At 45.7% G+C, this 122,265-nt stretch overlaps 8 protein-coding genes across 10 annotated transcripts; 7 read left to right on the plus strand and 1 right to left on the minus strand.

The window, feature by feature from the left end:
* The first annotated feature begins 1,683 nt into the window (after positions 1 to 1,683).
* Positions 1,684 to 9,334, plus strand: abcf2b (ATP-binding cassette, sub-family F (GCN20), member 2b). The gene is made up of 15 exons (XM_084451635.1): positions 1,684 to 1,743; positions 2,544 to 2,688; positions 2,881 to 3,093; positions 3,624 to 3,806; positions 4,030 to 4,201; positions 4,601 to 4,696; positions 5,392 to 5,494; positions 5,814 to 5,909; positions 6,072 to 6,191; positions 6,342 to 6,431; positions 6,604 to 6,714; positions 7,668 to 7,730; positions 8,020 to 8,148; positions 8,291 to 8,494; positions 8,690 to 9,334. The coding sequence occupies exons 2-15, from the start codon at positions 2,556 to 2,558 to the stop codon at positions 8,804 to 8,806; spliced, it is 1,830 nt and encodes a 609-aa protein (XP_084307761.1). The 5' UTR covers positions 1,684 to 1,743; positions 2,544 to 2,555; the 3' UTR covers positions 8,807 to 9,334.
* Positions 9,335 to 9,551: 217 nt separating this feature from the next.
* On the minus strand, positions 9,552 to 21,396 carry LOC311329662 (uncharacterized protein). 2 transcript variants are annotated; one of them, XM_084461554.1, is made up of 18 exons: positions 21,246 to 21,396; positions 19,979 to 20,085; positions 19,695 to 19,849; positions 17,826 to 17,974; positions 17,114 to 17,272; positions 16,255 to 16,708; positions 15,657 to 15,758; positions 14,635 to 14,725; positions 14,214 to 14,437; positions 13,701 to 13,943; positions 13,316 to 13,414; positions 12,628 to 12,821; positions 12,170 to 12,344; positions 11,874 to 12,030; positions 11,231 to 11,384; positions 10,919 to 11,030; positions 10,619 to 10,793; positions 9,552 to 10,277 (listed from the first exon to the last, which is right to left on the minus strand). In XM_084461554.1, exons 1-18 carry the CDS (start codon positions 21,258 to 21,260, stop codon positions 10,022 to 10,024), a joined length of 3,021 nt encoding a protein of 1,006 aa, XP_084317680.1. In that variant the 5' UTR covers positions 21,261 to 21,396; the 3' UTR covers positions 9,552 to 10,021. The 2 variants fall into 2 exon arrangements, with proteins under 2 accessions (XP_084317680.1, XP_084317681.1); XM_084461555.1 differs by having other exon boundaries at positions 10,145 to 10,793.
* Positions 21,397 to 39,670: 18,274 nt separating this feature from the next.
* slc4a2b (solute carrier family 4 member 2b) lies at positions 39,671 to 70,650 on the plus strand. The gene is made up of 22 exons (XM_084461264.1): positions 39,671 to 39,784; positions 45,014 to 45,179; positions 47,241 to 47,473; positions 48,331 to 48,449; positions 51,356 to 51,603; positions 54,670 to 54,806; positions 56,840 to 57,020; positions 57,376 to 57,511; positions 58,456 to 58,672; positions 59,357 to 59,462; positions 59,707 to 59,891; positions 60,238 to 60,454; positions 60,919 to 61,125; positions 61,395 to 61,543; positions 61,811 to 62,005; positions 62,583 to 62,822; positions 63,968 to 64,057; positions 64,384 to 64,550; positions 64,776 to 65,029; positions 65,799 to 65,968; positions 66,442 to 66,615; positions 68,124 to 70,650. The coding sequence occupies exons 1-22, from the start codon at positions 39,761 to 39,763 to the stop codon at positions 68,202 to 68,204; spliced, it is 3,696 nt and encodes a 1,231-aa protein (XP_084317390.1). The 5' UTR covers positions 39,671 to 39,760; the 3' UTR covers positions 68,205 to 70,650.
* Positions 70,651 to 73,070: 2,420 nt separating this feature from the next.
* Positions 73,071 to 74,677, plus strand: LOC311320089 (uncharacterized protein). 2 transcript variants are annotated; one of them, XM_084451748.1, is made up of 5 exons: positions 73,071 to 73,133; positions 73,506 to 73,713; positions 73,915 to 74,019; positions 74,149 to 74,250; positions 74,446 to 74,677. In XM_084451748.1, exons 2-5 carry the CDS (start codon positions 73,510 to 73,512, stop codon positions 74,533 to 74,535), a joined length of 501 nt encoding a protein of 166 aa, XP_084307874.1. In that variant the 5' UTR covers positions 73,071 to 73,133; positions 73,506 to 73,509; the 3' UTR covers positions 74,536 to 74,677. The 2 variants fall into 2 exon arrangements, with proteins under 2 accessions (XP_084307874.1, XP_084307873.1); XM_084451747.1 differs by lacking the exon at positions 73,071 to 73,133 and having other exon boundaries at positions 73,435 to 73,713.
* Positions 74,678 to 74,946: 269 nt separating this feature from the next.
* On the plus strand, positions 74,947 to 77,335 carry LOC311320104 (uncharacterized protein). Its single transcript, XM_084451771.1, has 4 exons — positions 74,947 to 75,215; positions 75,477 to 75,587; positions 76,037 to 76,138; positions 76,823 to 77,335. Exons 1-4 carry the CDS (start codon positions 75,024 to 75,026, stop codon positions 76,916 to 76,918), a joined length of 501 nt encoding a protein of 166 aa, XP_084307897.1. The 5' UTR covers positions 74,947 to 75,023; the 3' UTR covers positions 76,919 to 77,335.
* Positions 77,336 to 98,540: 21,205 nt separating this feature from the next.
* LOC311320177 (B-type lectin plumieribetin-like) lies at positions 98,541 to 100,909 on the plus strand. Its single transcript, XM_084451873.1, has 3 exons — positions 98,541 to 99,655; positions 100,253 to 100,346; positions 100,537 to 100,909. The coding sequence occupies exons 2-3, from the start codon at positions 100,257 to 100,259 to the stop codon at positions 100,795 to 100,797; spliced, it is 351 nt and encodes a 116-aa protein (XP_084307999.1). The 5' UTR covers positions 98,541 to 99,655; positions 100,253 to 100,256; the 3' UTR covers positions 100,798 to 100,909.
* Positions 100,910 to 105,454: 4,545 nt separating this feature from the next.
* On the plus strand, positions 105,455 to 105,948 carry LOC311320185 (B-type lectin plumieribetin-like; the record flags this gene model as incomplete). Its single annotated transcript, XM_084451887.1, has 2 exons — positions 105,455 to 105,544; positions 105,682 to 105,948. 2 exons carry the CDS (start codon positions 105,455 to 105,457, stop codon positions 105,946 to 105,948), a joined length of 357 nt encoding a protein of 118 aa, XP_084308013.1.
* Positions 105,949 to 109,978: 4,030 nt separating this feature from the next.
* Positions 109,979 to 110,644, plus strand: LOC311321717 (B-type lectin plumieribetin-like; the record flags this gene model as incomplete). The annotated part of the gene is made up of 2 exons (XM_084453721.1): positions 109,979 to 110,068; positions 110,375 to 110,644. The coding sequence occupies 2 exons, from the start codon at positions 109,979 to 109,981 to the stop codon at positions 110,642 to 110,644; spliced, it is 360 nt and encodes a 119-aa protein (XP_084309847.1).
* Positions 110,645 to 122,265: the final 11,621 nt, after the last annotated feature.

Genomic DNA, 122,265 nt, shown 5'->3' on the forward strand with positions numbered 1-122,265 from the left:
AGTACACATTTAAAAAAATATTTTCTAAATAAGTAGGTCTTCAGACCGTTCTTAAAAGAACCCAGTCTTTGGTGCCCTTAGATTGTCAGGGGGTAGCTCAGCAAATGGCCAAGCAGAAGGCAAAATGTCATAGATCAACTTTGAGCAGCCTTCCTATTGTAGTATCTTTGTTCTTCAGATCATTGACGCCACCAGATGAAATCAATATTATTACATACTAGTGGAAAGTGCCTGTCCAAAAGGCTCTTCCCATGACATAGTTGCTTCCATTATAGTATGATGCCCGCCTTGGTTCTGGGCATTACTATACATGCCTGCTGGGGCCTGTGGCTGTACTGAGTGTGACTGTGCCCATACAGCTTATTACAAAATCCTTAAAAAGCCTATTGCTACAGCATGCATTATTACATTTTTCTTAAATGCATTAAATCAAATAAATTTTCTCATACAATACTTGAAACAACTCCCCTCCCTTAATAGTCTACACTAACAACCCTTCTGGTTAGGTACAAGTATAAAAACATTCAACACAGCAATTAGGCTACTATTCAGATTAAATGTGTTGTTCCATGTGTGACAGACTTCATTTCACTCTGCGTTGTGTTGTGCCACTTGTTCGCTTGACCCATGTTAAGGGATTGTCCAGGGTGGGACGCAAACCTGCAACAAACTCTACAATAATCTATACAATAATTAGACAAAGTGTGGGGCCGTACATAGTTTGACCACCACGATAACCGGGCCTAGCCGCCAGAGGGTGCTGCAGCCCAACAAATCTCGACCGGTGTTGTTCTGAAAAATGTCCCCCTGCCACAATTAGTTCACCCAGCAGAAAAACTGCAATATCTCAGGCTAGTGTCCTATTGACTCATAGTTTGGACTGGCATACTCTGGGGACTCTCAACTATCTGCTGTTTTGAAATTAAACATTCAAACGGTCACCGCGCTGGCTATGTGGGTGCTGGACACATGGCCCAAATGGACTTATTTGTGCTCCAAAGTCTCCTGAACACACCAAAAGTAAATCAGATACCCCTAGCCGGAGATAAAAGCTTAAGCATATATTTTGGGTTGACAGTGTCAATATCAGGTGAGGGATTATTTCTCCTCTCCTCGCTCTTTGTATCTGGCAGCACATGCTGCAGTAGAATATTGTTTCCCAATCAGTTCCCTTAAAACTGGTCTGGGTCGGTAGGGGAAGGGTCAACTATATTGAAACGGCCATATCTCGACAAGACACATGTCCTGCTCCCGCGCACAGAGCCAAAACAAAACTATGAGCGAAACCAGCTTCCCATGTAGGGGCACTAGAGACACTAGAGTTTTGAATGGGGTGTGCAGGGGAGAGCCCTTGAGCCTACACAGAACCGCCCCCTGCCGGCTCCGACCCCAGGCGGCCCCACAGAGCCGACCGAACACTGTCACCCATTCACCTCCATTCATTTAGACTTGGGCTCAGGAGCCCAAATCCTTAAATGCCAGTTTTAGATAAGCCTAGATCTATCGATCGATATATTAGATACAATGTGCAGAACAATCACGACGGGTCCACGGGCACTGTTCAGTAAAGTTTTGGAATTATATTTCCATAGGTAGGCTATTTACACTTTCAACAGCGGGGCCGTGCACGGCTGCCAGTTGACCAAATATGGTTTGTCTCTTCTTGACAGCCAGTCACCCACCCGGCAGAAAGTGAACACGCGCTGGACATTTTGAACAACCAGCACCTGTCACCAGGCTAGGGTAAGAGTGGCAAAGCCCAATATTACGTTAGTTTAAAGATTAAATACATTTTCTTTACCTGATACAAAGCGGCTATTGGCTACTTTGGGGTTCCCCGTGGAAGCTACAGGCTATGCTAAACAGCTAGCTTGCACGATCTGAAAAGCTGGCTAACTGCGGCGGCCAGCACAAACCAGGCTGTTTTACACTGCACAGGAAATTCTAATGAATATACAATTGACTTATGATGGCATGATTTTAGAGATTTGTATTTGTAGACGTACCGTAGTGGCAGCGGTGCTAGCTAGCTAACGTTAGGTGCCATGTACTACTTAGACGACTATCATGGATTATGCTAATGTTAGCCACAGCTGCTAGTTAGCTAGCAAGAGCTTTTGCAACTAGCTAACCTAGCTGGCTAACTAACGTGAGTCTACCTGTGTTCTATAGCGCTTGTTGTACAATGTAATTGTACCGTAATACACTTAATATGATTGCCAATATTACCACGCAGCTAACCCGCAGTCTGTGACTGAGTGTAGGCCTCCACATAATGTCGCTCTCATATGCGTTGCGTTTTGACGTTAATTGCGGCATGAATTATGATGGCATGGCTCGATCAGTTGCATATAATGGTGTTGGTGTTGTTGAGAGACAGACGACTAGTCTACAGACGTCTCTCACATCACTTTTTTTTAATCAACAAACAATACATTGCTATTTTCACATTAGTCATCAACTCCACGTTGAATTGTTTTTCAAACCCCCCGGAGTCTTTACACTTTTGAGTTTTCTCTATTTTTCGACATTGTCTTCCTCAGCCCCCTGCATCAATGCCGTCAGATCTGGCCAAGAAGAAGGCGGCGAAAAAGAAGGAGGCAGGGAAGACCCGCCAGCGCACCAAGAAAGCCGACCAGGTCGAGAGTGAACCAATAGAGAGTCAGGAGAATGGGGCTGAAAACTATGGTGAGAGAGAATAGGATAGATCCTGTATAGACTCATGAGTCGATTAATCACCTGCGTTTGTCTTGTGAATGTGTGTGTGAGCATGTTTGTGTGTGTTTATGTGGCGGTAATAACCATGCTGTCTAATATTTTGACCGTCACACTAATACGAAGCTTGCGCTCAATAGTCAACATGACTATTCTGATTGGCAGAGCTGGCTAGCCTGACCAAGGAGCTGGATGAGTTCGAGCTGAGGAAGACGGAGGCGAGGGCAGTGACAGGGGTGCTGGCGTCTCACCCCAACAGCACAGACGTCCAAATCAGCAGTCTGTCGCTCACCTTTCACGGCCAGGAGCTGCTGAGCGACACCAGCCTGGAGCTCAACTCCGGACGGCGCTATGGCCTCATCGGACTCAACGGGACAGGTACCACATATGCCACTTTGGTACCACATATGCCACTTTGGTCTAGTGGTTAGACGTTTAGGTTCCGAGCAGCACAGGACCTAAGCCAGTCCTTCCCTATAGAGCAGAGGTAGCTCTGCATGCGACTGAAAAGCCATACTATAGCTGACGGATGTTGGCTTTGGTCTAGTCTAGTTAGATGTCTGGTTTCCCATGTGGAAGATTTGTGGTTTGATCCCCATTAACGATATTTACATATGCTTGAATATGGCAGGTGTCAGTCAGTATCGCTTCCTCCTGCAACTTGCCCACGCTGACTCGGATCGAACCTGGGTCCTCTGATTTGCACACATGACCACCTCTCATAAACTCCGCTACCCATGTACGCCACTGAAAAGCTAGCTCTTCGATGGCGCAAGTGGGCGGTATTTATACTGAGGAGTGAGTTTAACCAACTCAACTCGGTTACATTAACTTTGCAGTGCCGCATAATATACGCCCTGAATGATTCCTGCAGTTTATTGGCTGGATCTGTCTTACCCCCGGTACAGGCAAGTCCATGCTGTTGTCGGCCATCAGTCACCGGGAGATCCCCATCCCCGAGCACATAGACATCTACCACCTGACGCGGGAGATGGCGCCCAGTGACAAGACGGCACTGCAGTGTGTGATGGAGGTGGATGCGGAGAGAATCATGCTGGAGAAAGAGGCTGAGAGACTCGCTCACGAAGACTGTGAGTTACACACTGATCGTTTTGTTGTGTTATTTGCATTGTGCAGCTTAAACTGAACTAGGGTGTGGTTTGGTATCCCGACTGTCCCCTTGGGAAACCTTTTTTTCCAGCCTCTGCTAAAAACAACACCACAAGACACATTTACCATTTACCATTACACATTATTTCATAGTTTCATGCAGTTAGGCATACAGATTGATTGACTGTTTTCACCCCCCAATAGCAGAGTCTGAGAAGCTGATGGAGTTGTTCGAGCGCCTGGAGGAGCTGGATGCAGACAAGGCAGAGGTGCGGGCCTCCAGGATCCTCCATGGCCTGGGCTTCAGCGCCTCCATGCAGCAGAAGAAGCTCAAGGACTTCAGTGGAGGCTGGCGGATGAGGGTCGCTCTGGCCAGGTATGACGAGAGTTTTTGTGTGTTTAAAAAAAATAATATATATATTTATGTGTCTATTAACTGATACCTCAGTGAAGGGAGAAATCATTTACATGTAGACGATTCGCCAAGTGGCTTCTGCAGTTCCTCAGGTATGGAAGTAATGCTCCCTGTGCTATGTGAATGTGATGTTACTTGCATTGTTCACTGCAACTTTACTTATTGATACACCACATGGGAAGTCTAGTCTTCTTTATACTGAGCCACCTGCTGACAAAGTGAAAGTATAGATGACCTCTCACATTCATTGAGCACAGTCGTCAGGTTTCATCATAATGGCTGAAGTACAATACATTGAACGAGGAAGTATAATGTTATTATGCCTGTTTAAAAGCCTACCGTCTCTCTTCCTTCCCGCAGAGCTCTGTTCATCAAGCCCTTTATGTTGCTGCTGGACGAGCCCACCAATCACCTGGACCTGGACGCCTGCGTGTGGCTGGAGGAGGAGCTTAAGTCGTGAGTCTGCCTCGTCACCTGCCGTTATGCCGGGCTCAAACTACAGGATTGAAAAAATCCTAACCGATTTAGAAATCAGGTTACATCACGCACATAAGGAGAATCTTACAGATGTTCTTACGTGAATCTCAAACACACGACAAGGTTTGAAAATAACGGTGCATCACACACTACAGGATATTATCGTGTCCGAGGGAGCAACAAACCACTGTCTCGCTTGTAAAGTAGTGATGTAATAATCTTAAATATCAAACGTGTTTGATATTATTGGGGCAGCCCCAATGGGTCTGCGAGCCGATTGGGAGGTTTAAAATTGGCTCTGTAAACCACTCACATTACAAGATAATCTGGTCTGAACATCGGTACCGACCAACGTTCTAGTCCAGATTTCTCCTCCAATTGTGGGGAGGGGTGAATCGGGGATAAATCGTCCCCAAAATCCTGAGCCTGGCATTACTCTTGTCTGTTTGCAGCAGTCAAAACGCAGGCAGGCGGCTCTAATGATAGGGCTGCCTGACTAATCTACAAATCATAAGGATCGGGTATTTACTATGACAGATGGTTGGTAGATCAGGCTTACCCAGTTGCCCAGAGCCACCTGCAATAGCCGACTCACGCACACATTCATGGGTTGAGTTGGCTTGGTTGTCTGTGCAGACCACGGGATCCACTCTGAGCATGCACACTCCCTTCAGGTTCAAGCGAATCCTTGTGCTCATCTCTCACTCTCAAGACTTCCTAAACGGCGTGTGCACCAACATCATCCACCTGCACCAAAAGAAGCTCAAGTACTACACGGTGAGATGGGGACACTTTTCAGTTGGGATCATTATATTGTAATCACGTCAATTACAGACAGACCATATGATATGACGTCATACCCAGAACATCTCTCTCACCCATGTGAGAGAGGAAGATATTCGCCTCCTGTCACTGCCTGCACCAACTGGTGTAGCTTGTCACTGAATGACGTCTTGTCTTCTGATCTCACTGGCGAGTACTTTGCTCAGCTCATTTTAGATTAGTCTATAGGTGTGTGTGCGCATGCCGCCGGCATTTGAAGCGCTGGTTGGCAGGATGGTGTGCTGGATGAGCATTTATCAATTTTTAATGGCAGGGTAACTATGACCAGTATGTGAAGACCAGGGAGGAGCTGGAGGAGAACCAGATGAAGCGCTTCAACTGGGAGCAGGACCAGATATCACACATGAAGGTGAACAGCGCCACCTTGTGGCTCGGCAGGTTTACTGCACCGTATGCAGTAAATGCAATGATTATCAGTGTTTAATGCTTAGCACCGACACCTCTCTCTCTCTGTGCTTGTGTATCTCTTTCCTTTTCTTTTTGTCTCTTTCTCTTCTCTGTCTCTCTGTAGGACTACATTGCCAGGTTTGGTCATGGCTCGGCTAAGCTGGCCAGACAGGCCCAGAGTAAAGAGAAGACACTGCAGAAGATGGTGGCCTCCGGCCTGACGGAGCGAGTAGTAAACGACAAGGTGTGAGAGGCTCACCTGGCTACCGTCTCCATAACCTGTTTGGATGCACACAGTACACACAGCCTGATAAAGCCAAAGACCTTTCCTCTCCATGCACTATGAATTCACAACTGTAATAATCCCCCCTTTCTCATTCCTCCTCTCTCTTAGACCCTGTCATTTTATTTTCCTCCCTGTGGGAAGATCCCGCCTCCTGTTATCATGGTGCAGAACGTCAGCTTCCAATACAGTGAAAACACAGTGAGTACTGTACGAGTAGTCACATATCCAGGACCCAGCACTTACACCAGTTACACCTGTCTTTTGAACTTTGACTGTACAGCAGTGCAGTGTCCAAAAAAGTTCCCCCTTGATTGCCTTTCGGATACAATAAAGATTTACTGACCCAAACCTCTCTTGGGCCTCCCTCCAGCCACACATATACAAGAACCTGGAGTTTGGTATCGACCTGGACACGCGGGTGGCTCTGGTGGGGCCCAACGGTGCAGGGAAGTCCACACTGCTGAAACTGCTCATAGGGGAGGTAGGTGGGTCCGTCTCATCAACATTCACTATACCCTTTAAAGGAGTAGTAAAGGGAAAATGCATGTTTAGCCCTGTTTTAAGGTTACTTATGATCATATACAATGGTTCAGATCAAAACCTTGACAAAACTAGCACTTTTGAGAAAGTCTGATAATTGCTCTACCACCGTTTAGGTCATACAATGGATGTGGGTGGGCACCTTGAAAAATCATTCAAAAACATGTTAAACTCTCGATTTCAAAGACAAGAAGCTCACCGAGGGGGTAATTGGTGTCCGTTGGTGTTCTGACATCAAATTCGCTGCAAAATATGAATCCTGTAGGGTTTTATTGAACATTTTATGAAATCCATGGACTTGTATTGAAGCGACCGTTGTAGATGTGTAGATCAATCTGCAGAGGGGATTCAGGAAGCGGAACTACTTAAGGTAGCTATTGTTAAGTTTATGTTGCTGGGCTACCTAGTTTGCGGAAGTTTACACACGTATGTGCTGCGACTAAATAGTTCTGCTAAATATTTAAAAAAGCCTTTCCAGATTAACTAGAATCTTACTTTATGGCGAATTATATGTCAGAACGCCAACTAACACCTCGGTGAGTTTCTTGTCTTTGAAATTGAGAGTTTAACATATTTTTTGAATGATTTTTCAAGGTGCCCACCCACATCCATTGTATGACCAAAACGGTGGTAGAGCAATTATCAGACTTTCTCAAAAGTGCTAGTTTTGTCAACGTTTTGATCTGAACCATTGTATATTATCATAAGTAACCTTAAAACAGGGCTAAACATGCATTTTCCCTTTACTACTCCTTTAAAGTTAGTCAGTAGAATATGCCCTTCAGTGTAAGGCTAATTCATCTTTTTTAAATAAAAATGAATTATTAATGTGTCACTGGACATCTTGATTTTATTTCAGGTGTGTAATATCTCTCTCTCCGTACCTCTCCACAGCTCCTCCCCACCGATGGCATGATCAGGAAACATTCTCACGTGAAGATTGGCAGATATCATCAGGTAGGTACACTGGAACATGGTATTTGAAAACCTACACAATCGATCCTATATGTGTTTGCTCGAGTCTGCCTGGTTTATCAGTGATGTGGGTGGGGTTTCCATTTTTCCATTTGGGACTAGGCCATTGGTTAGCCTACATTGTGCCAGCCAGGCAAGGTATTGGAAACAATCTCAAATGGTGTTTCCGCCCCAGTCTGATCCATATTAAGCTCTCAAGTTTCAGACCCAAATGAAGAGATTGTTTTGGGCCAGTGACTGTATGTGTGTGTGTGTGTTTCCTGTGCTCCAGCACCTGACAGAACAACTCCAGCTGGACCTGTCCCCCCTGGACTACATGATGAAGTGCTTCCCTGAGATCAAGGAGAAGGAGGAGATGAGGAAGATCATCGGCCGCTACGGCCTGACGGGAAAACAGCAGGTGATAATCAAGAGAACTTTATTTGCACCGTAGCCGTTTGGATGAATGAGTGCTGTGCTACTTCATATATTAGTTTGAAGGAACCTCCTCGCTCGTCCCCTGCACTGCTGTCTTGTCTTACTCAGTTTCCTTCCCCTCCGAGGTGAGTCCTATAAGGAACTTGTCGGACGGTCAGAAGTGCCGCGTGTGCTTCGCTTGGCTGGCGGGGCAGAACCCACACATGCTCTTCCTGGACGAGCCCACCAATCACCTGGACATCGAGACCATCGATGCCCTGGCCGACGCCATCAACGAGTTCGAGGGAGGAATGATGCTGGTCAGCCACGACTTCAGACTCATCCAGCAGGTGAACGCATATCACTTCCTCCCCCCTGTTCAAAGTTCAAGTGAGCATGTTAAAGCCATAATCCGGAGTTGCTGTAACCATCAGACTGTTTGAGGCAGTGCAACAAAATAATACACCGTTGAATAGTGTACTCAGAGCCCGTTCAATTAAACTGTAAAATGAACACCTATGTAACCGTCGTCTCTCCCTCTTCAGGTGGCCGAGGAGATCTGGGTGTGCGAGAAGCAGACCATCACCAAGTGGAACAGGGACATCTTGGCCTACAAGGAGCACTTGAAATCTAAGATTGACAATCAAACGCATGACATCTAGAGCCCCTGGTCTGCACTAAACCATAAATCATGAAGTCAACTGCTGGCCAGGAACTCGCTTCCTTTTGGGTCTTAGGTCTGGTAGAACGGTGGAGAGATTCCAGATTCCAGTCTTCCAGTGGAGAGATTCCAGTGTGACGGGAGCAAAATTGTTTCCTTTTAGTCTTTTGTGCTACTGTGTTTAGCTGTTTACAATCCTCACGCAGACTCAACAACCTTTTGCATTCTTGGATTGGTCAGTTAAGGCAGCTGTCCAAAAGACAGCACATCGGATGTACCTCCCCTCCTAGGCAGCAGGGCCCCTTTACCAGGCTTTCTCCTGGTGAGATGAGAAGGCTTGGAAACCAGCTTCCTCTATACATGGTGATCATCACCCCCAGGCTGCACTCGTGATTGGCTGAAATACTTAAGGCATCGCAGTGCAATATGTAATGTATTCTACTCTGCTGTCATATTAGAACGTTATATTTTTTCCAAAAGTGGTAACTGTTTTATTCTACAAATACAACGTACCTGTATACAGCAGCTTTGAGGTCATATTATATATTAAAAAAACCATAAAATATATATTTTCCTGGCGGAAAATAGAAAATCTTTTTCTTTATTTAACTGTGTACTTGCAAAATGGGTTGATGAATTAATTTGCAAAAGGAGACTTGCAGCATGCTGCTGCTTTAGGGTTCTTTAACAAATTAAATTAAAAAAAACATTCAAAATGCAACAATTATTTATTTTGCATTCCGTATTTTAAATTTACAGCTTTTATCCAAAACCATTTACATTTTGGGAAAATAAACTGTATTTTACATCTTTGTGCAAACATAAGAGAAGCAAAACTAGATTTATTATTAAAGGAGTTGCTTTGGATTCTTGCTTATGAACCCAACATCTCAGTATGCAATATGCATCATGGCCCCACTGTCGGCCAGCATGTTGGCCAACTACTTCTACCACAAGCGTATGCTTAGACTATCTAGATGTTGAGTGGTCACTTGTGTTACTGATAACTGCCATATGACAAGGAAAAAAAGTGTTAACTGGTGTCTGTCAAGCATAGAACATTTCATCCTCTCCTGTAGCTACTAGATCTTCAGGGTTTACTACTAAGGTATTACTGACTCATACATGCTGTTATAAATAGGTGTGACATCTTTGATCAGTGTCCAACAGGTGCCTCTGTACTCGTCATGCATGTTACATTTCAGCTATTTCTCATCTAAATGGCACCATCAAGTGAGACACTTGTCTTCAACACGGTAACAGTGGGGTTGGTGATTACATACATGGGTTCAGAAGATCTAACATGTTCAGAGGCTGTTCTACAGACTTTAACACCACAGATGGCGGACGTGCGATTGAGACGAGCTGCTGTCGAAGCTGTGCAGTTGAGCTGTGTTTCAGGCCCTGGTGTTGGTGTAGCCGAGCCTGCAAGCCAAGATTCAGAGTCCAGGCAGACTCCAGCAGGGCTGGCTCTGGGGGGGGAGGGTGCAGGGTGGGCCGTTTATTTACCATCCAAAATGTCACGTTACATAAGAACCATGTAAATGTCATTTTGTAGTAAATTAGTTTAAAAAATGCTGAAACATTTCTATCGTCCCAGAACCGGCCCTGGGCTGAGGCGGCCCGGGAACGTACAGAGGAGGAGGCGTCATCACTTCACCAGTGATGACCCCCAACGTCCGCTGCACAGGATTCCATGGAAGTGGCTACCTGTAGTTCTCCCAAGCCACTATCAGACACTTTTCCTTCTTTATACATTCCTTGGCTGGAGTGGGCCGGCGGTTGGGGTGGGGTGGGGGGTTCCCAGTCTTACTGGGTGTCTCCGTCGTCATCGGAGACCTGGTCGGGGGGGATGGCCCGTGTGTAGCTGGCACGGATGCTGCTTATCTGCGGGCAGGACGAGATCAGGTTGGCGATGCCCGTCAGGGTTACACCGGTGCCGTCCAGGTTGACGTGGCTCAGCCGCATGCGCTTCAGGAACTTCAGACCTGGAGAGGAAGCAGGGGAGAGGGAGGGGGGTGGGGGGGTATGAATAGCAGATAAGGATAACAGCTAGAAAGAGGAATCACAGATGGGATCAGTGTCCGGATGTCTGGGTTAAGCGTGGCCTCACCGTGGTCGGTGATGCGTGTTCGGCTGAGGTTGAGCTTCAGCAGCTGTGAACAGTGGACCAGGCCTCTCCTCACCACGGTGTCCCCCACCTGGGTGCTGGCCAGGCCCAACACCTGCCATACACCAACAGATAGGTTTCAATACAGTGTTCACACATTCAATCCCTTCATTTTTTACCACGAACGGATGAGGGTGGATGTCCAGCCGGTGTGCTGAGTAGCCTCGTAGAGTGCGAGTCTCGTGTGTTTGCGATTTTATCTACAAATGCTAAGGACTGGCTGGTGAGTGTGAGGCGGCGGTTGTTGTTGTTCACCTGGAGGTGTGGCAGGGAGGTGACGAGGGCAGCCGTGCCCCGGCTGGTGACGGCGGTGCGGTCCAGGCAGAGCTCTAGCAGCTCCTGCAGACTCCTCAGGGGCGGGAGCCCGGCGTCCGTCACCTGGGTGTTGCTGAGGGACAGCCTCTTCAGCCTGCACAGGACACAACAGCAGGGGTCACAACTGCTCACAGTAGCTCTTACGACTGGCGTCTTACGTCTGTGCCGGCGCTGGAGAAAGGTCAGGCTGCAACCCAACATTACCATTGTGGAATAGGGGCAAAAAAAAACACTTATTCACAATCACAAGAATCGTCGGGTGGTGCTAAGCTTTTCTTCTTCTTCAACGGTGACCTTGCAAAATTGAATGTTTCATTGCTGCCACTGGAATTGAAAAGCGTACATCCTGTGAGTCAGACGAGGCCTGGCCATACTCTATGCCTGCCTGGTGAGGTTGCATGGTACCATTATGTGATACAATGTAAAGTACAGCACACTACAGCTGGAGGTATACCAAATCTTTACATCTATGCCAATGATGAGAAAACCTAAAGCATTAAGCAATTGAAATGCTCAACACGGAGGAGTAGCCAAGAATAAGTGTTCAGGGCAGGCCTATACTATAAACCAGCTTCTGCTGTACCTGGTCATGGTGGCGAGCTGGCTGACCCCCTGGTCGGTGACGTGTGTGTAGTCGGTCAGGTCCAGCTCTGACAGGAGGGACAGTCTGGAGAGGAAGGACAGCCCGCTGTCGGTCACTGAGTGGCGTCCAGGGAGGGTCAGCTGAGTCAGCCTGAGACCTGGAGACACAAAATAAACACACCCTCACATGACTAGCTATCCACTGTTTTTCAACCCAGGCATAGTGTGGGACTAGACAAAAACACACACACGCGCGCACGCACACACACACACACACACACACACACACACACACACCTGAGATGATCTGGAGGGCGTGGTTGCCGTCGTTGACGGGGATGCCGGCCAGGCTGAGGGCAGAGAGGGTGCAGTGGGCGGCCAGGCTCTCCAGGGAGTCCTCCCTCACGCCGGTGCCGTCCAGGTAGAGAGTCTGCAGGCTGGCCAGCTGGGCCAGGGCCGACACATCGCTCACCTGGAGGAGGAGGAGGAGGAGGAGGAGGAGGAGGATGGGGCAGCCGGGAGGGGTGGGATTGAGAGTAGAGAACACGGATAGTGTGCAAGAGATGTAAAATCTGATCTGAGAGTGACACTGGCTGAGAATGGGCTTGGCGTTACAGGAGAGAGAGTGAGTGAGTGAGTGAGTGAGTGAGTGAGTGAGTGAGTGAGTGAGTGAGTGAGTGAGTGAGTGAGTGAGTGAGTGAGTGAGTGAGTGAGTGAGTGTGTGTGTGTGTGTGTGTGTGTGTGGAGAGGTCTACCTTAGTCTGTTTGATGCTGAGGAGTCGTAGCTGTGGTAAGCAGGTGGGCAGTGCTGCCAGGGTGGTCTCGGTCACGGCAGTCTGGTTCAGACTGAGCTGGGCAAGTGACGAGGGCGCCCCCTGGAGGTACAGCACCATCCCTACATCGCTTACTTTGGTCTGGTCCAGGGACAGGAAACACAGGCTCTTCAGACCTGAGGGCACACAATCAGATTATGTGGCCCAGCCAGTCAAACTACAGGGAATTTAGAATGATGACCCCATTTCATTTTGAGAGAACAGAGACAATGTCATCCATCTGCACATAATCAGTTTAAGTGTGCAGCTTATTGCTTTGGATTGGTGCTCTTTTCTGATGTACAGTGGATCCCTATGCTATTAGGAACTCTATTACATAATCTTCACCTTTTCATATTGTCTCTGTTGTTCTCTCTAGAGCTTAACTAGGTCTGACCACTGTTGACATTACTGAGGCTCTATCTAAAAACCCCTGAAACCCCAGGCATCTATGGTGTCCCCATGCTGAAGACAGAGAGAGAGAGACAAGAGACAGAAAAATATAGAGAGAGAAACAAGAGACAGAAAAAGAGAGAGAGAGAGAGAGAGAGAGAGAGAGACAGACAGACAGACAGACAGACAGACAGACAAGAGACGGAGAGCAAGAGACGACGAGAGAAAGGTTCCTCACCCGTGATGTGCTGCAGGCAGGAGTCGGTCAGCTTGTTGCAGCAGGCCAGGTTCAGGTGCTGCAGTTTGACCAGGCTGGACAGGACTGACAGACCAGCGTCTGGACGGGAGGAATACAGACAGACAAGATGACCCTCCTCAGTGCCATGGTCTAACTGGATAAACTGTTCAGTTCAAACTAGATCTGAGTACAAATACCACTGAAATCCTTTAGAAATAAAAATACAATCTTGGCTGCGGTGCCTTTGTGCCAGACGATAAATATCAAGCACATGTACTGTGCGTCATTGAAAATTCAACTGAATTGAGTAATTGATTCAAAGTAGTATTTCAACCCCAGGTCTGATTCGGGGCCATCATGTCCTCAGGTTTAACGTTTGCAGTACCAGTGATGAGAGGGGAGTTGAGCAGGCTCAGGTGCTTCAAGGCAGTGAAGGCCCGCAGCTGGCGCAGCAGCTCGTTGGTGGAGTACGGGTAGCAGTTGAGGACAAACTTCTGCAGCGGGCAGCCGAAGAACAGCTCCAGGGTGCGTGGGCGCAGGAGCCTCTCGCGGGACATGTGGCTGAGCAGGAGCTCGGCCAGCTCGGGGGTCAGGCATGACAGACTGCTACTGTACTGCATGCTGGGAGCTGGGAGAGGGGGAGGATGGAGAGAGAGAGAGAGAGAGAGAGAGAGAAAGACGGGGGAGATGGAGAAGGATAGAAAGACAAGGCAGGGAGAGAATAGACAGGATACAGGGAAAGGGAGAGTAGAAAGAGAGAAAGAGAGAAAGAGAGAGAAGTGGGATCGATTTAAGAGCTAAATGATTTCTTTGAGAGTGTTGAGATTGCTTGCAATGTATGGAATTATAGTTGTCTGTGCTGAATCAGGAAATTAATTCAGTGAATGTGATGTCTGACTTGTCATGAGGTGGACGGTGGCTCTGGTGGCCATGACGCAGAGAGAGGGGACGCTGGGCGTCCGGAAGGGCCTCTTGGGGGGAGACGGGTGTCCCTGGCTGGCCTGAGGGTCCTCCTGGTGGGCGGCCCTCTGGAGGCGCTGTACCGCAGCCTGGCCTGCCGCCCCGGGAACCACCCTGGCCCCGGCCTCCTCTGGCTCTGCTGGCTCCTCCACTGCCGCCTCCCTGGGATAGGCGCACACACGCACACACACAAAATATCATATTAAGATGTCCTCTTCTTAGAGTGAGTAACTGCCCATAAGATAAACGCAGCCCTGACAAAGCAATCAATAGTTGGCCCAAATCACTGCAACAAGATCCTTTGTGTTTCACAACTTTTTCCAAAGTCACTATTAAGACCACTTCATGCAGACGCTCACCTGAGTCTGTTGCCTTGGTCTGGCCAGTGGTGCCGTGGCTCAAACCCAACACGCACGCGGTTGTCTGGGAAGAAGGGCAGCCGAGGCATGCCTGTGGAGTCAACAGAGAGTTACTCTTAAGCCCAGTTCACATACAAGATTGTGCTTTGCAACATTCTAAAACTGAACTATTTACACCAAAGCAACGAGCGGAGACCGTTTCCATAACAATGGCTCTTGTCACTCAACCCATTTCCTTATCCACAACCCATAATTATTATATTTTGTCCGCATTTGTTTAGTCTATTCCGCGATCGTCTGCCTTTTCTGTGTAGATCCCAGAGAGACTGCAGAAGTTAGTTAGCCTGGAAGCCAGACTTCCTTCCTCAGCCACCCAGAACGATTTGAGTGTTCCCAGAAAATGGGAAACGCGAACTACAACAGGAGTCCGCTAGTAGAGCGAAGTAATAATGAGCAGTAACGTTAACGTTAGAAGTATAAACACAGCCATAAGTGTAGTTATTGCAGAAATAGACTCAATAACAACAATTAAAGAAGAACTAGAGTATGCACTAGCGGAGTATGCACTAGCAGAAAATACGTTTTTGCTGTTCTTCTGTCTGAATTTGGCAAAAGTTTGATCTATGTTTTGTTATGCTGATTGGCTGAAGGAGTTTGTCTGTCAAGGCAAGTACTCCCACACACTCAAATCGTTCTGAGCAGCTGGAAGTCCAATCTGTATGGTGAAAACTTTTTTTTTTCCGCGAGGAAGTCTGGCTTCCAGGCTAGAATTTAGTACAAGTTAGAGCTGATAGGATCCCGCAACCGTGGTAATTTTAAGACAAGCACTGATAGTGGGAGCATGAGAGATCATCTGACAGCAAGGCACAAAAGGTTCTGTGTAAGGAGAGAACTGGAGACACGTGGGGTGAGAACAGGGGAGGGGGAGACAGACGGAGTAACGCGAGCGAGGAGGAGGGGGGGAAGGGGAGGACCGAAGGGTGAGCCGAGCACCAATCGTAAACGGGGAGGGGGGGCGGTACCGTTGGGGAGGAGGGGCAGGTCTCTTTCTGCCTCTGGCTGCTCGTCGTCGTCGGAGCTGACCGCCTCCTCAGCATCACCCGGGACCAGCTTCTGGCCTCGCCCTGCCCACCACAAACCCAGCATGAATGAACACCATGGACCCACCTACACACACCGTATACATAAAACATCGCTCATCTATCACACTTCACACATTCTGTATACATTACCTAAATTGCATTTGTGTCTCCCTTTTTAACAGTACATCGTATTTTGTATTTTGCACTATATTTTGTATGTGTATGCCTTCACCCTAGTCAAATTAGGTGTGAACCGTATACAATAAAATTGATCTTGAGTCTTGAATTCAGCTGCCCTTCAAACTGCCCGCACCAAACCCAACCCCCCTGTAACGTGACACTAATTGGTCTGTTAATATGAAAGAATTTGAGTGTAAAGCATAACTGCATTACAAGATTCAAGACTGCAATTTATTTCTGATGTACTCTAGGAAGTAGGACACTATGTGCCTATAATCATTTACAGTAACTCCGATATTTGTGGACGATTTTAGTGGGCAGCACAGGCTGTTGTCCACCTGCCACGGCAGCTCCTCACCCCAGAAATGAGAGGGACCAGTGAGTGGGGGGCCGACCCCGGGGATCCCGGCGTAGCCCACCGCCTCCTCCCACAGCTGAGGGGGGAGTTGCGGGGGCAGGGCGGGGTCCTCCTCGCCCTCCTCCTGGAGGGGGAGCTGAGGGGGCTGAAGAGGCGCGGCCGGCGGGGGGGTCGCCTCCTCCTGGCCCGCAGCCAGACGAGCCACGGGGCTGGGCGGGTCCTGGGGAGTCTCCGGGGGCGTGGTCTGAATGCAGAGGGCGGCGTTGGGCGTGAGGCCCAGCGAGCGGAGGGAGCAGGCCAGCTCCGCCTCGCCGAAGCGCTTGCGCGGGAAGCCCTGCAGGAGGGAGAAGGAGAGCAGGGACGGGTGGCGCCCGGAGATGTGCTCCACCACGCTGCGCAGGGGGGCGTCGGCCGGGAAACGCTCTCGCATCGACTCCCCAGAGGGCAGACGAATCTACAGGAAGGCGGAGAGATAAGGCTGAAACCAACCACTTCAGCGCCTTTCAAACCACTTAAGCGACCGGAGACAGCAATAAAGAGGGGAGAAGGGATAGCTCTGTGAAGTACAGGGTTCAGCATCGTACAAACAACTGATGATAATATCCATGTCATGTAATATTGTAATAAATAAGCTTTGAGTTCAAATTGAATTTCCCTATTGGTGAATATTGAAGTATTCTGTCTTTTTCTTTCTTTCTTTCTTTTTCTTTCTTTCCTTCCTTCCGTCCGTCCGTCCACCATCCCTCCCTTCCTTCCTCCCTCCCTCCCTCTATCCATTTATCTATCATAACAGCCCACCCAAAAATATCCCCCTACAACCAGCCCTGGAAGGTACTGTAGAAGGGACCAGCAGACTCACGCTGAGGATGCAGTTGTTGTCCAGGCTGGTCTGAGCTCTGCCCCCCAGCCTCTGGCCCTGGCTGCTGGGGGGGGCGTTCTCTGTTGGGGCCCCTGGCTGGGTCTTCTCCTGCAGGCTTCGCCGGTCCTCTGCTATCCGTTTCAGCACCAGCTCTCTCTCCTAGTGGACCAGGGATCACACACACAAGATATTTAGTGTTTGAGTGGGATGTCAGTTTAGTGAGGGTAAGAAGGGGTATGAGGGATGAACGATTCATTCATTCATTCATTCATCCTTGCCTGAGTGTGTGTGTGTGTGTGTGCGTGCGTGTGTTTGTGATTCCCTTTTTATTGTACATGAATAACCATGCTACATCAAAATGCCCTGAAAAGGCTGTTTTGGTCAAATTTTCCCTCAGTAACTTATCTAGCTACAAAACGGTTACAATTAGACTTTTGTGTAATTTGTATTAGCAGGGCAAACAAATATATGATCATGAAACCGCTAAGCTGAGTGATTGTTCAGTGCCGACTTATACATGCTGCCTCAGCGTATCCTAGGTTCTGTTGACCTGTTTCTCAAGAGACACGATACACTGAAAAACAAGGCTGTTTTGGTGAAAACAAATGTGTCCTCATTCATATTCTAAATGTAATTAGTAATAGTGGGTTAAACAGTTCAGGATGCAGGTGTAAACACAGTTCTATTGTATTGTAGTCATGGTTAGACTGACTTGTTTCTTGTGCCTCCTCTCGGCGCGGGCCTCCTGGGCCACACGCTGCCTCTGCTGCTCCTGGAAGTCGCTCTTGTCCTGTCTGATCCGGGACTCCAGCGGAGGGGGCTCTGTGCAGGGTCCTGGGGGGCCCAGGACCAAGGAGGGGCCTGCACACACAGAGCTTATTTATATAGCGCATTTCATGCAGAGGCAACACAATGTGCTTTACAGAGAGGAAGGGAGGGAAGAATGTAAATAAAGATCCTACCCCTAATTTTCAAGAGGGAAGCAAAAAAACTGTTCACCCGGTGGGCCAAAGAAGGTGAACTATAAAAATTCTTCCCTGACCTCTCTCAATGAGACAATCGAGCAAGCTCCTGGAAAATTGAATTTGCCATAGGAACATTTTACAGAGCACTACATATGGAATACATTAGAAACATAAAACTATCAGAAATAGAGTAGATAAATAATTCCTGTCATGTTATCTATGTAGTAGGCCACTACTGTATATGTTAGCAGTCCCAGTTAACCATTTTAGGATATATAGAGTATGTACATCAAACAAATAAACAATGAACATTAGAAATTTTCACACACCTACACTTTACACACACCATACTTTCATTTTGTATAGTGCTGTCCAATTGTATTGCACTGTTCTTTTTTTCAATTATTATTGCCATCTTGTACAAATTTTACTTCCTTATACTTGTATGAAGGACATAATAAATAAATCCTGAACCTCTAAACTCTAAATATATCCTAGAAGGTGTGCAGAAACATTGGTTTAAAATGTGCAGCAATGACAAATAAAGCATTCCTAGGAACAATGCGGGTAAGTAGATTCCCTTGGAAAACAATAGCCATAATGAACAAATTCCATAATGCCTTCTGCACACACAATCTCTTTGTCAAGAGGTGGAATGGAGGCAAAAACAAACCATACAAACAAAACATTTGAACAGGATGTTAGTGGTGTTTAAAGGAGTAGTAAAGGGAAAATGCATGTTTAGCCCTGTTTTAAGGTTACTTATGATCATATACAATGGTTCAGATCAAAACGTTGACAAAACTAGCACTTTTGAGAAAGTCTGATAATTGCTCTACCACCGTTTAGGTCATACAATGGATGTGGGTGGGCACCTTGAAAAATCATTCAAAAACATGTTAAACTCTCGATTTCAAAGACAATAAGCTCACCCAGCGGGGAATTGGTGTCCGTTGGTGTTCTGACATCAAATTCGCCACAAAGTATGAATCCTGTAGGGTTTTATTGATCATTTTATGAAATCCATTGACTTGAATTGAAGCGACCATTGTAGATGTGTATATCAATCCGCAGAGGGGATTCAGGAAGCGGAACTACTTACGGTAGCTATTTTTATTGTTTATGTTGCTAAGCTACCTAGTTTGCGGAAGTTTACACAGTATGTGCTGCGACTAAATAGTTATATCCTAATAAATAAAAAAAAGCCTTTCCAGATGAACTAGAATCTTACTTTATGGTGAATTATATGTCAGAAGGGCAACTAACACCTCGATGAGTTTCTTGTCTTTGAAATTGAGAGTTTAACATGTTTTTAGAATGATTTGTTAAGGTGCCCACCCACATCCATTGTATGACCAAAACGGTGGTAGAGCAATTATCAGACTTTCTCAAAAGTGCTAGTTTTGTCAACGTTTTGATCCGAACCATTGTATATGATCATAAGTAACCTTAAAACAGGGATAAACATGCATTTTAGTAAGTAAGTAAGTTTTATTTATATAGCGCCTTTCACAGCACGAATGCACAAAGCGCTTTACAATACAAATAACACATAAAAAGGGAAGAAAGAGCAACATACAAAATGGGTATTGTACTACTCCTTTAAGAGATCCTACCTCGACCATCGGAGGGCTCCGGGTGTGGCTGTGATGTGCTTGGGGGACAGGGGTTCATTGCGTCTTTAGGAGGGTTGAAAGCAGAAAATGCTGTTCCGACCGGCTGAGCGGGCTGTTTGACCAGCTTGTGCCTCAGATTCTCTCCCTGGAGGAGCCTGCAGAGATGAAGAATGAGAAAAGGGCATTTCACAACAGTCTTTTACTTTGTGAGCAACTGTGCCCCCTTTACAACCCCATCTTCCAGCAGGCGTTGTGGCTCAGGAGATATGGAGTTGAAGACTCACCACTCGGCCGCCTCGGGTACAGAGAAGTGTCCCGCCTGCATGGCTGATCTGATCTGCTCCTCAGTGAAGCCCATCTCACACAGCGTAGTACACAAGTCCCCAATAGTCTGCAACAACACAAGATCAACAACACCATAGGGTGAGAGGAGGGTTTGACATTAAAACAACAATAGGGAACAGGCAGCTGACTTGAACACAAGAGCAAGCAATCTACAACCCCCTTTGCTGTGACACGAAAGGGGTGTGGCTGACAAGGGCTGACCCTACTGCTGCCCTCTTGAGCACATCATCACTCAATAAGGTCACAGTCCTTCAGACCACTAGATCAATCTTCATCCCAAGACAAGTGTGTCTGCCCTGTTAAACCTCTCTCCATCATACCAGAGCTTGAGTCATGGACGGACATGTTCAGCAAAATTATAGCAAAAAAAACTAAGCTTGGGATAGTATCCTATAACTTAACATAATCAATACAATCATGTATCCATCAATTTTTTCCCTAAAAGTTACAAGCAATTCACATGACTCCAACATTCTCTAGAGATATTGGTGACCAAGACCATGTAACGTTATTTCACCAGCCATGTCATCATGCCCAAGTTCACTTGGTGGCCACTTTTATAGTTCAGACAAAGACATACACAGCCAGATAGCTAACGTTAGAAAAATTGCGGTTGGGGCTACTGATAATGAATATTGACATGTCATCGTATGACAAATCGCTAGTAGCCAGATAGCTAAATCTTCAGTGGACTAAAACAAAGACCATGATACCCTCTGTGTGACTTGTTTAGCTAGCAGCATGACCCCGGCAGCCAGCTAACTAACGTTAGCTGGGCTGACGAGCGGACAGATGAGCTAATTATAGCTATAGCACCAGCTAGATTACTTTGGTACACCTGTTTTCTCACGGTTTCAGGGTTTGCACTGCACTTTTACTTCTGTGTGATAAAACATAAGGAGAAAAGGCCTTGATTGTGATTTGATACTCATCTGTTTTATTATGTCAACCAAGCTAGCTAACTTTACATATTCACATTTTTCCATACATTCTCGCTACCGTTACCACCGTCTCACTCTGTAGCCATGTTCTCCCTGCCACCTAGCCAGTTAACTATATACTTTTGGCGAACGGTATCGTTCAAAACATATAGCTGGACCATGCATTGTTATGTTAGCTATCGAGCTAACGTTAGCTATAGCTAAGCCCTTTTCATGCAACGTTAGCATTGGCAAGCTAACGTTAGTCAGACAACTTTCTTCTTACCGGAGTGGGATCCATGCTGGTAGCTTAGGTTTCTTTAAGCCTCTCTGCAAATCGAGGATACTGTTTAATGTTAGCTAGCAACAACACTTTCACTTTTGCTCTAGATACTGTAACGTTACCATAGCAGCTAGCTAGCGTATTCCCTGTTCACTTCCCTGTTGTTGTACTGGCCAAGCTGTGAAGTGGCTGCAAGGCAAGCAGAGAATGAATGTAGCCAAACTGTGATTTGACAGATGACAACACAAGCCTATCAAAATTGCTGACAGCCAATGGGACACGCCCCACAAGTACCGGAACAGAAACACACCAGTCAGCAAGTTTGGTAAAGTTTTTGTGTAGATATGTTAAATTCAATAAATTAGCCACTATTCAACGCAATTTTTCGATTTCTCCATGATATCTCAATGGTCATATTAATTCTCTAAACATTTATTTTATGTTCATTGATCATTGTTTACATAATTATCCCGAACAGCAGGGGTCACCCAAAGTCCGTGCTTGCCCATACCATCTCGTTGGCGGTATGAAGGTGATGTATGCTATGGCATGAGCTATAAATATTTGGCACACCGGTATCAGAGGAGATAGTCACAGCAGTCAATTAATTATAATGGCAATAATTAGGCTACAAGTAGGCCTACAATATAAGTACCTGTACAAGTATTTTGTATGGCATTGGAATTTTGTTGCATAAATACATTGAACATCAATCTGCACGTGGTGTGTGCCGTTATTTTATAACCCACATAGAATAACCAGCCAGCGTGGGGTTTCATAACGGGGATATCGGTCGAAAGACAGAGCCAGCCATCATAGCGAGCATGAATGAGCTGATGACGGCCTGACGCACTCACCGGTCTAAATACATCCATGATTCGCACGCGCTACCAGTTAGCCGTAGACAGCGGGCAAGAGTTGAGGTAAGTAGTATCCGAAACTGTGAATTTAAGTGTACGATTTTTTACCCTTCTTTTTTTCGAATAATACACAATGAAATGCCAATGTAAATACGACGCGTGTCTTTATATAAACAGGCTGAATATATAGGAGCGCGTGAATTGGTATTTTCAAGCAACACTGTCACTATCAGGATGGAGCATGAATTGCATAATTCGGCTAACGTTAGCTGGATGTCTAGATATGCTAGCCAGGAAGTCAGAACTGGATAATTAAAGTGTGATTGCCTATTGGGCGGCTTTGTTTGTTGTCGACAAAGAATTCATGTAGGCTAAGGTTTGAATGTCTTTTCCAACAATTTTCGAACATGCCCAGTTAGGTGGCAATAAGCTACGAGCCTCTGCCTGACTCGAGTCAAGTCATGGTTGTGAAACCATGTGATGAATCAGATTTCGGGAGAAAGTATCAGCTCTGATCGGAATACTTATTGTCGCCTTCCACCAGATAACTAAGTTAAACTTTTCAAGAGTAGGTTTGCCAATCCATCGAAAACCGAGTGTATTACATTATGCGGGGGTGTGGTCAAGGGTAGCGCGAGGTATTACCATTCATTCTTTTGTCATCCCTCTATGTCATCCATCACCCACCTTCAATATTGACAAACAAAAAGTTAGCAGTTTTATGTCATTGTGGTTTGTGGGCCAACAACGTTAAATTGAAAATAATTGTGCCCATTAGAATGATTGAAATACCCCTACTCCACAAAATGGATGAGATCCTGGTTCAAACCTCCACATTTCAATGACAGGTCACTGTTTCACAACACATGGCTAATAAAACTGAGCCATCTGGCAAGATGGAGGGAGGAAGGATGTAGGTAACCTCTTAAGCCGTCACATGTTGATTACACTTTGTTGTCCTCATCCTGGACTGGACAAAAAAAACAGTTTGATTCACAATTGAGTGCCCTGGATCTAATCTCCAAGCCCACTTTAACACTGCCAGATTGGATTTACAGTCTAGCTGAGAATGTAAGGCTATACTCGTCTTTATCCTAGGGCAGGTGAGGTGGAAAGTGCTATATTTTGATTTAGAGATATGATAAACAGACGTCTGTCTGTTTAAAGTCTGTAAAATCATTATCTGAAAGCTTCCCAGCCATTCAGGCCAAGCGCAGTATATGATGAACATCTTCTGTCTGGTGGTCGAGTCCTCGGCTTGTAATTCGTTTTTCTCTGGCTCTACTGGAGGAAATCAAACAGACACATTATGAAATATTGAGAAATGACTGGAAGTTTTGGTAACAATGTTAATGTGTCATCACCAACAAGAACAACAACACAGTAGAGTACTGCTCCGCACATTTTTCTAGTGAATTGTTTGATCATGCATGAGGGAGGAAGAACACGAGGCTAACAACCCTCCTTTCTTTCTTATCAAGACTAGGTTGTCATTATGTTTATTTTAGAAAGTAACAACCCTCCTTTCTTTCTTATCAAGACTAGGTTGTCATTCTGTTTATCTTACAGAATGTTTTCTTTCACAAATTAATAGTTTAGTGATTAATCTGTCAAGACAACAGCTCTTATCTCACACTTGTATCTGCAAAGGGCTACATTTCTTGTCAAAGGTTTCTGTATTTCGAAAAGAAGTAGGCTAGTTGTGATATCAATGATAATTTTGCTCATGGCTTTCAGAATCGCTACTGTTGCATGAAACTGAGTGACACTTTGGTTCAAAACATTGGATTGCCTTCACTTTGGATCGCCTTCATTTTGTCATATTGCTTCGAAGCTCATTAAGGTCTGCAGTCTAAGAAGACCATCTAGGCTAATTATGCATTGAACAACATACAACATTGTTATGCATCCTACCCCACCCATCCCAACCCACACCCGTATTACACACATGGATGAAATACAAAGCACCTCTGCTGTCCCCACATACCACCCTTCTTGCACATAGACCTTAACTGTGGTACTGTGACCTCTCAGAGTATGCTGTTGTTCAACGGTGTGGCAGCCTCACAAGCCTGAAAGCACATTCACAGTCAGGCCAATCCCTGTCAGCACCCATTGTCTCTCTTAGACAAATCATAAAATGAGGCTAAATATAGGGCTAACTGTCTGTCTGGTTCTCATTTGAATACCTTGTGGAGTGCGTTCAGCTCATGTTATACAAAACGGCACATAATTGGACTTACTGGACAACTCAAAGGATGACCCTGCTCTGTCCAAACTGCACCGTCAGTACATTAGACTATTTTCTTGGAAATGAATGGAAAAATACCCTGTTTGTGTTTTAGCCCAGTATGAGATTTCAAGGCCTTTGTCCTGGCTCTGGGAGTCTGGATGTAATTGTGATATTCCTACCCCAGTCTAGGTCTCTAGACGCCAAGTCAGTATTAACAAACACATTGGGTCAAAGGTTCACGTTTACCTGGCTACTAGCTGGTGAGAAAGTCTGTGACTGATCTTTTGTACAACAAGTGCAACTTGAGCTGCCTTGGAATTGGTGGAGTCGGTGGACTGGACGGACAATGACACTCCAGACCAGAGCAGCAATGTAGTGCTGAATTGACTTGGATCACGTTATTCTTATATAATCTAGCTATATAATCTACACTAATAATCTTGAATTAATTTTATCTATGTTTTTACATTTTGAAATTGATTGTAGTTGGTATGCAGTAGATGAAAATACACCCTAGGAGTGGTTCATCCTCTTCTGGACTGGTCTTGTTGAGTATGCATGGCAGCTCTCTCATGTTGGCTATGTCAGTGGTCAGATGCTTTAACACTCACAATTGTGCCTGTGAGGCGATATAGATCTCCTGCCCTATTTATTTCAGATGTCGAAGCTATCTGAACCTTCTATTCGACCTTCTGTGAAGGTCACAGCCTACACCTCTTACACAGATTTGACATGCATTCTGTTCTGGCCATTTTCAGTTCTAAATCCCTATGGGAAAATGAATGTGATTCGCAAAAAATAAGGTTTGTGTTTAACAAACTCCCAGACTGTAGTACGTTTTGTTATAGAAGTTAAAATACATCATTAAAAATGTTTTTTGTGAATTTTGAATTTTGGTTCTGAGGACGACGATGTTGACATTATCTAAGTGAAACTGGACTACAGCAGTCAAATGGCCACCATGTTTTTCATAACCTGAGCTAGCACTAGAGGATGATATTATCCAAACTGAATACCACATATATAAACACAAAACTGCCTTGGCTAGCTATACTTATTGGCTACAACAGATTTATCTACAACGAATGCAAATGTCACCCCCATTTTCATAGCTAGCCCAGTACATGGCGGCCGTCAAAAAGACATTTGACAGAATATTTAGCATAGCATGAGTTTCAAAATTCACAAAACCCATCTTCAATGATGTATTTTAACTTTTATAACAAAACTTACTCCAGTCTGGGAGTCTTTTAAACACATACCTTATTTTCAGCATTTTTCGTGAATCCCATTCATTTTTCCCATAGGGATTTAGAACTTAATGCTAACTTTTCAGCCTACAAATTGACATCAGATCTCACCATTCTATAGGCTACCAAATAAAATTAAGCCCCCCCTCCACCCCCCATTCAAACTGATGCCAAGAGCGCTGTGAGCTCAGCACTCCAAAGAAGGAGTAGGTCTGTTTTATGACCGATAGATGTCTAGATCTCCGGTATCTCCTTCAACAGGAGTATGGTTGGTACTTTGACTGACCCTTGGATGTGAATGGACATGTGACTAGACAATAGTTGGTTGTTCCTGGTGGGACTCTCTCCATGTCCAAGGGTGTGCTGCTATCAATAGACAGACCCACAGCCCGCCCTTTCTACCAGCCCTCCCTCGTCTGTATTGGGTTCTGAGCAGGCCTGTGTGATGAGGGGATGCGCCTGTCCAGACAGACACAGGGGTTCTGTTGACAATGCGGGGACATGAAAGCCTCCGTGGCTGCATGGTACTGTTAATGTCCTCAGTCGCCTTCATATCCTTCCACACCCCAGGACAGGTGCTGCTTAACTTGCAGTTGGAATGGCACATCGCCTTACTATAGCTGCTGACTGAATTAGTCCAACAGGGATAGAGAGAGGCAGGGAATGGGAGGGAGAGAGATAACATATTCAGCGTGAGCAGCTGTTGCTCTGTGATGCTGGAGACTCTCCAGTTACTGTGTGCACACAGAACCTAGCATAGTCATGCCGAAACCCCGGATCCTGCCATCCCCCAGCCCTCTGCCAAGTCTGGACACCGAGATGTGAAAAGCCTTGGAGGGGGTCACAGGCAGACATCTGAATGCTCAATGGCCGTGTACCTCAAAACTGTAGAGCTGTAGGGGAAACCAGTTGTATCAACTGGGACAAAGCTATCAAACCTCAGCCAGATCCCCATAGAAATAAACAAACAACAGTGCTTCTGCGGCCAGCACCAGCAAACATCCATCTGGGAATAACCTACTATTACTACTACAGTAGCACCAGGAGAGTTTGGAAACAGCTTCTGCTAGCCACACGGTAAGCTTGTTTATGAAGAGACTTCTTCCTTTTCTGGATGCTTAGTGAAGCCTAGCTTAATCGTGATGATGTGTAGAAAAGTTTTAGTCACCCTTTGAATGTTGGTGTCTTGTTTTGCTCTTTAGGTTTTACTGCTTTTACTGTAAGTGCCCCAAACTCATGGAATGCCCCACAAAGCACTTTGAAAATGTCCACCCTTCCTTCCTTTAACCATTTTAGATGTTTGATTGCTGAGTATTGCACATCTAATTGTAATTGTTTTAACTGAACTGGTTTTAGTCGGTTCTTATTATCTTATCTATTTTATGCATTGTTTTTAGTGTTATCTGTTATTCTTGTTTTATCACCGACTATTTTATTTATTTTTTATTTATTTTACTCGTCGCCACTGTAAATGAGGGCAACCTCAGTGTCCATCGAGTCTATATAAAGGTTATTGATTGATTCATTGATTGAAAGCAGCTAATGAAGTAGGCTCTTTTTTCTGTAATTTCAACCAATCTTTTTTTTTTGTGGAGGGGGGGTGGATAGTGAGGAAAAAGGAGAAAACGCACCCCCTTGTATTGGAGAGGTGCCGGCAACGGGTGAAATATACTAGAAAAAGAAAAGAAACCGCACACTCAAACCCTCGATGCTGGGTGATTTATTCAGACAACGTTTTGGCCTAGCGGCCTTTGTCAAAGTCAAAGGGGGTTGGATGGTGTTCAAAGTTGGTCTCCTACCACTGTTATTGTGGTCCTCTAGCACCGGTTATTGTCCCTGCCCCCATGAGTCTCTCCATATATGAACTTGTCTTTTTGGCTGATGGGCGGAGCCCGACAGTCCTATACTAGGGTTTGTCTCTGGCACTCCCTCCTAGGGCATATTGAGTCAAGTTAACATGGCCACCACTCAACGTCAATGCAACACCACGTAAATAGGAAGTGAGGTCTCAATGCTCAACACATCATCCCTTTGACATTCTACTTAATATGCATGCTCCCTAAGAGTCAGCGGGAACAAATTAACATGGCCCCCACTCAACGTCAACGCAACGGTGCGTAAACGAGAAGTGAGGTCTCAATGCTTAATGCTTCATCCCTTTGACATTCTACCTAATATGCATACTGGATAAGGGCAAATGGGCACAATTCAACATGGTCACAGTCATGGTCAGTGCAACACACTCTAGCAACTAGCGATTCATCAAGACAGATTGATGAAAACAACTGTTTCGCGGCAGAAAATAGATTTTTAGAAACTGCATTCTCGGTGCCCCCACCACCGCCATTACATGGATATACTGGCTCGCGCTGGATTTTAAATTTCTTCTACATGCCTCCGAACTACACCAAAGTGATCTCGGTGAGTCAAACGTCTTATAATATGTCGTAAATAAGGTCCAGGTTGTCAAAAACGAGCATTGTCCTTTAACTCTCTGAACCACAGGAGTAAAGGAATGCGACTTTTGAGATTCAAAATCTCCAAGGTGTATAATTAAGGTGCACAATGGAGGTGCATAATGGGGAAGGAATAAATACATTGGACTGGACTCATAGATGTGTAATCATTGATTCCTGTCGTCAGGTAGTCTCTCATAGCCAGAACCGTCTCCACACTTAGTTTCTCAATGTTCCAGCGCTGGAGAAAGGTCTGGCTTTTGGTTTAAAGAAACACATCATGTCTTGGGCAGTGCTAAGTGCTTTTTTTCTTTTCCCAACAGTGCCGGGGGATTGAATGTGATTGGTGCCGCTGGAATTGAGCGGCGCCAATGGGAGGCTTGTTTCAAACCTACATCCGTTGAGCCAGGCTAGACGACGGGCGACTTTGATCGTCTTTTCACAATCAGAATGCATATTATATCCGTTTATTGCTATTGTAGTTTTTCAACATACTAGGAATTTTATTTCTGACGTGGTGCATAACATTGAGATAACATTTGACAGGGTGCAGGGACAAGACAGGACAGTGCAAAGACAGGACAGTGCAAAGGGCGAGTACAAAATGCTGCAAAAAAAAGGGATAAGCTAAGAGAAGAAGAATATACAAAAGTAGTGCAGTCAGTGTATACAGTGAGTATGCAGAGTGTAATGTGTAAGTGAGTATGTATGTGTGTGCGGCGTCATATGTAAGTGCGGTGCATCCTACAAATGCAATTAGGTCATGTGCCAGTCTCTAGACAGTATTGGGTGCGTTAAGTAGCTGAGCGCTCGCTCTTAGAATGCTCACTTTGAATGCTGAGTTTTTAAAACCACTTAACATTCTGCTCTAACCGAGCGCTTAGTTGCTAGGAGACGAGAACTTTTCACCTGTTGTCAATTGTGTGATTAGCGAGCCAACGATTCCCAAGCCAAAACACGCCCTTTGTTTTTTTTTGCTCATGGTGATGATGATGATTATGACACGGTGTTTGGCTCAAACAGATCATAGTTCAAAACTGCTCACTTGTGTTCTGAGCAGATCAGATCAGTGTAACTGAGCAACTTGTTAAGTGAATTCTGTTCACTGATCGCTCAGCTACTTAACGCTCAGCTACTTAACGCACCCTTGTCTCAACGGTGGTGGAGTCCATGGTGGAGCGGGGGGGAGACATTGGGGGACCATGTCATGCTTTTAGGGCGCAATCCTCATTAGAGCGGAGGCTCACGAGAGTGCATGACTTCCAGGGTGCAGTGATATCCGGATGTGAATAACTTCTGGGTGCACTCGTTTTCATTCGCAAAGAATGCAATTCAAGTCGCGCATCCAAAGACAATAACACAGGCTTCGTTGAAGAGGCTGATGGCCGTGGGGAAGAAGCTGCCTCAGTGGCGTGCAGACGTGGTCCTGATGGGCCGCTGCCTCCTGCCGGAGGGGAGTTAAACAAAGAGATTATGGCCGGGGTGGAAGGGGTCGGCCGCAATCTTCCTGGCCCGCTTCAGGTCCTGGAGTTGTGCAGGACCAGGAGGGAGGGCAGGTTGCAGCCGATCACCTCGACGGATCGAGTGACGCGCTGCAGTTTGGCCCTGTCCTTGGCTGTAGTAGTTGAGTACCAGATGTTGATGCAGGAGGTGAGGATGGACTCGACGATAGAGGTGTAGAAGAGTACCATCATTTCCTTTGATAGTCCGAATTTCTTCAGCTGCCTCAGGAAGTGCATTCTCTGCTGTGCCTCCTTTGCGAGGGAGCTGGTGTTTAGCTCCCATTTGTATTTTACTCAGTGTTTTCTCAGCATTTGATTTTATGTGTAATATTTTTCTCTTGGCTTAGTGTGAGAGCTGTGTGTTCAGTTACATCAGCCAGTCTTGGATTGGATGATGTTGTTTCTACTGTAGCCACATTTATAGATATTTCCATATACAGTACTTTGGGATTGACCAAGGGAGTGTAACCTAGCTAGTAGTTTCAAGTTTTACATTGAACCAGGGAAGGGCAGCTCTTGATTCCATTTGAATCATATAGGTGTTACTGTCTATCTGGAAGTCAAAGCTCACACATCTTTTAATAGAACTGACCCCAGTTGCGCCGTGTATTGTTCTATTTCTGGAGCACAACTGGGAAATGGGAAAACACCGACTTTGAAGCGAACGACAGTTTGGGCTCTCTGGGCTTTTTGAGACGCACTTGTTCACCGCCGCAAGACCGGCATGTGACCTGCAAGTGAGGTCCGTTGACCCACTGACAAACAATCACGCATGAATAACACGCACGCACGCACACACACACACACACACACACACACACACACACAGGACTTGTTATCCTGGCCCCAGGCATTTCTTCAGCCCCAAAGTCTCATATAAGCTGATGTGGAATGCTTTTTAGTTTTCGACCCTCTGGCGAGCAACATGTTTATATTACAGGACTGTACTTTGTTTAAGCAAACATGAATAATCCAGCACCTTTGACTGAATGTTGAATTATTTGTGGATTAGTCTGTTCTTCTTTATACTGCCAGGTACCAAATCTCTGGATTGCAATGTAACAGAATATATTGTCTTCTATCTAGTTGAAGTAGTGAGTGATAATACTGTAGTAATGATAACATTAAATTGATTCTTGTTGTTCATTTACTTATGTCTTATTATTTGTACAGACTCACCTTCTGTTTTGCCTCTTGGCCAGGTCGTCAGGTCGTTGTAAATGAGATTCTCAATTAACTTACTGTAACTATTGAAATAAAGGTAAATAAAATAAAAAGATAGAAGTGTCTGAGTTCTCTAAATCCCAATTTTGACCACATCAATTTGATAATTCAAGACAGTCTACTCTTTTATTACAGGGTCGTCTCTGCGTTGCTTCTAAATCTAGGTTGAATGAGGCAATGTTTCTTACATGGTATAATTTCTGATGCAACGTGCATTTTGGCACGCGGATGATTCAGTTGTTTCATGACAACCTGCTTTTTGTGTGAATCTCTTTCACGTTAAATGCTACTTTCTGTTAATAACACTGTCATTTTGTGACAGTTGCTGGACCAGTGTGACAATATACCGTAGCCAACTGTCCCAGGTTTCTGTCAGTATGGTCGGAGTGAAGGATCTTTCTAGTTCTGTTCAGGGTCATTACATGGTGATATATTGAATTTAGGAGGGTTGGATTTCTCTGGAATTTAAAGTTGAATGAGGTCATCAAAATCATTTCCTAGATAAAAACCTATTTCCTGAAATGAGGGCTATAGGTTGAGGGTCTGATTGGGAACTTGTTAAGACTGAAACCGGTATAGCTGTTCCAGCTCAGCACCAGATAAGACACGACACACAAACTGTGCCGTGTACCTGTATCTGCGTGGTAATCTCGGTGGCTGCATTTCTAACCAGGCGGGCGTATATGTACGTGCGCAGCCTACACCCAGAGGCCTGTGACTCAGCGTTGAGTGGGTACTCCAGTCACATGGCTACTTGTCAGCGGGGCGACCGACAGAAGGAAACATAAGCTGGAGGAGCCAGGCTGCTGTTATCAGTCACTGCATGCTGCTCTCACAGGGCACTCAGGGGGAACAGGCAGGCTAACGGCACACACAGCCAGCAAACACAAACACACCTCGCTCACTGTATATTATTTTCTCCCTCTCTTCCTCCCTCTCTCTCTTTCTTTCTGTTTGTCTCTCTTCTGTTTGTTTTTCTCCCCTGCCCTCTGCCCGCCTCCTGTTCTCCTCTCGGCAGCGTTCAGCATTGCGTTACGATGGCAGCAGTGGCTTCCCTGCAGTAAGCACACAAAGGTAAGGTCCTATACTAGAATATCTCTGTCTAGAATATTGACTGACTAGTTATTTTATTGTCTAATTCAGGTGTTTTCTGCATTTGGCTGTTTTCATATTATTTTTTATTACCAAGATGAACAATTTTTCTGTTTCCACATGACATAAATGTGTTCTTCTTCAGTGCTGAAAGTGATACGGCTTTGGTCAAGCTTGCTTGTACATGCTGGAGCTGCAGCCCTAGTGAGAGTTCACAGTGTGTTTTGTTTAGATTTGTTAAGGAAATTGGTTAGGTTGAGGTGAGGAGAGAGAGGGTACAGCAGCCCCAAATGACACCTAGTACTAAAGTATTGCTTTGCTTTGTAAGTTCTCTGGGATACTGCAGAAGAGGATTTTGATTCGAGTCGATTGATTGATTGATTGATTGATTGATTTTATATAATATAGCAGACAATTAATCCAAGGGATAACATGTTAACACTTTATTTTCAACATGGTCTCAGATGTCATAAAAACAGGACAGACAGTAACACATAACGTACATGAAAAAAAGTGTTGTAGTGTCAGTTAGTAGTCTAGCTCTTCAATGGCCTGAACAGACTGACTCAAACTCACTCACTTTCACATCAGGACCAAAAAGTAGATGATACATGAATTTGTTTTGACCACTATGATATACCAAACTGGCAGACTGAATTCAGGATGAGCATGTTTGCTGTGCTCATTAGGGCTGGGTTAAAAAATGTATCAAATGATTCAGAATCGATTCATGAATCCCAAAATCGATCTTTTATTTAATGAATGAATGAATAAATGAAGGAATGAATAGTTCATTCATTCATTCATTCATTTTTGGAAATCAGTATCGATACCCAGCCCTAGTATTGATGTGTTGCATAACTTGGCAGTCATGTAATTAAGGTTACAGCTATAAAAAAAAAACAGGTTTTAGTAACACTAACCGAATCGATATTGAATTGAATCGAATCGAATTGAATTGAATTGTGATAATCGATTCTGAACCTTGTGAATCGGAATCGAATCGATCCTTGAAATTCGAATCGATACCCAGCCCTAGTGCTCATACTGTAGAGGAGTGCTTTGTTTTCTCTTTTGGAGATGTTAAGTGCCTGTGCTCTCTGCCTGTCTTGTTCATTCATCACCATGGATAGGTGGGCTAGCTCTTTATTGAAAAGACTTTGTTTGTGTTTGCTCACATTCCAAGACCTCTGGAGCTTTGTAATCACATGGAATTACAGATAATGGTGTTATTTGAATTTGTGACTAGTACGCAGATTAGTCTGGTAGAACTAGCCTATAGCATGTCATCAGAAGTTTGATAAAACACGAAGGCCACACATTATCTTGGAGACTTGAGCAGAAGGTGATGTCACATTTGCTGATAGTATTAAATTGTTAATCTTTAACTGTATCACAAAAAGATGCAACAAACAATTTGTTTCATGACGCTCGCCCATGGTGCACCGGACCTGGTTGGGCACAGGTGCGTGTATGGGTTTTTTTCTTCAGTCAATTGTAGCTAGCTAGGTTTCACTAGCCAATAGGAGCTACAGTAGCCCTGTGGGGTGGAGCTCCACGAAATAGAACAATTTGTTTCATGACACTCGCCCATATACTGTACTTCAGAGCAGCTCTTTAATAACATCCTAAATTGGTCCTCTCTCATTGCCTGTCTCTAATGTACGGGTCTGTGTGTCAACTGAGGTTTTTACATTATGATCAAGTCTCTATTTCTAGATTGGTATTTCAGCTGGCGGTAGTTATATTTTATTGAAATGTTCTTAAATTATGCCCTTTGATATAGAAGTGCTATATAATATGAGTATGTAATCTGTGGGCTGCACTTTTGCATCTCACTTGACTTGACAACTGACGGACCTACAATTATGTCTGCAACACAACATTCCAGACTCTTGATCGAATCTCTAGCCAATAACTTCAGAAGGATTCGGTCAATCTGCTTTGCCCTAGTAGGATTATTCTAAACCTGCACTGGCTCCACCAAAAAGTCAGAAGTATAGCCATTACAAGATGTTGTGTTGCACATGAGGAATGTGTTCATAGCCTGCTTTGTGCTGCTTTCTTTGCCCAGGGCTCACTTCAAACATAAGATATAAATCACAATGTGACTTCCCGAGTTAAGTAAAATCTCAGTACAAAAACAATAGTTAAAGAAGTAAAAAAAAAAAAAAAAAATCTCCAGTAAGGGAAATTGAGTCCTGTGGAACTCCATTGTGTGGCCTAATATCTCTGAGACACCATGCTGAGCAGGTCATGTGTATGTATACCTTTGAGGCAAAAGGATGCTTGTAATGAATGAATGAGTTCTGGCTACATTTGCTTTGGCTGTAAGCTGGAGAGTCTGTCCTAAGAGGTTTTTAATTGACTATGGTGTATAACTGGGACTTATACCTCCTTGTTCGCTTATTTAGTAGCTATAAGCGATGATCATGCGGTGACATTCCTGTGCTTGATACATCTTTGGAGACTGTCTTATACAGTAGGTTAGAATGAACAAATGTTAGTATCATTCATATAATTAATTCATTATCTGGTCAGAGGATAAACTGACTGACTGTGGCCCTTTTTAACACAGAAACAGTGGCCAGGGATTCATTGTAACACCAGCTGTACTGTAGCTTGTGACATTTTCCATTGTCAAACCCAGCCACCCCCCCCCCCCCGCTTTAACACGTGTCACTTTACATTGAGATAGTTCTTTATTTTTCCCTTACTGTACATGTTTCACTAGTATTTACACGTATGACTGTACAGTACTCACTACATTTTTTTCTCGTCACTCTCTACTGCTGTAACACCCGAATCCCTGCCCCCCCCCCTCTCCCGGCTTAATAAAGCTTATCTTATCTTATGACATCCAGTAATCGTTTTTGTGGTTTTGCAAGGTCCCGTGTTTCTATTATTAGTGAAGAAAACTGGATGACAGCTACACCCACGCGATTGATTGTGTACGCCAGTGAATAGAAACGCAGACATTGTGGAGTAGAAATACACCAATCGGACAGGTTATATCATAGTTAGCTGACTCACCCTGTCTTAATGTGTTGCATATAAAACATCCCATTGAATCCAGAATTCTCCTGACTGTAACAGTCTTTATTTATACTATTATCTTCTTCCTGTTTACAGACCCAATTACTCAACAAACAATACGTATCCCTATCCTTGTTAGGGTCAGAATTGTAATATTATTTACAATAAATGTAATTACTTCTCTGTGCTTGACTGTTTTTGTTTGGCACAGTAGAACCAATGGGCTGTTCCCAAAAATACAAACCTCACCCACCTGACACTCCAGGCGGACTCAAGCAAAATGCTGAGTAATTGAAAGGATTTCATGTAATATTTCGACCCTGGTCTGTAGAACAGCCCTATGAAGAGGTAACCTGTCCTCAATCCAGTCTTTCCTTAATTCTTCAGGTTCTGTCTCTCCTTGCTCCCTTCTCACACAGTATTGGAGGAAAAGGACTGGGGCTCCTCCCCCTGGACCTCCTCCAATGAGTTTTGAGAAAACGAGCAAGGTGACAAAAAGCAGAGAAAGACGTTTGGGAATCATGATTTATTTTCCTCAGCTTCCTACTGTAGAACGTCTTTATGCGATAGACAGATTGAGGCCTGTTCCTTTTTCTCTTTCCTTTTTTGCTTTTTGTATTAAAGCTCTGTCAGATTAATGGTAGCCTAAGATTACAGCCTTATTGTATCCACGGAGTGGGCTAAGTCTGCTCCACTCTGATTCTTTCCATTGTGGTTGATTGGTACGATTTATGTAATGCTTTATATCTATTATAACTAACCATTATGATTATGATAAAGGTTGTTATTAGAGATATTCCCTGGGGCACATTCTCATGGTTGTTTGTTCAGGGAGCCAGTGCACTGTAACCTTATCCTGGAGATCCCCCCATTTTTCCTCAGTGGTGAGATCTCGATTTACTGAGAAAGTTATCTTAAAATTCAGGACGACCAGCTGGAGGTCCCTAAAAGGCAGATCCAAATTGTTTTCTTTGTCTGAGTTCAAAACAGACATACAATAGGCCTAGGCTGCATTCAGCAAGATGTATTGTACGCTGCTGGTCCAAGCCCTGGACCCAACAGAGAATTCACACTTGCAGCCCCCACAACAACCACCCAATAGCAGCTTGTGGCTCGGCTAATCTTGACTCTGATTGCGCTCCAGTTAAAACCTGGGCAGCCTCTTAAAAGCCCTTCTTGTAAACAAGGTCATTGATATGATAAACGCCCAATCATGAGTGAGGGCAGGGCGTGTCGTGACTTTGATAATTATTGCCAAGAAAGCCAGGGTGCCTTTGACTGTATACTGGATAGTGGATACTGACTGTATACTGGATAGTGGATACTCTCAATGTCATTGTCAAGGCTGGAGGAGATGTGAGCTGCAATCAATGAACGAGAGCTCTCCTCTACTCTTACTGTTTGAATGAAACCACATGTCCTAAGCTGCCCGCTAAACAAGACACACACACACACACACACACTGCCAATGTCTTATTCGTGCCAAGTTTTCTATAAACGGAAGGGTCTGAGAGCAAGGACCACCTGGGATATCGGAGGGTTTGAGAGGGTCATGTTTTCTCATGACACTCTGGCAGGAATAGGCCTAAATCAAGTTTCTTTGCATCCTGCCAGTGTGAGATCATGTGGAGAGATTGGCTGTTCTGCTGCTACCTCGCCGTCTTGTCTGACCAAGACACCGTCTTCTCTGACCGAGGCGCCCGTTAGTTACCTCTGTCCTCCAGGTTCAGGGCCACAACTCTTCTGTGTTTCTCTCCCTGGCCCATGGGCCCTGTGGACACTTCTCTAAAACACAACCTTCCTTCCTACGCACGCGTTGCCACTTATCAGACAAACTCTCTCCACAGTAGCACTCCATTATCTGGCCCTTATCAGACCGGGGAGGGTAATGACCTTGAGCGGCGGCGAGGAAGTGCTCCTCGTCCCTGGTCCCTCCCCCAAGATCAGACCTGGGTTCGAATGCCGTTTGAACATTTGTAAATACAGATCTGGGCCCAAGTAATGCCCGGACAGAAATGACCTTTCATGGCTATGAAGGCCTGTGTCGGTGCCCACTACTATGATTTCCATGAAATTAAATTTCAAATAAGCTACTGTCTGGAGTTGCTGGATTTACTGGTCCAACCCACATTCTTACTAAGGCTGAATCCTGAATAGAGCTGCTGAGAATAAACCTGTTGCATGTAATGTACAGTACCGATGACGTCATCAACCTTTAACCTTTCTGTGTCCCCAGGTTATGCTGCCCAAAAGCTCCTGTCTGAGTCCCAGTGAGAAAGAGAAGGGCTAAAGCCACACTGTCCCTGCGCCCCCCCCCCCGGTCTGCAGCAGCATCCGCAGCCTAGCCCCTGCACCGAGCGGAGCGCAGCTATGAGCAAATCAAATACACCCACACAGGTCAGTCTGCTAATGTCTACTGCATGACACAGCAACCAAACACACCAGGCCGAACACGTGCTGTTGTTAACATTGTTATAGTGAAAGCAGCTCCACATACATTCATAGGATATTCTTCGCTCTCTGCACTGAATTAATGAAGTTATCGATAATTTATGATAATTTTATTTCCAGCAGACCACAGTGGCTCAGTGCCAAAAAAGGTTTCTGCCTCTATGACGGCCAAGCGCCCACTTTTTTTCACCCTCTGACACACATCCTCAGTCTGTACGATCTGGTTTTCTGCTGAGTCAACACCTACAGTCTTTTGGCTTCAGAGGGTATTTTTGTATGAAGCTGTTCTTCTCACAGTAAAGTGTGTTCAGATGAAGGCACAGAGATCGCGTCAGTCCCCTGACTACAGCCACAGTCAGCCAGTTTTATTCAATCCGACTTATGAACAGGAATGTTGAAACGTATTTCCCTTGGGCGCCACTAGAGAATTGTCTGGGTACCCTCATGAAATGCCCTCCACATGAGGGAAATGGAGGATCTATCTATCATGTAATTGGACCATTCTCCTTCCTCTTTCCCTAAAACAGTGCTGAAATGACTTCCAATGTTTTTCCAAGAATATAAAGTGCACTTAGTCACTAGTTGTAGGGCAGTCTAAAACGGTCTGGCATGAATACTGTGAGCAGAGAAAGGGGAAGTTCTAAAACGAGCATCTCATCTTGGCTACTGTGTCTGAACTTGTAGGTCCGTCTGGGCCAGCTGGCGTCTGGGCATCACTGCTGGTGGAGTTTGTTGTGGTGATGCCCAGAGGCCAGCTGGCTCAGACCAAGGTCAACGGTCTATCCTTGGGGGGGCTCTCGAAATAACATCTTCAAGGGGATAATTAAGTGACTGTGTCAGACTGCCAGGCAGTTTGACAAAGAGTCAATGGATGGGTTTTCAGAGATCATTACCTTGATAATGGCTTCAATCACAGTCTGTGAGAGTTGAGAGAATAATCTCCTGGGTAGCAAATGTCCTTCTCAGGGGGTCCAGGCATGACTATGGATTACTCATTGATGTTGCTCAGAAAAGGACAGCTGGGCTCTTCGCCCTGTTTTCCATTTGGTTGAGGCCCTGTGCACACGTTTTGCTCCCATGTTTTTGCCTCGGGACAGCCCCGGTCACGCAGCGCTGGAGCTGCTGAACCAGCCTATATCCAGGCCCATCCCAGCTTTTTCTCACACTTCAGGAAATGCCTGCTTTATTTCCCTGAGCTCTGCATATTTCTTTTTTTTGCTGTGCTCAGTCGACTGCTTCCTATCCCAAGTTATCTAATCATGTGGCCCAGAGAGACGCCCCCCCCACCCTCCCCCCCGGTGAGGTAGGCCCTGGCTTGACACAAACACCCCAGAGCGAGAGGGGCTCGCCCGGGTCTGGAGTCTGCCACCTGTGAGAGAGTGCGCTGCTAGCTAGGTTATTCTGTTGCTGGAGCTGCAACCGCAGGGTATCTTGTGTGCCACTGAGGTGCAGAGGCACACTACACGTGTCTAAACCCTGCAGAATCGAGTCACGAAAGGAGAGGATAGGAAGTTGTGTACTTTAGTCCAATATAAAATAAAACAGGCTAGCTAGTTATTAGTATGGGCATGACCTGTAACAGTCCTTGCTAAGTGTCTCTCAGAGTAGCCAGTGGCGACCGTGGAGCTGATGAACATGCTGTGACATTTCGTGGCCCTAATGTGACTTTGGCTAATGTGAGCCGTCTAACCTTTTCCTGTCCATGGTGTAGATTGCCTGCAGTAAGTGGGGCCTCAGATTCGGCCTTCCATATCCAAGACAGTCTTGTCTAAACACTGCTTCCTGGAAGCCATGCATAATTGCCATGGTCTCTACATCACCTGTGGCTATCACTATGTAATAAATGGCCTAGTTGCTAACCAATTTTATCTGCATTTTACAAGATGGCTGCACAGTGCATACAACATTTCAGATGCATCAATGCAAAGGCTAGAATAACAGATAAGGTCTGTTTGCTATAAGACTGACTGGGATCTGTCATTGGTCCCTTTCTCTGCTGAATCCCTCCTGAGTTAATGATTATCTCCCATAAGGTTAGGGGTGTGCGTGGTTAGGTGTGTGTGTGTGTGTGTGTGTGTGTGTGGTTAGGTGTATGTGTGTCTGTGTGTGTGTGGGTAGGGGTGTGTGTATGTGTGGGTAGAGGTGTGTGTGTGTGTGTGTGCGTGCGTGTGTGCACGTGCGTGCATGCGCAAAGGAGTTCAGATAATTCTGTTTGGATTTTAGAAGAACTAAGGTTGTGCAACTGAGTGCGCTTCCTGTCGTGAGGCACTGAAGTCAGTCATGTGACTGGGGCAACGGGAAGGGACAGGAGGTACAGGTTCAGATGGTCACCGTGTCGGCCAGCTGGTTTATTTTTACTTCACAAACAAAGGCAAATAACATCGACACAGTTTGATTGAGGAGGCTGGATTTTGATGGAGTTTCTCTACACAATAAAGGTGAGTCTGAGAGTCCGCACAGTTTAAACAGAGAAGCATATTGGACATGGCAGTTCAACATGGTGTATGAATCACACGCACAGACCGGCTGTCGTCTGTGGATGCCCTTTAGTACGAGTTTGATCTACTGTTTCCTGAAAATATAGCCTGTCTGGGGAAAATTGGCTTAAATTACCTGATTTGTTCAGCATTTTATGTGTTTGGTCACATACATACATCTACAGTATTCATTACCTGGCAGCCAGACGATGACTAAAATAATTAATTACCCAAACCTAACCCCAACCCTCCCTTCCCCCACCCTCACCTTCCTCCTCCAGTAATGTAATGTTGTCTAAGCTATGACTCAACCTCACACGTCAACGCACACCGGCCTCCTCCCCTATTGCAATGTTGTCTAATGTTGTCTATGAATGTGTGAGGTTACACATCCTTGGGTAGTAGTATCACTGGCTAGCTAATCACCCACGTAGCTAGCCCTAAGTAGCATCCCAGGTATTTAGAGCAGTCCCTGTCTTGTCCTAGTTGGCTGCTGCAGAGCCAGCCTTCTGTTGGCTTCCTCTGACGAGTTCTTGGTAACTCTTTATTGAAAGTGTCGCGCTAATGATGGGCTATAGATGTTTAACTAAAAGAATGTTATTTAAGATCGACAGAGTGGCAGTTGAAAGTTTTTTAGAGCATCTTTAGATCATCGTTCAGAGCCACTCAGAAGTATTGTTAAAGACTCAGGTAAAAACGGGTAACAAGATTTAAATTGGCATTGCCTTCTGGAACAATTTATTTTGAGGGGACGCTAACAGATGGTCTGTAGATGTTCAATGAACTATCGATAAACATTCAACTGAGTATCCACAACGCCAAACTTAACCAGTTGTTGCTTATCAACAGAGTTGCAGTTGATAGTATGTAGTTGTTGAGCGTCGGTATCCTATCAATAGGGCCCCTCAAAATCAAGTATGACCTTTCCTCCCTCGCGCAGCATGATAGCTGTCATTTGTAGGCAGAGCAGCCCCACCAGGCCAGCTTAGTCTCCCCGCAGACATTAGATATCTCTGTCCTGCAGTAGAAATCCAATGACTCGACAGTTACCGTATTACAGTACATGATCTCTGTATAACATCCTCTACTGTCCACCTGCCCCTCTTTGCCCTGCCGCCTCCCAGAGTGCTGACTGTGTGGGATCTGAGCCACCGCAAGCTCGGATCATCTCTCTGTCTCCGTGCAGAGGATCAGCTCAAGTGCTCATTACACACAACTGGAGTGTAACCTCGCCTGCACCGTTAATGGTAAACGGAAGGCTGGTGGCATATTGCCCGGCTAAAAATAAGACTCGGGAGCATCTGAGCTCCATCTATTTTTACAACCTTTTTTTAGGCCCGAACCATCAGTCTTGACTGAAATGTCCGTATTGCTTAGTGCCTCCGCCTTGTTCGGTGTCCTGTTCAGAGTGTTGGTGCAGCAGCAGCATGCTTGGTTTGGTTTCACTTCTCTGCCTCGTTTGTATGTTATTACCCCCCAAAGATAACCGCTGGCTATCGCAAGACCTTGTGATCAGTCATTCTCCAGCCATGGACTTACAGAACTTACTTAGTCAGCATAGAGAAAAGATAGAATGAAACTCTTCCACGTTGTTCATGGGAGCTACAGTATCTGCAATCTATATTTGTTCCCCAGCTAAGGGCATCGAGGGCCTGGTGGAGGTCAGGGTGAGATCGCAGCGTACCCGGCCTACAGTCCACCAGCCGCTGCCACAGTGATAAAGGCGGGCCAGACTGGCCGTTCACATCTCCCCTGCTCATCTCACACCTGAACACCCTGTTCTCCTCGCCCTCCAATGCAATTTGACCACCGCTCTCAAATGACGCTCGTTGGGCCAGAGGTGTCAAGCCCAAAAAAATGTGAAGCCTGCGTTAATTCTATCAATTGCTGCGAAGCCGCGTGTCACTGTCCTCTCAGAAAATGTTTGGCTGAAAGGCACGAATTGGGTCCTTTGGTGAGAATTGGAGTGGAGCGACGTTATTTGAAGTCATTACCTCAAGAAGGCTGAAATCAATGCCTGTTTAGAAGAAGAAGAAATCTTTATTCATCACACAGCACACTCTAACACATATGCAAATAGGCGACACATAGGAACACACACATGCATTTAGGGTCGCTGATGAAATGTTCTCTGCGCTTAACCCATCCCGTCGTCCTTCCCCCAAGGGCAGCTGGGAGCAGGCAGTAGGCAGCGTGCATGGGACGCGCCACAGGGACCAACCAAGTGCTCCTGTCCGTCTTCATCAGGGACGGACAGCTTTAGTGATCTGTTCTTCTGCATGTTTTTTCGTATTGCGTTGTTTGGGAGGAAACTCAAACAACACGGCAAGAACATGCAAACTCCACACAGAAAGACCCAGCAGCTTCTCTTGCTGTGAGGTGACAGTACTAGGTACTGCCACTGTGCGTGGGCCATTTTGGGGTTCAGCGTCTTTCTCAAGAACACTTTGGTACTGCCGGGAGCTGGGATCGAACCAGGGATCTTGCGATCCCCAGCCGGCAGCTCTACCTCCTGAGCTACGCGCCTCACCAAGCCATTTTTAAGGCCATTTTTAAGGTCACGTTCAGACATTGCAGTGCAATATTTAAACACCAACAGTTTGTAGGTTAAGTGTCCTTCTCTTGAGGTTAGGGCTGTATGTTTCCAAATTAGATTTTTAAATCTCTAAACATGGAGGGCATTCAAGCACCTTGATCAATATTTACAGGTGGCAAATGTAACAGTGGGAGATGAATGAGACTTTTGTTGGAGGCAGTTCAAACACCGCTTGCCCTTTCAGGTGCGTTTGTCCTCAAACGAGAGTGAATCAAATAGTCTTGTTTATTCTACCTTGCTGCCACAATGGGCAGATAGATATGGTGCCAGGCTATGAGATGAGATAGGGCTGTGATTAGGGCATGACGCGGCTGTGGTGGACGAGGGGAGAGGGCTTAGTCTTGCCTGTCCTTCTTTATAGAGGTGGGGAGGTTTACTGTGCCAGTGTTGCTATTGACGAGGGCATTGCAGCTTGCCACCAGAAACACTACGCAAACTACCGCCACCTCACCTACTGTATCTGATTATATACTATGAGTCAGGTAAGTACCTCGCTCTCTGGTCGAAGAGGAGGAAAGCGTGTTGTTTTTGTCTTACGCTTGGTTGTGCATGGGAGTGTAGTTGATTTTTCTACCTTTTTAAGCTACTTCATCGGATTCACCTTTGGTCGTCTGTGTTGTAGTACCATGGCCCCACCATTCCGGGTTTGTTATTGCACATGCTTTTGGTTGTGGGGAAATTCTTTCACCTCTTTGAGAATCCATCGCACATCTTTTCCACCTCTTGAGATTTACTGTGAAGTGATCTGATATGCCCAGTGAAAATAAACGCTCCTAGCTCCTCCTGGCGTCCCAGTGGATCATGTTTTTGACGTTTAGCGGGCTGGTATCCTGCAGCTGAGTATTGGAGCGGATGAGATGCGCTGCGTTTGTGGTGCATAATGACTCTATGGATAGTCTATGGATAGTCTATGGATAGTCTATCTTGAAGCCACAGTTATTTTCGTAATCTACTGTGGGAGAATCACAGCCACCAGTTCTCATTCAAACATTGACTTAGTACAATGGTTTAGGGGTATTTTTAGAGTTTAGCATTGCAGCTTTTAAAGCCAAACAACTGTCATAAATCATAAAAGCACACAGTCACAAGAGAGAAAGGGTCACAAAAGCTACTTTCCAATTTTCTAACTTTGATGATCAAGTTGTCTTTGAGTTGTTTAACTTCACATGTTTCGTTCAGGGCTCGTTCAGGTTAGGGTGGGGCCCCTCTCCCTTGGTCCTGGGGAGCCTGGTATGGACCTGTCAGAAACAGTTGATTGATCAAGGTTTGAGAGGAATTTCACCTTGGGTCAATATTGAATGTGTGCAGCTCTTCTGAGGGAAGGGGGGACAGAGGGACGAGTAGAGATCCCTCAGAAAGGCTCTGCTCTTGGCTCTGACACCCATGTGTGGTATGGGTACATTAGGAGGTCAGACCATAAGCCCCCATGTTTATGCTACACATGGGTCGCTAGTGCTGGGAACATAAACAGTTTGGTGCTTTAAAATTGCCTTTCTCTTTTGATTACATATTTTCTTAGATTTACACGCCATAGGGCCATAGTTGATGCTTGAGAAGGATCAACAATGACCAAGCAAGTTCAAAGATGACTGATGACTTGTTTTCCTGGTGATATCTGTAAGAAAATTGACCAGTACAGTAGTCTTAAGTGTTTTTAAGCATTTCACCCTACTTGTATCTGGCTGTACATATGACAAAAAGATCTGTGAATTCAATAACGCTGTGGTGTTCAAAATTGTACAGTAGTTGGGTGGTTTGAACAGAAGCTTTTGGTGGGAGCAGCCTAATTGCATTTCATCCGCCAAACGTACTTTCCCTGGCCTCCCCTGACGCAGTGGCAAATTTAATCTACAGCTGACGTGTGCGACGGCCTGAGAAGCATTTGAAGGGGGTCAAAACAAGGCGCGGCGCCATTTCTCGAAGTCTCCCGTCACAGGAGGTGATCGCCACGGGGGAACTGTGGGACCAGCGTGGCGTATCCACGGCAACGCCCGCGTGGCCTCCCGAGGTGGGACACGGGGAGAGCGTCACGCTGTGTGCGGGAGTGAGTTGGCCTGCTACGCCCCTGCGGCCCCATCCTTATCATAACACGCCATCACAAGCCCCGGGGCAGCGAAAACAGATAGTTTACCTCCGCTCCGTAGCTGTAGCGGCACGGGTCTCCACCAGAACGCCTCGGGCAGTAGAGTGCAGCAGAGTGCAGAGATTGATCAAAGTGCTGAGTCACTGCTTTTCAATGTGATTCTGATGAATGAGGGGTCCAGGGAGCATCTCTCTGCATTGTCTTCTCTGGCTTTACCCTCATGACTAGAACTCCCTCTAGTGGTGGTTAGGTGAGTCTTGCGCTGTAGATTTGGCTCATGGGCAAACTTGACTGCAGTGCAGAGTGCAGTTTTCTGTTCCCTGCTATACCACTAACCATATCCAGCTAGCGTGAATAATGTTGCTAACGCCATTGTTTATACCATAAACCTCACATTAATTCAGGGCCACATGCAGACGATCTTAAATACAGGTTCTACTGACCGGCATGGCCGCCGCGTCCCTCCCCAGGCCTGACTGAAACGGTTCTCCTGTCCTGTGTGTGTCTGTAGCCGGAGCCCCCTGCGGCATCCCTGAGGGGGCCCCAGCGGGCAGTGGAGGAGGATGATGGAGACCTGAACAAGGCCCTGGGGGTCCAGCGCTTCGAGCAGATCCTCAACCCCGCCCCCCGGCTCCCCGACGAGACCCACCGCTCCTACAGCGAGGAGGACTTTGAGTGTGAGTGGAAACCGACTCACCTGACACACTCCCATCTCTCACTCATTCACTTACTCACCTCACTTATTCATCTAGCGGACTCACTCGCTAATTTACAGTGAGGACGAATTTGAGTGTGAGGAGGAGCCGGCTGGATTAGTCAGACAAACAGTCAACCAGCCACTCACTCATCACTCACTCACTAATTCATTCATTCATTCATTCATTTCTCTCTCTCTGATCACTCACTCATCAATGTCGCTCTCTCAGATCACTCACTCATTCACTCATCACAATAAGGACTTTTCAGTGTTAGCAGGAGCTACCCTCCACTAATGCATTCACTTATGCCCCTCACTCATTCATCTCTTTTTCTCCTTTATTGCTCGTTCACTCACTCATCTCAGTCACTTAGTCACTTACTGGTTCACTCACTCAATCCCACTAATTTATGGCTCTGTAACAACGGTAAAGCGGTAATAGCTGGCTTAAGGTCTCAATCACATGACTCGGGGACAACAAATTGATCCAAAAGCCACAATGCAAAAAATAAAAAGGTTTGGTACATAGGGAGGCAGTTAAACAATCCGACAGAGACGACAAGGCCGAGGTCCAGGAACAGAATAGAGGTCAATAATACAGGTAAAGCTAAACACTAGGAAAATTGCTAGAACGCTAGACACAGGAGTACCAAGATGAACTGGCACAGACAGAGGGCAACACATGGGCCCAATCCCAATCTCCCCCCTACAGCCTAAGCCTTGAACCCTCACAGACTTAACTGACGTCACCTGGTATGTGGTTGAGTGCTAGAGGCTGCAAGAGCACAAAATGGTATTAATAGGAATGGGACAGCATGTTGCAACATCAGGTTAGGTTGACGATCCCAAAACATGTTCCTTACTATTGTGGGTTTGGGACTTTTTATTTTACGTTTAGAATTTTTCATGTATGTGTAAATTAATGTTGGGGTTGAGTCAAATCCCCTTTAGTTTACATTAATACCAGCTACCACAACCCTTTTACCCTTAAAACATTTCTGTTCAACTTGTTGAAATCATTTAATTTTGTGGCCAATAAATAAATAACTACATTACAGCCTGTGATTCTTGTTTGTGGTGGATCCAAAAGTATTTTGCTGCTCAAAATTTACATTTCAAAATCTCTTTTGCACCCACAAATCCCCCTTCCAGCAAACTCTTTCATTATTCATACTGGGAATCTCAATTCAAAGAACACTGCACTGAGATAGATGAGAAGCAACTCATGTTTAATGTAGTAACTGTTATAGTATTAGATATAACTGAGATAGCATTTGATTTAAGGACGCAGAATAGAAATATATGTAATTTACAACCATACATATTTTGAAACAAATCAAATTATTACAAATCCCTAGGGTTGATAACCATACGTAAAAGTATTCAAACCAAAATAATTATAAGGCTACATGCTTTTCCACCAACTCCCCAAAGATACCAATAAACAAGTTCATCTGAAAATATGAAAACTTATTTTGTTTTTTAACGTAAATATTAGGGTTGGTTGCTCCTTCCATGCTTGTTTGTTTACCGTTCTGGTAACCCCATGTTTCACATCACAACGCAATGAACTGTGGGTAATTCCCTCTGTCTTCAGAAATGTAGACTTGCATAAAGTGGGCATAAAGGGCAAATGTCTGCAAGAGAGCCCTCATGCACTTGATGGTTTGACAGTGGGAACGCCCTATAAGCCCTCACAAACTTAGCAGGAACGTGCCTCAAAGTCTGTGAGTGTAGACATTGGGATTGGACCATAGGAGGAAGGGATGGATAGGGGGCAGCTGAAACCAGTCAGGACGGGGTTAATAATCACAGGGCAGGAAGTGGAGTATCTGAAGCGAGGAGAGAGGGGAGTATTTCAAAATGAAGCAAGAATGAAAATAAAAGGACATGAAACAATGAGAACATTGGTTGCTACTGGCAAGCTGGGCGGGGCATCACAGATTCATGATCAGTAAGATCTCTCAACCCCCGTGGTATAATAACACCGCAGTCATTAACACAGCTGTCTGTGAACCCCCCCCCTCTGTGACGTCTCCAGACCACCGCCACTCGTCCCACCACATCCACCATCCGCTGGCCAAGCTGCCCTCGGAGGGCCGGAGGAAGAAGAGCAGCAAGAAGAGGAAAAAGGACAAGGAGCGCAAGGGCGGGGCCGGCACCATCGAGGAGGGCGGCGAGGATGAGGAGGACGAGGAGGAGGAGGCAGCAGCAGCAGAGGCTCACGCCGAGGCCTCGGAGACCGAGGGAGAGACCGTCAAAGGAGGCGTGCAGGTAGGTAACCGGGAGGGTTGTTGTGTCCGGATGCGCTCGTCTGCTTTGTCTTGATGATGCATTGTTCTGTTGTGCATGGAGATCAAATGAGCCAAGTTAATCCATTTTTTCAAAAGGAGATTTTTGTCATTGCTTGCCGTCTTTAACCAATCTATTATGTATGTACTGTATGCACATGCAAATGAGCTATAATATACTCATCATGAACCTGAACCTACAATGTTGTTCCGCCATCACAGAAAGCACCTTGATGTATAACATTACCATATTTTCCCTCTATGAATATTTCAGTAAGGCCTCAATCATTTATTTACTGGGTTTGGGGTTACCTTATTATGACCTGCAAGCATGTGACCCATGTGTGATTGGGTTGACTCAGCAGTTTTCTTTTCTCTTTCTCTCTCTTTAAAAAAAAAAAAAAAATCTCAATGTCTATTTCCAGACTCACATTGTACTGTATGTCATTTCCATATCACAGTATACCATTGTCCCCATCTTAATCCCCATGCTTCTCAACTGCCGTGGGATGTTTTTACTTAGGGCCCACCTCTGTACAGCACTTTAGTTGATTGCTGTCATTTTAAATGTGCTTTATAAATAAAGTTTGCCTTGCCTTGCCTTCCTGCAACTGATACGGATCACCTTATGAAGTGCAACTATCCACATTGTCTTTATAACCCTATATAAATCTACATTTCTCAACCCATATAGGCTAGGTTACGTTTACCAAGTCTTAATCTCTCATTTATTTCAATACAGGTTAAAGTTGCATAGACCTGAAGTCTTTACTCTTAGTAACTGGGCGGTTGCTTCATCATGAATTCACACTAGGGCGTGTCCTTCCTCTTCCTCCGTAGTTCTTTGTGTCTTCCGAGGACCCCCGCTTGGAGAGAGACAGCCCCCATCCAGCCCGGCGGCTGGACATCGTCCCCCAGTCTGCCGTGGCCACGGACGCAGAGGACGCCAGCTCCACCGAGTGAGTCTACACCACACCACACCACACAACAGCTACTATCTCTATAAACACTAGAGTGAGTCTACACCACACCACAGCTACTATCTCTATAAACACTAGAGTGAGTCTACACCACACCACAGCTACTATCTCTGTAAACACTAGAGTGAGTCTACACAACACCACAGCTACTATCTCTATAAACACTAGAGTGAGTCTACACCACACCACAGCTACCATCTCTCTATAAACACTACGTATGACAGAGAGAGTCTACACCACACCACACTACAGATACCATCTCTATAAACTCTATGTATGACAGAGTGAGTCTACACCACACCACACTACAGATACCATCTCTATAAACTCTATGTATGACAGAGTGAGTCTACACCACACCCCACTACAGCTACCATCTCTCTATAAACACTACGTGTGACAGAATGAGTCTACACCACACCACAGCTACTGTCTCTATAAACACTAGAGTGAATCTACACCACACCACACCTACTATCTCTCTATAAACACTACTTATGACAGTGAGTCTACACCACAGCACACCACAGCTACCATCTCTCTATAAACACTACGTATGACAGAGTGAGTCTTTTTGTGCACCAAGGTTAGCAAATGTCCGGTTGTCACTCCCTCCCTCCCTCCCTTCCTCCGTCGTGTTTTTTGACCTGCAGTTCTATGTTGCTACCACAAGAGGCAGTGGTCCCAGAACATCAAAACAAAAACAGTATGACACCGCACATTTTCCAGATCGTCGGTGGTCTAGGTATGACTACTGCTCAGCGGGCTACACTGTCTCGCTACGATCGGCTTGTTGGTGCTTGGAATATTGTGTGCAATATGGCTGAATATTTATCAGATTTTGAGGATATAGAAGAGAATGTGAGCCGCGAGTGTAGCCTACAGACGGAGAATAGCCAGTCTGCGCGCTGTGCGCATGCGTGCTGGAGCAAGTGGGGAAGCTTTATTTCATTTCTAAAGACGTTTCTAAAGATCATATTACAGAGGCATGTGAAAACCACAACAATCCCTCGCTCTATGGAAGCACAACTAGCAATTCATAAAAATAGATTGATGAAAACAACCGTTTCGCGGCAGAAAATACATTTTTTAGAAACTGCATTCTCGGTGCCCCATCCGCCGCCATTACATGGATATACTTGGCTCGCGCTGGATTTTTAATTTCTTCTACAGGCCTCCGAATTACACCAAAGTTATCTCGGCGAGTCAAACGTCTTATAATATGCCGTAAATAAGGTCCAGGTGGTCGAAAAGAGACTTCTCCTTTAATGTGCAGGCTCTCTAAGGGTCAGTAAGCAGAATTTAAACAGCTTGCTCATCTTTTAGGCTATAGGCTCAGTTCAAAGCTTAAACTACTCAGGCTGAAAAGTTTTTAAATGTATTAAAGTTCTTAGCTTCTTTAAGTAATGCAGTTCCAATTCTGCCAGTTTCACATTTCAGCTAAGCTATAGAAAAAATTGCTGTATTTTTCTTAAAATATTAATATAAAATAGAAATGGCCCTAAAATCCAATAAAATGAGCTGTGTCTTATTGGCCAATGTAGGCCAATGTCTGGTAATCCTGGTAGTGATTTGGAGTGACTGGGTCACTATGCTGAGCAAAACTCTTCTAGTCTAAATGTAGCTAAACAAACACTGTTGTTTACATTTTATACATCCGGTGGATATCCATTCCCCCCTTAATGATACAGACTACTACCACCTGGTGGTGTGAAGTTATCTCATCTCACACAAGCGCAGATCGGAGGTTCCACTTGGCTACTGGCACAAACGGGAAACCTGTGTACCACTACTTCCCCTACAGTATGTGACGGATTAGCATTGAAAGCATTGGAACTGATGTGTCCAGGTGACAAGACCTATCTTAATTTATCAGACATTATCTAATGTCATTTCAATTCACAGCTATTTCAGTGGCATGACTAGCTTCTGTCCTACCAGTCCTGAACAGAAACAAGCCAGCCACACACATCAGCCAGGCTGGACCTGGCCTTGTTAGATGATCCCTCTCTTATAGGATTATTTTGACACTATTCGTGGGGGGGTATTGTTACTGTTGTATTCATTTAGGTGTTATAATTGACCTTTGAGAAGCAGGAAACTCTGTTTCCAATGTCAGCTAGCTATCCTGCAGCCTAATTATTTTGTTGCGCCTGCTGTTATTGTCCCTGCTACAGAGGTGTTCTCAGGGCATCACTGTGAAGCGGTTCTGATTGGCTCAGAGAGGTGAGGGTGTCCTGTTCTCATTGGCTGGCTGGGTACAGAGTGTACGTTACCATGCCCCAGGCATCTAGCCATCCTGCAGCGGGCCTGATATAATAGACTTGAATCATCCTCTCAGCAATGGAGCCATATTTCACCTGTCTCCATAGAGAGGCCTTCAGCCCAGACCCTACCCATCACACCTCTCCCTCCCCACCTACAACATTCAGTCTCCCAGTACAACTAGAGCAGTATCTTGCCTTGGGTAGACCCTCGTGGACATCTGTTTCTTCCCTCTGCCTTTCCCTCATCCTGCTTGCTCTCTGTGGGCCTGTGCGAGACGTTGTTCTTCTTCAAACTATCATACTTTAGAACCGGCGGGTCAAAGAATTGGATTACCTTTGGAATACAGTCTTCTGAGAGGGTTTTGGTGTTTAGTTCTGTGAGTTTTTTTGTTTATTTGGCTTCTGAAGGAACTGTCAGGACTTAGGAATACTTAGCGTCAGCCAACCATAGAGTAATGATAACATTGTAGTGATTTTCCTTGACGGTTCCTATCTTCCGCAAAAGGAGCAGTCGGACAGAACAGTTGAAATCCCGTCGGGTCGGGCTCCCTCGTTCAGCTGCCATCCCGCGTTTCTGAAGCGCTGACCCGATCTCCACTGCCGTCTCTCCCTCCGCAGAAAGGTCCAGCCGGGCTCGTCCAGCGACCGGAGCGACTCCGCCAGCCCCGCCAGCCCTGCCCCCCCCCAGTCCCCCGTGTCCGCCGAGGCCCACCCCCTGGCCCGAGTCTCCAGCCGCGGCTACGACCTCCAGGAGCGCCGGCGCACGGGCAACATGACGGGCGCCGAGCAGGCCAAGTACCAGCGCATCCCCACCGACGAGAGCGAGGCCCAGACGCTGGCCTCCGCCGACCTGGACGGCATCAAGAGTGAGTGGGGGTGTGGTTTATGGGGCTGAGAACCATACACAGAAGCGTGTGTTCAGTTCAAACACTAGCAGGAGCACATGAGGCTCGCACCTAATATGAATGAGGCTTAAAGCTGCAATATGTAAGATATTTCTCCGATATTAAACATTTAAATATCCCTGTATTGCTGTTGAGGGGGCTCAGCAATTGAGCTTCTCTGTGAAAACCATGTCTTTGTAGGCCGCTGTTTGTCTCTGCCACAGCGATTCTAAAATCCAGTGTGGCAGGAAATGCACCTGAGCTTTAGAAGCTTGTAGCAGAGGACGCCTCCTCCCTTAGAGGCACAGCCGGACCTGGTTCAAAGCGTGCGCGTGTGCTGGGATTCAGTCAGTAACACAGAGCGTTCTTCTACGGTCTTATTTGGGAATATGGGGGGCGTACCCAAACCCACAAACCGTAACTGCGAAGCAGACTGAATCTACCCCCGGCATATTTTTCCTTGCTAAAGTTACACATTGTAGCTTTAAAGTTTGGTTTATTTTTTTTGTCTGTAAACATGGCTACAGACAGAATGCCATAACTGTATAGGAAGGAATTGTGCTGGAAGTGTCGGCCAACACGCCTACAGGAGAAGGGTTATCTGGTCCATTTGAGTGAAGTTTGATTTAAGCTTTGTGTCGATTATGTTTTGCCCCGAAAGTGTCGTGACCCTCTTGGGTCCATTGCTCCCGGCTGTTATTGTTCTGAGGGAGATTGAGAGTCTGGCACCCTGAACTCTGGAACTCTACAAGTCTAAACTCTCTCTGACCTCAGAGTTAGGTAATCGTGCCAGATGAACTTTTAAACATGTCTTGTTAAATTTAACATGATCAAGTCCTTGATATCTCCCTCACTCCCCGTGTGTGTGTGTACGTGCGTGCGTGCGTGCGTGTGCACCTGCCCGCCTGTGTGCATACTGTCCACCCGCGTGTGTGTGTGTGTGTGTGTAAGTGTGCGTGTGTGTGTATTTTGATTTCGGCCCCTTTGATATTTTACATTATGACCTCCCCTGCTGAGCTCATGATTAGACTGGTGGAACTGTCTTGGAGCTCTGGCTCCAGTGAAGGTCGGAATGCTCTGGGGGGTGCACCATCATGGGGTGCTTTAATGAGGGGGACCATCAAGACTCACACACACACACACACACACACACATTACAGTACAGCATGCCCAGACACACACCCCAGACCGGACCCCCTTACCGCCCTGTGACGTCACTGGCCCCCTCATCTCAGCGGGGTGAGGGGGGGTTGCTAGAGGCTGACCCCTCAGAAGAGAGCAGCAGCTCATCAGGGAAGGTGTCAGATGGGGCCGCCTAATTAGATTTACCCCCTTCTTCCCTGCTGTCAGCTGGATGCGGGCCAGAGTCCAGCCAGTGGCTAATTGAGAGACCGGGTTCTGGTACCCATTAGTCCCAGCAGGGCGGAACTCTGGGAAGAGCTACCAGTACTGTAAGTAGTCCTGCAGATTTAGAGATATAGGTTTGTGTGTGTCCAGATCAATCACAGGCGCTTACGACACCTAAGGCCTGGGTCTTTGTAAAGGTCCCCTGACAGCATCATAACATTGTAAATCTTTTACCGGCTTCCAGACGTGCTCCTAAATCCGTCTGGGGAACACATCCCCAGCATCTGGCCGGTGCTCAACAATAGGAATTATTGGATCACTGTCCCTACCCTTTTGTCCGACCCTTTGTGGCTCGCACCCCAGCTGGCTAATTCGCTCGGACGTTTCCAGCCCAACAGGGGTGGGCAGCGGTCCACGAATGTCAACTTTTTCCGTTTCCTCTGGCCTTCACTGTGAATGCCCGAGGAGGACTCCGACGGTGGAGGTCAGGGTGCCTCAGGACCATGCCAGGTCCAGCACTAACGCCCACGTCACACACTCCTCTCCCTCAAGAAGCCACGCCGCCCCTCCCACACCTGGGAGCTTCCAGGGCAGAGTAGATTAGCAGCTTCGAACCAACACGTTCTGGAAGAGAGGATTTAGCCACTGGGAAAGAGGGATTAAGCTACAGATGTTCTTCTGTTCTTTCTGAGGAAATGAGAGAGAGTGGCTATGGAGGGGGTCACTGTGGTAGACGTGTCTGGTCTTTAGGTGATGTGTGAATATTGACGACGGAGCTCAGTGGCCACAGTGCCTCTTATCTAGGAGACGAGACCACTGGCGGAGGTAGGGCCTCGTGACCCCTCTACGGGACGCCGGGTGAGTTTCTCTCTCAGCTTCTCCAGAGTTGTGCTAGTCTTCAGTTAAAGAGTCACTCTGCATTTACATTTTAGTCATTTAGCAGACGGTAACAATGACTGATGGGAAATCACTTTTCAAGTGGCCTGGCCCAGCCTCAAACCAGTGGTGTTTAGGTCACTGGGCCGGACGCTGTAACCACTGGTCTACCTACCGCTAGGTGTCTAGGTGAACCAGTGGGTAGTTAAACTTTGGTTCTCACTGTTATCTTCACTAAGACAATGGAGGGTCGTAGAGATGAAACATGTCCGTTTGGCTGATTGGCTCTCTAGCCATTGTGTGTGGTCAGACTCCGGTTCCCCTGGTCTTTCATGGGTGCCTCAGCATTGGCCTTCCCGCCTTACCGTCTTTGGTTCCTACCCTGGCCGGTCAGGAGGATCCCTACCCGGAGAGAGTGTGTGTGTGACCTCCCTAGCCTCCCTGTCCCTGTCTTCTCTGTCCTTGGTGTGTGGCCAGCATGGTAACCCTACCCTCCAGCCTCTGCCGCAGGGCCAGAGAAACAAAGGCCTTGCCCCAGCCCTCCCGGCTCTGAGATCAGATCCGAGGGTTGACGTCCGTCCCCCCCGCCCTCCCCCCACTAGGCAGACGGGAGGGTGAGGGCTGCCTGAGGGCCGTTTTTAATATTTTATTGAAATACCGTACATGTACTGTACTGTATATCGGGCTTATTGTTTTGTTCAGTTTCCTGCCGCAGCTACTTTATTCAAACCAATATGAAGCACTGATGGCTGCTCCGCGTTCTATCAATATTGTTTTGATTCTGACACCTAATTTCATCGCCCCCCCCCCCCCCCCCTCCCGCAGGTCACCGTTTCGAGGATGTCCCCGGCGTGCGAAGACACCTGGTCAGAAAGAGCACCAAAGGCCAAGTGGTGCACGTGGGCAAGGACCACAAGGAGCCCAGCACGCGCAGCCGCAAGCAGGACCGCACCCCGCATGAGGTGAGCCTCCACTGGGGGAGGGAGCACTCCCAAAGCCCAAACATGCTGGTGGTCCCAACGGAGGACACACCATCGCTCAGACCAGTCCCTCCCTGGTCGCGCTCTGTCCACCGACGGTGCCATTGGGGTCTTAGTCAGCAGACGGTCTTGGAACTGTTTCCTGACATGCTGGAGATAGGTGCTATGAGGATTGGGGGGCTACAGTAGTTCACAGGTGAAGAACATTAGGAGATGTTTCTTGTCTGAGGAAGTTTTATAGCTGTTTTATATGCAGAATTCTACTTTATTTTATTTAGTTATTTATTAATTAATGTATTATTTACAAGACATTTATATTTCCCAAATCCTGGGAAAGCTTTTCCCTCCATCCCGTGTCTCCATGTTGGCTAAGCCTCCCCCCAACCCCGCTTCTATCTTTTTCTTCTTTTTTTTTTTTACTTTCTTTTTATTTGGAGAAAGATAGAAATGACAGATATACAAAAACAGTACTTTTCAAATTTTCAGAACACAGACCCACCCCCTCCCCCACCCCACCCCACCCCATAAAATCCCACATAGTGCATCCCAGCATGGGGGGTGTAAATAAGCAAATAAATAAACAATAATGACAATGATAATAGATAATGCTAGCAATCGACAGGTATACAAGTAGATAGGTACATAAGTAGGCAAAGAGAAAAAGTGAGGATAAATGAGATGGCTGTGTTGGGCTGTCGTTCATCATATGTCACTCAACATCTAACATGCATTATCAGGGAGGGTATCTAGCTGGTTGAAAAAGGAAATTACTGGGTTCCAGGTGGAATAAAAGCGGTCTTTGGACCCCCTCAGTGTATATTAAAATTTTTCAAGACTTAAGTGAAGCATCCCCCGCTTCTATCTTTTGTGATGTAACAGGGGGCAGGGGACACAATTAAAAATCAATGAATGCCTTCTTTCCTTTCACACACCCCAAAGAAAGGGGAAGAGAAGAACTCTGGTAACCAGACACGGGGAGCTCCTGAGAGGGGGGCCATGTTTTATTAACACACACACACACACACCGGCCCGTTAAAGAACAGCTTTCTCTCAGGGCAGAGGAGAGTGTGTGTGCGTGCGCGTGTGTGTGTGTGAGCGCAAGGGAGTGTGTGTGTGTGTGTGTGTGTGTGTGCGTGCGCGAGGGATTCGAGGGTCCCCTCTGTGTGGCGCTGTGGGCCGTCAGTGTCTGAGTCCACTCTCGCTCTCCAGCCAGTGCAGGTGGTTCTGTACCGCTCTGAGTCCCGGCCCGACGGCATCATGCTGCTGGACTTCTCCAGCCATGTGGCCCGACACCAGAAGGTTTGGTGACGCGCGCGCGTGTGTGTGTGTGTGTACAGTGTGTACAGTGTGTGCACAAGTGGCATGTGAGTGCATGTTGGGTAGGTAAGTGCAGTACTACAGTATGTGACTGAAACAGGTGGTTGTGATCCCTGCTAACTGATTGGCTTGGGCTTTGACTGATCTCTCTGTTCTGTGAGAAGGCCCTGGGATGCTGGGATGTATATTGAGTTTGTGGACATGCAGGTATAACTTGGGAGATGGGACGTCTGCAGTGCCCAGTAGCATTATCTTGGTACTAACAGGATCTGCTGTGGAAACTATTCTAATGCCTGCATCTGATATTTTGATAGAGGATGAGGTGTTTTTTTTATTTATTTTTTATTTATTTATTTATTTTAAATATCACTGTTTATTTTTTTGAAGAAACATTACTGATATGTGTGCATGGGTTTTCCGAGGTAAATAACTAAGAAAAGCAATAGCACAGCACAGGTAATGGATGTCGTTGTGTGGTGCCTGGCTTGATGTATTCTGATCTCGAAGGCTAACTTTCCATTCAGGGCAATCAGGAGAGAATGAGTGATCCAAGATTAGAGAAGATAATTTAAGATCACTTAAAAGGCTTTCAGCACTGGACGAGCATGACGTTCTAACCTCCACTGCCACGGCCTCCCATATGGACATCACCTCACAACCTTTTTCGCGTGCGTGCGTGTGTGTGTGCGTGTCTGCAGGTGTTTGTGGAGCTGAACGAGCTGATCATGGATAAGAACCAGGAGATGCAGTGGCGGGAGACGGCTCGCTGGATCAAGTTTGAAGAGGACGTGGAGGAGGAGACGGACCGCTGGGGGAAGCCCCACGTGGCCTCGCTCTCCTTCCGCAGCCTGCTGGAGCTCCGCAAGACCATCTCTCACGGTGAGGGAGAGAGAGAGAGAGAGAGAGAGAGAGAGTGTGCGTGTGCGTGTGCGTGTGTGTGTGTGTGTGTGTGTGAGAGAGAGATTGGGAGGGAGAGAGAGAGAGAGAGAGAGTGTGTGTGTGTGTGTGTGTGAGTGAGAGAGAGAGAGAGAGAGAGATTGGGAGGGAGAGGGAGTGTGTGTGAGAGGGTGGGAGTGCGTTTGTGCGTCTTGTGTATCGGTGTGTATGTGTGTCGGCGTGCGCCTGTGTGTGTGAGAGAGAGCGTCTGTTTATGGGACAGAGTGCGTGCGTGCGTGCGTGCGTGCCTGCCCCTGTCATGACCCCCGGCTGTGATTCGGTCCCTTGTGCTCCAAAGGGGCGGTTCTGTTGGACCTGGACCAGAAGACCTTGCCTGGCATCGCCCACCAAGTGGTGGAGCAGATGATCATCTCAGACCAGATCAAGGCAGAGGACCGTGCCAACGTGCTGAGGGCCCTGCTGCTCAAACACAGGTGAGCGCCGGGCCCCGCCAGGTCCCGCCTCCACGCCGCCAGAACCCAGCTCAGCGTGATTAGAGGTAGACCCAGTGTGATATCACATGCCAGGCATAACGGCGATGGCTGTATGTGCACGATATGAAAAGAGGCGGGCTGTTATATCCCATTCTTTCATCATCTCTGGTGGGTGAGTGCTAGGGGTGTAACAATATATCATGCCACAATATATCGCGATACAGAAACGTCACAATACGTATCGTCAAGGTGAAATCAATATCGTGATATGTTTATTGTATATCAGTGAACGCTGGCTACACAACACTGGTAACAAACACGTATTTTGTCTCTAGGCCTATCCATGATATTACAACAATTAGGCTCTAAATTCACAAAGTGTAGTGGAGTAGAAATGTGGAGAAATGCACTATTGGTGTGAACAGCAGCACTACTGCGACGCTTCACACCTGCCCTTAGTGTATCGTATCGTATTGTTATCGTCAACCCAATATCGTGTATCGTATCGTGAGATTAGTGTATCGTTACACCCCTAGTGAGTGCCCTGTTTAAGAGGTAGGATGTCCCTTAACAGAGTCTACCTATTTGACAAACCAATACGTCATAAACTGTAGTGCACCTGTCATATTTGTTCCTATTAAAATCATCATCATCATCATCATCATCATCGGGTCGTCCACAGACGGGCCTCCCATCTGTGTCTCCAGTTATCCCTGTTCCTATTAAAATACATCATACTAACGCTGTGTGTGTGTGAGCGAATTCTTTAGACTTCTCAACAGATCTTCATCTGCTTTAACGACAGGCATTAAACTAGCCAACCCTATCTGTCTCCCTGGCCCTGGCCCGCCGCTGCCTGCCCGTAGGTCTTACCAGTCCCTGTTGTCCCGTCTCTTGCTCTCCCTGTGTCTGACTCGCCACCCCCCCTCCTCCTCACCCCCCAGCCACCCCAGCGACGAGAAGGAGCACAGCAGCCCGTTCCCCAGGAACCTGTCGGCCGCCAGCCTGGGCAGCCTGCTCCCCCACCACCACAGCACCAACCACGTCTCCCAGCCCGAGCCCTCCGTCACCGAGCCCCTCATGGGCGGAGCCGGCACGGCGGCGGCTGACGCCGAGACGCGCGTCGACATGGAGAAGAACGAGCTGCAGGTGCCCCTACAGGTCGGTACGATGGCGCAGCGGTTTCTGACTGTTCTGTGGGCTGGGTGGGTGGGCCGTGGAGGCGACGGTAACAGGGCATCCAGCCCCGCCATTCATTGGCTGAGTGTTTGCTTTGGACAACGCACTGTAGATGGAACAAGCATTTGGGTGAATGGAATCCAATGGTCAGGAGCTTCATACGTATTATACACTGAATCCTTTGATTCAAATGCACACAGTTGGGCATTTCACAAATGGAGGAACGGCATAACTGCATCTGCAAGCAAAAAAAACAACAACTGACTGGTGCACATTGCATCTTTGCGAGACAATATTGAGGAGAATCACTTGTCTGGTTTTCTGGATTTCCGGAATTGAAGTGCTCAGGGGCCCTTCTACTTTTCACACAGAGTTTAGAGCTCTGGGTGTAAAATACTACGCACATAAACTGAATAACGCTTAAAACATATATTCATATTCACGAAGAAAATATCATGTTTCCACTCTGTCATTACCACAAAGGAACATGCATCATGGGTGGATGATAACATGTTCACTGTTTACATCTGGCTTGTTATTGGTAGGTCAGGCTTGTAAGATCAACTTTACATAAAAGCTACATAAAAGGCAAGCACATTGCTTCCAGGAGAAGACTATTGATAGTGCTGGCACACTTATTAATTTCCTGCTTGGTGTGTGTTTTAGAGGGAGTCTTCTGTAACTTTCGGCATGCAGAGATCCAAGTCCAAGCACGAGCTCAAGCTGCTGGAGAAGATTCCGGAGAACGCCGAGGCCACCGTTGTCCTTGTGGGTGAGTCTGCCCCCTCTGACGATCTGGTGATGATAACGAAGTTTAACCTCTGGCGTCCGCCAGATTTGTGTCTAATGACTATCATCAGTATATCTGAAATCATGCCAGATACTAAACTGGGCTTGATTTATCTTGCTTCCTCTTACTCCTACTCCTCCTTCCACCTCCTCCTTCTCCTGCTCCTCCTCCCCTTCACCGCCCTAACCCTCCCTCCCTTCCTCCTCCTCCTCCTCCTCGTCTTTAGGCAGCGTGGACTTCCTGGAGCAGCCCACCATGGCGTTTGTTCGCCTGCAGGAGGCGGTGGAGTTGGCCTCTGTCCTGGAGGTCCCGGTGCCGGTCAGGTTCCTGTTTGTCCTGCTGGGACCCCCCAGCACCAGCATTGACTACCACCAGATAGGACGCTCCATCTCCACGCTCATGTCAGACAAGGTTTGTTATTTCCTACGGCTCGTTAAGGAGCTCGTTAAGAAACTTGTTAGGAGCTCTAATCTTCTGGGAGTCGAGGCGCATCCTGGAAGGTGTGGCCGGAGAGGGGAAATGGAGGGTTTCTTTGTGGTCTCTTCAGTGCATTTCGATACTTTTGATCTTTTTTTTTTTTTACTTAATAGTATGTCATATCCATGTGTGCAATGGTAATGTTTGTATTTCGAATAAAAACAGTTTAGAACAGTGAGAAACACACATTTTATGAAAACGTCTGTATTTAACACTTGGTGAGTGATGACCCGTTGGCATTAATGCGTGATGTTCCGTCCCCGTCCCCCCCGCCCTTCAGCTCTTCCACGAGGCCGCCTACCTGGCGGACGACCGGCAGGACCTGCTCAACGCCATCAACAGCTTCCTGGACTGCTCCATCGTGCTGCCGCCCTCGGAGTTGGGCGGGGATGAGCTGCTGCGCTCGGTGGCGAGCTTCCAGCGGGAGATGCTCCGCAAGAGGGAGGAGCAAGGAGGAAAGCTGCTGGCCAAGGAGCCCACGAGCCCGGAGGACAAAGGTGAGGGGAGGAAGGGAGGGAGGGAGAGAAGGGAGAGGGGGGAGGGGGGAAGGGGAGAGATGTGTGAGGAGGTAGGGAGGGGAGAGGAGAGGGGGAGGGATGTGTGAGGAGGGAGGGAGGGAGGGAGGGAAAGGGAGTGGGGGGAGGGATGTGTGTGGAGGGAGCGAGGGAGGAACTTCCTCTTGGTTAGGGGTGGAATGCTATCCCAGCAACAGTAGCTACTTTCTTGGCAACACAGGAAGCATTCTGCTCCACTTGCTTGAGAGACAAACTCTTCCTCCGCAAGTTGTTGCAGCAGAGAAGGAGAACATATTCCCCTCCCCAACTACAGTAGCTAGTTTTTAGCTAACTAGCACACTTCCCCAAACATTACTCCCCACAAACTCCACCTACCTACTGTATGATGCAGAGGGAGACTTCTGTGCTATAGGACGCTCAGTGCATTTTGTGCTCCTGTTTCCCAGAGGCCCTCCTCACGCCCTTCAAGCCGTCGGACGACCCCCTCCAGCGCACAGGACGGCCGTTCGGCGGGCTGATCCGAGACGTGCAGCGCCGCTACCCCAAGTACGTCAGCGACTTCAGGGACGCCCTGAATGCTCAGTGCATGGCCGCGGTCATCTTCATCTACTTCGCCGCCCTCTCGCCGGCCATCACGTTCGGAGGCCTTCTTGGTGAGTGGGAGTGGACGGCCAAATCTGTAAAGGCCCTATATACTGTAGATGCTGCGTTATTATTATTGGTAAATAACATTTAAGTGTATTCCTATAAATGACCGTATAACCAACACATGTATGACAGCATGCATTCACAGCAGGGCTCTCAGCAGGGATGTACTTTAGCATGAAATTAGCTTCAGAACACTGAGAGAAATCGGTATCACCGGCTCCATACCCGGTTAACGGTACCTGCCGTGTTGAGTGACTGTGTACCCTGGCGCCAGGCGAGAAGACGGATGGCCTGATCGGCGTTTCTGAGCTCATCATCGCCACGGCGGTGCAGGGCGTGTTCTTCTGCCTGCTGGGGGCGCAGCCCCTCCTGGTGGTGGGCTTCTCCGGGCCGCTGCTCGTCTTCGAAGAGGCCTTCTACTCTGTGAGTCAGCCATGATGCGCGGTGGTCTTGTGTGTGTGTGTTGCTTTTGGCACCGTTCCCTGGGACAATAAAGAAAGATGTTGATTTGGATGAATTGAACTGAAATGAATTGTTACTCACTGGACATCAGACAGCTAACATGGCTAGCTGTCATATTAAGACAAATGGGTTGTGCATGGGTTCAACTATTCATGAAGGTCTCCACTTCTGTGTGCGTGCGTGTGTGTGTGCGTGTGTGCGTGTGTGTGTGTGCACGCATGTCCACAGTTCTGTAAAGGGAACGAGATGGAGTACCTGACGGGGCGGGTATGGATTGGGTTCTGGCTCATCATCATCGTGGTTCTCACGGTGGCCTTCGAGGGCAGCTTCCTGGTCCGCTTCGTCTCGCGGTTCACCCAGGAGATCTTCTCCTTCCTCATCTCCCTCATCTTCATCTACGAGACCTTCTCCAAACTAGGAAAGGTATGCCTACAGTACGATGCAGGACCTGGGATGACAACAACACTTCATTCATCCATTTTATAAGTGATCTTCATGCTGCTGTCTTTATAACCAATCTATCATACATAATACATTCTGTGCTGTATTTGGATAGTGATGTAGTGTATTTTGATAGTGATAATAGAGAGAATAATTGTGTGTTCATGTGGTCATTGTGATTCACTGTGCAAAGGAAGGGGTGTTGATGGCGAACCTGAAGGAATATTTACTTTTCTTAAGACAATGCTTAAAACATGGGGTGGAAATGAGTCACCCTTATCTGAGAACAAAGTCAAACTCTTATCCTGGCTTATAGTTTTTGGAAAGCTAGTTGGAAAGTTAGACTTTTTTTTTTTAGCTTATGTCACACAGACTTAAAATGGATTCGGTTATCGATTCTATGGATCTTTTCCCAGAAGGTGGTTGAAAAGTGTGGTTTCAGTGCTATCCCACTGAAGCCTTGCTTATGTGGACGTGTGTGTGCGTGCGTGCGTGCGTTCTGGACTGCCTAGTGTGTAAGCAAGTGTTTTCATGTGAACCCTTGTGTGCCACCGGACAGATATTCATGGAGCATCCGCTGAAGAGCTGTTCCCCTGACAACAGTACAGCGGACGACTACTTGTCGGGGAACGTCACCATGAACACGACGTCCGGCAACAACAACACCATGACAATGAATCAGCCCGAACGCCTCGGAGAGCCCAACACAGCGCTGCTCTCCCTGGTGCTCATGTCCGGAACCTTCTTCATAGCCTTCTACCTGCGCAAGTTCAAGAACAGTGCCTTTTTCCCCGGCAGGGTAAGAGACGGGATCACTGGAGGAGAGAAACCTTTAAACGTTACTGTCTTGTGATTTAAAAAAAAGAAAAAAAAAAAAAAAAAGCTTCATATCCATCAATCTTAATGCAAAATCAGAGAGCACAGACCTCCGCCCATTAATGCATTTCATGTCTCTGTGCTGCATTCGTTAGGTCGAGATTGTTATGCCAGTCCAAAACCCATGACTCTGTGTCTTTACCATGTCAAGATATGTCCATTTCAATTCCCCTCATTGTTAATGAATGGGGTCGGGGGGGGTCCAAAAAATGAATGGAGGTGAATGGCCAGCCATGTTTGGGCTGCTCATGGACCCGCCTTGTGATTCAGATATGCTCCAAAATGTTATGGGTTCTAAACTGGCCCATGCTACACCCCTCCACCGAATTTCATGAAAAGTGGTCTGGTAGTTTTTGAGTAATTCTAGTCCAAAAAATGAATGGAGGTAAATGGCCAGCCTGGCCATGTTTGGTCGCTTGTGAACCCGCCCTGTGATTTGGATCTGCTCCAGAATTGTATGCGTTCTTAGTTGACCCAGGCTACATCCTTCCACTGCGTTTCATGAAAATCGGCCTGGTCGTTTTTGCGTAATCCTGCTAACAAACAAACAAACAAACAAACCAAGAAACGGCTCATGGACCCACCCAGTGATTCGGATCCGCTCCCAATTTGAATAGGTTCTAAATTGGCCCATGCTACACCCCTTCACCAAGTTTCATGAAAATTGGTTTGTTAGTTTTTGTGTAATCCTGGACCAAAAAATAAATGGCGGTGAATGGCCGGCAGTGTTAAGGCAGCCCGTTGACCCACCCTGTGCTTCAGATCGGCTCCAAAATGTAATTTGGTTCTAAGTTGGCCCATGCTACACCCCTCCACCGAGTTTAGTGAGGGGTCCAGTAGTTTTTGCATAATCCTGCTGACAGACGGAGAAAAACACATACGCATGCACACACCCCACCAAAAACATTACCTCTTGCGCTATCGCTGGGGTGGAGGTAATCAAATGGCTGAACTTCAATTTCCGAATTATTATTAATTGTTATTTCAGTGTAAAATCTGAACGCTGACCGCGCTGTATGGAGGCTTTTTCCATTGTTGTTCATGGCAGTCTTGTTCTGCGCTCCTCAGTTCCGCAGGGTGATCGGAGACTTCGGGGTCCCCATCGCCATCCTGATCATGGTGCTGATGGACAACAGTTTAAAGGACACCTTCACACAGGTGAGTTAGACGTAGGCTCTGGGATGAAAACAGGGCACCCACCCACCAGAGATGTTGCTAAGATAAGCAGATATCCACCTGCTTTCAGTGACCACGGGCCTATCGGGGGCCTATCGCTTGCCTATCGCTTGCCTATCGCGGGCCTATCATGCGTACCTGGCTGCTCTGTTACGCCTGCAGGTCCACTTAGCTCTGCAGGGCTTCGGCAGTGACGTCACATCACCAGCCCTACCTTTAAACGTCACACACAACAGTATTAAACCTTTTCTGTCACTAAACTCTGGTCGTCTAACCCCCTCCCTGGCTCGCCGCGCCCCCTTGTGTAGAAACTGAGCGTCCCCAGTGGGTTGTCGGTGACCAGCCCTCACAAGCGGGGCTGGCTGATCAACCCCCTGGGCACCAAAGGAGACTTCCCCATCTGGATGATGTTCGGCAGTCTCCTGCCCGCGCTGCTGGTCTTCATCCTCATCTTCATGGAGACCCAGATTACCACGTGAGTCTCACAGCACCTCACCAAGGGCCACCTTGGCTTCACATCGTTAATATGAGACCTGCTATGCAGTGTACATTGTTGAAGACATAGGATAGAATTAGTTTGTGATGTGATTTCTTGTGGTCAAAGCAAAATGACTTCACTTTCTTTTTGTCTTGCTGCCCCTCTCTCCCTACCTCTCTCTCTCTCTCTCTCTCTCTCTCCCTCTCTCTCCATCGCCCCCAGGCTGATAGTCAGTAAGAAGGAGCGGATGCTGGTGAAGGGTTCTGGTTTCCACCTGGACCTGCTGGTCATCGTGGTACTGGGTGGGACCTCGGCTCTGTTCGGCCTGCCCTGGATGGCGGCTGCCACTGTCCGCTCCGTCACCCACGCCAACGCCCTCACCGTCATGAGCAAGGCTGTGGCGCCCGGCGACAAGCCCCGTATCCAGGAAGTGAAGGAGCAGAGGGTCACAGGGCTGCTGGTGGCCGTGTTAGTGGGTGGGTGACGTGGATAGGACTGTACAGGATACAGTATTTACTACAGTTTAAAGGTGCTATTCTCAGTATCTGAAGTCGTCTCATGCTCTTTCTCTCTGTCTCTGTCTCTCTCAATCTCTCCCTTCTTCTTTCTCTCTCGCCCTCTCTCTGTCTCTCACTCTCTCTCAAGTCAAGTCAAGAAGCTTATTTATCTTATTTATCATAAAACATGTTGCCAAAACAGAGAGACATTAAAGACTTAAATATAAATAATGAATTAACCAATACATAATTATGTATATTACATATATAAAGGAGAAAAAGAAAAGAAAAATGATAGTTAATAAAGAATAATAATCATCATAATCATAATAATACAAAAGGTTAATAATGAACAGTATATAGAGGAAATCAGTATAGTCTTACATTGAAACAGATCTAGCGTTGACATGCAGGTAGAAATTCCCCTGCCAATTGTGCAGTGGCACGCTCTTCTCAAAGAAGAGTTTTGGCTAGCAGGTTAACTGGAAGGATGAAGAAATGTGGTATTTTTTGGTAGAATTTGGGGAAAATTTCATTTCTAATTTCTTTATATTTTGGACTAATTTGTGAGAAAATGTTTTTCTGTCTCAATTTCACCTGTTTCACATTGAAAATGTCTACCAAGTAATCTGTAGCATTCCAGTTTATGAATTGATTGGATTTATTTTTTTCCATTGTTCAAAATATCTTAGTTTATATCTAAATGAATATCTGTCTTTACAAGTAAATTTCTCGCTCCCTCTCCCAGGTATGTCGATCGTGATAGGAGACCTGCTGCGTAAGATCCCCATCGCCGTGCTGTTTGGCATCTTCTTGTACATGGGGGTGATGTCGCTCAATGGCATCCAGCTCACAGAGCGCATGATGCTGCTGCTCATGCCCCCCAAGTACCACCCTGACCACACCTACGTCCGCAAGGTCAGTCTGGCACAGAGGACTAAATTAGAGTAGAGACGGGCAGAGTAGAGCAGCATCCTGTACACAAAAGCAGAGCTGAGGGTCATCGGTTCGAATCCTGGCTGCTCCTGTCCATATGCCGAAGTGTCCTTGGGCAAGACACTGAACCCCAAATTGCTCCTAGCTCCTAGCACCTTGCATGGCAGCTGCTCCCATTGGTGTGTGAATGTGTGTGTGAATGGGTGAATTAGAAGCTTTGGATAAAAGCGCTATATGAGTACAATCCATTTACCATTTACAGTACTTCTACACAGTGTCCCAGAAATGCTTCATTATGCAAATCAGTTAATCAGTCCTGCTGTCTGTTCGCCTGGACTACTACTACTACTTCAAAATGCCTCTTGCTGTCTGGCTCTCCTATGATATAAAATGTGTATGTTTTAATGCGGTAATAATCTCCATGTTCCCTGTTCTAATCCCTTCCCTCCCTCTAGGTGCGTACTCTGCGGATGCACCTGTTCACGGGGATCCAGCTGGTGTGTCTGGCGGCGCTGTGGGCCGTCATGTCCACCATGGCCTCGCTGGCCTTCCCCTTCGTCCTCATCCTCACCGTGCCCGTCAAGATGTTCCTGCTGCCACGCATCTTCAGCACCAGGGAGATGCAGTGTGTAAGTGCAGCCGCAGGAGGGTGCACTAGGCCTGCTTTATTCACACACTCAAGCAACTCTTTGTCAGTTCTCTTTGTTCTTCCCTCTAATACTACTACTACTACTACTACTACTACTACTACTACTACTACGACCACCTAGTACTACTACTACTACTACTACTACTACGACCACCTAGTACTACTACTAGTACTACTACTACTACTACTACTACTACTACTACTACGACCACCTAGTACTACTACTACTACTACTACGACCACCTAGTAGTACTACTACTACTATGACCACCTAGTACTACTACTACTACTACTACTACTACTACTACGACCACCTAGTACTACTACTAGTACTACTACTACTACTACGACCACCTAGTACTTAGGGCTGTAGGATTGTATCGATACAACGATGTATCGCGGTACGTAGTCTCGCGATACTGTATCGATCTTTCAGCCCGGAGTATCGATACAGCCGGGCGCTGTAAAATTTAAAAAAAAAAAAAAAAAAAATCTTTTTTTTTTTTTTTTTTTGATTTAAATTTTTAAATCCAGTTTAAAAAGCATATTCTACAATATTAAGTTAAAAAAGCATACATATAAATAATTTTGAAAAACGATAAATACTACAATGTTGACAGTTTAAAAAGCATGGATATCAAATGTAAAATATTTATTAGCTAGTTCTCTGTCCAGTCATTGAGTTTGAGTTATCTATATAGTGCATTTGAGCCATTCAGTTTTCAGTCTTGAACACTTAAAATCTTTCAGTAAATGATGTGTGTATCGCAATACGTATCGTATCGTATCGTATTGTATCGTGACCTCTGTATCGTGATACGTATCGAATCGTGACCTGTGTATCGTGATGCGTATCGTATCGCGAAATCCAAGATGATATACAGCCCTACTAGTACTACTACTAGTAGTACTACTACTACTACTACTACTACTACTACTACGACCACCTAGTACTACTACTAGTACTACTACTACGACCACCTAGTACTACTACTAGTACTACTACTACTACTACTACTACTACTACGACCACCTAGTACTACTACTAGTACTAGTACTACTACTAGTACTAGTACTAGTACTACTACTACTACTATTACTACTACCACTACTACTACTATTACTGCTACTACTACTACTATTACTGCTACTACTACTACTACTACTACTACTACCACTACTACTACTACTATTACTACTACTACTACTACTATTACTGCTACTACTACTACTACTACTACTACTACTACTACTACTGCTGCTGCTGCTGCTACTACTATTACGATCACTACTACTACTACAGTACTACAACAACTATTACTAGGCTGCTGCTGCTGCTACTACTATAAGTTCCTCAGTGCTTTACGAGTATAAATAAAGGTTTGAAATGAAATAACCACTACTAGGCTACTGCTACTGTACTACTACTACTACGACTTTTACCACCGCTGCCTCTTTTTCCTAATGGTCTCCTCTGCTCTGTTCCAGCTGGATGCAGATGATGCCGAGCCCACCTTCGATGAGAAGGAGGGGCAGGACGAATACACAGAGATGCATATGCCTGTGTGACCCTCCCCCTGAAACACCATATCCTTCCCTCAATGGACCCAACAACCTGTCAATCACACTATCAGCCAATGAGGAGCAATCTGATCCAACACTGTTCAACCCAGTTGGTCCAAGCCTCCATTGCTTCAGCTACACCTGAAAAGAGGGCCAGAGGCTCTTATCAAAAGGGGTTACAACTACTCAGAAACCCTGTCAAGCTCATTCATTGATGAGGTCTGGACTAGGTTCCCTCATGACTCTACAGGCAACAGGGACACAGTGACACTATGATAGCATACTGCGCGTCTTCTTACCTAACAAACAGCACTTTGTGGCACTGGGGCTGGAGACCAGCTGAAGAGCCCAACCAGCTCAGAATTTCACATTCATCAAAACATGTTTTCATTATATTCAGCATATTCGTCATTTTGAACATTTCAGGGGAGGAGATACTCTAACTGTTGTTCTATGTAAAATGTATGTTCAAAGTTCAATCCGATGACAGTATATGATAGGTAGTTTTCAACCCTGAAAGGTTGCTCTGATTCACATTGAATATGTGGAGGATTATATGGGATACATTCCTGGAGTCAATATATTTAACATATTGATCTTTCATTATTCTTGTTTTTTGCTTTTCATATTTCGCTATTTTAGCTCATCAAGCGCCTTATGAAGGAATCGATAGCTGTACTTAGAAATCTGGTTGGCCTTGTGTTAATGTAGACTGCTACTTAGACCACAGCCAAGCTCTCAGCACTTTTAAAAAGACACCAAATCTGGTCATTGCTACAAAGTATTTTAATATATATTACAGTATATAATGAAATGTTTTATATTTTACTGCAAAGTATCTTCATGGTCCCATCACCACCTCAGTAATAGCAGACAAAATGTATGTTTGTTCGCAAGTATTTGATTTGAGAATTGATTGGGTTTTTAATGTATATGTACAGTCATAGAGTGGACAGCAATTTTGTTTGTGACCTCAGACTGACATGGACACATAAGCTGAAGTCTGTCAGTTATAATACCCTGTGTACCGATGTGTTTAACCAACTGCAAAGGGTCTCGGAGTCAAGTGTCATTGGTTGTGTTCTACAAAGAGAAAATGGTAATTCATCAAGACACTTCTCAAGTCATCCATGCAAGCCCTATTTGACTGCTTAGTCCACAACTTGCATTGACTGAAGCACACCAGCAGAGAGAGTGAATTCTAAACTAATATACAGTATTGTGGTACCTAATCTTCTTTAAAATGCAAAGTTCAGTTTAGTTACACATTTATGGTTATTGACGACATTTGCTCAATCCCTATGAAGGATGGCTATATCTAGACTCTACCTATTGCACATCCATGTGATTTTGTGCAATAAGGATGATAATTGAAGATGTATGTTTTGGGTCACTTTTCACTTTCTTACGGGAGGCATTGTTCAATATGTCAGTTTAAGGGTTAAGGAGAGCACTAATTTATTTGTTTCTTTTTGCTTTTGTTCAGTTTTCTTTCTTTCTTTGCCAAACGGTCCTGTAAAGAGTCTTGAATGGTCAGAACACTCGTTTGTCAGCCATCTGCCTTGTATTTTAGGAGGTAAGCAAAGGGTTTCAGCCGATAGCATCGTTGTTCTCTTGTTACATTCCTCAATTTAGCATAAGCTAATTTTTAATATCAATATAGCGTTGGATAGCAACAATTGTGTAGAACAATTGATGTAGACTGATCAGTTATAATGTTGACCAAACTTCCATTCATGCAGACAATCTCGGTGTATTACCCAGAGAAAAGGCTTGATGTCTTTTCTTTTTTTTTAATGTTTTTTATTTTATGAATGGGTGAATGGAGGATGATGAATGTATCATATTAACCCCACATACTGTACAGTTTTGCCTTTGTGTATACTAGCCCCTGTGCCCTCTCTATATCTTACCCCTCTCTTTTATGTTTCACTTCTTTTCACCTCAAACTGTTACTCTGCTCTCCTCATAATTTAGTGTGTGTCATGTATTTGTGCCTGTGAGTTGAACTTCACAACAAATCTCAAGTGCCACTGGTGATGTGTATGACTATATCTACACTCTTGTGTTTGTTTGAGTAACGCTGCATTCATCAGCTTTTATCTTTCGCATATCTTTGTCTTTTCTAGGATAACACTCATGTTCAATTAAGGTTTGCACTTTTAAGATGCTCGTCAATCTGATCACTCTGATGTATTGCGAGAAGTGGCGTTGTTGTTAATGAAGGATGTTTTTAATCTGTGTTCATAATGACCGTGGACAGTTGAGATAGGGAACATATGAGGCTCTGGTGGAGGGGTGGATATCAATTGTCTTTTGCTGTACTGTATATGTTTGGAAAGGAGGATGAATGGATGGAGGGAATGAATTGTGTAGGTGATCTACAGTAATAGCGCCCAGCTGAAACACTCAAGTTCCATTTGAAAAAGCAATATAAAACATTCTGGGTGTTTACTGCTCATGCTCTGTGTGCACATGCATAGTTCAAATATTGATGACAAATAAAATTAATTTTCTATTTAATGTGATTGTAGTGGACATTTCTGTCACAGAGTAATGTTCAGGAGAGAGTGAATGCCAACATTCAAGTTTACCAAAAGAAAATACAAAAACCCAACTGCAAAAGAGGTCCGTTCAACTCGGCTTGCTTCATGCACACAGAAGTTCACAGAGTGAGAGGTACGGCCCCGATGAGAAGTCACAACAATCATTTATACATGGAAAGCAACCCTGGTGTCTGGGACGATTCCTGGCCCTCTCTTCACACCCCCCAGTCCAGCCGGATTCCTGTTTTGTCGACAGAGAGACCGGCATGGCTGGGGTGCGAGCAGATACAATCACTTCCACAAAAACCTAAGATTACAAAGTGCATTCTTTCTCTAGCCAAGATACCAGAGGCCAGTTCTGTGGCCTAAACAACAGACACTATTAAAGAGATCTAACCAAGGTCTAATACTGTATGTCAAAATAGATTCAAATAATATCTAATTACACAGAATTTTCCATTACAGTGATCTGTCTTGTGTTGCAATTTATATACAACAAACTTAATCTCAAGATGTAGGCTACTGTACAAGAGTGCAATAGGCTACCTACAGTATCAGTCAAATCAAATAGGGAGTTTTTGTCCATGTTGATAAAAAGTGAACTGTATGTACAAGCTAATTTTTCTTCTCTAAATACTCTTATCTCAGAATTTGATTTATTTGCTTCTCTATCAGGATTAAAGCCTCATTATGAGAAATGCTCTATCCTTAGATCTCCTTGCATCTCCTGATGCAAACTTTATCAAAACATATGAGAAAATAATTTTTACTTTCATATGGAATGATAAAATTGACCAAATAAAGCGAAAGTATCTGTATAATTCATGGGAGAATGGAGGATTAGGATTAAAATGCCTCTCAGCACTTGATGCTACTTTAAAAGCTGCTTGGATACAACCTTTGTATAATAATAAAGACTGGTTCTCATCAAAGCTATTTGTAGCTCAATGTGACCTATCAATTGGACAACTGTATCCTTTTTTCCAAATATGCCCTGCTTCTTTGAATATACTTTTTCCTAATCTTTCCCCCTTTTTCAAAAATGCATTGTCCCTGTGGTCTCAATTTCAATTTTCCATACCAAATAATGCACTAGAGACCAGACAACAGATATTATGGTTAAATTATAATATTTGCATAGATAAGAAGCCTGCGTATTTGAGAATGTTCTTAGATAATCATATTTATTTTGTTAATGATATATTGAGCGTTGAGGGAGAATTCCTTACTTTTGAATCTTTAACTTTGATATATGGGGATATTTGTCCAAAACTATGTTTTTTGCAGTTACTTTCTGCAATTCCCCCATCTTGGAAAGTAACGATTAGAAAATCAAAAGAAAGTCTAGGTGTTTGCCGCCCATTTATTAAAAATTATAAATGGTTGAACCAAAAGAAGATAAATATTGATATATATAATTTCTTTCTGTCCTTGGAAAAGAAAGCCACTCCACCTTTTTTATTTTCAAACCTATTGGAAAGACATTTTTGATACTCCACTTCCTTGGTTACATTTCTTCAGAAATATATATAAATCAAATTGTTTTACTTATTTATGGGCCTTTCAGCTAAAAGTCTTTTATAAGATATTACCAACAAGATAAATGCTCAAAATATGGAAAATAACTGATGACAATTTATGTAGATTTTGTGGGGAGGAAGAAGAAGATATCATGAACTTGTTTTGGTACTGCCCAGTTGTTGCCCTTTTCTGGCACAAGGTGGCAGTCTGTTTGAGTGAGCAGGGACTTGTCTTACCTTTATCACCCATTCATATTATCTGGGGTTTTCACAACGAACAAAATATGCTGTTAAATACTATTGTGCTGCTCGGAAAGGCATTCATATTCAACACACAAATTTTTTTAAAGCTGGAATCTTTTATATTGTTCTTGAAACACCATTATTTATCAACTAAAGTAATGATGAAAAATAAGAAAAATACTACAGAAATAAATAGATGGAACATCCTATCAATATCAAAAACTTGGGAGGAAGAGCCAATGTAGGTTCTAGATTTATTTTTTTTCGTTGCGGTTTATCTCATATTAGCCTACTATTATTATTATAGTGAACTTATTATCATAGTGAGCTTTTGAGTTTAATATATCATTTTTGGTGTGTGTATTGTTTTTTTTGTTTGGTGTTGTTAATGTTTGTTCAATGTTTTATTTTTTTCTGTTTGTAGGTTGTCATTGTTGAAAGTTTGATCGTTCTTAGGTTATTGTTTTGTTTTGTCTTGTGTTGTTATTGTTGTAATGTACTGTCTGCTGTAATGTCTGGCTGCTCACGCGTGGCTACCGAAACCGGCTCCGCAGGGTTGGGTCAGGGTACGGGAGCTGAACACGCAGCAACCCAGGTCCTTCACTGTCGGGGTGGGTGTACAGTAGGTAAGCGAGCGTGAGCTTCTCTGTGGTGTTTGTGTAGTTTTTGTCTCATGGTTTGTACTGTCTTATGTCATGTCATAAAAAAAAAAAAAAAAAAGTGAACTGTAAACTGTAAATGTTCCTAAATATGGTTCTTAAAACATTGTGAAATCACCAGTGTTGATCTTTACACTTGTATTTGTGTCTGTTTGATATGTGGGGTGAAAGCTTGACAACAAACCGCACCTTGTCCTCAATGTTGTGTAACTCCTTGGCAACCGAAAAGAGGGAAGAAAAAAGCAAAGCGCAGCCCTGTTAAAGCTTTTTTGGCAGAGTGTGCTCTGCTGAACAATCCGCTCAGTGTTGCTCATTAACTCCACGGTCTCGCTTCTTCAGAGACATGGACAGAAAGATGACTGCCCTGCTGCTGCTTCTAGTCTCCGCCGGGGTCCTGCTGTGTTCTACTGGGGCTCAGGAGGCCTACAACACACTCCCAGACAACTACAGGAAAGGAGTGGACCTGGCTCTGGAGCAGCTCCACAATCTCCCTGGAATCCAGTACCATTTACTCTTCTTTAAGAGCCTCCTCAAATCTGACATTGAGGTGGAGTATGTGCCTGTCTAAGCCTGCTGCCGATAATCTTTGGCTGTTTAAACAGTTAGCTTTTGTTCAAATCTGAAAACAATGCCTCAAGTAGGCTAAACAATGGAAGATTTTGAATTTGGGAATGGTGTTCACACGAGGAACTGTTTGCATGTAGAATTAGTTTAATGGCGATTGTGTGCTTGTTTTTGCTCCCTGTAGCCTGGATTTGATGTAGCTTACATCTATCACAACTTTTACCTGAGAGCCACAAAGTGTCCCAAAGGAACTGTTGACTCAAAGCGATGTCAGTTCAGAAGTGACAGAGTGAGTACTGGTGGCTGACAGAAAAATGTCAGCTTTCACACAAAAATCACATGTACAGTACTCTGAGCGTACTGGATGGACTGTTATTCTGGATGCTTCAAAAGTCTTTTTTATTTATTTTTTTTACAGCCATTGATAGACTGTGCAGTTTGCTACAAAACATTTAAAGGAGAAATTGAGGAACGTCCCAAGCCATATATCCATTGTATCCACAAACCAGCTCTCACAGAGGTATGCTTGGTTTGAAGTTTTCCACCATACATATATTCACTATTTTATAAATTATGAGAGAATAAACACTTTTAAGAATAATACATTATAAAACATGGTATTTCAAAGATCACATCATTGACAGAAATACTATATAAAGTACAGTTTATTGAAATATGTTAGAGTTTACACTTTTTTTCCTTCTTTCTATATCAGGATATGAAGGCAGCCAGGGTTGACCACTGTAACACCATGAGTTACAGCAGCGGGTCCCCCACTCTTCTGTTATCAAAAGGAAGCAACTGAACACCACAATGCTCTGATCTGTCTCCCATCTTTGATCTGTCTCCAATGGAGTTGTTGTATTAGTCTACTGTACAGGACTGAGTTTACTCCCCAAATGTACCTCTTTTCACATGTATTGTAATAAAGTAGCTGTTACTAAGTAGTCATTGATTCTTTTTAGATGTGGTTTTAGCCTCCTACTTCAAGGTCTTTTTGATTGATCTTACTCTATGCTCATTATTGAGTTTCATAGTTGTTTAGATAAAAACAAAAGCTTGTCATAATGAAAGTTGAAAAATTAGGTCACTTTGGAGTTTCACCCCTCCTTGTTGGGAATAACAAAATACCCCAACTGTTGGGACATCACATGTTTACTTGGCCTTGTCATCAGCAGAGTCTGACTAATATTTGAGTCCAGGCACGTTAGCTAATGTTTACCCCAAAGGGAGAGGAGAGATTCCACGGAGTGGTTGCTTCAGTTTAGCTTCTTCAGAGACACAGAGAGGAAGATGACTGCCCTGCTGCTGCTTCTAGTCTCCGCCGGAGTCCTGCTGTGTTCTACTGGGGCTCAGGAGGCCTACAACACGCTCCCAGACAACTACAGGCAAGGAGTGGACCTGGCTCTGGAGCAGCTCCACAATCTCCCTGCTGTCAAGCACCACTTCCGCTTCTTCAAGAGCCTCCTCAAATCTGACATGGTGGTAAGTCAAGTCAAGTCAAATTTATTTTTAAAACACATTTAAAAACCCAGCCTGGGCTGACCAAAGTGCTGTACAAGATAAATAATGTACATCTACAGTACATTGTATGGAAAGAGAATGAAGGACTAATCTTAAAACGTATATCAAATAGTGATAAATTAGTTTACAGTCTAGTCTATCTCATCTCCAATAGTTGATAGCCATAGATATCACAAGAGAATAACAGTAGTTATACCATAACAAATCAAAATTGTCTTTCAGTCTGGATTCAGGGTGGAATATCTCTACCATAACTTCTACCTGAAACCCACTAAGTGTGCCAGGAACACGGCGAACCCAAATCCTCAGAAATGTCCATTCAGGAATGACCGAGTGAGTAATTCTCAGGGGTGCTCTGAGCCGCATCCTCAAAGAAATGTCTGTGGGCTGCTTTCCTGGAAACGGCTTTTGTCTAATCTACAGTACATCTACAGTATGATGAGGGGGACCATCACTGACAGGAAAGCAGGCCTGTTTGTGTTAATGGAGTTTTGAAAAAATCACTATTTACAGTATAACTATCCTTATAACTATCCTCTAAACCATTTATGCGTTTATAGATTATATTAATTTAATATTAATATATATAATAAATTAATATTTAACTATTAACTTTTGGAATAGTTATAAATGATCAGTAAATGACTAGTGAATATGCACAGAGCCACTGTGTGAGGTTGGAATCAAACCCACAACCCCCTGTAATGTTACAACTACTGCTGTATCAACTAATGTAGCCAACCAGTTCATGGCATAACGTGTGTTTGTATTCTCTGTGGCAGCCTCTGATGGACTGTGTGGTTTGTTACAAAACATATGAAAACAAGATAGAGAAAGAGCCCAGGCCTTATATCCACTGTCTCCACAAACCAGCCATCACACAGGTAGGCTTTCGGGATTGTCTGTTGACTTGTGTTACAGTAATGCTTTTCATCCATGTGCTTATGTCTCTCTGAGAGACTAAAGAGTAAGGGGGGTTTGGGGGTGGGGCGGAGGTGGTTGCTGTGGGGGGGTGGGTTTGGGGGTGTGTGGGTGTCGGGGTGTATGTTGTGAGGGCAACAGGAAGTGGGTGCCCAGCGGACTCACAGATGCACATGAGGCTGGAAAAAAATATAAGAGCTGTTTGCCATTTTATGACTCGACTCGCAGCTGCAGAACCAGGCCAAGGGCTATTGAGCAAATTGTGATCAAAGCTGCCTGGAATGTGATGTGGGTGGAGTAACTGGAGTTTTCACTTTTGGGAATAACATCCCACTGGTTCCATTGTGCCTGACAAGAACAAACAAGCACAGATAAGTAACGGAAATGATATGAAATAGTTTTTCTACCCAGGTGTGCTCCATTGTAACTAATAGTTCTTATCGCTGGGAGGGCCAGGGGATTCACAGATGCACATAGGGTTGGGATTTTCTAGGATTAAGAAAGAGGTTCTCATACTGCAATACGGAGTCAAAAAAGAAAGAAAGAATAAGAATACAGTCACAGAATTAGTCATCCATGTCACTATCAAAAGTCCCTGGAGTGCTCCAGTCTAGCCAGAGTCATGACACCATTTTGTTATGTTGCAGAATTTGAAGACTGCGAGAGTGAACCACTGTAACAAGATGAGTTACAGCAGCGGAGCCCCCACTCTCCTGGCCGTGTCTGTCGCTGAGTCAGGATAGCGTGACAGGATTACCTGATATATCTCTGTCTCTATTTGATAGTATACATGTGTAGTATATTAGCTCATTTGCTGCAATTGTTGAGTTTTAACATCAGTGTTGTTTGAGTGATGATATATTCAGTGTCTGTGGAGAAATAAATGGGTATATGCTGTATGCTTCTGTATACAGAGGACAGCACTGAAGATGAACTGCATTGTTGTGCATAGGGTAGCTTTTGACAAATTACTTTTGTTCACCCGATGATATTGACATTAACTGTTTGACTGACCTAAGGGTGTGCACAATATGTATTATGTACTGTATTACTGTGTTAGGGCTGTCACAATATAAAATATTCACAATATGATTATCATGGCAAAAAATATTGCGATATCTATAGCAATAATAAAAAATAAAAAATTCTGATCACTTTGATCTAATGTTTGTTTTCCTGTCAAAACATTTGAAATTGCTGTGTATAAGCATATTAAAATCAACGGTGCACATTTTAGGGTTTTCGAAGGTGAATTTCCTTCACACAATATATCATGATAGACAGACAGACAGACAGACAGACAGACAGACAGACAGACAGACAGATAGATAGATCTGTTACATTACATGTGTAGAGTATAGTATAGAACAGAACATGTACTGTACATACATACATCCAGGCTGTATAAATATGTATAGGAATACACATATATACATATATGCACACCTCCACAACACTCAGGAATGCTCAGGCAATGTTATAAAGTCTGACGACAGCTTGTTTGTCTCCCCAGACCTGATGCTGCCTCCCCAGCAGGCAACGGCAAGGCTGGATTATTTACATGATATTAGAATTTTCATTTTAAATACTACAATTATTGCAGTATATCAGTATATCATGACACCTGCTCAGCTTCAGTGAAATAAATAAAACACAAAGGACAAGCAGGGCCTCTCACTGTGGGGGGAGTGTGCAGACATTCTGCCAGTTAACCAAACCTCAGAATTCGCGAGGCTGTGTCCTTCTCAGGAATACAGGATAGGACATGATTAAGGCATTCCATTCTGTCATTGGGGCCCATTTTCTCAAGTACTCTATGTGGAACTGGTCATTCACACACATTACGATGCATCACACGTCATACTATTTAATAATCTCTTGACCGGACTCCTGTCACTAGCCCCTACGTCGGACTGCGACCCTAGGCTGTGTCCACAGTAGGCCTTGTAGCGCTTTAAAGCATCTCTCACTTTGAGCTGGTCCATTGATATTCTCCTGGTGAACCGTAACAGAGAGCAGAGCAGAGTTGGTGGAAATGCTCTTTCCCAAGAAAAGAAAGGGGGGTGGGGGGGGTAGGTAAATCAGGAACAGCCCAGTCTACTCTGTTCCTTGATTATATAACCAAGAGAGGGGGAATTGAAGCTATAGTTGAGTGAATTGTGGCAGACTTGAAGGGGTGCTTGGAATGTCATTGTCATATAGCGTGACAGACTGAGCCAAAACTCAAGTTTGGCAAGTAGATAAACTATAAAAAGTGGCATGTCTCTCCATCGTTTCTCTCTCCCCCCTTGACTGATTCCGATATAAATTGGGGTGTACAGTCCCCTCACACATTCAGTACATCAGAATCCCTGGTGACAGTATTGCATCTTACTGAACTGTTCTACTATACCATAGCCTCTGCAATTTTGTCTTGTCTGTGTTTAAGTTCTTCTTCTTCTTTCGTATATCATCAGATGGCCAACTCATTGTCGTGCAGCCATGCCCTTGTCTCCGGTCCTAAGTCAAAGTGGCCGGCTTCTGAAGTTGGGCTGTATAGGGGGCAGGCTTCTGAAGGTGGGCTGTATAGGGGGCTTCTGAAGGTGGGCTGTATAGGGGGCTTCTGAAGGTGGGCTGTTTAGGGGGCAGCCGGTGATTATGTGCTCGGCAGTCTGATCAGGCTCGCCACACTCGCATGCCGCACTGTCCGATAGGCCCCACTTCTTCAGAGATGACTTGAAGCGGACGACTCCAGTGCGTAGATGATTCAACGAGGTCCATTGATGGCGTGGTAGGTCTTCTACCTTTACACCGCCTCCTGGGTCCGGGATGTAACGATGGATGTGGGAGGGCCCAACCATCTCCCACGTCTGTTTCCAGGATGCTGCCAGCCAGGCGTCTCTGGACAAGTCCTCAGGAGCAGAGTGTAGCATCTCTTGTGCCGCCTTGTTATAGGGATGGTGAGACTTGAGCCTGCATGGGGGCGCCAGTGTTGTTGTGGCTTTGTGAAGGATGTGCCAGTCGTACTCTTGGGCTTTTCTTGCCAGGGCGAAGGTAGCCGCATCCCGTCGGAGACTGGCCGGGGGAATTCCAGCTAGAATTGGCAGGTAGGACACAGGGGTGGGTTTCAGACAACCAGTTACTATCCGGAGGGCACTGTTGATGACAGTATCTACCTTATTCACATGTGGACTTCTGCTCCAGGCAGTGGCGCAGTATTAGCAGATGTAGTCCACGGTGCCAGACGGTGTCATATGCGGCTGTCAGGTCCAGGAATACTGCTCCAGCTTTCTCATTATCCTGAAAGCTGTCTTCGGTAGCGTTACCTGATCCACTGTTGACCTTCCTCGGCGGAAGCCGGCTTGTTCCGGTGGGAGTTGTGGGTCCACCACTGGCTCGATGTGGCTGTAGATCAGTCTCTCCAGGATCTTATATGGGACACAAAGCAGTGAGATGGGCCTGTAGGACTTCGGGTCTTTCAGCAGGTTTGTTCGGCTTTGGCAAGGTTATGATGGAAGCACCGCGCCAGGACTTTGGGAGTTTGGACCTCCGGAAACATGATGAGAAGAACGAGCATAGCCAGCGAGATGTTCTTGCACTTTGGTGTATGACAAACTCTGGGTGGATATTGTCGCGACCTGGTGACTTGCCCAGCTTCAGTTTGTTGATTGCTGCACTTAGTTCAGCTGCTGTGAAGTCTCCTGAGAGGTTGGCATCGGCGCTGGCTGCCCTGGAGAGAGAAGATACGTCAGGTCAGTCGTGTGAAGTTTTTATCTGTATCTGAGAAGCGGCCATTTTTCAGGAGCTGGGAAGCAATGGCATCTGCAGTCACTGGGCACCTGTGGGGCGTTGTTTTTCTCCCTGAGAGCAGGTTGATGGTCTGCCATGCCTTCTGGCATGAGTGGGTGAAGTCGATAGATTCCACCACTTCAGTCCACCTGGTCCTTCGGGTGTCGTCCAGCTTCTTCAGTAGGGTTGTTGCTGTTGCGTCCATTTCTTCCCTGGAGCTCGCTTGCTGGTATTGGCGCAGCAGGCTGCTGAACTCCTCATCCCAGCCCGGGATGTAGTTCTTGTTGTAGCCACGTGGGATGTTGTGCTTTGCTGCACCTAGGAGGACTTTACAGTAGGTGGCGTATGCAGCATCCACATCAGCTGCTTCTGGATCCGGGAGACCAGCAGTTCTTCTTTCCGTTTCTGCCATAAACACCTGCCAGTTGGCCTTCCTGAAGTTCCATCTCCTGACTGGTTTGCCAGCTACCGGCTGCACCAGCGATGGCACTTTGATGATGGATGGTCGGTGGTGTGAACGAGGGAACCTGTCCAAGACACGTCTCTCCGGTTTCAGGTCATTGCTGCGGCATACGACGTAGGCCAGGTCTGGATTGGTGTAGGAGTTCCAGCGTGCAGAAAAGAAGCTTGGGGGCTCTTTTGGGTCGAAGAGCAGGAGTGCTTCAGTGTTAGAAGCCCAATCACTCAGCGTCTCCCCATTCTGTGATGTTTGGTTGTAACCCCAATCTGTATGTTGGTAGTTGAAGTCACCTGCATAGATGGCGGGAGCAGGCACAGATGGGAGTGATGATACAGTCAGCGCTGTTGGTGGGGGCTTGTATACATTCACAAGGAGGAACCCAGGTAGCTTGAGGTTGTCGTCGGAAACCCAGTGTGTCTCTTGTAGGAGGACAACTGCTACCTTATTGGAATCGGCGAGATGTCTGATGACTTCGAGTTTGGCGGTGGTGAGGCCCTCGACATTAAGTTGGAGCACTGACAGACCTTGGTTTTCGACGGTTGGGGTGTCCACCCGTCCTGAAGAGGACATTCTCTGCCTTGGTCTAGACCTTGGCTTGTACCTTGGTCTGCCAGCTAGATGATTCTTCAGTGACATTAGTTTCATGAGCTGGTCTTGCACCATTTCTCACTACTCGCAGGGGAGGCCGCGTAAAGGCTGTCGTCTTCTCCCCCTTATTACTTATGATCATATACAATGGTTCAGATCAAAACGTTGACAAGACTAGCACTTTTGAGAAAGTCTGATAATTGCTCTACCACCGTTTTGGTCATACAATGGATGTCGGTGGGCATTCAAAAAACATTTTAAACTCTCAATTTCAAAGACAAGAAACTCACAGAGGTATTAGTTGGCGTTCTGACATATAATTTGCCATAAAGTAAGATTCTAGTTCATCTGGAAAGGCTTTTTTAAATATTTAGAATAGAACTATTTCGTCGCAGCACGTGTGTAAACTTCCGCAAACTAGGTAGCCTAGCAACATAAACAATAACAATAGCTACCATAAGTAGTTCCGCTTCCTGAATCCCCTCTGCGGATTGATCTACACATCTACAACGGTCGCTTAAATACAAGTCAATGGATTTCATAAAATTATCAATAAAACCCTACAGGACTCATACCTTGCGGCGAATTTGATGTCAGAACACCAACGGACGCCAATTACCCCCTCGGTGAGCTTCTTGTCTTTGAAATCGAGAGTTTAACATGTTCTTGAATGTTTTTTCAAGATGCCCATCCACATCCATTGTATGACCAAAACGGTGGTAGAGCAATTATCAACTTTCTCGAAAATGCTAGCTTTGTCAACGTTTTGATCTGAACCATTGTATATGATCATAAGTAACCTTAAAAAAGGGCTTAACATGCATTTTCCTTTTACTACTCCTTTAAGCCAGGATGTAACATTCACCATAACATATGTTAGCTTAGTTGCACCCTCTTCTGCAACTGTATCATCAGCATACATTAATACATTGCATTGTCCGCACACAGAAGGCAGATCATTAATGTACATGCTGAACAGGATTGGACCTAATACAGAGCCCCGTGGAACACCTGTTGACAGACATAAAGCAGTGGATTTATGATTTTCTATTTTGACACGTTGGGAACGAAATGAGAGGCAGGATTTGAAGAGGTTTAGAAACTCTGAGGAAAAGTTAAAGTTGAGCAGCTTTTGCAATAAAATATCATGATTAACAGTGTCAAATGCCTTTTTTTTAATCAAGGAACACAGCCCCCACAACCCTACCCCTATCCATCGATGCTTTGACTTTCTCTATGAAGAAGCATGTCGCCGTTTCTGTCGAATGATTAGCCCTGAATCCTGCATTTCATTAAGTGGGTAGGAGCTATTGTTGAGATGGTCAATGATTTGCTTAGCAATCAATTTTTAAAGTACCTTTGATGCTACAGTATGGGTAGGATACTGATGGGCCTGTAGTTGGATGTCATCAGAGGGTCACCACTTTTGAATAAAGGGACCACAACAGCAGGCTTCCACGGGTTGGGAAAACTTCCTACGTTGAAGGCAATATTAATGATATGGGTTAGTGGCTTAGCTATTGAGGAATTTACCTCTTTTAACATTAATGTGTCCATGCCATAGACATCCTTGGCCCTTGAGGATTTGAGAGAGGCTATTACATTTGTAACCTCAGTCTCAGACACTAATCTTGGTAAGACTGCTGACTCACTGGTGTTCACAGTAGGATCAGCTTTATTTTCATGAACTGTGAAGCTTTGGGCTATAGTTGCCACTGACTCAACAAAGTATTTATTGAGGGATGAAGCCACAGCGGTTGGACTCTGTAAACTTATATCATTGATTCGTAATTCAATTGGCTTAATTGTACTATTGTTTTGACCTGTTAATTTTTTAATTTGACTCCATATAACCTTTGAATTGCCATGAGCATTTTCAATAATTGTGATAAAGAAGCCAGCCTTTGCTTTTCTCAGTTCCCTTGTTGTTTTGTTTCTCAGCATGGTAAATTTTTGTCTGTCATGGGACCTCTTTGATTTTGAGGCCAGTTTTAGAGCATTATTCCTCTCCTTCATTATTTTTTTTACATTATTAATTACCCAGGGAGGAGTCTGTTTCCTGTTTTATGTTTCATCATCATCAATAAATCAATTGTAGATTGTAATTTTATTTATAAGTCATTTCAAAAAGGACATCATCCCAGTTTAAATTTTGACAAACAGCTGAAGACACACACTGGGATGGAACTGGACAAGAAGATGACAGGGAGCTTCTCCAGGAACCATGGGGGCCTCAGGAGGATCTTAACCAGGAACAAGGGGGGGGGACTCTCCAGGAGAGTACATTACATTACATTACAGTCATTTAGCAGACGCTTTGATCCAAAGCGACTAACAATAATTGCAATGTACAATAATAAAAGCCAATGTACTACTACTTGCCAGAACTCACAAGTGCATCTTCTTTCTAAAACAAGTGACTAAGAGCATAATCTAGTGCTGAAGGTAAAGTGCAAGAATAGCAATCTAAAGTACAGTGCATTACAATACAATAAGTGCTTAGGAGGGAGGATTGTTGTAGTACTTCTTGAAGAGATGAGTTTTGAGCCTGCGACGAAAGATGGGCAGCGACTCTGCTGTCCTGACATCAGTGGGCAGTTCATTCCACCACTGCGGGGCCAGGACAGAGAAGCAGGGGCCTCGGAGTGACGGGGCAACCAGTCGCCCGATGTAGCAGAGCGTAGCGGTCGGGAGGGGGTGTAGGGTTTGACCATGGCCTGGAGGTAGGAGGGGGCTGTTCCTTTCATTGCCCTGTAGGTTAGCGCCAGAGTTTTAAACTGGATGCGAGCCGCTATAGGGAGCCAGTGTAGGGAACGGAGGAGGGAAGTTGTCTGGGAGAATTTGGGGTGGTTGAACACCAGGCGAGCAGCGGCTTTCTGGACAAATTCCAGAGGTTTAATGGCTGACGCTGGGGCCCCAGCGAGGAGGGAGTTGCAGTAGTCCAGGCGGGAGATGACCATGGCGTGGATGAGTACCTGCGCCGTTTCATCAGTGAGGAAAGGGCGAATCCTCCTGATGTTGTCCGTGTCTCCACTTGTGTATCAGAAGGGGGAAATGACAGGACCAGTTGGGTGTCATCGGCATAGCAGTGATAGGAGAAGCCATGCGAGCGAATGACAGAGCCCAGAGATGTAGTGTAGAGGGAAAACAGGAGAGGACCCAGGACAGACCCTTGTGGAACCCCCGTAGTCAGACTACGCGGTTCCGACATCGACCCTCTCCATGTCACCTGGTAGGAGCGGCCCGTCAGGTAGGATGCAAACAGGGAGTGTGCAGAGCCAGCAACGCCTTCCTCCTCGAGGGTGGAGAGGAGGATCTGGTGGTCTACCGTATCAAATGCTGCTGACAGGTCTAGGAGTGTCAGGACAGAGGAGAGAGAGTTCGCTCTTGCGGCATGGAGTGACTCCATCTCCGAGTACGAGAGGGAGAGACACTAGGGAGTGGAGAGGGTAACAGTATGAGTGGCGGTGCTAGACCTCTACAGGGATCAGGGAATTTCTACTGGTTTCTTCCCTGCAGGAAAGACTCTAGGGAAGGGAGAGGGAGACAGGGTGAGGGGTGGCACTGGACTTCTACAGGGATCGTTTACGTCATCATATATACATCATAACCCTTGTTCTATGAGTGGAGATAAGCCCCACAGGGCAAGCTCCTTATTGGCTCAACCAAATTCCAGCTGATTCAGGGAGAACCACTTTGCATTCCCTTTTGAAGTGAACAGGTCCACCTCGGCCGTCCCGAACCGAGCCCAGAGTTGAGCTACAATCTGAGGATGTAGGCCCCATTCTCCTGGTTGCGGGCCACCCTGGGACAACAAGTCTGCCCAAACATTCAGGCGGCCAGCTATGTGCCGCACCGTCAGAGACCAGAGGTTGACGTGAGCCCATCGCCACAGAGCCACCTCCAAACGGTGAAGCGCCGGCGACCGAATGTCGGTTGATGTGAGCCACTGTGGTCTGGTTGTCCGACCACACCATCACATCACGCTCCTGTACCAGATGGGCAAAGTGATGCAGCACAAGCGACACCGTCTTCAGTTCTAGTAGATTGCTGTGGCATCGCTCTCCAACGGCCCATAAGCCACCTGGGACTGGGACAGACATGTACCACCCCAGCCTGTCAGAGACGCGTCTGTGAAAACCATGATGTGAGCCAACACCCTGCCAATTGGAAGTGTGTGCTGCTGTTGCTAGCTAGCCAGCTGGCTAGCTAATGAAGTAACTTTAGCCTACATGCTGTCATGTCGTCATGCACAGCTATTGAATGAAAATTGTTATCCTCTTATTCCAACTCCAAACTCCTTACAATAATGTGAGCTAGATTATGTAGGCTGAGACGAATCCAATGATATCCACCTCTTGACATTTGTCCATTTGATCTGGTTTTGACTTTCACAAAAGTGAAGGCTAAAGCATGGTGATCACTGCCATCAACCAAAACCCAGTGGCCCTCCGCTGACCTTTACTGGTGGTTGGTGATAGCCTACTACACTTGTGTGTATACATGGCTGATTCAGTAGTTGTTTTAGATGTGTTTTAAATATTTAATATTACTAATTCATAATATGCATAATATATTTTTTACTTACCTGTAGAGCTACAATGTAATGCATTAAATACATGTTATTCATGCAACACTCGTATAAAGTGATTACACTGTACTGTAATGTACTGTAAATACATTGCACGTTCATTAAAATAAAATGTAAATGCTGCGGTATCGTGATACTACTTGGTATTGTGATAATTTGGCTGGTATAGTATCGCAGGTCAAATATTGTTATCGTGACAACACTACTGTACCCTATGTGGAATTGGTCATTAACACACATACACACACACATCACACCATACTATTTAATAATCTCCTGACTGGACTCCTGTCACTAGCCCCTACGTCGGACTGCGACCCTAGGCTGTGTCCACAGTAGGCCTTGTAGCGCTTTAAAGCATCTCTGTCTGCACTTTGAGCTGGTCCATTGATATTCTCCTGGTGAACCGTCACAGAGAGCAGAGCAGAGTTGGTGGAAATGCTCTTTCCCAAGAAAAGAAAAGAAAAGAAAAGAAAAGGTTGGGGGGAGTCAGACAGGAACAATACAGATCTCTTATTTGGCTGGTTTTTGACTGGACTCAGGGACCCAGCCCACTCTTTTCCTTGGTTATATAACCAAGAGGGAGGGGGATAGGGGTCTGTTTCAAGCAGAGTACAGAACATCAAATCACAAAGGAAATAGGCCTGTAGGAGAATGTCTGCAAATGATCAAGGATGAACACTTTATCATGAGTGACAACATGTGTGACCATCATGCACATTGAATGAGGACTGTGCCTAGCCCCACCCGCCCGCTCGCCTACGCACGCACACACGCACGCACACACCCATACAGTACCATGGTCTATCATTGCACTCATGCACTTTCATCTACTGCATTCATACCTGTGTTCTAATCTAATGCTTGTTTTTCTCTTTAATCTCTGTGCTTGCCGGATCAGGATGTATAATTGTGTGTGTGACAAATCTGAATTGAATTTGTTATCTAACTCTTTATGTAACTCTTGGCAAAGACTCTTGGCAGTGCAAAACCTAGAATCGCCACCTCCATTGCAGACTTGGGTCTGTGAATATTATTTAAAATCCTTTCAATTACTAATAAGTCTAATACAGTATGATCCCTAACTACCACATACTGCCAAGAGATGTCAGGCTATTCAAATTTCATCAGCATCTCAAGGCAATCTGCACAGAGCCCTATATGATCCAGCTTTTCAAAAACACTTGCAGAATACGGTGCTGGAACAATGTGGCTGTCTGTTCATGAAAAAAAGCAGAGAGAGCAGGACACCTTAAAGTCGCACAGAAATGGAAAAATGCATTCTGTCCCATTTTGGTTCACTTGACAGCCACTGTTGCGCTTTTTTGTGATCTCTTCTCTGTAGTGTGTTGCTCTATTCATAATCTCACATAGCCAGACCCACACTTATCATATTCCTGACGGTTTACTCAACTGAAAGCAACCGCACTCTTTAGTCAACTTCTGCACAGTCACTCACAATTTACAGCTAACTAACTGCTGGGTAGCTATCTCACAAACATTTGATATACTTAACGTTAGCCAATGTTAGCTGTCCTCACCTCTGAAGAGCTTTCTACTAAAATGTTCGGCCTCTCTCCCTTTCGCTGGTTGTCAGCACTCCTATTCTGGTTCCTGTGTCAGTCAAATTTAGCAGGAGCTCAGCTAGAGTGTTTATTTGCTAACGTTGTCTAACTATCCATAAATTCCATACATCACTTAAAGTTGCACTGAAATGAAAAAAGCATTCTGACCCATTTTGGTTCACATAATTGGTCATAGTGTTCACCGTTCGAAAATACATGGATTCGGCTGCATTCACTCCCATGTATTTCCAAACACGAAAACAACGGCAGTGAAAAACAATCAGAGTCTGGTAATGATGAGTTTGTAACCCCAATAGTGTATTCAGCCTGTTATTTTTACTATTTTGGTTCCCGAAGTGGTGTTTTTACAGTGAACTTTTAACATTGAAGTCAAACGGAACTTCCGCATCCGCACCACCAATTACGTCAGACTGACCAATATGGCAGCTGAAGTGAATAAGGCGAATACGTCAAACTACGGAAGTTAGATGATCTCAAACGTTCTTTTCTGTGCCACTTTAAAGTCGCCTACCTGCCTACCTGTTGTCGTCACTGCACGTGACCTACCGTTTTCCAGGAAGTAAGAAATTATATACATTAGCTGAATCCCAAATCGCACACTTAGGCGAAAGTGCAGAGCACTCGCGGCCTTGTGGCCTTACATGCGCGTTCCCGCTAAGTCCACAAGGGCTCAGGGTAGTCCCAAAACGGAATTGCTAGGTCCACAAGTGCGCCACTGCTGCCATTTTGCGCACTTTAACCTCACTTACTGAATGTCCGCAATTTCGCGGACTTATGGCGCGTTCCAGGCAACCCGTAACTCGTATTTTTCCGACCTTCTACACGTGAAAATGCACTGGAATGGCAGTCAAACCCGTAACTTCCCGCGCGTGAACTCGTACCAGATCGATGTACTCCCACTTGCGCTCTCTGACGTCACACAGCCCTCTAAGCAAGATGGCAGCCCCCATGGGTATGGCGACAAAGATAATTTTAGGGCAACGTAAAGTAAATTTGTACATTGTAATCAAAATAATACAAACGATTATGCACTACAATCTGCTATGTGTATGTAATGATGTCCAAATATGTTGACAAGAGATAGCTAGTGCTAGCTAGCTAACATTAAGGTAAACCTGAACGTGACCATGCAAACGGCAAAAAGTCGATGATGTCAATAAATAAAATGTAATGTACGATTTCTTAGCATAGCGAAATTAGGCATACAATGTTTAGCTTGCCAGCTCTGACAATGTGCCAAATCTCAAGCTTTTACCATATCGGCTTGTTTACATTTATCCAGAATGCCTTGCATTCAGACCAAGCCCCCAGGATTCGAAATCTAAAGTGAAGGCCTATTGAACCGCGCCATCTTGGCTAGATTTGTAGTCATTTTGCTATTTCCGGTGACTTTTGTACTTGCGCAGTTGTGCTTTTCTGTCCTACGCGCGTCCACGCACGTTCCCGGCTCTCCCCGCTTTGATTTAGCAATGAAAACCGGCTTGCATATTAACCTGTTTTTGTAAAATATATCCATTGGAGAAATGATTTTTTCATCCAGGCATCTTAGTTTTAACAGGTTAATTATAGCTGAAGATGTTTTGTTTGCTAGTAGATGGTATTCATTCCGTTCGCGATAACGTTATTGCAGCCAGGCTAAATTCCTCCAGGGAGCCAGTGACAAGTGAGTTGAAAAGCTTCACTCCCCGCCAGCAGGAGCTTTGGCCGCTGCTACCGCATTTTGGATAACCCGCTGAGTTTGTGGCTGCTATTTCATATTCGCCCTTGATCAATCCCAATACCGATCCATGGTAATAATGAATCAATCATTCAGATCGGCAGTGCTGCATGCACGTTACAACATCATTGTTAGCTTTATTAACATAACCATAGACTACATTTATCTCTCTAACGTTAGGCTATCCATCTTACACCAGTCGGCCATTCGATAGCTAGAAGCGGTCAACGTTGGATGTGGACGCGCGTAGGCCAGAAAAGCACAACTGCGCATGTACAAAAGTCACCGGAAGGCCAGAAAAGCACAACTGCGCAAGTACAAAAGTCAATGGAAATGGTCAAATGACTACAAATTTGCCAAGATGGTGCGGTTCAATAGGGCTTCATTGTTGATAGCGGTCAGTGAATGGAGTGGCTGTATCCAGTTCTATTAATACATCCATGATTCAGACAGTTTGCCTGGAATGCTATGAAGTCGTGAGTCGTGACTTGAAGTCGTAACTTACTGGCTCAAAATCCTATCTGGAACGCGCATGGAGGTACGTGGCATAAGGAGCAGAAAATACCCACAGTCCACCGCGTCTCATGTGACACAGTGCTTCAGTGCATCCGAGTCATGATGTGCATCACACATAAATTATGACATTTGCCGATAACACATCTTGAAATCCACATGCTGCAAACATATCCCACCCAACATACATTTTAAATCATTATTAAATTAAAACAGACGTCAGTCGGTCAATTTGCAGAGCCGAGCGGAGAGCTGAGGAGCGCGTCAGAGCAGCCTCTGCGTCGGAGGGACGCGGCAGCCAATGAAAACGAAGTGGGAGGGGCATTGAGCTAAACTGGCTTGGGAATCGTTGGCACGCAGCTGGAAGTGCTGTCCCATTTAATTCACAGCCCTGCACCCTCTGGCCCTTCCAGCTGACCTCAATTAAGTGCTCAGGCTGCAAGTGCGAGGGGCAGCAAGGGTGGTTTGCGCACTCAGATTGGGATTCAGCTTTTGATATAAGATTACAACAAAACAAGTAGAATTTGGTTCTAGGTAGGTCACGTGCAATTACGACAACAGGTACCTTAGATTTTAGGCCAACAATCTCACGACATCCACCCGTCAATCAACGCTATCCTTCTATCGAATCTGTCTAAAGTTCTTAAAACCTGTCCACTTGTCAATGTTCCAATCAAATTCCTCTAAACATTATGTCCCATAGCTTGTTTGCGTCGGAAATACGTCAAACTACGGAAGTTAGAAGATCTCAAACGTCCGTTTCTGTGCGACTTTAAATAAAATCGGAATCGCTACCTATTCACTAGGCCTATATAGTGCACTATATAGGGCGTCAGCCATTTTGTTTGTAGTGTCCGAATTCTCCACAGAATTTTCGTTCTACATCGTGGAGCTACGCCCCATAGGGGGGCGCTAGCGCTCCTATTGGTAACCCATGTTGGCATGCCAACAACCAATCTGAAGATAAAAACATGTACTCTTATCGTCCTAACCAATCACAGACCCCCCACCTACTATAAAGGTGGCTAAACCCCAGCAATCTCCTCTCCCATTTTCAGACGAGCTTTCAAGCAGCTGAAGGAAACCTTTCTAAGATGAAGAAGACTAAGAAGAGCGAGAAGAGCGGCGGCGACCTACCTCTGAGGGGCTCCGGCGCTGGATCCCCGATGGACGTCCCCGCCCCTCCTCTTCTGGAAGAAGATGCCCCGCGGGTCGAGGACTGCGGCTGTGGTGCCTTGGACCCGGAGGACCGCCACGACCGGTGTGTGGCGTGCCTGGGGAAGAGCCACGCCGAAGAGGGAGTTTCTCCCAACCCGCCATGCTCCCAGTGCGCGCTGCTGCCCTCTGAATTCAGGCGTGCCCGCCTGGACTTCTGGCGCACACGGAGTGCCGTCCCCTGTCCTCTCCCCTCCTGCGAGTCCGAGCCTTCCGACGACGACTCTGGGGATTGTAGTGACTCGGAGGACAGTGGGGAGTTGCCCGCCTCTCAGGGCCCCTCCCCACGCACGGGCTCATCTGTGTCTGGCTCCGAGCCCCCCGCCGGCGGCGAGGGCGGCCCCCCAGACGATGAGCCCCGGGATTCCGGTGGGGCCAAGCCGCTCATATTCCGGAGGGTGTTCCCCGGTATACTTGAGCGCGCGGCGGTCTCCATCGGAATTCCCCTCCCGTCAGAGCCTGAGGCGAATTGCACCAACCTCTGGGGCATTTCTTGCTTCGAGCTCTCGACGCGGAGAATCAAGCGGCCCCTCCCGGTCATGGAACATATCGACAAGTTTGTCGAGAGTACCTGGGTGGCGCCCCTCGAGCAGGCTAAGGCCCCGGTTCGCGCCTGGATTGAAGCCACGCGTGTGTCCGGCTATGAACGCGACATCTCCGGTGGCGTCCCGGCGCTCGAGCCCTCCTTTGCCGCCCACTTCGCTCCTGGTGCGGCGGCGTGGAGCAATACCAAGAAGCCTCAGCTTCCCGGGGCGCGAGACCGACAGGCGGCTACCCTCTCCGACCGCATGTATGTCCTCGCTGCCCAGGCCACGGCCGCCGTCTCCTCCATCTCCATCCTGGTCACTACCCTGGCATCGGAGTTGAGCAGTGGCGCCTCGCCATCGCCCGAACGGGTTCCCGACCTCCAGGCTGCGGCTGGAGCGGCCATGCAGCTCTGCCAGGCTGCCGCGATCTGCACTGGCCGCGTCATGGCTAACGCTGTGGTGCACCATCGCCTGCTGTGGCTGGGCGTCTCCTCTGTGAACGACACAGCTCGCACGGCTCTGCTGAACGCTCCCATCTACCGGTCCGGGCTGTTCGGCTCTGCCGCCGGCGAAACCCTGGAACGCCTCGGCAGGGTTGAGGAGCAGTCCAAGCTGGTGGCCAGGCATCTCGGGGTCCAGAGGTCCCAGTCTGCTGCCTCCCGTGCCCCCGTAAAGAGGAGGAAGAGGACGGCGAGGTCCGCCCCTCCGAGGGCTGCCCCCGGTCCCCCTCCCGCGAGCCAGCGGTCCGCTCAGGCTCCCCGTGCTCCTTCCACCGCTCGCCAAGGTCCTGCTCCGCGGTGGAAGAGGAAGAAGCCCGGCGCTAATGCGTGACAATTAACGTCTGCTCAGGCTACTATTGTTCACGATGGCCCTCCCCTCACGTTAGAGGCTGGTTGTGGTCCCTGTATTAGGGGTTCGCACAATAAAGAGCGTGTTCATTTGTACACCGGTGGTCACTTGTGTCATTTCCATGCTCGACAGTCTGATCCTATGATTAATGTGTCTCTGGGTTCTGGTTCTGAGATGGTTGCGCCTGCCCCTCCGCTCTCTGCCGAGAGAATTAAGTCGGTGGAGGGTAGCGCTGTTCTGCCCCGTTATCACTCAAGTAAACTAAGGGCCAGTTCATCCACTCAGTTGGCTAGCGCTAGCCTGGCTACTCTTCCTACCCCGGCGGGGATATCAAGGAAGTTTGTCGGGCAGCCTTCCCCCTCTACGGGTCAGCTTTCGGTAGCTAGACTTTCCGTTTCCAAGAGGAGGGCTCGACATAGAGTTAATCCTGTGTCTCGCTTGGTGTGTAATACTGGGAAGGCGTTCTCTGCTACTTCTACGGTGAGCGCAGGTATTCGTGTACCGCACCATCGTGAACGGCTGGGAAATGAAGCCCCTGTGTCTCGTTCGACTAAGCTACTCTCGCACACAGCCCGAGAGACGGTTGATGTCGTAACGGCCGACTCACACGCTTGCGTTTGATGCGTCAACTTTGACGGATGCCATTCACTTTCAATGGCCGCAGCCGAATGGCATTCTGGTTCCGTTGTTGTCCCGGTGCGTTGCGTTGCCTGCGTTGCTAGCGTCGAAAGTTAAAACATTTTCAACTTTCAGATGCGTTGCCGGAGCTGCCGACCAATCAGATGTCTTGACGGAGAAAGACGTCATCGCAAGGCGGGATTTCACATTTTTCGATACCAAGATGGAGGACAATCGCTGTTTGAATTGTTTGTTTTCAGGATAGGATGTACCCAATACCTGCGGGCACCACGTTCACGTTGCCTCAACCACAATGCATAAACGATCGCCACACGTTCGACCAGATTAGCATCCATGACGGCACTAAACGAAAAGCCGGGTGGGTTTTCAAAATAGTTCGCGCTAGCAGGTTCGGAGAATATACTCGGCTGTTGCGAGCGCAGTTTTGGACAATGTGATTGGTTGTTGTTGCGTGCGGCAGACACGCCTTCCGCCATCCGTCAAAGTTGACGCATCAAACGCAAGCGTGTGACGGGGGGCTCACACGCTTGCGTTTGATGCGTCAACTTTGACGGATGCCATTCACTTTCAATGGCTGCAGCCGAATGGCATTCTGGTTCCGTTGTTGTCCCGGTGCGTTGCGTTGCCTGCGTTGCTAGCGTCGAAAGTTAAAACATTTTCAACTTTCAGATGCGTTGCCGGAGCTGCCGACCAATCAGATGTCTTGACGGAGAAAGACGTCATCGCAAGGCGGGATTTTCACATTTTTCGATACCAAGATGGAGGACAATCGCTGTTTGAATTTTGTTTTCAGGATAGGATGTACCCAATACCTGCGGGCACCACGTTCACGTTGCCTCAACCACAATGCATAAACGATCGCCACACGTTCGACCAGATCAGCATCCATGACAGCACTAAACGAAAAGCCGGGTGGGTTTTCAAAATAGTTCGCGCTAGCAGGTTCGGAGAATATACTCGGCTGTTGCGAGCGCAGTTTTGGACAATGTGATTGGTTGTTGTTGCGTGCGGCAGAAACGCCTTCCGCCATCCGTCAATGTTGACGCATCAAACGCAAGCGTGTGAGCCGGGCGTGAGTCCCCCGTTCGGGGGACTCACACGCTTGCGTTTGATGCGTCAACTTTGACGGATGCCATTCACTTTCAATGGCCGCAGCCGAATGGCATTCTGGTTCCGTTGTTGTCCCGGTGCGTTGCGTTGCCTGCGTTGCTAGCGAAAACATTTTCAACTTTCAGATGCGTTGCCGGAGCTGCTGACCAATCAGATGTCTTGACGGAGAAAGACGTCATCGCAAGGCGGGATTTCACATTTTTCGATACCAAGATGGAGGACAATCGCTGTTTGAATTGTTTGTTTTCAGGATAGGATGTACCCAATACCTGCGGGCACCACGTTCACGTTGCCTCAACCACAATGCATAAACGATCGCCACACGTTCGACCAGATTAGCATCCATGACAGCACTAAACGAAAAGCCGGGTGGGTTTTCAAAATAGTTCGCGCTAGCAGGTTCGGAGAATATACTCGGCTGTTGCGAGCGCAGTTTTGGACAATGTGATTGGTTGTTGTTGCGTGCGGCAGACACGCCTTCCGCCATCCGTCAAAGTTGACGCATCAAACGCAAGCCCCCCGTGAGGACCGTTGAGCGAACTTCGTTTGAAATTGAGCGCTCGCTCTGCTATATTTCAAATTTGAATGCTCGTACGTCATTGGTTTCCCCCGTTGCGCTGCATCGGTATGGGTCGTCTGCCTCATTTGCATATGGGAGCAAGATTCCCCGACTTTTCTCGGCAAGTTCAAAGGCGTCTGCCTCCACACAGCCTGAGTCTATGTCGGCGGCGGCCTCATTTGCATACAATGACAGGGCTCCGCTACTTCAGCCGTCTGCCTCATTTGCATATGAGAGCGATGCTCCCTTTCCTTGCGTTGTGAGCGATACAAGGGCTACCGCTGCACAGGTTAAGTCGGTGGCCTCTTCGTGTGCATACACTAACGCGGCCCCACTGTCTGCAGAGATGCTAGTTGGTTTTCACAACAGCTCTCGGGCTGCTTGCGGGCTTACGTCTCCGGGCTCTGGAGGACGTTTACACTGTACTGACATTGATGTTGCCCCCACTTCGAGTAAGTCGGTGTGTGATGTCAGTGTCTGCGGTTCGCCTCCCTTTCATATGCGGCCCCCCTTGGACTGCGGCAGCCCCCACGGGTGGGGAGGTGCCAGCGGTGGCGGTCGGGGCCGTTCTAGAATACGATCGCTTTCTGGCGAACGTCCCGCGCACGGCGGCGGGCTCTCTCTCGCTATGCAGAGTGGCGTGGATGCGGTTGCCATGCCTCCCTCGCTGGCTGTTTCGCATCCTGTCATCGGGGTATGCGATTCAGTTTATCGCCCACCCTCCGTCCTTCACCGGGGTGGTGGAGACTGTGGTCTCGGGTCCGCGGCAGGAGAGCGCTCTCCAGTCGGAGATAGCGGAGCTCCTATCCAAGGAGGCGATAGCGGTGGTTCCACCGAGCCGCTCGGGGGCGGGATTTTACTCTCGTTACTTCCTCGTTCCGAAGCGGACAGGGGGGATGCGTCCCATCCTCGACCTGCGCCTTCTGAACAAATGCGTAGCCAAACGGCATTTTCGTATGCTCACAGTGAGGCACCTGTTGGACTCCGTTCTCCAGGGAGACTTCTTCACAAGCATAGATCTGAAGGACGCATACTTTCATGTTCCCATCAGAGAGGGTCACAGAAAGTTTCTGCGTTTTGCCGTCCAGGGTGTGGCTTACGAGTACACCAGGCTCCCGTTCGGTTATGCGCTGGCTCCTCTGGTGTTTTCCAAGTGCCTGGAAACGGCGATTCTACCGCTGAGGCGCGAGGGCATCAGAGTGCTCGCCTACCTGGACGACCTTCTGATCCTCGCCTCGTCAGCCGCTCAGGCCAGGTCGCACACCTCCCGGCTTGTGACTCATCTCACAGGCTTGGGTTTCGCCATCAACTGGGAAAAGAGCACGCCGCGCCCGTCTCAGTCTGTGATTTATCTGGGTCTCAGCTTGGACTCTGTCTCGATGCGCGCGTCCCTGGCGGCGCCGAGGCGCGATGCTCTGGCCCGGGCACTCTCTATCTGCCTGCCAGGGAGGGTGGTCACGGCTCTGACGGTGATGCGTTTGCTGGGCTTAATGTCATCGGCCCACGCGGTGGTTCCGCTGGGCCTCCTGCACATGCGTGGCTTACAACGTTGGTTCGCACGTCTTCATCTGAATGTCAGCAGGGACAAATTCAAGATGGTGACGTTGCCCGGGTCCCTGGCTACGGACCTGGTTTCCTGGAGGAACCCGCGCATCATCGCGCGTGGTGTCCCTCTAGGCAGGGTGTCGTTCCGCGTACCGATTTTCACGGACGCTTCCCTCTCCGGCTGGGGAGGGACGTGCCTGTCCCAAGCCGTGGGGGGCCGTTGGCCTCCTGGCGAGAACAGGCACATCAATCTCCTGGAGCTGGAGACTGTGTTGCTGGTTCTTCGGCACTTTGCACCTGCGCTGAGGGGGCTCCCTGTGCTAGTGCGCTCGGACAACCGTGCCACGGTAGCCTACATCAACCGTCAGGGTGGTGTCCGCTCAGTGGCTCTTCATCGCGCGGCGGTGAGGTTATGGCTGTGGGCGAGCTCCAATTTGAGCTCCCTCCAGGCTCAGCACATTCCGGGCCACTTGAATGTCGGCGCCGACCTCATGTCGAGGGGCGGGCCGCGCCACGACGAGTGGAGGCTGCATCCTCGGATTGTGTCACATCTTTGGGCGCGCTTCGGTCGTGCGAAGGTGGACCTGTTCGCCACAAGGGAGAATGCTCACTGTCCTCTTTGGTTCTCTCTGAGTCGGACGGACAGCCCCCCGCTGGGAGTGGACGCCTTTGCGCACACCCCTTGGCCGGAGGGCCTGCTCTATGCCTTCCCCCCAGTGGCGATCATTCCTATGCTGTTGACCAGAATACGGTCCGAGCGTCGGACAGTGATCCTGGTTGCGCCAGACCGTCCCAGTGCGCGATGGTTCGCGGAACTGGTGGCTCTGGTTCAGGTTCGCCCTTGGCTCATTCCGTACGGGCGGGATGCCCTGTCCCAGGCGGGCGGCACGATACAGGCCCCCCCGGTTCTGGGTCAGCGCTTGGTGGCCTGGTTACTGAACGGCGCAGATTAGCTCGGAGGGGTCTCTCCGCGGCTGTGATCAGCACTATTCAGAGCGCGCGTGCTGGCTCTACTTCTAAGCTGTACGCTGGGAAGTGGGAGTCTTTCGTGCGTTGGTGTGATGGGGATGATGTAGACCCGGAGACCTGCTCAGTTGAGGCAGTGCTCTCCTACCTGCAACATCTGTTGGACCTGGGGCTTGCTGCCTCCACCATTAGGGTGTATGCGGCTGCTATTTCGGCATGCCATGAGGGGTTTGCTAGGACTACGGTCTTTGCTCACCCTCTGGTCAGGCGTTTTTTGACGGGTGTGGTCCGGCTTAGGCCACCTGTTAGAGCCTTGGCCCCCCAGTGGGATCTGTCTCTGGTTTTGGACGCACTGTGCAAGGTGCCGTTCGAGCCTTTGGAGCAGGTTGATCTCAGATGGATGTCTATCAAAACGGCATTGCTCCTCGCATTATCCTCGGGTAAGCGAGTGAGTGATCTGTGTGCGCTGTCGACGCAGCCGGGCTGCCTCACCATCACTGGGGACGGCAGTAAGGCCGTTCTGAGGCCCAACCCGGTTTTCCTGCCCAAGGTGGTTAGGCACTCTTATAGTGCTAGGCCTCTGGAGCTGCGCGCCTTTTCTCCTCCTCCGCACTGCTCGGTGGAGGGCGCCCGGTTGCATCTCTTGTGCCCGGTCCGTGCGCTCTCTGTTTACATTGGGCGCACGGCCTCGTTCAGGACCACGCCTCAGCTGCTCGTATGCTACGGTGCGGGCAAGCTGGGCTCCCCCCTTTCCAAGCAGCGCCTCTCTCGCTGGCTTTGTGAGGGCATCTCTGCTGCGTATACCGCGGCAGGTCGCCCTTTGCCTGGCCGGGTGCGCGCGCACTCCACTAGAGATGTTGCCGCTTCGGTTGCGCTCTTTCAAGGGGTGTGTGTGGAGGATATCTGTGCGGCGGCGTCCTGGGCGTCGCCGTCGCCTTTTATCCGCTTCTATCTACTGGATGTGCCATCTAGCTCCCTGGCGGACTCTGTCCTGAGTTTCGCTGCTAGGGCCACGCCCTGAGATGGCGTGGCTGTGTTGGTCGGTACTCCCAGCCAGTTTTACTTGCGTGTTTATGCGGCTTGACCATTGTTCCGCCCCCTGTGCGGGTTGCGCGGCCTTTGGTTTTGAGCTCCTGGTGGACACCAGGGGACCCTTGCGTTCCGTTTGCGGTCCTTTGCCTCGTCCGCCCGTCTTATTGCCTGACCGGCCCTCCGTTGGGGTTCGGGTGGAGGGAGTTGCGCTTCACTACTGTGTGGTGCTTGTGTACTCCCTTGCCTCCAGTGGGTTGATGTTTTTATGTCGGCCTGGCCCGCGTACATTGTGGGCATCGCTGGAGCTCCGCCTGTTACCAATAGGAGCGCTAGCGCCCCCCTATGGGGCGTAGCTCCACGATGTAGAACGAAGGTTACGTATTGTAACCCCAGTTCTACGAGTGGAGCGGAGCCCCATAGGGTTTTTTCCGGGCCCTGCCTCTAGCTTTCTAGCTCGTCTGACTTAGTGTGGGAGAGCAGATTGCTGGGGTTTAGCCACCTTTATAGTAGGTGGGGGGTCTGTGATTGGTTAGGACGATAAGAGTACATGTTTTTATCTTCAGATTGGTTGTTGGCATGCCAACATGGGTTACCAATAGGAGCGCTAGCGCCCCCCTATGGGGCTCCGCTCCACTCGTAGAACTGGGGTTACAATACGTAACCTTCGTTCCCTCTATAGTCCACTATTTATTACCCACAATTCACCTTGATTTGCAGGGAACAGCGCATGTACTGTACCTTACATTTTCTCCGTTCCCTAGGTAGTTCACTACATGGTGAACCCTATAGGCTATAGGGAATAGGGAGTGAGGGAACGAGTGAGCGATTCCGAAAATTCTTTCACCATTTCGACCATTAGTCGACCAATTGAGACTAAGAACACTAATGCGTTTCAGCTGAGAGCTTCCTGTAGCCTGTAGAGGGAGCTATTAGGGTTCTATTAATACATCCATGAGAGGGAGGCAGATAATCAACCATAAGTGATGTACATGTATTTAATACAGGCAGAGAGGCAGCGACGCGTCTCTCTTTCCGGTTCTCTCACGCCTCGCCAGTGTCGAGGTGCGGCGAAAAGTTTGGTGTCTTTGCTTGTGTGCTGTGCTGTTGCAATCGGGGTGTTTAACAGTTGCGCAACAGGCAGTTGCAGAGATTGTGACTGTTGGATGGATGTGGGTAGCTACCTAGAAGCATCCGGTTTACGGGTAAACAAGGTGCTAATGTTGGACCACTGTTCCTTTTTTCTTTTAGTTTGAGTTTATGTTGCAAATCAGTTGACTGGCCACCGCAAGTGAGTTTACAGTCTTTCGCTCACAGTTGGCCTTGTGAGATTGGATAATTTGAGTGCGGGGCTAGTCGGCTGTATGTTTATTTTCTTTGTTCTTCATTCTGTATTATATTGTATGCTCCAGCCATCTCCCCACTCGCTGATATTAAGTGTGCAGTTGGTTTACCTGGCGGAGGATGTTCTAAAAAGTTGGGGCCTTTTGCACCAGTTGGGTTGGTCTGCAGCATGGATGTATTAATAGAACTATTAATAGAAATTAATAGAAATTATTAGAAGTGTCTGCAGACGGCAAGCTCCGACGCCCATCGTCTGTGCATGCAGGACGACTGTAACCTGGTGATGTACACCAAGAATGACTCCCCCATGTGGCACACCAACACCTCCAAGCCCAGCTGCAAGATGGTTCGCATCCATCTGAAGGACGACGGGACTCTGGTGTTGCAGAAGGACGGGGATGACATCTGGAACTACTCTTGGTTTTGATCTCCAAGGGTAGCCCATTCCATTCCCTAGCACCAGAAGCCAAAAAGGTATCTCTCCCTGCATTGGTCTTCAATCTCCCGCCTCACTAACACACTGGCCAGAACTAGCCCTAACCCTAACTAATAGCCTAGGTATGATATTAGTTATAAATAGATAACCAATCAGGTATGATAAGGGGTATGCCAAGGGACATGCCTTGACATGGTAGACTTGAAGGGGTTGGATGGATGTCATATAGCGTGACTGAGCAAGTTTGGCAAGTAGACTAAAAGAAAGGGGGCATGTCTCCATCGTTTCTCTCTCCCCCCTTGCCTGCTTCTGATATAAATTGGGCTGTACGGTCCCCTCACACATTCAGTGCATCAGAACCCCTTGTGACAGCTTGTGAGTAGGCTATTGCATCTTACTGAACTGTTCTAATTGCCTCTGTGATCTTGTTTTCTTGTTTGTGTTTGCATTAAGGAATATTCTCAGCAAACGCAAAAACCCATTGGGCATGAAGTAATTTCAGTGCATTGTAAAATGTATCATGTCACCTGTTCTGCTAAGATTTACTAGCTATGGTAATGAGCTCTGCATATTTATGAGTTCTAATTTAAGGAGAAATCTTCATTGCATATCAATAACCTAAAATCTTGTTGCAGGATCATGAGCAGGAATTACTTGTCCAAGAATGATGAGCTCCGCAAAGGAGACTACATCATCTCCAACAACCGAGAGTGGAAGGCTGTCTTTCAGGTCAGTAGCCTAATCTAATATCTAGACTAGTAGACGAGACTAGACTAGACCAATGTAGACCAGAAATCACGCGGCATTCTACAGAATTCTATACAAATTCAAACGGGCACTTTGAACCTGTTCTAGTAGGCTACGCTAGAATTCTGAGCATGACATCGTAGGCTATATTTAAGTGTGTCTCTGTGTGCAGGATGATGGCAACTTTGTCATCTACGGCTGGAAACCAATGTGGTCCTCCGATACGGCAAGCTCGGACGCCCATCGTCTGTGCATGCAGGACGACTGTAACCTGGTGATGTACACCAAGAAGGACTCCCCCATGTGGCACACCAACACCTCCAAGCCCAGCTGCAAGATGGTTCGCATCCATCTGAAGGACGACGGGACTCTGGTGTTGCAGAAGGACGGGGATGACATCTGGAACTCTGCCAGTTCCACCGGCATGAAATGAAGCCAATAAAGACAGGAGATCTGGTATTTTTGGGTGTCCTGTACATTTTTTTAGGCTCGAAAATAATTCAATCTTGGTCACTGAAAATGAATTCAATCTTTATTTATTTAATCAAATAATTTTGTCTTTGAAAAGACAAGGGTTAGACGGCTAAGTGGGTGCTGTGACCATAGCCAAAGCCAGGTCACTGTACAGCCAAAGAGAAGTCTCTGATCATCCCCAGAAGGTGTAACAGGTGTGGAATAGGGCTCTCCAGTCCCGTTAAAACCCCTTAGCACGCAGTAGAATCAAGTGGAATCAACTCTCTGTAGTCAAAATGAACACGGTTATTATGCCTTTGTCAGAAATGGTAGCCTACTGTAAATGTAGACTTTCGCAGGATACTGTATCATATTTTACCCTGGCAGCATAGTGTCCTGCGCACTAGAAATTACTCAACCTGTCTACTAGGGAGTGCTGTTTATATAGGCTAGGTCTTACGTGAAGTTGCCTACATTTAGCAAAGAGCTTATAATCAAAAACGAGTATGTTCACTATTCACTGCCATAACTAATCATTGGACACACTATCTTGAAGCATACATCATCCCATTATATTTGGATTGTGATATTGCATTGGAAACATAAGCCTGCAGTACAATCCTAACCCTAACCCTACACCTGACCCTCACCCTAACCCTAAACTCTATGGTGTTCTTGCTAAACTGGGTTGCGAAAAGTAATCTCGCTGCCGGGTTTAGCATTGAATTGCCAATCCAGGGGCGCCACCTACCTGCCACATAGTGGAACTAGAAAAGGTGCTCAGAGAACACAGGCCCCCGCCCATGAATGCTTTTTGTTAGTGACAGGTGGTCATATGTGAATGCAAATCATAGGACCTGGGTATGATTCCAGTGTGGGAAAGTTGCAGGAGGAAGCGATACTGATGAGTGATGCACTGACAACTGTAAGATCAGCATGTACAGTTGTTGAATGTGTAAGTGGATAAAATAATCACAGTGATCACTCTCTCCCTGTGTCTTTCTCCCTGGGATATCAGAGTGCATTTAGTAGGGGTAGGATACAATAAAACCTCAATAATATAAATATCTTGACATTTATTAAACTAGAAGTCATTTACAAACTACAAAAACACTTGTACACTTCACTATATACATAAAAGAAAATGAAACATAATTAAATACAAAATGGAATAACATGCCACACCTAGTCTACTACATAATCACTATTTTCTCTGCATCCACACTACACTACACTTACTATAGATTACTATATTATGAACTACTCATTATTCTTTGTCTTCATTCGTCTCTTGTTCTTCTGTTTGGGATAGAGTTTCTTCTTCTTGGGTTGATGTGTCCCACTTCAGATTCTACTCCCCACTGTCAGACACGACATCCATGTGTTCCTGAAGTACAACATAATATTGGTAAAGATCCAAGATAAGTGTACAGTATAGGTCAACAATTCAGTTGAAATCTATATTTAAAGATGGAGTGATACAGAGACAGATTGGGTTCCCAGGGCTGATAGGCTAGAGAACTCAGGGCTGATAGGCTAGAGAACTCAGGGCTGATAGGCTAGAGACCTAAATGGTGCAGTTCAATTGAAATGTTTGTACAGTAGCTGCAGGTCTCGATACTTTACAAGTCATTTTAAATCTTGTGTAAATTTATTTGCAAGGTTAATGACTCTGAGAATGTAACCATCTTGGTTTTATCAACAGTTTAGTAGCCTAGTAAGCCTACTAAACACTACCGATCCAAGCTGTGGAGGCATTTGTACAGGTGTCTTCTTGTAAGACATTGATATTTGAGATATGTCTGTCAATTTAATGCGTTAAATTCAACTAATTATGAAAAAAATTATGCCTAAATGCAAATGTAATGTATTTTTTTCCTTTGCTATGGACTGTTGGTCCATTGCTATGGTAGAAGACACAGGCTTAATGGAAGTGTTTAAAATTGTGTTCTGTGATGCATGCTCTGCCTCTGATCCATCAAAAATCCACCACCGGTGTATAGAAAACAACTATGGCTATTGGCGCAAGCCGAATATGTTGCTCAGATTGATTGATACCATGACACATACCAAGATATTACAAATAATAACATTTCATAAAACAATATATTGACTTCTAAAGCCACCTTTTGTAATGTCTATTCAATGTTTTACTCATCTGCCACAATCATGTAATGTCTATGAATTGAACTATCTAGCCAGCAAAAAATGATATATGCTATTATTTTTGATTATGTAACTAATTCGATTAAACATTTTAATCGATTTAAAACCATGATCTTTTATTGTTTTCTTGTATGTTATTCAATGTATGCAATGTCTTGTTATTTATCTGGACCCTGAGTCTGTAGTAATGATGAATGAATGAATGTGAATCCCCTGGAATGTGAACCCCCACAGTGCAGTCCCGTAGTACGCAGTGCAGTAAAATGAACCACAAGTATCAAGTAAGTGATGGAATTACTTCTCTGTGGTCAAAATGAACACAGTTATTATGAGCCTTTGTCAGAAATGGTAAGTAAATTTAGACTATTGCACATGATACTGCATTGTATTTCACCCCACCTGGCAACATGTAGTAGCCTATGTACTAGAAATTACTCAACCTGTCCACTAGGGAGTGCTGTTTATACTAGTCTTATGTGAAGTTGCCTCCCTTTGGCAAAGAGCTTATAATCAAAAACTAGTAGGCTATGTTCACTATTCACTGTCATAACATATCACTTGACACATTCTCTTGAAGCATTTTCTCATACATTATCATAGTGTTTATATTTACCTCTGCCCCAGTGACAGTGCAGGGTGAGAGGTAATGTTTTCGGTGGTGTGTTTGTCCATACTGTACGTACATCCATAGGCTAGTAGACAGAAGTGTTTGCTCAGTGGCGCTATTGCATTTTAGGTGCACGCTTGCATGAGAATATTGACACCAACCAAGTCACTTTATTGTCACATCACTGTCCACGGGTGAACAGTGAGTGAGATTGTTAGGCGCAAGTTATCCTTCAACGTGCAGCTACACTATACATTGAGTAGAAAAGTAAGAAAATAAAAATAAAAAACAGCATCAAACATCATCAAGCATGTTGATACACTATATACAGATGGCTATATATAACTGTACACTATACTGTAGGTTGGTGGACAAATACGGACACAGATGGACATAGACGTAATATGGACATAACAGACATAATGATATATTCATACACTATATATAAACAGATACTGTACATGTACATACAACCCAGGTACATGACGAAATATTATGGACATAATGGTATAAATGGTAAATTTATGCACTACTGTGAGATGGTATATATAACTGTACAACTGGGTTTCAGTAGTCTAATGGCCTGAGGGGAAAAGCAGATTGATGTGTGCCCTGAGGCTGAGGTAGTGTCTGCCTGATGGCATTGGTGTGAAAAGTCCGTGGTTGGGGTGACTGGGGTCTTAAGGATTATCTTTCCTTACCCTCTGCCTGGTGTGGATGTCCTGGAGGGAGGGAAGCTTGCTTTGGCAGGGCCCTCCGCAGGGCTTTGCAGTTGAGGGCGGTACTGTTCCCGTACCAGGCAGTGGTGCAACCAGTCCAGATGCTCTCGTTGGACACGTAGAACGTCCAAAGGCTCGTCTTGAATTTCTCCAGCCGTCTGGGGAGGAAAAGGCACTGGTGTGCCTTCTTCACTATGGAGTCTGTGTGTGGACTGTCCACCGTCCGTGCCATTGCCTTCTGCTACTCCATAATCCAGACAATGTGCATTTTTGAATGAGTGTCAGAAAGACTTTTTTGATTTTATAGATAATTAGATTTTAGTTTGGGGGTGTGTTGCACACATGAAATCCTCTAGCAAATGAGTTCAGTGACCTTGATTAGACATTCCCCAGACGCATTTGATTGGATGAGGACTTGTTATAGGGCTTGTTAGATGTAAGAGTTGAGATGTTAAAAAAAGAACAGAAAAAAAAGAACAGATGTCTCATACAACACAGCCCAGCTTCTGGATATGGTACTATCACTCATTCATTCAGACTGAGGGGTTCGTGAGTAGACCGTATGCTTCTCATGTCCTCTGGCATGTGCCCCCCTCCCCCCTCCCGTCTGACTGCTTTCTGACTGTCCAACACTGTATGAGACACTGTGCACTAATCTCATCCTGAGGGAAAGCCTTCTTGTCCTCTCTCCGTTGTCCTCCCTCCATCCCTGGATATAAAACCAGCCTGCTCTCCCTCTCTGAGTGGTGAAACTCTTCGTCAGTCTCCTCTTCTCATCCTCAGCCAGACGAACGGCCTGTAAGTATGTCGCCAGTTCCTCTTGTCTGTCACTCTCTAGTCTATAGCCAGTGGCATCTTGCTTACACCACTTGGTGTGGGGTTTGAGTGGATTCCTTAGAACGAGATTGCCAAGAAGATGGAGTGAGGGATATTGCAGGAAGAGATTATATTGCTGTCATATGCTGAAGGCTCCTTCAGATACGGATTGCTTGTTCAAAGGGTATCTACACTGAGATGGGCTGAGGGTGTTCTTTGTGAACAAATAGATATCCATGTTGGTTTTGTAACCCTTACTGTTAACTTCCAACTGTCCATCTGTGCGTTGCTATTCTAAACATACTGTCTCTTCTATGTATTTCAGAACCATGAGCAGGAACTACATGTCCAAGTTTGACGAGCTCCGCAAGGGAGATCACCTGTGGTCTGAGAATAAAGAATACAAGGCAGTGTTTCAGGTGAGAATGTCCTGTTATAACATTAAAGGCTTCGGTCCACACAGAGCTATGAGCAATGACGACTACAGTAGTTGAAAATACAAACCCGACAAAGTTAGAGCACAATACTGTATATCTAAGTGTGTCTCTGTGTGCAGGATGATGGCAACTTTGTCATCTACGGCTGGAAGCCCATGTGGAACTCCGACACGGCCGGCCAGCGTGACGTCTGGCGCCTGTGCATGCAGGATGACTGCAACTTCGTCATGTACAAGAGGGACAAGAAGGCCGTGTGGCACACCAACACCCACACAGGCAACGCCGCCCAGATGTGCCGCCTGTGGCTGAGGAACGACGGCACCATGGTGATCGAGAAGGATGGCGAGGAGGTGTGGTCTTCCGCCACGTCCCGCGGGCAGAAGTAATCACTAACTGCCCAGTCATCACTCAAATCACTGTGGGGAGAAATGATGAACAGTAAACAATAAATAATACACATATAACCATATACCTGAAGTTCTGTTTTTTTTGGTCTTTCTTTACATTTGAAGGGAAATATAACAAGATAGCCTATATAATAATAATAATAATAATAATAAGAAGAAGAAGAAGAAGAAGAATAAACTCAAAGTGCTTTAAGTGCTAAAACCACAGACAAATAAGTAAAACACTTGATCAATACCACAGACAAATACTGTAAGTAAAATAACCTGATCAATTCTGTCTGTGGACATTAGGGACTCCATTTTATAGCTCTGGAGGTACATTGAAACATATATGGGTGATATTGTTATGGGCGATAACACTGTTGCTTTTACAGTTTCCATGTCTCATGGCCTTAGAAAATTCAAATCTTTAGCACAGACAGAAAGAACTGCAGTAAGCAGTAGTGCAAAAACTGTGTGATGTGTGAATTTATCTGTGCTTCACCAAAGCTCTGAATACACAAGTTCATCTGAAATATATGATACTTTATTGCAATAAACCCAAACACCAAGTCAACTTTATAATCTAATACTCTGAATAAAATAAAAAGAAGTAAAATGTTCTTCCAACAATTTATAGTACTGTACATTGAATCTACATACAATACATGTTTATATATACACACACACACACACATACACACACACACACACACACATACACATCCATTCAGAGGAGTTAGATCTGATAGGTGGTAATAGACATCCCAGCGCTGCTGTATAACTTCTCACAATCTATAACTGACCATTGAGGATCATCATCTGCCAATCTATCAAATCAATGCTCTGGCCATTCACTAGGCTAATCTATGTGTTCCTGAATTCAATTCAAATTTCCAGACTCATCTTAACAGAGGTCCATATCAGATAAAACGAAAGACTATAAACAGTACAAGATAATGGACATAATACAAGGAACATGATAAAATTACAGGGGGAAAAACATTTGTCCATCTAAGAGTTGACAGGCTCTTGTGCCAATGTCTCCACATAGTAGATGAGAAGAAGCCAGTGTAACTCTACAGGGTTGGTTAAAACCACAATATTCTCCAACTTGTCTAGATGGCACATAAATGTATACATAATGTTTCTTAAAAGTGCTTGACAGGTATACCAATACTAAAAAACATCTGGCTAGCACTGTGAGATATTGGTACAATAACAACACAATACAAGCAATAACATTGCAGCCTATATAGTATGCCACTTTAATTGAATTAACTACAAATTCACCTATAGTGAATCTCTTTCACTCTGACATTTTTCTGGCTGGTTTGATGACTTGCTGGACCCTTATGATGTCATGTGAGGCCAACCATGTCTTGCTGACTCAGCAGAGTTACAAAGTTGCTTGTTCTTAGACATCACAATCAATCCAATATTCAGGCTGAGAGGGACTCCTCAGCTGATCTGTAATGTGTCTAATGTAATTGACTGCATGGTGTCATATTGTGAAATCACATTACTTGACTGTGGAAAATACAGTGCTCGGAGTGAAAAGGCTTCTCTGATGAGAGTCAAGTCACTCTTATGATGGGGAACTTTCACAGCTGCAGAATCTCTTTCTTATGTTGAGCAGACATAGATGAGTGTCTGTTACATGTAGCAACACAACAATATCTGTATCTGTGTGCCTTGTCTGCTGGCTGTGCCATACTTACTCTAATGAGTCAGAAGAAATTCACATACAAGGTCAGATGATCCCTGTTTATGTTCAACTGAGTGTTCATACAAATTAGTTAAATCATAATAACCACTTTATTTGTTCTTTTTTTTTCTTAGTTTTTTCCTTTGACAAAAGACAAATCCAACCATGCAGTGTTAAATGTGTTAACACATGTTCACAATGAAAATAGATTGTGTTAACACGTGTTGACAGTGAAATGCCTACAGTATATACATTATGTGTTAACACATGTTCAAAGTGAAATACCTACATACATTATGTGTAACATGTTCACAGAGTAAGGAGCTAGTTCATTTAGTAGCACATTCAAATGAAGGCACATTCTGCAAGGATTTGTTCCATTCAAGATGCTGTTTTATTATATTCACAGTCTTACACAGGCAAAAGTGCAGAGATTTAGATTTCTAGAAGAAACATTCTAGGGTATGTGGTCCATGCATGGCATGGTACAAGCCAAGGCTGGGTGGTACAGTAGGCTACAGTAGATTGGAATCTTGAAAGGAGCCAAACTTTTCCCTTTAAAATAACTTTTCCTTCATGATAATGATGTCACTCAAAGCTCAAGCTGGATTTCACAGTAGCTGGATCAAAGACATGCAGTATACATTTTTCAAAGTAAAAATTAAACAGCTATTACAATTCCCTAAAATGATTTTTTTAATGTTCATACGAGTGTGACCTATGCTCTTACATTAGCTGTATGTATATATATATGTATATATATATATATATATATATATATATAGATGTATAAAAGTGCACTTTTTTAAATGTTGAATTTTACTTGATTTCTTATCTTTATCTTCTTTTATTGTGTTTTATCTTCCATCTTATTTTTCCTGTTTTTGTTCATTTTATGTCTATTTTTATGTGAAGCACTCTGCATGTAAATTATCTGATGTAAAGCACTTTGAGTTGCATTTATTTGTATGAAAGGTGCTATACAAACAAAGTGGTATTCATCTTCTTTTTATTATTATTATTATTATTACACTGACGAAAATGCAAAAATGTGTGAAAATATCTTTCACTTTCACTGCATCTTTTGAAATTTGAGAAGAATGAATAGGAGCATGAAGGATTTCATACATAAACATACTAAACAGGCAGTTCTTTGGCCACCTATAAAAACTAATGACCTTGATCTATGAAGATTGTCCTTAGCCTACTTTTCATTTAATATAGCTTTTTATAAAATAATAGGACGAATTTCTACATCCGTACAACACTTGTCATTAGAATTTTAACCTGGACAGTTAGCACTGAAGGATATTTAGACACTTTAGAGCTCAGTAGCTCCCTAGTTTGCAACACAAATATGTCGGGGTCAAAAGAAGGGTAAGAGTTTAATGTTTTATTTTATATTATATGTTATACATATTTTTATGTTAAATGAATAGCCTTCAGACACCAAATGTACACATCTTGTCTTTGACCCAGTACCAGGTGCTAGCAATTAGCATAAAGTACCAATGACTAGAAGCTACTGTATTCTAAAAGGATTAAAATATATCAAGGTTCAATATCAGATTACCCTTGACATATTTTGCTAAATTGCAAATCTAAAGACTAAAAAAAGATTGGACCTAAACAGATTGGATTAGGTTCTTCACAGAGAGAGTCTTCTCCATCTCAATGGACTCTTCTCTGGGTTCTGGCTATATAAGCTGCCTGGTCCGGGGGAGAAGACACTTCACCCAAAGCTGCAGATTCTTCAGACTCTCAGGACCACTCCACAACCAGCCTGTGAGTATGGAAAGCTCTTCTACTGCTCTCTCCACTTTACTCTACCTCAACTCTCCCTTCTTCTGTCCCCTTTCCCTTCTTCTGTCTTTATTCTCTTCTTCAGTCTCATTGCTTGACCTGTCTCATCTCTATCTTCCTATATTACTTTCTCCTCTGTCTCCTCTTTTTTTGTGTCACTTTTTCTCGCCTCTCGGCCACTGAAAATGTCATGTGGTGTAAAATGTTATCCTGTGTCTTGTGTGAAATTTCGTGAAATCTATTTCACGCTTTTCCCTCTCATCTCTCTGTGTGCTGTGCAGACTAACTGTGTTGTGTACAATATGCCTTACACAGCGTACTTATCTGCCTGTTCTGGACTGTGTAGCAAAGTCTATGATGGTGGTTTCTGACACTTGGTTTTAAAACATTATATGTGCACTCTAAGAGCTTTAGCCACTCTGCATGTTTTAGTTAAAAGTAGGCATGCTTGGTGAGAGATACAGTAGCAGCAATACTTCACAGTCACTGAAATAACTCTGAACTTCTCCTCACAGAACCATGAGTAAGAATTACATGTCCAAGTTTGATGAGCTCCGTAAGGGAGACTACCTCATGTCCAACAACCATGAGTGGAAGGCTGTTTTCCAGGTGGGTGTTTGGAAACAATGATTTTATGGGTGATGGTGTCTGATGTTAAATACCTCAGACAGCCAGTGACGCCTGGTTCACTTACAGTATGTTGTGTCCAAGTGTATTTATCCTGTTCAAGTGTATCTATCAACACACATTTGAATTTTCACATTCAACAATTAAAAACAGCACAGTCCCATCATGCATAAAGTATTCTATTTGACTGTGTGGATTCTTTATGTTAACAAATCAAGTGTGCATCATCATTCCAGGATCTCACCAGTATCCCTCTCTCTCTCTCTCCCTTTCCGTATGGTCTTGTAGGAGGATGGTAACTTTGTCATCTATGGCTGGAAGCCCATGTGGACCTCCGACACGGCCGGCCAGCGCGATGCCTGGCGCCTGTGCATGCAGGACGACTGCAACTTCGTCATGTACAAGAGGGACAACAAGATGATGTGGCAGACCAAGACCCCGGCCAGCGGGGGTTTCCAGATGTGTCGCATGTACATGCGCAATGACGGCACCATGGTGTTGGAGAGGGACGGTGAGGAGGTGTGGTCCTCAGCCCAGTCCAAGGGATTCAAGAACTAAACCAGCTAGGATCATTCTGCATCGGCAGCCACTCATACTACAAGTATCACGATGCTTTCCATCTCAACTGTATTGTGTGTATGACTGTGTTTCTTCCTTGATGCGTAATAAAGAGCATGGTGAAGCGATACCTTCTGTTCTGCTGCTTTCTTTAATTTGAACTGGTCTGTCGGAGAATGAGTGAACAGTGAACAAAAGACCTTTGAAATAGAAATCAGGGTCACTGACATGGATTTGGAGAGGGAACAGAAAGAGAGAGCATCTGTCGTCTGATAAACCCATCAGATTCATAATTCATTCATTGAGATAATATTTTTAGAAGCACACTGCCATAATACAAAATTCAATAGCTCTTTTGACATGGTGAGGCACTGGGTTCAACCCATGCCCTGGTGAGGACCAAATGTCTGAGTCTCTGTTCTTGGTGTGCTGGGCACATTGCTTGTATAGACGCCACCATTGTCCCTACATCATATAGTGGCAAATCTCATTAACAAAGGGAGGGATTGTCAAAACTGAGGTTGAAAGGCACTCTTCATGCATTGTGCACTAAAATAGTGTTAAATGGCTATTAGAAGGTCATTTTAAAATGCAATGTCGATAAACTTATCAGGGGCTTGAATTCCTTATTGATTAGTGGTGCAGCACAAATTACCTGTGGAAGGCATGATGACTGTGGGCAACAATGTGAATATTATAAATTATGAAGGATCAGCGTCATATTATTATAAATCTTTTCTCAATCCCTTGTTAACGAAACTTCTGTGATACTACAGTACCACTAGATGGCACACAAAGCATTTCCACAGTAAAGGAAAGCACCATGTATATAATCTAACTACAATGACAGGAACCTCTGTATGTCAAGCACCCAGGAACAGCTCTTGGCTGTGTTTCCCAGAGGCATCGTAGTGCTACGATGAACGCCGTAGCCTACGATGAACATAGCGCTATGATGCCTCTGGGAAACTCAGCCCTGGGTGATTTTGGTGTAGTGGTCCAGCTCAGTATTACAAGTCATTTGATGCCTGGGCGCCGAAAATACTTTTTCCCATTGACATACATGGTGGAAGAAATAGTTGTAAAGACTCCAGAAATTATTCTGGGTATCACTTAAGTCAAAAACGACTCTTTGATTAATCAGGTTTTAAATCATTGTGTCTATTTTCTTTAGAAGCCACCAAAAAGAGAGTGAGTGAATTGACTTGGGAAAAAGATCTTTACTGAGTTTATCTGTTAAAAAGACTATTAAGTGGCTCAAATTCAGACAAATAATGATATTTCTTCTAGAATTCCCCATCACGCTCCACAAGACAGGGATGTGGGCTTTCTTCTTTACTCTTTGTGCTTGCCATAGAGCCTTTGGCAGTGGCGATAAGGTCGCATCAGTCAATTAAAGGAAAGCATATTGGGGGGGTTATTCATAAAGTCTCGTTATATGCCGATGACGTTTTACTTTACTTGACGGAACCCGGGGTGTCAATACCAGCACTGTTGGAAACATTGAATGAATATAGTGCTATCTCAGGATACAAGATCAACCTTACTAAGAGTGTAGCAGTGGAGGCTCGTCCAGTGAGGCAGGGGAGGACAGTCCTCCTCAGTTTTTGGAGAGAAGAGAGGGATTAAAATATAAATATATGAATTTATTTATTCATAATTAATATTATCTCAGTTTTGTTCATAAAGCAAGTTTTCCCTATGGATAAAAACCCATTATTGAAATTCTAAAGCTCCAACAGTGACATATACAACATGCAGCTAGAGGACCCATAGATATCTATGGAAGGGAGGCTAGCCTCCCTTAGGGTGGGTTCTTTTCTCTTAAATCAATGTAATGCCTTTTTTCTTGCTAATTTGTGATTGGCCAAAACGCTGAAAAATTACCGCAAGGGAGGACAGTACTCCGGCCCTATCTGAACAGGATTCAGATATTGACATTTTGTTAGTCCAATCACATTCCAGATTCCAGATTTACCACAGTGAAGGCCGATTGAGTCGGTTTTGATGTCTGTGTTTCTCTTCCCTGTGCCTTTTTGTGTGTTCGTAGCTCCATAATATAATACATCCGAAAGTATTATGGGACATATTATACATCAAACTGTTCGTCTATTTGTCTTGATTCTAGCCATCTAAATATCCAAGCTGACATAAATACTTTTTGAGCTAGAGCCGTCTGAACATGACAGTTCTACTGGCTGGCTATAGCCGGTACGTTAGCTACGAGGATAGTCAGGCTACGGCATAGGCAGGCTCGCAGATTGGCTGGAGGTGCAAACGGCCGGCAACTCGTCCAAAACATTTCTAGAGACTGGGTCGCAACACCGGATCGGAGAAATCCACAGCCTGGCTCCTGCTTGCATGAGAATTGATCACTTTGCGGTGCTTATTCCAGTGATGGATGGGTGGATGGAAAACTTTCAACTGAATGTTCATATTGTTCTGATAATTGTAGGCTATAGCAACATAAGAGTGGCAGCTTTGACAGCAACCCAAATTAGCTAATCCCATAGCTGTACCATTGCTAGCTAGCCATGAGCGAACTGTTGGATACTGCATTTGCTGTGCAACGTATTCCATTGTCCAGTTGTCAAATCTATTTGCCAACAAACTGTTTGAGAGCCAGCACACCTCAGTGTCCCCTAATCAATTTTTTTTTTCATATATCACCTAACCTCTCCAGCACCTCACCAATATCAATTATTTTCTCTCTTTAGAGAAGATTACAATTCATTACAACAACTATTGCTTACAATGTTTATTGTTGTTTTGTAATATTTTATCATGAATATGATAAATAAATGCTGCATGTAGTTAAAGAAAGTGTTATTCAGTTTTTCATATGCTAAAATTGACTGTAAATCCATTTTAAAGCTGATATTTCAAATAATAACTGACTGAGGGAAAGTGCCCCCCGGCGCCCATGGGCGGTTCGCCTCTCTTCTCCTGTCCTCCTCAGTTTTTTAAGTCACCAGCCGCCACTGGAGTGTAGTTATGCCGCTAAACTCCGCTGGTGAGAACATACCTAGGCGCAATATACCTTTTCATTGGGACTCAAAGAAAATGACATATTTGGGTCTGCAGATTCCCAACTCACTTGCTAAAGTTGAGTTGTGGGATCTGTGGCGTGGTGGCGAGACTCCGCCCCCTCACGTCATATTGGGTCGGGGGCAGTGGAGTCCTCTCCGAGCTACCAACCTTTCCCCACCGATGAAGACCGTGTTTCTCTAGCCCTCTCAGGGGCTGATTTGTGGTGTCCGTGGCGTGGACAGTGGTGTGGTGGCAAGACTCGGCCCCCTCGTGTCATATTGGGTCAGGGGCTGTGGACCCCTCTCTGGGCTACCCACCTGCCCCCACTGGTGAAGACCGTGTTTCTCTAGCCCTCTCAGGGGCTGAGTTGTGGGGTCCGTGGCTTGGACAGTGGCGTGGTGGCGCCACGCGTCATATTGGGTCTATACTATAATAAACTAAATAGCCGAACTCAAATACTCATTGAATTTCTGAAACTGAACAAGGAACACAGTCTATCTAAGCCTGTTGCTGCCCTTCCATGGCCGAAAACGGTAAATGCAGTCTATCTGCCTCTTGTGGTAGCAACATAGAACTGCAGGTCAACAACGGGACAGAGGAAGCCAGGGAGGAAGCCAGGGAGGAAGCCAGGGGGGGAGCCAGGGAGGGAGCCAGGGAGGAAGCCAGGGAGGAAGCCAGGGAGGGAGCCAGGGAGGGAGTATCGGACATTTGCTATCATTGGTGCGCTGGCTTACAGCCACGCACAAAAACCACCTAGAATAAAATTGGGAACTAGTCAGGGAAATCACCAGGAGGGGGGGCTAAAACTCCCCAATTTTCAGATCTATTACTGGGCTGCACAGTCTTGGGCTGTTTTGCTGGGTGTGGCAAACAGATATACAACAATCCCTCTCCTGGTTGCAAATAGAACTACAGGATCTTACCTCTATACCTCTTGCCTCAATCCCATATGTCCCCTCGTTCAAGCAACTGCAAACATTAACTACAAACCCGCTCATAAAACACACATGCAAAATTTGTTCTGAAGTACGCAGGAAAACTAGAAGTCATTTGCCCTAATCTATGACCTTACCCCATTACACACAAACCCTTTCTTCCCTGAGACTCTAAGGGATGGGATTACTCATATATGGTTTAGGAAGGGCATTAAGACTTTTGGAGATTTGTGTAAGGATGGGGAGTTGGACTCGTTTCGAGGACTGGCAGCTAAGTATACAGTAGCCTAGACGGGAGACACTTCTTTACATTTATGCAAGTAAGACACTATATTCAAACAGAACAAGGGGGTAGACTTTCACCTATTACAAAACAACATCTAGACAGTATGTTGAGTAACAAAAAGGAAATTAAATGATTTATATCTTATACATATGCTGGTATTAATCAGTTACTGGACAAAGAGGAACTTCTGGTGAGGAAAAAATGGGAGGCTGACCTAAATCATACCTTTGATGATGACGAGTGGGAGAATTTGTGTGAAAAGGCACTACACTTTTCTTTTAATAGTAGGCACACACTGACTCAGTTCAAACTGATACATAGTCTACTACACTCCGGAAAGACTGCATAGAATAAATCAAATAATCTCTCAATGCTGTCCAAGATGTAAATCTGAGGCTGGCTCTCTTCTCCACATGTTTTGGTCCTGCTCTCGATTGTCCAGTTACTGGGAAGAAGTACTGAGGACCACATCTAAGGTAACAGAAATAAACATCCCGCCTGATCCAAGACCGGCACTTTTAGGAGATACATCAGTGCTTCCAGGGCAGTGCAACAGAAAAACTATAATTCCTTCCAGGACTCACTCTACAGACAGACTAGAGGCACAGCCATGGGGGCCGCCTATGTGCCGAACTACGCTGGACTCTTTCTAGGCCTCTGGGAGGAGAATTACGTGTACAGTGATGCTAACCCATTTAGATCTAACATACAATGGTACGGGAGATACATTGATGACCTCATATTTATATTCTCGGGCACTGAACAGCAACTGATCGACTTCCATCAGTATCTCAACAACACCAACCCCCACATCCAACTCAGCCTAGACTACAGTGCCAGTGAAATAAACTTCCTGGACCTGAAAATCACAGTTGATCAGCATGGTTACCTTCACACATCCATTTATAGAAAAGCCCACTGATGGGAACACCATCCTCATGGCAGACAGTTTCCTCCCCAGGAGCCTCATATCCAATATCCCATACGGGCAGTTCCAAAGGCTCAAGAGGATTTGTGACAGTGAATCTGATTTTGATGATCAAGCGAAGGACATGACCACAGGTTCACACAGAGAGGGTACAACAAAAACGTCCTGGACCGGGCCCTTACCAGAGCCAAGTCCTTAGATAGGAAGCCTCTCCTCAGTAGAAAACCGCGTCCACAACATCACAATTCAAGAATATTCTTTACGACCCAATACATCACCACGGCCCACGACGTCAAGAACATCATAATGAAGAACTGGGACATCCTGCAAAGTGACACCGACCTGGCTACAGCCTTCCCCGAGCCACCTATGTTCTCCTTCAGAAGAGCCCCCACACTCCAGGATACTTTGGTGAGTAGTCCCACCACCAAGCCCACCACCTGGCTCTCCAGACCCACTCCCACTGGCACATACTGATGTGGCTCCTGCAACCACTGTAACAACATCCACAGAACCAACACCTTTGCAGATGCTTTCAGTGGCAGGTCATTTCAATGCCGTCATTTTGCCAATTGTAACACCACTTTTGTGGTTTATAGGCTGGAATGTGAATGTGGCTGTTTCAATATCGGCAGAACAAAACGAAGACTCAAAGACAGAGTAGCTGAACACAAATACCATCAGAACGCACAACCCCAACTACCCTATGGCTGTCCACTACGAGAAGACGGGACGGTTAGGGTTAGGGTTAGGGTTAGGGTTAGGTGAGTTAACCTTAGTTAACATAAATAACGTTAGTAAATAGTTAATAGAGACATTAGTTAACTGTTACTTAATGCTTAATAATGCATTAACTAATGCTTATTAATGTACCCTTATTGGTAAGTGTTACCCACCAACTTAGAGAGGCTATGGTGCTCGAAGTCATCCCCACTAACCCATGGGGGGGCAATAGACTACGACGCCTTCTTCAGCGTGAAACCTTCTGGATCAGCACCCTCGTGGCTACTGTCCCACCGGGACTCAATGAGGACCTTGATTTCTCTCCGTTCCTCTGACTCTCTCTCCCCTCCTCTCCTCTCTTTACACACACACACACACGTACAGACACAACATATATGGTTCTCTATTTTTGGGCCCCCTGCCCCATGTAGCATTTTCTTAGCGCTTAACTTTAGAGGTTGGCCAAACTTAGCTCTAGACTACTTACCATATATTGGTGCACTACACTTGTCTTCTTGAATTCCATGTGTATTCAGTCTGTGTATCTGTTTGAATTGTTCTATCCATATGCTGCATTGTTTTTATTTTTTTGATGGCATGTATTATGTACCTGTCTCTTTACGTGTTCGGTGCACTAAGTGGTCACCTGACTACTCACCACCCTATAAAAGGTTACCGGTATTGTGATCTGCCACACCCTGAAGAAGACATTTGATTGTCGAAACACGTTGGTCCCTGCCTTAATAAAGGGTTTTTAATTTACATTACCAGAGTGCCTCAGGCTACCTCCTTGATGTCTTTCACCAGACAGTCTTTTTCCATCTGTCATACTACAGTAGGCAGGTGATTGGATGAACCATCTGTCTATCACCGTCTATCACGCACCAACTTCAACTGCTCCTCCTGTCATCACACTTATACCCACCCAGCGTAGCTGTTAGCATTTACTCATAGAATGCTCATTGGCTAGATCATTTTCTGATCAGGCACAAATGGATCTCTATGGGGTGTCCAGACTGATTTGCGAGAGAAACAGAAAGTGAGCTCAGTAAATCAGGATGGTCTCACGAAGCTAGCACACTGTAACAATAGCTAACCTAAAATGTAGCCTACCATTTCTATTGACTGGAACAACCAACATACACTGAAAGTATTAGCTCTTTACACATATCTTCATCACTTCTAAACCAACAGTTAACATGTTAACAGAACAGGACATCAGCAGAGTAATAATGTAGGAGAGAAAATCACATTACCGTGAGCCTAAAAGCCCAGCATAATGAACAGTGGTGGTCCTGTCAGCCAGGACTCTGACAATTACTGCTGTTGACTTTCGATGTCTTTTATTATTATTGTCCTTATTCAGCTCTGCGTTTTATTTCAATAAAAGACGGCCCCCAATCTCACACAATACCATACAGTCCAGTGTCCCTTTGTTCTGATGTATTCCAAATGAATCTCTCCAACACGGGATTTGAGCGACAATCAAAAACTGTTTTATTACAGAAGGTTATAGTATACAAAAGACGTTGGCATATAGTCTAGTGTCCAGCTGACCTATCTGTATGGCTGTCTGGCCCAAATCAAAGCATTGGTCTCGTTGCAACGTTCTTAAGTGGTTCGAGTGTCTCCCCCCCTCTTCACCGATAAGACTGGTCTGGACTGGTCGTTGTTTATGGCCTTGCAGCCAAGCCAAGCCGATAGCCTCGGCGCCCAGGTCTCTCTCTCTAACCACAACAATTGCTGTTTGGCACAGAATGTACCAGCCCTAAGAATGTCATCTTTATCTCATAAGTCTATGGAAGGGAGACACAGTTTCTTACAGAAAACTCCGGCCGACAGCCATACTCAGGGGTCAATCATCATAATTAGAAACAGCTAACAGGATCAGATTAAACCAACATTTCTCTGAAAAACAGCCATATTCATCAATCCCCCCTAGATGGTACGTGAACACGCAAAATCATAATGATCAAGAGAAATGTTGACTTCCAAAACCTAAATCTGAACAGCCATTATGCAGAAAGAAAAAGAAGCAAACCTAGAAACATGCGTAAGCTAAAACACGTTGCTGTCTTAACAATAACATAATCATACCTTCCTCTAGCATGATTACAATTCTAAAGCAAAGCAAAAAATATTTATCTTATCAGATCACTTCATGTATTGCTGTGTGAAATTCTGCTGTGAAAGGAAAATTACTCCAAATTTGAGGGTCCCCGACCCAGAGATTAAAAAAAAACTTTTTAACAAAATACACTTCACAATACCCTTGTCTCCGTTTTAATGTGTATATCTCAAGTGCAACCTGGAGTTTTATTCATAGTAGTAGACGTCGTCGACGTCTCCACTCGGAGTAGTTTAGTCTTCCCTGTTAAACCCAAGCACACATTGGCCACCGTGTCCCAAGTCAACCCGGAAGTCCTTCTTTCCAACTCCACCTGTTAGCACAGAAAAACACAAGAAAACTGCGACAGTATCATTCATTCCACGACTCTGATTGTGAGAGCATGTCTCCTCTCTCTCTCTCTCATCATATATAGAGGTTATTATTCATTATCTTTTTATAGAAGAGCCACTGTCGACTCCAGACTTGACCTTTTGGAAGGTTCGTTCTAAACTGCCTACGGTCTTAGCACCCATTCTCTCTAGACCAGGGGCGGAGCTAATGGTTCATTGCAGGGGGGGCGGGACCTTCTAGTGGGACACAGTTCCCAATTCTCACCCAAATAGGCCCCCCCCTGCACCAATGCACCATGCATGCCTTGCTTTCGCTCTCTCATTTTGATGTCGGTTCCCTCTAGACAGCGATGAGGAGTGACTATAGCCACCCCCCCCCTTGTATCAAGGAGTAACTCTATGTTTTGGCGTCTGTCCAAGGTAGTTGTTACATACAGGCGTTCTGGCTTTTGTAACATGGCGGCCTAGGACGCGGAGAGGTGGTATCTTCTGATAATTGGGGAGCCATGTATGAAGTTGGAACAGCTGTTCTCTCCTCTGTTTACAGTTCTTTCTCCAATGGCCTCTGCTCCCACAAAAATGACAACGCTCTCGTTTGTCATCCCTAGCTCTGAATGGGATCTGTGGAGCTCTGGCTTTCTCCTCTACTCTCCTGACCTTGGCGGTGATTGCTTTAGTTAGTGTCACCGATCAACAGGTGACTGGCCTGAGCCATGTTCACATCACCTACATCGCGTGGATGTTTTACACTAGCCGACCAGCATTGTAGATTGCCCTCTGCACCGACAATCGCCACCCCCCGATCGTAAGGAGTGCAAGTTCGAAGCAGCTGGTGGCAGTGCTTTACATTTACGATCCCTCCTGAGCTTGTCAGGGGGCGGAGGGGGCGGAAACTCGGGCTCCTCCTTTAAGCTCTCGTCATCGCTGTCTTCATCTGACGGCATTGTCAGCCCCGCCCCCGTCAGTGGGGCAGGCGCTCTTTGGTAAGATGAGACCATGGAGGTATAATATAACTGGAGACGGCATTGAAAATGGCTGCCTATTCATTTCAATGAAAGTTGCTCACCGGCGCATGAAGCCATTTGACGTAGTGGCCAAAGCCCGGTATTGCAAGTCACGTGACGGCATGCGGCCCAAGACCCTTATTTCCCATGGTTTGTGGATTATGATAGATAGGGCTAGAAAAGGAAAACAAAATTTTTCTCGGTATCATTCAGCATCAGAGACCAATCTAATCAATATAAACTTTTAATTCAATGGGGTTTTGTTTGTTTTTGAAGCCACCAATACCTGTATCGAGCCATTTGAAACATGTGCTGTGCAGGAGCCTCGGGGACGCTGGTCGAGCGTTCAAGAGTCCTGCGAACTCGGGAAAGCACGTCACCATAGGAAGACCCGCCCTACTCTGCCTCTGATTGGATAGTTTTAAGGATGTCATGCAATGACGTCGGCTAACATTTGCTATGCTTTTAGCAATGAAGCTGCTATGATCATGCTAATCATAGATATGAACGTATGTCTATGATGCAAATGATCATGACATGTGGTTACTTTAGGACATCGTTGGAAAAGATCTAGAGGGTAAGTGGGTCAATGTTGAATAACTTAGCTAACATTATCTAATGTTACATTTCTTTATATTAACATCAACTATATTGATAGGCTAGGTAGCTATGCTAACGGTAGCTATGCTAACGGTAGCTAATGCTAACGGCTTAGGGTTAACGTTAGTTAATGCTAACGTTACGTTCGGAGGTCTCAGATGTATTTCAATTTTAACATAATGTTGAGCATGATCAATGTGACATTGTTCATACATTGATTAGTCTGTAATCTTGTCTGCCATTATTTAGCTATAGTGGGCTGATGCTACTATAGCATTTGCCACATTATACATCAAATTAATCAAGCATAGTTAGTGTTATTACCTGAAGGCATTATTACCATTGCAAGTAAGCATGCCATGTATATGCCATGCCTGGAAATCAAATTAATAGTGTAATTCTTCCCCATCATAGCTCATTGTACACTGATATAATCATTCTCCTTGCCTTTGCTAATACTCATCTCTTTTATCAAACTTTGTGCTAGGAAAGAAATCTGGCTGTGATTCATCGCTAGTGCTCATCCAGGCTGTTGTCATCTCCCGCCTGGACTCCTGCAACTCCCTACTTGCTGCCATCCTGCAGCGTTGGCCATCAGACTCCTGGAGAAAGCTGCTGCTGACCTGGGCCGTGTCCGAAATGCATACTACTTGCTATATAGTAGGCGAGATGCAGCATGCTGCATCAAAACTGTGCATACTGTATTTCGCCTACTATATAGTAGGTACTATATAGCAGGCGAAATCGGCGAAAAAATGGCCGAAAATGTAGCATAGTCCAGAGCATACTGTTCCGGAAGTCGAGACGTGATACGTCACTGGGCTGTGAGAAAAATAAAAAAAGATGGCGAACGAAGAGGTCACCGGGACCGCAGCGGGAGTTTTCAAATGTAAGTATTGACTTAATTTGTCGATGAAAAAATTATTTTTTCTGACAGATATCTTAGTTATAACGACACAGAGCTACAAATGCAGTTTTGTGTATATAGGTGTGGTAGAAATGATATTTCGAAAAAGAACATCATGATAGCTAGCTGCTTGCATTGATCTCTGTGGTGGACGTTACGTTAGCTAGCTAGCCCAGCTAACGTTAATAGGCTACTAACGTTACAGGTGTTCAGACGGCTCTTGCTCAAAACGTATTAATGTCATAGCTTAAATGTTATTATAGCTAGAATCAAGACAGAGTAACATTTCCATGTAATATGACCATGATTGCTTAAGAAATGTATAAGAAATGTCGAAATTGTGATGAGTTGTTAAATGGCTAACCTAAGCCACCGAGCCTAACGTTACTTTAAGTTGTTTAAACAATTGTCTGTTCATTCCATGATTTAAACGAGTTCAACTGTTCATATATCATAAATTAATATATTAGTATTCATTGTCCCATAATACTTCTGGATGTATTACAGGGACCAACGACCACACCAGGGACGATGATCCTCTGGAGGACTGCCAACTCCTCCCTGTTTACGGTGTAACCGCATGGATGGCCCCCATCGCCTCTTCCAAGACCCCTTACCACTTCCACGAAGCGGCTGTGGCCTCCCCTCCCTCTGTGCTGACCCCAGTTCTGGGGCTCTTTAGGTCCTATGATTAGATAACAGTTTTCTAGTGTCATACAAACTGTGAGTCCCTATCAATATATTTGCT

This window comes from Borostomias antarcticus (genome assembly GCF_949987555.1).
Source record: "Borostomias antarcticus genome assembly, chromosome: 2".
Classification (NCBI taxonomy): Eukaryota; Metazoa; Chordata; class Actinopteri; order Stomiiformes; family Stomiidae; genus Borostomias; species Borostomias antarcticus.

Excerpts from the sequence above, each read along its gene's own strand:
- abcf2b (XM_084451635.1), top strand. The coding sequence starts at position 2,556 with ATGCCGTCAGATCTGGCCAAGAAGAAGGCGGCGAAAAAGAAGGAGGCA. Across the intron at positions 4,202-4,600 it reads ATGAGGGTCGCTCTGGCCAG|AGCTCTGTTCATCAAGCCCT; the intron begins GTATGACGAGAG and ends TCCTTCCCGCAG. Across the intron at positions 8,149-8,290 it reads GCCTGACGGGAAAACAGCAG|GTGAGTCCTATAAGGAACTT; the intron begins GTGATAATCAAG and ends TTCCCCTCCGAG.
- LOC311329662 (XM_084461554.1), bottom strand. Across the intron at positions 14,726-15,656 it reads CCTGCCCCTCCTCCCCAACG|GCATGCCTCGGCTGCCCTTC; the intron begins GTACCGCCCCCC and ends TTGACTCCACAG. Across the intron at positions 12,031-12,169 it reads CGCCCTCCAGATCATCTCAG|GTCTCAGGCTGACTCAGCTG; the intron begins GTGTGTGTGTGT and ends TTGTGTCTCCAG.
- slc4a2b (XM_084461264.1), top strand. The coding sequence starts at position 39,761 with ATGGAGTTTCTCTACACAATAAAG. Across the intron at positions 51,604-54,669 it reads CGACCTGGACGGCATCAAGA|GTCACCGTTTCGAGGATGTC; the intron begins GTGAGTGGGGGT and ends CCCCTCCCGCAG. Across the intron at positions 61,544-61,810 it reads TCGAAGAGGCCTTCTACTCT|TTCTGTAAAGGGAACGAGAT; the intron begins GTGAGTCAGCCA and ends GCATGTCCACAG.
- LOC311320089 (XM_084451748.1), top strand. The coding sequence starts at position 73,510 with ATGGACAGAAAGATGACTGCCCTGCTGCTGCTTCTAGTCTCCGCCGGG. Across the intron at positions 73,714-73,914 it reads TCCTCAAATCTGACATTGAG|CCTGGATTTGATGTAGCTTA; the intron begins GTGGAGTATGTG and ends TGCTCCCTGTAG. Across the intron at positions 74,020-74,148 it reads GTCAGTTCAGAAGTGACAGA|CCATTGATAGACTGTGCAGT; the intron begins GTGAGTACTGGT and ends TTTTTTTTACAG.
- LOC311320104 (XM_084451771.1), top strand. The coding sequence starts at position 75,024 with ATGACTGCCCTGCTGCTGCTTCTAGTCTCCGCCGGAGTCCTGCTGTGT. Across the intron at positions 75,216-75,476 it reads TCCTCAAATCTGACATGGTG|TCTGGATTCAGGGTGGAATA; the intron begins GTAAGTCAAGTC and ends ATTGTCTTTCAG. Across the intron at positions 75,588-76,036 it reads GTCCATTCAGGAATGACCGA|CCTCTGATGGACTGTGTGGT; the intron begins GTGAGTAATTCT and ends TCTCTGTGGCAG.
- LOC311320177 (XM_084451873.1), top strand. The coding sequence starts at position 100,257 with ATGAGCAGGAATTACTTGTCCAAGAATGATGAGCTCCGCAAAGGAGAC. Across the intron at positions 100,347-100,536 it reads AGTGGAAGGCTGTCTTTCAG|GATGATGGCAACTTTGTCAT; the intron begins GTCAGTAGCCTA and ends CTCTGTGTGCAG.